The sequence below is a fragment of the Polypterus senegalus genome, chromosome 5, assembly GCF_016835505.1.
Source record: "Polypterus senegalus isolate Bchr_013 chromosome 5, ASM1683550v1, whole genome shotgun sequence".
NCBI classification, from domain to species: Eukaryota; Metazoa; Chordata; class Cladistia; order Polypteriformes; family Polypteridae; genus Polypterus; species Polypterus senegalus.
In genome coordinates this window covers 73,520,029-73,664,207 of record NC_053158.1, presented here as the reverse complement: position 1 = coordinate 73,664,207, position 144,179 = coordinate 73,520,029, and the positions used below count along the sequence as shown (strand labels likewise).

General features: G+C 39.4%; 1 protein-coding gene and 2 pseudogenes across 5 annotated transcripts; 1 reads left to right on the top strand and 2 right to left on the bottom strand.

Moving 5' to 3' along the window:
* The window catches only part of LOC120529876, a 3,893-nt pseudogene extending 1,585 nt beyond the window's left edge, over positions 1–2,308 (top strand).
* A 5,252-nt stretch (positions 2,309–7,560) lies between these two features.
* LOC120529875 lies at positions 7,561–15,538 on the bottom strand (annotated as a pseudogene).
* A 27,063-nt stretch (positions 15,539–42,601) lies between these two features.
* tmem200ca (transmembrane protein 200C, genome duplicate a) lies at positions 42,602–130,716 on the bottom strand. Of its 5 annotated transcripts, XM_039754808.1 has the most exons (3): positions 48,271–48,403; positions 47,885–48,027; positions 42,602–44,841 (listed from the first exon to the last, which is right to left on the bottom strand). In XM_039754808.1, exon 3 carries the CDS (start codon positions 44,806–44,808, stop codon positions 43,135–43,137), a length of 1,674 nt encoding a protein of 557 aa, XP_039610742.1. In that variant the 5' UTR covers positions 44,809–44,841; positions 47,885–48,027; positions 48,271–48,403; the 3' UTR covers positions 42,602–43,134. The 5 variants fall into 5 exon arrangements, with proteins under 5 accessions (XP_039610742.1, XP_039610743.1, XP_039610745.1 ...); XM_039754809.1 differs by lacking the exons at positions 47,885–48,027; positions 48,271–48,403 and adding an exon at positions 129,785–130,716; XM_039754811.1 differs by lacking the exons at positions 47,885–48,027; positions 48,271–48,403 and adding an exon at positions 129,680–129,769.
* Between the last annotated feature and the right edge of the window lie 13,463 nt (positions 130,717–144,179).

The following is a 144,179-nucleotide window of genomic DNA, read 5'->3' as shown; positions in this document are numbered from 1 at the left end:
CCCAAGGAGATGCGCCCGTTCCTCTGAAACCCCTCTTAAATGGTGATACAATGGAACACAAATTCCTTTTGTTTTTACCTCCTCTTTGCTCAACCAGCTGCTGCCGTGCCGCGTGATCTGCATTTCATCTCTCTTCTCCCCCAGACATCCTCAAACACTGTTCTATTTCTTTTCGCTGTTCCATTATTTCATCAAGTAATATTTTCTGTTTTTTTTGCGCTAATGCGATCTTTACTCTCCTTTTTTTGAGGCTTTCGAATTTTCCTATTTCCGTTATCTCTAACCTGCTCTGCATGTGTTTCATGGGAGTTGATTCCAAAGGTTATAAGTATGACGTGACCTGACTGTCTCGCAGGATGTGAAAGTGTCTCTGTCTCTCTTCAGAAGGTAATGTCTCGTCACACATTTTTTTTTATAATAGAGAGATATGCAGTATAATCATATTTTGACATTTGTTTACATTCTGAATTGAATTTAAAAAGTTATATCTTATTACTGTCTTGATTTTCACTCTTTACTCGACACTCCCAGCAGTGATCACTTGACTGCGCTGTTGCATTTGTGACATCACATAAATACAGTGAAATTCATATTTTCACATTTTTCCTAAGGGGATATGAGACCCTCATTCTCTTTACTGCTAGTTAGTTTTACTTTCAAGTAGAATCATGAGTTATGTTTTGCTATTCTTGTTCTGACCTCTTTTCAGCACATTTTGAGCTTGTCTTCATTTAGCCCTTTTATGACTCTGTTGTGTTTTGACTTCTTGGTATTTTCACCTTTGTTAGCCTTTTGACCAAGATTTTTTACATTCTAATTATCTCCTGTTCTCTTCTCTCTCACAATAACCATCCCAAGATACACAATGAAGGAGCCCCCCTCAGACCCATTGTCAGCAGCATTAACTCTGTCACTTACAACATTGCCAAATACCTAGCCACAATCCTAGCACCTTTAGTTGGACACATGGATCACCACATCCACAATTCAGAGGAGTTTGCTTCCAAGGTCAGGGAGCTGAAACTGGATACAGATGAAACCATGGTATCCTTTGACATCACAGCTCTCTTCACCAGCATCCCCACCACTGCTACATTAACAGCTGTAAGGATGAGACTGGAAGAAGACGGCACCCTCACCACTAGGAGCAACCTTAACCCAGATCAAATCTGCTTGGATCTGTGTTTGAATACCACTTACTTCTCGTAAAGATGTGACTTTTACAGACAGAGACATGGCTGTGCCATGGGTTCCCCAGTGTCACCCATTGTAGCCAACCTGTACATGGAAGAAATGGAGGAGAAAGCACTCAACTCTTTCCCAGGGACGACACCAACCCACTGGTTCAGATATGTTGATGACATCTAGGTAAAGATCAAGATCTGGGAGGTACAGGCCTTTAGAGACCACAATAACTCAGTGGACACCAACATACAATTCACCAGGGAAGACTCCAAAGATAACCAGCTGGCTTTCCTGGATTGTGCAGTCATCATTGGCACAGAGGAAAAGCTAGAAATAGAAATCTACAGAAAACCCACCCACACTGACCAGTATCTTTTGTTTGACTCACATCACCAACTACAACACAAACTAGGAGTTATCAGGACTCTACACCACAGAGCAGAGAACATTCCCACTTCCACAGAAGCTAAGAAGAAGGAAAACAGGCATCTGAAGACAGCCCTTAAGACCTGTGGATATTCCAAGTGGGCCTTTAACAAGGCAGGATCTTGTTCTAGAAAAAGGACAACAGAACAGTCAGAGTCCCAGGACCAATGGAAGAACCTGGTTATTCCATACATGGCTGGTGTTCAAAAAGTAAAAAAGGATTTTTGGAAAACACCACATACCTGTCCACTTCAAACCCACTAACACAATGAAACAGAGACTCATCCACCCCAAAGACCGGATACCGAAACAGAAGAAGAGCAATGTAATACATGCCATTCAATGCAGCGAAGAGTGTCCTGAACTGTCCATTGGAGAGACCAAACAGCCGCTACAAAGGAGGATGGCCCAGCACAGAAGGAGTAACACCTCAGGGCCGGAAACAGCTGTGTACTTCCATTTGAAGGACAAAGGACACTCATTTGAGGACATTAACATTCAGATATTGGACAAAGAAGACAAGTGGTTTGAGAGAGGGGTGAGGGAAGCTTTGCATGTGCAAATCAACTACCCCTCACTCAACAGAGGTGGAGGACTTAGGCATAACCCGTCTTCAATTTACCATCCCCAGGAAAATCAGGCCCAATTCACACCTCCACGAGGTGGACCACTCTTATGGCGCTTTTCCACTGCATAGTACGGCACAGCACGGTTCAGTACAGCTCACCTTACTTCTGCTCAGTTCGGCTCGGTTTGCGTTTCGACTGCAGTTTAGTACCGCTTTAGAGTGGGCGGGATTATTCACGTGTCGTTATAGTTGCGCCGCCTCTACTGCCGTGACATCATCGTAAACATCATCTTAGCGACCTCCTGAAAAACTTTTTCATTCCGCGTTGCCCCACCGCTGGATCCGCTCCTAGGCTACCAACGAGAGGAACGTCTGTACTTCCTCAATAGACCATGAAACAGCCATTTTTGGTTAAAACAAAATGGTGCGTCCGAACCTTCGCTGGCTGTGGTAAAAATCTAGCGGGTCTGTTGTGTCTCGTGTTGCAAGTTCAGTGACGCAGTAATGACGATTTTCTCTGGCCAATCAGTGACCAGCAGAGTTTACACGTCACGTTTTGGTTATGTTCGGCGCGCTTGGAACCTCGGCTGAGGTGGTACTAAAAAAAGGACCAGGTACCAGGTACTGTTCCCAGTGGAAAACCCCCCAAAAGTGAGCTGAACTGAACCGTGTCGCGCCGTACTATGCAGTGGAAAACCGCCATTAACGACCCTCTCTATGGGGGTAGGAGAGGCTGTTAAAAGGTGTCACGGTTACATCTACCCACACCTCCCCCTTCCTTTGTTTTACTCAACGAGCCTATTCAGGGCAGTTGTGTGAAGTGAAACTAACTTGAAGGATAAAATTGTGGTCTCTAACAGCATTCCTCAGACTGAGACCGACAAAGCTGCATGGATGAGCAGTGAAACGTATCTACCTAACAAGAAAGAAGTCCAGTTGCCATGACTCATCTACCAGGTAATTTCACCTGGATGACTGAGAATCTTCACAGATATACCTCCACACCCTGTATGTCATAACAACATCGCACTGTAGTCATTCCAGTTTAATTTGCAGTTACCAGTTAACCTGCACGTCTTTGAGTTGGAAAATAATACCTTACCATAGAAAAACCACAAAGTCTACAAAAACAGGGGCTCAGCTGGGGTTAAACTCAGGGCTCTGGGTGAGAGGTGGTAGCTATAATATTGTGTCAGTTTAGATAATCAAACCTGGACATTTTTGAATACATCTGTCCTAATAGTGAGAAGATAAAAAATCTAATACAGATAGCTACTTATTCAAAAATCCATCCAAGTCTCTTGGAGCTGTATGGAAACAGAACTAACAGCTTTACCAGCCAATAAACTAACTGATGCTGAACTACATTATAATTTAAATAAAAGTTTATCCAAGGTGGTGGAGTGGCGGCAATGCTTATACATATTTAGCTGCTAGTGTGGACCAACACACAAATGGCAGCCTTTTTTCAGGGTGCTGCCGAGTACTTTTGAACTGACTCTCAGCTGTCATCATGCCATGCAGAAGTTTGATTAGATGTGATGATGAAATTCCACGGGGTAAACCTTCATTGTTCATGCATTGGTGCTTTGTGGTGAATAATCAACACTTATCTGGGAAGCCCCCTGCACGCTGTTTACTACATCACAGGGAAAACCTGTTCAATTGTTGGCGCTTTGTGACGATCAATCAATACTTTATTTAGGAAAGCTTCTGTAGTACAGTGGGATGAAGAAATTGGTCATAAGAGGAAAGTATCAGCTCATCTGTTAATTACACCCGCTCATCAGATTAAAAAAAAAATAGACAAAAAAAAAAATTACAGGGAACATTGGCTGTAAGTACGAATGGCCTCAACTTGGTCCGCTGTCAATTGTTACATGACTGGACATCATCAGAAGTCAACTGGATAATCACCGAAAACAATTAAAGTGAAGAGACTGTGAAACCAAAAATCCATCCATCCATCCATTATCCAACCCGCTATATCCTAATTACAGGGTCACGGGGGTCTGCAGGAGCCAATCCCAGCCAACACAGGGCACAAGGCAGGAAACAAACCCTGGGCAGGGCGCCAGCCCACCACAGGGCGCACACACACCCACACACTAGGGACAATTTAGGATCACCAATGCACCTACAGTAACCTGCATGTCTTTGGACTGAAGTACCCAGAGGAAACCCACGCAGACACAGGGAGAACATGCAACCCGGGTCTCCTAACTGTGAGGCAGCAGCGCTACCCACTGCGCCACCATGCCGCCCGAAACAAAAATCACAAGAGCAAATTTATCCTAATGATATTATGGGATGTAATATTTAATGTGTTTTATACTTGTATTTTGGTGTGTTTTTTTTCTTTTTTGCTATAAGAGGTTTTGCAGATTTTATTTTATTTTTTTCTCCAGCCGTCTGGAGTTTTTTTTTTTGTTTTTTCTGTCCTCTCTGGCCATCGGACCTTACTCTTTTTCTATGTTAACTAATGTTGTCTTATTTTAATTTCTTCTTTTGTCTTTTATTTTTCTTCATTATGTAAATCACTTTGAGCTACTTTTTTGTATAAATATGTGCTATATAAATAAATGTTTTTTTTTTTTAAGGATTATTCTTCATTTTCATTTGTTCTGGCAAAACTTGATTTCATTCCTGTTTCAGTTTTCTTTGCTTATGAAACGCTTTCTGGATGCAGTACGTGACCATGATCTTCACACTACGGCGGTAGTGACACTATGCATCATTCCTCGGTGGATACACAATGTCTCAGATTTCTCACCAGATTAATTCTCTTTACTTACAAGTTGGCTCTAGCTTCAGGCTTTGATTTCCTTTTTTTGCTTGTACTTTTTAGTCCCGTTAATTCTTGGCTGCCTGGTTTTCCTGATCTTGCAGTTCCGACCCCTTGCCTTTCCTGACTATATCTTTGCCCAGGGATATCATCTCCTAGTATATTTTCACTACTCACAATAATTCTCAAACATTTATGTGTCTCACTAAAATGAGCTTCTTACACCTAACTACCACTAACACAAATAATGAAGTAATGATAGCTGGACATGTGTGCTGCCGTCTTTAAAGTATTAAAAAGGTAACTCGATAGATCATGTTACAAACAACAGACATGGCAACGGTAAACAACAGGCTGTGACCTCGGAAAACCAATGCAAAATGGCGGTGGCCATGAAAGTTGTACACATGACATCACCAACGAAATGTTAAAATATAATGAATGAACAACTAATGAATATAACAACAATTGAAAAATAACAATCCTGATGTCATCAAGTTAAACTTAAAATAGTTTACCCTCTTTGAATAATTTTGCTTTAATGCTTGTTTAAATCAGAATGCTTTGCTTTGATGTGTCCTACGTCTTCTCCTGAAACATATGATTATACAACAACACTCCTTGCATATTTTGTCCTTCATGCCCAGCAGAACCCTGTGTGTACAATTCAGCCTGCATGACTGATCGGGTTGAGTGGCCAATGAAGATGAAGGCCTGACATGAGCTTTTTAACTGAAAATCACTGTAATACTTAAAGAGAAATTATCCTGCAAAATTTTAACTTTTCTGAATTACTTTAGAAAACTGCTTACAAATATTTATGAACGTGCAGCATACTGTCTAAATACTGCATATTCCTGTTGTGTATCCCATTGCATACAAAGCTTCAGGCAGGCCTGACTAGCATTTTGAAATGTACATTCACAGCTAAATACCATATAATACATGTTTTGACTTGGCATTTATGTTGAAGGTTTTTAAAAGCAAAAAAAAAGATTTTGCTCTTCTAGACGTGCAGAGGGCAAAACATTGCGAGTCTGTCAAATCAATAACTATTCTGAGCCACAGTCTTTAAACTGAAATGTCACAGAAAAATATTAGTGTATGTGTAATATCAAGCAATGTCATTATAGCCATTTTTAAAGTGATAATGAATGTTGATGTTTAATAATATATACTGTATGTGAACATTTGTTTTGACAGTAAAACAAGGAAAGGTCATGTACCTGGAGGGTTTTTTCAGCTCAGCCACTGATGAGATTAAGCAGCAGAATTCCACTATTATTCACTCATCCTTATCCATCCATTCATTTATCATTAAATCTGCTTCACGCAGATCAGAGCGGCTGGAGGCCGGAGCTAATCTTGAAGGCATTAGGCACAAGACAGGAAACAACTATAGTTTGGGCACCATACGGTCACTCGTCACACACAGTCAGTCACATGTTGTGAACTCAACTTAACACAAACTTAAACATACACTCATATGAAGTGCAATATGTCTTTGATATTTGTCCATATTCAATACATGGCAGAATCGTAAATATGTTTAGGTACCGAAATCTGTTCCTTCTAATTCCAAATTCCAAATGCATTTGCTAAAGTAAATGTAAGGTTGTCACCTCATAATACTTTATTTACTACCATCCCAGGTCATGGACATAATCATTTAAATTCTTTATAAAGTTGACTGCATTCTGATCTGACAAGGAAACATTTTTAAAAAGCACTTATTCAAAAGAGACAGTACTGTGGCTGGAAGAAAGGCAACAAAATGTGTTCTTTCAAGTGTTGTTTCCTAGTGACTAAATGAACAACCACATGAATATACTGGTAAATGGAGCAACGACAAGAAACTAAAATCTGAAATGATGTAATAAACCACAATTAGAATATGAGTAACTAATTAACATAAACACATACTGTAAATGTCACTTATTGGAAAAACTCTGAAGTCATTCACTGACTGGATAGTTTTATTACATTATTTGCATACATTAGCAAATACACATTTGTCTGTGGTAGGAGCAATGGATGCATTCAAGTTGGAGGTGGGATTACATCAGGGATCGGCTCTGAGCCCTTTCTTATTTGCAATGGTGATGGACAGGTTGACAGACGAGATTAGACAGGAGTCCCCGTGGACTATGATGTTTGCTGATGAGATTGTGATCTGTAGTGATAGTAGGGAGCAGGTTGAGGAGACCCTGGAGAGGTGGAGATATGCTCTAGAGAGGACAGGATTGAAGGTCAGTAGGAACAAGACAGAATACATATATGTGATAAGAGGAAGGTCAGTGGAATGGTGAGGATGCAGGGAGTAGAGTTGGTGAAGGTGGATAAGTTTAAATACTAAAGATCAACAGTACAGAGTAATGGGGATTGTGGAAGAGGTGAAAAAGAGAGTGCAGGCAGGGTGGAATGGGTGGAGAAGAGTGTCAGGAGTAATTTGTGACAGACGGGTATCAGCAAGAGTAGCAGCTGATGTAGAGGGTACAGGATCTGTTGCAGGCCTCTCTATCTTCTTAAAGAATTGTTCCAGGCTAGTCTGGAAGGTTGATGACTTCTTATCTTCCAAAATCTGCTTATAGCATTACTAGGCATCCATAACAGCTCTGTAGGCCTTACTGAATCTATCATCGCTGGGGTCCTCAGCCTGAAATTTTGCCAACCCATCCTCTATCATAGAAAAACCTTCTGCCAAACCCTTGGTGGTAAATCTCTTGGGTTCTGGGGTTTCTATCTCTTCCTCTTCAATCAGTTGTTTCTCAAGCTGAATAAGGTCCTCAGCAGACAGCTCTCTCCATGCGATGCCAGTAGCTCTGTGACATCCTCAGGCTCCACATCCAAATTAAGCTGTTTACCCATGGCAACAACCTCTGTTATAGCCTCCACTGACTCCTCAAAGCCATACACAAACTGGGGGCACAGTTTTTTCCACACACCATTTAAGTTTGTTTGCCTCACTTCATCCCAGGCAAAAGCAATGTTTTGTACAGCATTGTAAATGTTATAAGACTTCCAAAAGTCTTTGAGTGTCAGGTTCTTGCCCTTCTCAGTTGCATTAAGGGCCAAAGCAAATGTCCTCCGGAGGTAGTAGGCCTTAAAAGAGGCAATGACACCTTGGTCCATGGGCTGTAAAAGGGCAGTAGTATTAAGTGGAAAGTAAACCACCTTGACATTAGGGCTAAAGTCACTCAAGTGGGCAGGGTGACCTGGGGCATTGTTCAGCACTAGCAACACCTTAAAAGGTAGTCCCTTGCTAACACAGTAGTCCTTCACTGCTGGCACAAAATGGCTGGAAAACCACTCCTCAAAAATCTGAAGTGTCACCCATGCCTTCTTGTTAGACCTCCAGACAACAGGCAGTTGACCCTTCCAAATGCCCTTTAGTGCTCTTGGATTCTCGGCCTGGTACACCAACAGAGGCTTGAGTTTGAAGTCACTTGCAGCATTCCCTCCAAGAAACAAAGTCAGTCTCTCCTTGCCAGCTTTATGGCCTGGTGCTGTCTTCTCCTCCCTGGCGATATAGGTCCTGTTAGACATACGCTTCCAAAAAAGGCCTGTCTCATCAACATTAAACACTTGTTCAGCACAGTAGCCCCCCTCTTTAATTAATTCAGTCAACTTATTAGGAAATGTGCTTGCTGCTTTTTCTTCCCCACTAACAGCTTCACCCTGTACCTTAAGGTTATGCAAGTTGGCACGAGCTTTGAAACGCATGAACCAACCCCTGCTAGCCAAACACTTCACTTTCACTCCCTTCCCACTTTTCACTTTTTATTGCCTGAAACAATCGTTTAGCCTTCTCCTGAATCAACATTAGACTTACTGGTATACACCGCTGATGCTGGTCTTCCAGCCACAAAATTAGCAGTCTTTCCATCTCATTCATTATGCCACTGCGCTGTTTAGTAATCACAGTCGATTTCATTGGAGCTGATCCCTTTACATGCTCTATCCTTGATAATTATTGCTACGGTAGAGCGGCTAAGGCGTAGCGTGTGGCTGATGTTCATTGTTGATTCTCCTTTTTCTGATCTCTTTAAAATATCTAATTTCACTTCCATCGTGATGGCTTTCCTCTTCTTCAAAGCACTAACATCTGAAGACTCTGAATTTCATTTAAAAGCCATGATAAGAGCCAAAAAGTCACCAGTATACACTTGTGCTGCACTCAACCAAACTACCTGTAGTTCACCGACTCCCTCACTCATACGCCGTGTACTTTTGCCACCCGCAACCAAATTAATTCACCCCTGTAAGTCTGCAAGTACGATTCTAACAGCGTAATCTGAAACACTCACATCTCAAGTTTTTATGGGAATGAGCATCGTACACTCGAAATGTCGTATGTTGCGACGTTGTAACCGTTGTAACTCCCTAAATAATAAAAACCATCATTTAAAAACTGCATTTTGTGTTTACTTGTGTTATATTTGACTAATGGTTAAATGTGTTTGATGATCAGAAACATTTTGTGTGACAAACATGCAAAAGAATAAGAAATCAGGAAGGGGGCAAATAGTTTTTCACACCACTGTATGTATATATATATATATATATAAAGCTGGCCAACACACAGTAGACCAATTCCTTCATGTTTTCTGAAATGGCATCTTCAAGCATATATTTTTCTGAGACAATCATGTAAATGAAGTTGCTGCAAGTAATGTCCCTCTTGACTTTCTCAAATTGTAAATTCACTGTTTTGAATCTAAACCCTGTATATTTCAATCTCCCGATTCTTAGCTTTTCTCTTGTGTCTCCAGGTTCTTTTGCTAAATGGAGGGCAGGGTGCCTCTATTAAAGGCTTCACTTAGGGCAACAAAGAGACTAGTGCTTACCAAATGACAATAAATGTTATAACACAATATGAAATTTAATTAGATTATGGACATGCTCATTATTAATTTATATAACTGTTTCATCTTGATGTATTCCGTGTAGTTTAAGCGTCAGTTGCTGCTGCACTGAAATTCTCCTTAGATCAATGCATCAATCCAGGGGCTAAATTACTGATACAACCTTTTAATGACTGCAACAGGCCACACCATGTGTGACAAATCAGGAGGTACATGGAACTGAGGCAATGTGCACAACAATTAAAGAATACTCAATAACTCACTTCAAACATAGGGTGACAGTCAGCTTCAGCATCTTAATAATGGACACCCTGTTAGGTTTTTATTGTTTAAGATCCACTATTGATATGTTATGATCTGCTGGCCTTCACAAAATTCATAATGAGGCATTGCCTCTAAAACTAGGCCTCAAAGCTCCAATGATGTCTATCAGCCAAACGAGCCTCACCTCAAATTCCACAACTTTTAAGCTGGTGATGAACAATAGTCTGCATTCAAGTCTGTGGATATCACAATGAATTCTCTTACAATATTTGTAATTAAGAGTCAGGAAAGGCAATTTTGATAATGATGTTTGATTTTACGTTTTTGGCTGCATGTCAGTCGTCTCCATCGTAGCTTGAACTATTGAAGAGGCGATGTTGTTGACACCTGCTTGTAGTACTATCAATCCAAACATCTGTTCTTGTTCTTTCTGAAGAGGGGCAGGGCTCTTCTTTTAACATCCAGAATTTATGCAGGACACAACTGTTTTTCAATTAGATGGCACAAAGTTAAAGTTGTGCACAATCGAATATCCAGTACCAAGATCATAACCATGATCTGCAGGCACAGTAAAGGAACAGAGAAACTCACAGCAGTTGTTTATGGTGAAGTCTGCTTGAGAAAGCGAAGGTGACTTGGGCTTGAACCTCCACTGGTGTTGCTGAAACTCCGCAGATACTGTTATCATTATCATGAGTTGTAGCGTGGATAAAGCTGACTCAGCCCAAGGTCCAAGCATCACACCAAGCAGATAAAGTTGCACAGTTAATACAAAGGCTTCAAAGAACGCCTTTTGTCTGCCTACCAGGCTAAGCTTATGTTTCCCTGACTGTGATCTTGTTAGGAGCTGCAAAATCCGTTTCTCTAAAGTCTTGAGTTCACCAACGCCATGCTGTAGCACATAGCTCAGAATAAGTCATCTCCCTATTGCAGTAGTTTCACATGATTTTGTGCAAGGTAAATTCCTGCATATACATGCGGATGGACCTAACTGTGTCCATCTGAACTGCAGACAAAACCTCAAAATATCTTGAGCAAATGCAAGGCAATATAGCAGTAAATAAGTACCGTACATACATACAAACAGACCATAGTCAAATAGGTGGAGCTCTGTCAACAATGCACCACAGTGACTTTCTAACTTCGTTATGTCTGAATTGTTTTCTTCATTGCACAGCAAAAGTAATATCACTACTTAGTAAATTACTATAGCAAAGTGCTCCGCATACAGACTACATAAAACACATTAATTAACTAGAGTACAGTAGATAACAATATGATATTTTACTATATTCAGGCAATCAAATGAACACAATGCTTGATAATTACATCCGATACAATTTACTGTTTCACAAAAAGTCACTGCTAGAGTAGGAGGAAGCAAACAGACGTCACATCAGATTAGTGTGGGTGGGTTATTTTGCAGGGTTGACTGGCATTATGTTTCAAAGGATATTAGTTTTGAGGCCATATGATGTGACTTGATGGAAGGAGAAAATAACACATGTGATGCCATAAAAAAGCACTAGCCACCATTCTGATTTTCCAGTATCTTTGCATAATTCTCAGTTAATTTAGTCTAATCTGTTTTGTTAGCTGTAGCTCTAAACAGAAGAAAGTTTGAGGGAAATAATGCCAAAGATTGGCACTTCCTCTGTTTCTTTGGTATCCAAGTTAATCAAACATGACATGAAGGTTATTGCCCCCAACTGAACTGAGTTGAAGTACAGAGATAATGAGGGTAACTGTTTGTTTGAATATTCTGACTAAACACAACTCTGAAATGAATTAAGCAAGTCTGGGAATTTAGCACTGTATTTCAGTAACAATTGATTCTGACTCTGTCCCTTACCTTAAGAATGAAGTAGTGAGTGTGGCAGTCCTAGAGGCCTAAGTATCTGCAGTTCCATCACACAACAATCAAAGCTATATTGTCTAAATGTAGAAAGTTAAGAACAGGCGCCTAACTTTACAGGAGAAGCCATCCTGCATAAATGTTTCCAAGTGCATGGCGGAAATGTTCCACACATACTTGCAGAACAACATCTAGGGATCTGTAGGTCTCTCTCTTTCAAGGTCACTTTCATTAGTCTGCTAGAGGAACCCGAACAAAGACAAATTGAATCCATGGCAAAGTAGCAAGGTGGAAGCCATTGCCACAAATAACAGTATGGCTCATGTTTACTAAAATGCACCTTGGTCATCTTCAGAAGTTCTAGAACAACTTTCTATGCACATATGTGTGAAAAACTGAACTTTTGACATGTACACTGCAGAGTAAGAATTTCACACCAGTGGTGAAGCATGCTTTTGGTATTACTGGTCAAATATGGTTACAACAAATATATTTACAACTAGCAAAATACCCTCGCTTCGCAGTGGCGAAGTACTGCCTTCAAATTTTTATTAAGAAGAAAATTAAACCTTTTTAAACTGAGGGAAAATATACCAATAATTATTTGTTAAGGATCTCTTTGTATACCACATTGTGAGTTCGGCCCTCCAGTTGTAATATGACCAAGCTATGCGCTGAGCTTACTCTTGAGTATGCAACGTACAGTTTATCTTGTCTCAGATCTCACAGCTTGGATTGCTGCTGTCATAATCGGTTTGAGTTTCATGGTTTGTTTCAATCACATTAGTATTTGTAGGACTTGTGTTGAAGAGACATTTGGCATCTGTCTTGCGTTGTAAGTATACAACCGGTTTCATCGATAACGTCACATCCAGCTTTTGAGAGTTTAAACATTCATAAACATCAAAGTGTCCACTAATGAAATCATCACCTAATCTAAGATGTTTAAGAGGCATTGGCGGTTGTCGAAAGGTGTAAAATATTTGGCCATTTCGGTACACTTGAAAACGACAACCGAACAATTCAGTGGCAGCCATCAACTCACATGCTTAAGCATTTCATTCTTATAGTGCTCCTGTGTAGTATAATTATCTCCTGTACCATCATCAGTCCACACTTTGAACCTATCCCAGTCATTCAATACATAAGACACAATGTTCCTCTGGATATCAAGAGTGAGCCTGATATGGCCATGCAATATTTAACAAAGAGAATGGAAAAGGCAGGTGCCATCTCCGGGCATGGAAACCTTTCGGTAAGTGACAGTTCTTTGATCGATCGTGATCACCTCGATAATGTTAATGGGTGTACGGTTGGAATGATAAAGGAAATGTGTACCTGAACAATGTAAAGTAAGTCTAAAATACCTACACAATAATTATAATCATAATAAATGAACAATAAAACAGCAGAGAAGCCGTGGATTAAAAAAAAAGGCTGTAGTTATCAGCAGGGAGATGTGAATCCCGTGGCGAAGCAAGGAAGGGAATGTAGAGACTGGAGCAACAGACGGCCTTATATAGGCAGGCAGCCAACAACGTGGGAGGCGTTGGGATGGGGGACCCAATGCCGCCTCACACGGTGACCGAGCTGCAGGCTATGGATGTATATATATGTACGTAAGTAGGATTCAGTTAGCGTTGGGAACCCGCGTACCAAATTTCTTGAAGATGGGCCCATAAGTAACAAAGACTGTTGAAAAGTTCAATATGGTGGCTGACATTGGCATCATACCACCAAAATAAGTACGTACATTGGTTTCGGTTAACTCAGGGAAGCTGCCTACCAAATTTCGTGAAGATGGAGCCATAAATAAGAAAGTTCAACATGGCGAACTTTGTCAACCATTATGACCATTACTCGTAGAATTTTGAAATGAAACCTGCTTAACTTTTGTAAGTAAGCTGTAAGGAATGAGCCTGCCAAATTTCAGTCTTCTACCTACACGGGAAGTTGGAGAATTAGTGACGTTGGAAAGTTCAATATTGCGGCTGACAGTGGTGTCATACCACCGAAATAAGTACGTACATCGGTTTCGGTTAGCGCAGGGAAGCCGCCTACCAAATTTCGTGAAGATGGGGTCATAAATAAGAAAGTTCAACATGGCGGACGTTGCCAACCGTTATGATCGTTACATGTAGAATTTCGAAATGAAACCTGTTTAACTTTTGTAAGTAAGCTGTATGGAATGAGCCTGCCAAATTTCAGCCTTTTACCTACACGGAAAGTTGGAGAATTAGTGTCGTTGGAAAGTTCAATATAGCAGCTGACAGTGGCATCATACCACCGAAATAAGTACGTACATCGGTTTCGGTTAGCGCAGGGAAGCCACCTACCAAATTTCATGAAGATGGGGTCATAAATAAGAAAGTTCAACAAGGTGGACGTTGCCGACCGTTATCGACCGTTACGTGTAGAATTTCGAAATGAAACCTGCTTAACTTTTGTAAGTAAGCTGTAAGGAATAAGCCTGCCTTCTACCTACACGGGAAGTTGGAGAATTAGTGATGAGTGAGTGAGTGAGTGAGTGAGGGCTTTGCCTTTTATTAGTATAGATGAAATTTTCATTATGACAAAGTGTTTTATGGTCCTGACAGTTTCCCCATAAGACAGAGTCTATAAAAATCTTGTTACCACGAAATACATTCAGCAGATACTTTCTTTACAACAAAGTGCCCAAAAGACCTTGAAATGCCTGAATGAATCATCCACAGAGCAGTTAGTTCGGTGGTCACAGCTCAGTTGTGCACAACGATCCCCGAACAGAAACATTATAAATTTTTCTCTTTCTTTGAACTTTCCTCGTACCGTTTTTTACTGTTTTTGTTTTCAGTGATACCTTTTGCTTATTGCTTGTCAACATTTGAAAAACATCCATTGGAATTTAACTGATTGTCACCCTCCTACAGAAACGACAGACATGAAAAAACGACAACAATTCACATTAGAAAAAAAACCTTGAAATTTTTGCCGCTCTTGATTCCGGCAAAAAGACAAAAAGATGTTGCCAGTGAATTCGGAATTTCGCCATCAACATTGTCAACTTTCTTGAAAGATCAAGTAAAAATAGAAAAAAAATCTTGGGCCTCAGCACAATCATATGCAAACACTGCATTTGAAGATGTTGAAAAAGCAGTCATTCCTCTCATCATTGGCAAGTCAACCACTCCTCTGCGTTTTAAGCGTGTTACATTCCTTCCCTGCGAGTATAAAGCAAACCAGCGAGCTTGGATGACATTTTGGGAAACAGGCTACAACAACTTGACAAGTTGACATGCAAGTCACTGTCTTGCACCCCAAAACATGAGGCTGAGTCTCAGTACTTTAGCAAAAACAGCTTTATTCAGCTTGAAACAGGAACAGTACGGTTATTTATTGTAGCGTGATCTGCCATTCTCCTATACACAGACACAGCAATCAGGCAGGTTCGTGGCTAGTTTAGTGGCCAAGTAATACTGTTACCTGCATGTATAATGTTAATTGCATCACCTATCGACAATAGGCGCTCGACCGCGATCGGCTCGGATTTGATTCTCCGGCGCTCCGCTGAAGCACTGTGACAAGCAATCTTCCACTGACACGGCAATCATTTTTCCGGACGGGTGTTGTCCCAAAAGAGATCAGAAACCTCACAATATGTGGAAGAAGAAAAGGAAGCTTCTGCTTCTGACTGATAACTGTGCTGCTCACAGCATGCTTCCACATTTAGATAATGTTCACGTTGCGTTCCTCTCACCCAATTGCATGGCAGTGCTTCAGCCAATGAATTTGGGCATCATTCGCACCCTGAAAGTGCATTATCGCAAGGAAATGCTGAGAAAAATTCTCATCAGCCTAACTTGCAGACAGGAGGAGATTAAAATTAACACGAAAAAGAAGCTATTGAAATGATTGCAAACGCCTAGATGCAAGTTAAAAAAAGCACCATAGAGACAAATACAGAATCTCATTACTACAAAATTTCTATTACAATGAAATATTTTTTAGGTCCCTGGTACTGTTGTAACGGAATTTGACTTGTATTATGATTTGGGAATTGTTTGACATACCAAGAGTTTAATAAATTGCCATTAACGAAAACATCAAGAATTGTGTTCTGTGTAAAAGAATAATGACAGGCTATCATTCTTTGTGTTGAAGCTGAAGCAGAGGTGGGTCATACAGCAACACAGTGACCTAAACCAGCAGGATGGATAAAGAAAAAGAAGTTTAAAACCACAGAAAGCCTGGTTAAAGTCCAGCCATAAACTCAACAGATACAGTATATGATGGTAGATTTAAAATAAATTATTCATACAAAAAACCTACAAATGCCACCATAGGAGTGGGGAAAATCCCTTCCCATGACTGTGAGAATCTAATTGAAAACTACAAGGAATTCCTTTTACAAATTGTTATAATTTCATTTTTGTTTTATTTTTTTGGTGGTCCTTTTTCAGTGTTAATTTTGATTTCTTAAGTTCCTTTAGAGTTTGGTTTACTATGGAGAATCCACATGTAACAATTATTTTGTGGTTAATATTGTAGGTTGACAATTGAATTAGTTGCATCTTTTTGGACACAATATTTTTTTACGTTGTGAGGGCTGGCATTTTGTTGACATCGCCAAAGCATAGCTACAGTAGATTTGAATAGCCGAATATTATGCCTGCCATGGTATAAGGACCACCACAAATTACGTGTTCCACACACACATTAAGGGAGTCACATCCTCGGAGAAGTGAATTACAACACTTCATTCACAGGGTTGTTGTCAAATCAAACTCTGATGGGAGAGCCTAAGTACAAACTTATTATATTGTCACAGTTCTCATGATACCCTCACATGGTACTGGAAGTGGCAAGCTGCACTTATTGCAGGTCTTTCAAACTGTGAATTTGAGAATGAGTGCTTGAGACATGGATACAACTATCAGTAATAGTGATTCCGAAATGGGGTAGATTAAAGCAAGGACGATTATATAAAATAGGATCTTAATAGCAGTCCTCTATCAGGGTGGAAAGAGAAAGCAGCCAATTTCTCAGTGCCTGTTTCTCTGGTCAACTCCTGCATCTGTCTATCTCTGCTACGTCTGTAGCCAGTGAGTGTTTTGTACTGCGGAGGTTGTTGTCATAGTGGGGACGCCTCTGCTTCATGCAAAATTTTAACATTCTAATTTTTCTTAAAGAAGCTGTAATATTCGTTCTTCAGAGATCCAGTCATGATCCACAGCTAATGGGCTAATGAGGCATTTAGGCAGTAAATAAAAGGACAGCCATTGTTAGAGAAATGTTTGATGTTAAGGCAGAAAACAAAAAAGTTCTAATTTGGATAGTTTTACATGGCAGTACTTTACATTATAGGCTCAAAGGCTTATTATTGCAACATATATGGTACAGTGAAATTCTAATTTCCTCGTACTAATTAACATGCAATACATCTTACATTACCACAGTGCATATATTTTGTTAATATCTAAGGTTATTTTATATTCATAAAAAACAATAAGGTTACAAAACCATTAAAACTCACATATTTACACATAGTTTTGAATTTATGTTGCAGTATTTTGATTTATGAATGTCTAATAATTAACAATAAACATACAGTACATTTCTCTCTATTATAAAAAAAATCTTGGAAGGAGACGAGACGTGATTGTCTCAGAGAGACACTTTCATGTCCCGTGAGACAAGTCTTCGTGCCAAGTGATGTAACCAAACCCGCCCTGCAAGACAAGAGCTTATGCAAAGAGATTTGGAAAAGTCCTGCGTGGTTATGTCAGATACATTTCTTGTAGAGAGATAAAACGATATTCACTCACAGGCAGTTACGCGTTACGTTGTCACAATGTAATTCCACACACGGAATCAAAATTCAATGCGATATTGATTAAAACGTAAAATCGAAAAGAGATCAAATATATAGACATAGGTGATATGACAGAAGTGTTCCATACAAAATCTGATCACGTGGCACAGCCGCAGCAGCGGCTAGCCAGCAGCTGAACGAGCAAAGAGGAGATAAAAAATAAAACTGTATGTGTTTCCCATTGTATCACCGTTTAAGAGGGGGTGTCAGAGGGGCGATCGCATCTCCTTGGGGTGCATTCAGCCCTCCTCTTCACAACATGAGCGGCAGAGACGCAAAGTGGTTGCTGTGTAATGCAGGCTGGGGGGAGGGGGGGAATGGGCAAGCGAAGTGAACAGGGGGCAAACCCCCTAGTCTTTTATAAAAGTTTCATATCATGAGAATATTGTATCGTGGGCTAACAGTATTTTTTCATGCCTACTTAGCACTTGTCTGAGCTTGTCCAAACTATTCAAACAGTATGCTCTTCTTTGATATTCTGACTTCAACTCCTGGATAGCATTTTCATTTGAGATGTGATAGTGGTGTCAAGATTTTACAGATTATTTCTTCTATATTCTTCCTGGTAATAATCATGACCAGAATATTGAAATTCATTTTTTTTCAATTGTTCCTTCCCTTGCCCTGTGGTGGCCTGGCACCCTGCCCGAGGTTTGTTTCCTGCCTCGCGTCCTTTGTTGGTTGGGATTGGCTCCAGCAAACCCCCGTGATCCTGTAGTTAGGATATAGCCGGTTGGATAATGGATGGATGGATGTTCTTTACCTTTTACGAAATATATGACTATAGAACACAGGGCTTTCAAGAAAAGTGAATCTATTTTCATATTTATGTTCCTATTAGTTTTAAATATTGTTAAAAAAAGATTTTGGTTCTGTCACGGCACTGCCATCTTTAGCTTATGTGCATTCCACTTCGGAATTTTGATTGACAATTCCTATGCCATTGCTAGGCTAGATGAGCTAAAGTGTGCCACACCGGTTTAAACGTCAGTGTCAGACATTTCCTGGTCATCAAAATTTGTATTTAACAATCAATAAATAAATGTAAAAAATAAAATAAATAAATAAAATACTTTAGCATCACTTCTTATTGTTAGTTTTCAAGTTACTGGTTATAGCCATTTTTCTACCCTCTGACTTCAAATTTCAGCTCATGTTTTGTGTCTTCAGTTATGTGTGCCCATTTTTGGCTTATGACTTACCACTCTGTCCTTTGACCAGGATTCTGACTACACGTCCTGAGCTTTGTTTATTTTTGTCTTCCCAGGTACAATTCCTATTGCGCCATCTTCTGATGCCATTCCCTTTCTTGAAACTTTTGTTGCCCTGCATAAACATTATAGTAATGCTGTTTCATTTTGTTCTTTAATTCTGTTTTTACAATGATATCATTTTTCAGTTTCATTGGTACTACCATTTTCCCATTTTCGGTGTTGCTTTTTGCAGACTTCTGCTATCATATATTGGCATTTTGAGGTAATTTTTTCTTTGCGCTGTGTTTTTGTACTGGTACTTTTGCTTATTTGACTTCTCATCACCAGCTTTGCTTTGCTTTCTGACTATTCCTTTGAACTTAACCCTGGACTCAGCTCTTTTCAGGACATTCAGCCTTTTTTCATCTTTGGCAGTAGACACAGAAACAAAATTTACATGTTACGCTCAGGCATATAATTCATTAATCCATTTATGAAGCCGTACAGATATACTGTATTTTGTCAAAAGAAACATTGAGCTGGCAATTTAACCTTGTTCACATTTTAATACTACATTACATACAACTAGATATGTTATTAAAAATCCTTCAAAGCTGATTAAAAGTGGCTACAAATCACAACTTTATATTAGCGTACTGCCAGTATTAGAAATTGGCTGACCACAATGAACGAAGGAACACTTTTTAATCAGAGTATAACATCAAGTCAATGAAACTTCCTGGATGTTGATCTGGTCAGTTAATAATTTTCAGCTGCTTTGGTGTTAATGAAATTAACAACAGGTGCACTAGAGGGGCAACAATGAGATGACCCCCAAAACAGGAATGGTTTAACAGGTGGAGGCCACTGACATTTTTCCCTCCTCATTTTTTCTGTTTCTTCACTAGTTTTGCATTTGGCTACAGTCAGTGTCACTACTGGTAGCATGAGGCGATATCTGGACCCTACAGAGGTTGCACAGGTAGTCCAACTTCTATTGGATGGCCTATCAATACGTGTCATTGCCAGAAGGTTTGCTGTGTTTCCCAGCACATTCTCAAGGGCATGGAGGAGATCCCAGTAGACAGGCAGTTACTCTTGGAGAGCTGGACAGGGCTGTAGAAGGTCCTTAACCCATCAACAGGACAGTATCTGCTCCTTTGGGCAAAGAGGAACAGGATGAGCACTGCCAGAGCCCTACAAAATGACCTCCAGCAGGGCACTGGTGTGAATGTCTCTGACCAAACAATCAGGAACAGACTTCATGAGGATGGCCTGAAGGCCCGACGTCCTCTAGTGGGCCCTGTGCTCACTGCCTAGCACCGTTGAGCTCGATTGGCATTTGCCATAAAATACCAGAATTGGCGACCTGTGCTTTTCACAGATGAGAGCAGGTTCACCCTGAGCACATGTGACAGAAGTGAAAGGGTCTGGAGGAGCTGTGGAGAACATTATGGTGCCTGTAACACTGTTCAGCATGACCAGTGTGGTGGTGGGTCAGTGATGGTCTGGGGTGGCATATCCATGGAGGGCCATACAGACCTCTACAGGCTAGACAATGGCACCATGACTGCCATTAGGTATCGGGATGAAATCCTTGGACCTATTGTCAGACCCCTATGCTGGTGCATTCAGTCCTGGGTTCCTCCTGGTGCACGATAATGCCCGGCCTCATGTGGCAAGAGTATGCAGGCAGTTCCTGGAGGGTGAAGATTTTGATACCATTGACTGGCCCCCACACTCACCTGACCTAAATCCAGTAGAACACCTCTGGGACATTTTGTTTCGGTCCATCTGATGCCACCAGGTTGCACCTTAGTGATGCTCTTGTCCAAATCTGGGAGGAGATCCCCTAGGACACCATCTGTCGTCTCATTAGGAGCATACCCCCACCTGACATTGTAAGGCATGCATAATAGCACTTGGGATGGGGGGAAGGCATACAAACTACTAAGTACGATTTTGAGTTGCTGCAATGACAATTTCGGCAAAATGCATGGACTAGCATGCTGCATCATTTTTTCACTTTGAATTCAGCCCTCTGTAGGTTGATAATTTTCATTTCCATCAAACGATGTGGCATCCTTTCGTTCCTAACACATTACCCAGTCCATATCCCCATAGATATCCAGGAGGATTTTTTCCCATTGAGATCTGATGTGTTTTCAAAGTGTTCCTTTAATTTTTTTGAGCAGTTTATATATAACTGCATTTAGCACCATGAAAAATCACAGAATCGCAAGTGATGTTAGTCTCTTAAAGCAGGGTAGTCTGCTTCTTCACATTCTGGACTTGCAGAAATTACTACTATTCAGAAATGTGCTTACTTTTTTTGATAAATACATTATAATGTATGTATGTATCAGCCATCTATTTATTCATGATCAAATCTGCCTAGGCCACCAGGACTTAACCCAACAGCTACCAAACCCAGACACAGAAAGGTTAGTTCTTAAGACAAAACCAATACACGAAATTTAGGGAAAAATAATAAGAGGACACACTGCACCACTGATTAAAAGTATTTAGCCACCTTCCTTAAGCTTGAAACAGAGTGCAAAGATAAGAAATGTTTAGGCTTACAGTAAACCAAGTCTGATTGGGGGGCTTGGTGTTAAAGACTGAGCTGATCACCATATGATAATCCAACAATAGCAATCCAATAGTGCTCAATGATTGACATTCTTTGCATGCCAGTATGTATTTAGTTTTGCTCATTTTCCAGACAGCAATGTTCTTGCTACACCAACTTCAAATCAATCACAGTTTACATACCATCACTAACGAAAACAAGTTGACCAGAAGATGCACGTTTACTTCAGGAAGACTGAAAGGTAAAATCCAAAACAAAAGAAACATTTTTCAGAGTACAAAAACTAAAAGGGCTTAACCACGATCATAATGAGAACAGAACCGCAAAATCGTTGAGCGCCATTAAAGCTGTCACAAGACCAGCCTCTGGCAAAGGCAATACAGAAGGCTGCCTAAGGCACCGCTCCGGCGCCACATTGAGTGCGCAGATGTATTACCAGGTGATTTATAAAAACACAAGAAAACTAGAGAGCGCTATAAAAGCCACCAGTTGCGGTGTCATTACATTGCTTTAGTTGCTGTGTTTGTGGCTCCATTTATGCGGTCTATTTTTTTCTTTTTGTTTCTTTTTAATATTTTTGGTCTATAATTTTGTTTTTGTACTTAAGAATTTATGTTAAGGATCATTTGATTAAGTTTGAATTTCTCTTTCCTTTTTATGTGTCATGTTTTTGATTACTCTCTTAGATTTTTGTTCAATTCCTCTGTTATTCACTACTGAATCATTTATTCTTTCTTTTTTCTTCTTTATTAATACTTCTTACATAGAATATTGCTTTCATAAAAATCTGCTTTAAGTTTGTAATGGAAAAACACATTTTGATATCCCTAAAACAGGTTTTGGGATAGATATATATCAGTGTGTTTAACCAATTATTTTGAAATCTTGTGGAAAACATGCACTTGTTAGTCTTGAGAGAAGGTTTTAGGTGGATTTCAACAAATTAACTTAAAGCTTTTTAAGTTTTTAATGCTGATACCTACAAATCTTTTTTTTAATATATTTGCCTATAAAATAGACTAAAATGTGTAAAATAAACTAAATTGGTATTGCATCTTGCATACATTTTAATACATTCAAACTGTACACTGTCCTCAGGCTTCTTGCCTTTACTGTTCTTCTATCATTACATTTTCGTTTGTTTAGCTCTTTTGGTCTTTTTTTCCTCCTTTCTTCAGTTTAAATGGCTTATTAGTTAATTAGGGATTTAATTTGCCTTTTTTTGATGCTTTCATTGATAGTTTGATTTTTAATTAAATTTATTAAAGGGATTATTTGGTGGCCTTATGAGCCCTGGGAAGTTATTCTCACTTTTTGCTTTCTTAATATTAAGAATATATCTGCTTTGCCATTATTATTTCTCCTTCTTTTTTAAGTAATGTCAGTGTTATTATTATTGCTAGTATTACTACAGTAGATCATCCTTTCTAGTATTCATTTTTTGCCTTTCTCCTATATTTTCTTTCTGTTTTATGTCTTACTGTTTCACTCCATTTTTAATCCTATCCCTTGACTGTCTTACCAGACGTATTCACATTAATTACCATGTATTGCTATCTATAGCCACTTATTAGTCACTGCTGTTGGGGAGAAATTGTGCATTTTGGGCATGCCAGGCTGCTTAAGATGTCAGAATACCAGGACTCTGCAGTCTTTGATCTGAGCTACGCTTTGGGAAGCAAGACTGGAATGGATGGGGGAGAAAGAAAGACAGAAAGAAAGGAAGTTATGCACATTTTATTCACATCCATTTTTAACTGTGACATTTTACCGAATGCGTTATTTTTGGCAGGCCTTGGCAATAGTAAATGTAAAACTTTCCTTAAAGTTAAAAACTCTAAAGTTACAAATGTCCCCCCTTCATTTCCAATTTTTAAGTGTATACTTATAATATATACTACTCCTTATAAATTAAAACTTGTAAACTTGACTAAAGCTCTGCATTGAGAGCACAGTTTATTCTTTTCAATCTAAATTGACCTTTGCTTTATTGTCAGGCTATCTGCTACTCTACAGTTGATTCAAAACACAACAGCAATGCTTTAAAATACAACCAAGTATGACCATATAACTAATTTTGAAAATGCGCACATGCTTTTAAGTTTATAGTAGACTAGCAAAATAAGTACTGCCTTAAAATTTTTTATTAAGAAGAAAATTAAACCTTTTTAAAACTGAGGGAAAATATGGCAATAATTATTTGTTAAGGATCTCTTTGTATACCACATTGTGAGTTTGGCCCTCCGGTTGTAATATGACCAAGTTGTGCGCTGAGCTTACTCTTGAGCATGCAACGTACAGTTGGCCATGTGAACAGTAATCTTGTTTCAAATCTCACAGCTTGGATTGCTGCTGTCATAATCGGTTTGAGTTTCATGGTTTGTTTCAATTACGACAGTATTTGCAGGACTTGTTGTGTTGAAGAGACATTCGGCATCTGTCAAGCGCTGTAAGCATACAACCGGTTTCATCGATAAAATCACATCCAGCTTTTGAGAATTTAAACATTCATAAACATCAAAGTGTCCACTACTGAAATCGTCACCTGTGAACCTAAGATGTTTAAGAGGCATTGGCGGTTGTTGAAAGGTGTAAAATATTTGGCCATTTCGGTACACTTGAAAGCGACAACCTAACAATTCAGCGGCAGCCATCAACTCACATGCAGAACCATAGGTGAAGGGCTTAAGCATTTCACTCTTATAGTGCTACTGTGTAGTATAATTATCTCCTGTACCGTCATCAGTCCACATCTTGAACCTGTCCCAGTCATTCAATACATAAGACACAATGTTCCTCTGGATATCAAGAGTGAGCCTGATATGGCCATGCAATATGTAACACAGAGAATGGAAAAGGTAGGTGCCATCTCCGGGCATGGAAACCTTTCCGTAAGTGACAGTTCTTTGATCGATGATGATCACCTCAATAGACATGTTAATGGGGGTACGGTTGGAATGATAAAGTAAATGGGTACCTGAACAATGTAAAGTAAGTCTAAAATACCTACACAATAACTATAATCGTAATAAATGAACAACAAAACAGCGGAGAAGCCGTGGATTAAATAAAAAGGCTGTAGTTATCAGCAGGGAGACGTGAATCCCATGGCGAAGCAAGGAAGGGAATGAAGAGACTGGAGCGACAGACGGCCTTATATAGGCAGGCAGCCAACAACGTGGGAGGCGTTGGGATGGGGGACCCATCCCTCACACGGTGACCGAGCTGCAGGCTATGGACGTATATATGTACGTAAGTGGATTCAGGTAGCATTGGGAACCCGCGTACCAAATTTCTTGAAGATGGGCCCATAAGTAACAAAGACCGTTGAAAAGTTCAATATGGCGGCCGACAGTGGCGTCATACCACCGAAATAAGTACGTACATCGGATTCAGTTAGCGCAGGGAAGCCGCCTACCAAATTTCGTGAAGATGGGGCCGTAAATAAGAAAGTTCAACATGGCGGATGTTGTCAACCGTTATCGACTGTTATGACCGTTACGTGTAGAATTTCAAAATGAAACCTGCTTAACTTTTGTAAGTATGCTGTAAGGAATAAGCCTGACAAATGTCAGCCTTCTATCTACACGGGAAGTTGGAGAATTAGTGATGAGTGAGTGAGGGCTTTGCCTTTTATTAGTATAGATAGAGTAGACATTATAAACTCTTTACTTTCTAGAACTCTCATTAGTATCTCTACTCCAGATCATACATTGCCATGTCAAGACTTGGCAGTGACCCGTCTATTTAGAGAAGCTCAAACAGAAACAGCATATAAACCGACTGTTACTGTTGTCACTTGAACTTGAACTAATGACACAGCAACTGGTGCCTTTTATAGCGCTCTCTAGTTTTCTTGTGTTTTTATAAATCACCTGGTAATACATCTGTGCACTCAATGTGGCGCAGGGCCTTAGGCAGCCTTCTGTATTACCTCTGCCAGAGGCTGGTCTTGTGACAGCTTTAGTGGCGCTCAACGATTTTGAAGTTCTGTTCTTATTATGATCATGGCTCAGCCCTTTTAGTTTTTGTACTCTTCAAGATGATGTGAAGCGCGCACAGACGCTGCAGGCAGCTTTGTGCTCCCTGAATAGGTGCTCTTTTCTGCTATTATTGTTCTTAATATTGACTTTCATCATTTTAGACATGGAAGCGAACATCCACTACAGTCGACAAAAGCTTCTACAGATCGGCTCTAATAGCAAAGATAATTATTATAACACAGAAGCAATACCACAGGAGATTCTCAGATCACCAGGACTTGATTCCTACACTTGGAATACGGTGACGCAGACGGTGCTGGGACAGGAAGCAAAAAAGAGGCAAGTGAGCAGGATTACTAGCTAGGCTAAAGGCTGCTCCGCATAAAACCCCTCTTCCTAGCGTTCTTGCCAATACTAGATCACTAGCAAATAAAATGGACGAGCTCCGACTGTATACTTCCACACATAAAACTAAAGGGACTGTTGTCTTTTGATTTTTTCAGAGACGTGGCTAGATCCCACCATACCGGACACAGCAGTTGCACTTGCAGGTTGCACGCTCCATCAAGCCGATCGAACCCCCGATTCTGCTAAGAAAACAGGTGGAGGACTGTGTGCCTATGCTAATAATGCTTGGTGTACTAATATAACTACAGTCAACAAGTTTTGTTGTCCGGTTGTGGATATCTGATGATAAAATGCTGACCGTTTTACCTTCTGAGAGAACATACCGTCGTTATTGTTACGGCAGTATAAATACCTCCTCAGGCTAATGTTAAGTCAGAGCTTGAAAAATTGTTTGACGTTATCAGTAAACAACAGAACTTGCACCCTGATGCAGTTTTTGTTATTGCTGGGGATTTTAATCAAGTGAATCTTAAGGATGTACTCCCCAGATTTTATCAGCATGTACATTGTAAAACCAGAGGGGAAAACACCTTGGACCACGTCTATACAAACATAAAAGACACCTATAAGGTCATTCCACGTCCTACCTCTGCAAATCTGATCATCTCTCTTCGTCTCTTGTTCCAGCACACAAAGTCCTTATCAGCAGTACTAATCCAATTAGCAAGACTGTTAAAGTTTGGCCTGAAACAGCTATTTGCCAACTCCAGGACTGCTGGAATATATTTTTTCATCAGACAGACTTAGAGACATATACTTCATCTGTGCTGTCATATATTAATTATTGTGTGGACAATGTCACTTTCAACAAAAGGATTAAGGTCTACCCAAATGAGAAACATGAATGAACAGTGAAGTCAAACAGCTGCTCAGGAAAAGGGACAAAGCCTTTAAATTAGGAGACACCTCAGCCTATAGAGCTGCCAGAGCTAACCTCAAGAAGGGCATCAAGTCTACTAAACTAACATACAAACCACGAATTGAGGAGGACTTTGACAGTAACTCAAACTCACAACGGAGTTGGCAAGGCAAACGATTAATCACGTATTACAAAAAGAAAAATGACATACAATACACACTGGCCAATAACAATGCCAACCTACCAGATGAACTTAAGTTTCTTTGCACAGTTTGACAAAGATAATAACCAGCCTCCAGTCAGCTTCGAGCCTTTGGTCGCACACATACATGATGTGCAGAAGGCACTCGAAAACATCAATGCAAGGAAGGCAACAGGTCCTGATAATGTGCAAGGATGTCTGCTCCAGGCCTGCGCTGACCACTTAGCGGAGGTATTTACACACATTCTCTCTCCTCAGGTGTAGTCCCCTTGTGCCTGAAATCCACAACCATTGTACCTGTTCCCAAAAAACCAACGACAACCTGTCTTAATGACTATTGACCAGTCGCTCTCACCTCTGTCATCGCAAAGTGCTTTGAACAACTGGTAATCACCCACATCAAAGCCTCTATCCCAGCTGATCTAGACTAACACCAGTTTGCCTATGGGTCAAACAGATCAACTGAGGACGCCATCTGTGTGGCTCTACATGCTTCCCTCTCGCACCAGAAAAAGCCCGACACCTATGTTAGGATGCTCTTCATTGACTACAGCTCTGCATTTAATACCATCATACCTAACCAGCTGAACCAAAAACTCTATGCACTAGGACTTGCTCCGTCCATATGCAACCGGTTACTGGATTTTCTCACCAACTGCCCCCAGTCTGTCTGGATGGGCAAACACACATCCTCCACCCTTACCCTGAGCAGCACTGGTATGCTGCAAGGATGTGTACTAAGTCCCCTTCTCTATGCACTTTTCACCCATGACTGTCAACCCATCCACCAATCAAACATTATTGTTAAATCTGCAGATGATACGACTGTCATTGGGCTTGTAACAGACAACAGCGAAGCTGCATATAAGGAAGAGGTTCAGAATCTGACAGCATGACCAAAAGAAGTTATTCTGGACTTTAGGACCTCTAAAATGACCAATCACAGTCCGATAACAATCAATGCAGATGCTGTGGAGAGAGTTTCCAGCTTTAAGTTTCTAGGAGTCACCATCTCAGAGGACCTGTCCTGGGCTGACAACAACTTGGCTAGAATAGGCAAAGCACAACAACGCCTCTATTTTCTCAGGAAGCTAAGGAGAGCAAACCTCCCCCAGAAGCTGCTGGTTAATTTCTATAGATACACTATAGAGAGCATCTTAACTAACTGCATGATGGCCTGGTACAACATCTGCACCAAAGCTGCTAAAGAAGCCCAGTAGCGGGTCGTAAAAACAGCAGAGGCCATTATTGGGACTGAACTGCCATCACTCGAACTCTCGTATAAGACTATGTGAGAAGGGCCAAAAACATTCTCAAGGACAAAACTCATCCTGGAAATTCTTTGTTTGAGCTCCTCCCGTCAGGCAGACGCTTTAGGTCAATCAGTGTATGCACAAACAGACTAAAAAAAGAGCTTTTTCCCATCTGCCATACATTTTCTGAACTCTGAATCTCCTCAGTCTGAGATCATTTTTAATTGAACATGTTGTCAGGGATGCCAGGGGCGACGACCCGGCTGGGATGCCGTGAAGGACCGGAAGAGGGCATGCGCCCACCTGGGATCACGTGGGGGCTGCCACCCTGGTTGCTTTGGGGGCCACGGGTAGAGGGCTTGGAAGCCCAAACCTGTAGGGGCCCATGGTCACCGCCAGGGGGCGTCCCGATGCCTTTGGAGCCCTGGACCTCAGCACTTCCGCCTCACCAGGAAGTGCTGGGGGGAAGAGAAGCAGGGACACCCGGAGTGCTTCCGGGAGTACAGCCGGCACTTCCGCCACACTGGGGCGTGTCGGCAGGTGATTGCAGAGGAGCACCTGGAGCACATCCGGGTGTGGATGAAAGGGGCCCGAAGAAAGGCGTTGTGTGGCCAGGACTTTGAGGGGTTTGTGTGCACTTAAACTTGTAAATAGTAATTGTAAATAAACGTGTGGTGGTGGAAAAAAAACATGTCTGCCTGTCTGTGCCCAGGTAACGTTCACAATGTGCAATAAGCTGTATTGGTAATGTGCAATATATTAATGTATTACAATATAGATTATGTAATGTACTATTCCTTAACAGGCGCAATAACAATCTATGCTGCTGTACTTTGAGCAATAATAATTTGTTCTGGTTATTTGATCACTTAACACTGTATACAACATATTTGGAATTATTTGACTTTTCTTTAAATGCACCTTGGGGCTGTCACAAAAAGTAATTTTGTTGTGTTACACAATGACAATAAAGTGCTTGAACTTAAACTTAGGCTAGTCATATTACTTTGTATTCATTGTATAAATTCATCATATTTGCTGCTATCAAATTTTCCAATTTCATTCACTTCTTGGCATACTATGATGGTGAACCATATAGTGAACATGTCATTACCAATAATGGACCCTTTACCAGACCTTTATGGTATTCTGCTAGAATTAGTCTTGTTTGTCTGCACTGTGATGAAGCTCTTTTTTCCCTTCTACGCTTTTACTATAATGTCAAAGAAATGGCAGATAAATTCAAGAAAAAGAAATGCTTTCTTATTGCAACAACAGTTTTTTATTTATATGTATGTGTGTTGGGGGGGTTTCTCCTCAGGCATCCTGTAAATGGATATTTACTCCTGACACCAGTCATCTTCAGGACGATGGACTCTGGCTGGCTACCATGGAGTTTGGACATGATGTGATGGTTGCTTTGGATGTCTGACTGTAAGACGATGCATGCTGCAGGGAGCTTTGCCAGGGCTGAGCAGTGGATTGAGTGTGTCTGTATCATGAAGGCCTTAGTGTAGTTACTACAGTGCCTACTAAATTATTCACCCCCTTGGAGGTTTTCACATTTTATTGTTAAACAATATTGTATCACAGTGGATTTAAACTTTAGCTTTTTAGCATTGATCAGCAGAAAAAGGCTATAAAATAAAACTGATTAGCCAGAAATGGCATTTTTGTGGTGGAACTACATTTGCAATAATGTAATAAATATTTAATACATTTAACTGGCTCTATATTTTCACAAAAAAAACAAAACAAAACAGAGATTATCTTTAATTGCTTTTAAGTAACAAATCAACAGCAACCTCATGCTTTGCCGAAGTCCAGTAAGAGATTCATGTGAATGCACTGCAGCAGGAAGGTGAAACGTCACAAATGATCGGGGGCAACCACATCGCATTCTAGGTAATGTTCTTAAAAGAGGTGGCTCACTCACTGCACAGTTCAAATGCAAGTCATGCACAACTACCTTTAACCCTCAATGGTTCCTTGGGGTGCGTTCTGCACCCCATGCCCATTTCTATGGCTACTACCATGTTATTATTAAAATTTCAGCAGTTATCCTCTAGGACATTGTAAGTGCACTAGTTTTTCATACAGTCATGCATAAAATGATAGAAAAAGTGTTAACGTCAATTATCGCTGGCATATTTTCATCGGGGGTGTAATATGCACCCCCAAAAAAACTTAATTTTTGACAGAAGTCTGTGGAGATTCTCAGCTATCCAGGTCATGGTTATCCTAAAAAAGAGTTATGCTGGACTTTGTTTCCATCCAGAGTGCTTTCTCAATTCTAACTGATTGGTTGGCAAAGTTAAAAGAACTGTATTGTAGGTGGATTGGGAGGACAACTGATTCAAATGAACGACTGTCGTTGAACAGAGGCGGTGGCCTTATACATAATCTATCACTGACCTACAATGCAGTTCTTTCAACTTTACCCAGTCGGTTCCACAGTCGTTCACGCTGGGAGGATGACTGGTTCAAATAAACGACCGTCGTTGAACAGAGTTGAACAACTAGTCCCATTCAGAGGACAATGTCCATTTAGGCAGTACATTCCCAGCAAGCCTGCCAAATATGGGATAAAGGTGTGGTGGTGCTGTGACAGTGCCACATCTTATCCACTGAATGCAGAGGTCTATCTTGGGCGGCAACCGAATGAAGTCAGAGATCATGATCAGGGTGCACGTGTTGTGAAAGCTTGGTACAAAAGTGGTCGTAATGTAGTGGGAGATAACCTGTTTACAAGCGTTGCACTGACAGAAGAATTGCTTACACAGGGTATGACCTATGTAGGAACGATGCGCAAGAATAAATGAGACATTCCTCTGAGCATGATAGCAAAAAACAGAGACGAATTTTCTTCGATCTTTGCATTTGATGGCAACAAAACTTTGGTATCATATGTCCCCAAAAAAGGAAAGTCGGTCATCCTTTTGTTGACAATGCATCACGACAAGGCTGTTGATGGTATGAAACAAAAACCAGAGATCATCCTTCATTATAATGCTACTAAGAGCGGCGTAGATAACATGGATCATTTGGCCTGCATCTACTCTTGCAAACGAAAAATCAACAGGTGGCCAATGGTCCTGTTCTTCAACATGCTTGACACAGCTGCCATTGCCAGTTTCGTGATCTGGATGTGCAATAACCCTGATTGGAACAAGTCATCCAAAGCGATACGTCGTCGCCAGTTCATCGTGAGTCTCGGGGAGTCTCTTGTCGAGCCACTGATTAAAAGATGTTTGGACAATGCAGCCCAGCTCAGAAGACTGATCATGGATGCAATCCAACTTCTAGAGCTGGACTCTGGAGAACTAGAAGCAGGAACTGAGAGACCAGCTAAAATGAAGAAGACACAGGGACGTTGTCACCTGTGCCCGCGGGAGTTTGACAGGAAGACACGCAAATTCTGTGATAAGTGCTCTAGGCCTGCTTGTCCAGCACATTCTGTCAATAAATCAAATGTACTTTGTGACAAATGCATATAACTTTAGACGTGTCATTTGCAGAAATCTTAAACGTTTGCATCTAAAAGGTGTGATAATATATATTTTACAATCTTATTAGAACATTGGAATTAAAATGGCACTTACATCGCGGCAGTGAAGGGGTCGGCTAGATGGAATGTGCATTATATGACCAGTCCCTCCGCTGCCACTGCCGCAACCCCATTAACTGCACTATTTCACTGCATAAGCTGTGTATGCATCATGCACTTACCTAATAAACGCATATTAACTTTAGTTCATTGAATTTGAGCTTGGTACCATTGAATTATATATACCAACGAATAGGGGTGCAATTTGAACCCCAAGGACCTGGAACGTAACTTTCTAACAAGGACCCATTGAGGGTTAAGAAACAAATACACAGACAAAAAATTACTCTTCCTGTTTCCATTGGCATGTACATATTTACAAGTTTTTTTGTTTTTTCTTTCAAATATGTTTGTAAATATTCCTGTTATTTTTATCATAGAAGAAGTATGCCAGATTAACATATATTATGACTTACTCCTAGCAAGTATTCTCCTAAAACACTATCAACTAAAAACATTTAAAAAAAAAAAAAAAAAATCGATATAATATCCCCAAAACCAAATATAACATTTTACAGTTACCCTCAACCTTAATACATCTTCATGACATATATTATATAGGCATATATATTACAGAATGTAAAGATATTGCTTTTATGTTTTAAATAATGCATGCTTTTTAAATATAACACATACCTTTGGAAATAAGCAGTTAACCTTCGCATAAGCTATAGAGGATGTGCCAATTCGCTATCAGACGCTGGTCACCTACATAGAGCAGATGGAGACATCTCTAACACACACACACTCCCCAGTAATTTCCAGCTGGCTAGCAGGCAGTGTGAGATTTGTTTGGTAAGCCTTGAATTGAGAGATGAACATGATTAGAAATAAGCAAGCACAATTAGCCAGCTGACAGAAATATGTGATGAAACAATTGCATCTCACCATGTTGGTCAGTGACACCGAAAATTGTGAAGTCAGAACGCTGATCAGACTTGCCAGGGCTGAACTGAGGCCTAATTCTAGCCGGCCCTCTTTTATAATGTAATAAGCTCAAGTGTTTAGTGGTATTTTGTTGTGCTTTTAATACTGATACATGATGACAGCTTGCTCCTATGTGACTATTATTTATCTAGTTCTGCATTTAGATGAACAACAAAGCACTTCCAGCTATGCTGAGGAAAGTCTGTCTTCATTATTTTAACTAATTCCCAGATCTACATTGGAAACAGATGTGGGTATACAACAGTCTGCATCTAAAGGAAGAAATAATTGACCTAAATCTTTTCTATCTTCTAAAATAAATTACAGATATTCAATGTAACAAATGTTCTTGCTGAATACAGAGCTAATAAAACATGTTAAACATGCCTCTGTTGCTTGCTGACAATAAGGTAAAGGTCAGAATAGTAAACAGCAGACTGCAAATCCCTTGTCTCGCTCAGCAGTCCACACTTTCGTCTGGCAGATTATCCAACACATCACACAAGAGTCAACATGGGAAATGTGTCCAAAAACAGATGCCAAACTTTCTCAATGAGTGACAGAAAACTCATCCTTCAAATCTGCTGACAATGTATACCTGAAACCGTTAGCTTCTGCTTTAGCTGCTATTGCTTCCGCTTTCCAACCATACAAATTTGTTGATTAAATTGTTTTGACATATTGTGCAACTCAGCAATGAATTACTTTTATACATTTAAATCTGGCACAATCCATGAGGAGATAATCCTACATCAAACCATCTCCAGTTTCCACTCATTTATAGGAACAGCACAGGAATAGGAAGAACTTTATCTCAAAAGGTGGAGTGAGGAGGTATAAAGACAAGGCAAAATGTGCAAGATGATTTACATCTCCATTCTGGTTCCACACCTTTCAATCTTCATTATACATAGTACAGCAGAAAGTACTGACAGGGGCTTAAAATTTCATTTCTAGTATTTGACATATTTATATACCGTGGACATTCCTGAACCCAACTTCTGCCTATGCATCTGTCTTCATTGTGTGTGCACATCTTACGTCATGAATGGATCATCCAACTGTGATCAAATGTGGCACTTTTATACTGTTCTGAAATGTCCAAATTGTCCCACGACTGAGTGAAACTGGTCCATAGGAACAATTCGCAAAACAAGTCCAATTTTTTAAAAAAATATGACAGCATTGATGATATATTTTTTTAAAGAAAATAAGCTTCAAGTTTAATTTGTAGAAAATTACAATATTTGCTGATTTAGTTTAAAGCATTATTTTTCAATTATTTTCAGTCTGCCATTACATTTAACACTGTTACTTAATTTTTTGTAAAACGATATGGATTAATTATGCTTGAGAATAAAACTATGGAACCTACAGTTTCTTTGGATTTTTTTAATGAAATACTCAATCATTTTTCAGGAAATTACTGATGAGAAGGCACAACATGAGCTCTCTTCAAAAAGTCATCCACTTTCAGCCCCTTTTGCTTGAAAGACATTTACTCAGCGTTTATTTCTGTTAAATGACTACTGGTGTTAGTGTCGTTATTTATAAATTTAAACATGCTACCGACAGCAGTGATCAGAATTTGTAGAATGTAGTGTAAATAAGGCAGATGTTTTAGTATTCCCATGTTGCCATGAGGTTACTTGTATGGCCCCATGTTTCATTCACTCTCTGCTTTGTACTGAACTCACTTTCTGATGCAAGACACCAAGAGATTATTTCTTAGCTTCCCTTAAAAATGTCACGGCTTAGACATCTGCTCACTTTCTATCACTAAACACTTGTGGCTTTATCAGGACCCTGTTCCTGGGTTCTGTGTTTATTTGTTACATTTACTTATTTTATTTTTTTGTTGAATATTTTTTGACAACTTTGAATGTTATTGTTTGTATTAAATCCTGATATTTATTTTCATAAACACTACTGGTCAAACTTTTTATAACACCTCAGTTTTTCTTCAAATCGAATCAGTTGAAATGCATGCAATGAATGACCTAAATAAGCGAAAAGATAAGCCATAAACTGCCATAGGTTTAAATTTCAAGTTTGATTAGCAAAAACTGAAAAACAAAAAGAAACATTAGAATATTACAAATGGACCTTCTTCAGGGAACAACGAATAGCTTATAACCTATAGATGTTCTGCAGCAATTAAAGTAATTTAAGCCTTGCAAGTTGAAGCAAACAATTTGCCCAAGTGTCCAAACCTCTGTTGATTACTTACCATCTGTCTTAAAGCAGAGTTGGAACACACTGTGTTTTCTTGCTCTGATCTCTGGATTTGCTTCCACTTTCTGCTTTGATTTTTTTTGGCTTGGGGTTCTTTTTTGAATTATTATTAATAGGTTTTTAGGATCATTTTTGTCACATGTAGAGAATTCAGTGAAATTCTTATATGCATGCGCTAATCAACATATAACACATCATCACTTTCCAGCACCATGATTAGTGAGTAGAACTAACTCACCTTGATACTTCTGTCTCCCTTACCTGAAAAATCTCAGAACATAAGTTAGCAGACAAACAGGGAAAGAAAACACACAGTATACTGACATGGGCATAGATAAAGTGTCAACTTTGTACATTATGAGGCTGGAAAATATACTCCTGTCCCACTATGACACCTTACCTTAGAGTTTTAATTAGTAACATCCAAAACTTCAAGCTTACATGTTGGTTGCAATTAAAACTTCAGCCCACCAGTCAACCAACCACCTGGATGTGAAAATACTCCTTCCACCTTCATTTCACATTGGTTTTATTACTTACTTAAATGGTCTTTGTGCACAAAATTGTCAACAGTTAACATCAATTTTTAAATGCTGCTGCTAGAGTACTGACTAAAGCCAAGTGCAGTGACCATATAACCATTCCACATGTTCATCTCCACCAGCTTCATGCCTGTTAAATAAGTGTCTTCAAACCTCTGTGACTAAATTAAAGGAGATCCAGTTGTTACTGATGGTACTATTCACTCTCAAATGTATCATTCTTAATTAAAAAAAAAACAACTTAGTTCAGCTTTAGCAGTGAAAAAAAAAATCACAAAAGAAGGAACAGATACAAGAAAATAAAGTCTGGTACTCGTAAATTTAATAGAAAAAATACTGTTGTACCAAAGATGTATTAACATTCAAATCAGCCATAGGCTGTAGCATCTGAAACCCTGCATCCACAGTACACATCTGTCACATATCATTTTTGAGACCTCCATTTCTCAAACAATCCTTAAGAAACAGCAAACGAAAATCCATCTGAGACACAGTCCATGCAGTTTTGAGAAATATAGCAGAGTAATTGGCTGTGGTCAACAGCTTAGATGCCTTGGCTACTCAGATTTATTAAGTTGGGTGAGAACATTTTGTATTCTCTGTGTATATTCCAAAGATAAAAGATATATAAAATACACTTCTAGTGCTCATTATTCAAAAATAAAAATTGTGATATTTCTTTTCAGAGTTTGAAAATGGTCCACCACCATCTATTTTCTTTAGCAGGTTTGCAGTGAGACATCTTGCTTTTTGCAGTGCTACTTATGTAAGACAGAGGCATCACAGTATACTGTGTACTATTGTATACCTTATAACTATGGGATAACCCTTTTAAAACATGCACATATACAGTACTGCATGCATAAGGGATGTAAAATGCAAAAATATGATTTATATTTATTACATTTATTCTGTTCATATTGTTTTCATATACTCGCTATCAGAGATACCAAAACACATTCAGTTGCACGGCCCCTCATATAATTTGGCTATGTGGCAGTAATGCAGTCAAGACCTGCAAGAAGTGTGTCAGAGGAGGATCAACCCATAGGAAGCATCACATCATTCAAAAGTAATACTTTGTGTGTGTATGTGCTTTTTATTTTCTCCCAAACTTTAAGGCAATCCAATTGGTTTACCACTGTCCTTTATTTTTATGTTGCTGTTGTTATTGATTTACATTGTTCAAAATATTGGAAAAATACAGTTTCAACTTGGCTGGCAATTACAGCCAGTTGGAGGCTCTTTAAATTATGGAAATGTATTTTATTCACCCATCCAGTTTGTCACATACAGCATACTCCAATTAAAACCAAAATGTTAACTCTTATTTTGTTTGTTCTATACTTTTTTTCCAGAATTATGTCATGTCATTTTGCATCAGACTTATGTTTTCACACGTTTTTCCCCCAAAGGATATTCCATCCTTTGTGTGTGTGTGTGTGTGTGTGTGTACATGCACAGCAACAAATTAGATTACATTTCCATTTTGCATTCCCACCCAAATATCGTGCCACTGTACAATTCTGATTTTACATGAACATTAAAATGATTGCACTGTTGACAAATGGACTTTCTTCTAAAGAAACTGGAGCTAGAAACATGAAGGCTTATTAGCAGTCTGCCGCTGATAAAATGCCTACAAGGAATATTTAATACTCTGCTGTTACTTTTAGCTGACAAGTCTTAGCTACCATAAAATTAAAGTGTTTAGTGACCAAAATTGTGCTAATTTTCTTGAAGTCAACAAAAAATAGATAGTGTTAGGCCTGTCCAACATACAATATTTATGTGTCAGCTAATTTCGATCTGATGTATTAGCTAATTTTGTAATAAACAGATACAGTAGAAACACACAAAGTTAATTTTATTTACTGAATGAAACCATCCATCCATCCATTGTCTAACCCGCTGCATCCGAATACAGGGTCACGGGGGTCTGCTGGAGCCAATCCCAGCCAACACAGGGCAGGAACCAATCCTGGGCAGGTTGCCAACCCACCGCAGGACACACACAAACACACCCACACACCAAGCACACACTAGGGCCAATTTAGAATCGCCAATCCACCTAACCTGCATGTCTTTGGATTGTGGGAGGAAACCGAGCGCCGGAGGAAACCCACGCAGACACGGGAGAACATGCAAACTCCACGCAGGGAGGACCCGGGAAGCGAACCCGGGTCTCCTAACTGCGAGGCAGCAGCGCCACCGTGCCGCCCCCAGTATAATACATTAAACATTATTTGAATTTATTTGTAAATACAACTAAATATTATCAACATGTGTTGTAATAACATCTAATTACAACACATACAAAATAAAAAAAATATAGCTAAAGTACTAAATGCTGAGAGACACCATTACCTACAGTTAGGAATGATCAAGTACATTCTTCTGCATGTAGTGAAAATTATTTCTTAACAAAAAATAAATCAAACTAGGGTGGCACACTATAGGATTAGCACTTTGTCCACAAAGCTCTAGTTGATGGGCCTTGAATTTTAACTTTAACTTTAGGCTTAAGCAAATAGATTTTGGTCATTTTCCTTGTATCAGTATAACTTTTTCCATTCACTAATCCAGCATTACTTCCACGTCCCAAGAGATCAGTTTTTTTAGTTGACTGGTGACTCTATACTGGCCTAGTACGAGCATTTGTACCCAGTGCTCCTGGCATAGGAGTTAAGTGTTAAGTTGCTTAGAAAAAGGTGAATACTGTAGATGAGTTGATGGATAAAACAAAGCAAGTATAGTAGTCAGTCAAAAGCATCTAGTGCCTACTGGGGAAGTTCCCAATTATAGTAAAAAAAAAAAAAAAAGACGATTGCCCTAATCCTAGCAGCTATTGGCCAGTCAGCATACTGAACATAGTGGAATCAATAAAAGAAACAATTATGCATGACAAAACTGCATAATGAGCAACAAAATCCCATACACGAATGTAAATGAACAGTCAATACGGGCTTAGACAATGGAGATTGTGATTTTAAATATTCTAGAATTTGATGTGAAATTAACAAAAGTATTTGAACATCTCAAGTTTCAAAATGCTTTTGATAAGGTGCTGAATGAGAGGTTGCTAATCCAACTAAAAGAAGTGGAAATTTAAGGTGCAGTGTGCAAATGAGTGCAAAAAGTGAGTGCACCGTCATAAACAATCAATTATGGTGCAAGGAAAGATTTCCATGTTAGGAAATGTTAAAAATGGGGCCCATTAACGATCTTTGCTGGGGATGATGTACTTATTATTTTACATTAACAAAATTTATTAAAAATCAATTGAATCAATTAAAACTAAACTGGGAGGTTTACATTAAAACAGATCAAAAGGTGGATACCTGCAGCCAGAATATTATTATAGGAAGGCCTTGACAGATTTCAGATTAGGACACTTTGCATTAAACAAAATTTGTCCCATACTGTAAATACATTTAAAGTCATATAGAAAGTACAAATATTACATCCAGTAATATAATGTAACATCTCACAATGGATATTATACCATAGAGTTGTGCAGGACTTGTATATCCAAACATGTACAGAAGCCACTAAAAAGGCTAACATGACATTGGGTTACATAGCACTATGTGTTAAGCACAAGTATGGCTATTTTTAAGACACTCAACACACATGTGAGGCTTTATTTGAAATACTGCATGCAGTTCCTTATTAAAAAAAAAGAAAAAAAGACATAGCAGCACTAGAGAACTAGGGTGACTGCAGGTTTGCCATGTACTGTATAAGCCAAGGGGAAAGACTGGAGAAGTTGAACTTTTTAGTTTGAGCAAATATATATGAAGAGAGGATATAACAGAAGTTTTTAACATTATGAAGTGAACATGTATGATGGACACCAGCTATTATGTTATAATGAGTTTAAGAAGTGGTGGGCTTAGATACAAGCTAGTTAAGAATACATTTTACATAAATATTACAAATGTGTTACTCACTCACAGAATTACAGAAACACTTTAAGCAGCGTAGTAGACAGAAATATTTTGGTACCATCAACTTTTGACTATGCCTTAAAAAGGTTGGTTAGATATAGATTGTGAGCTCTGAGAGGTTAGATGGCCTGTTGTCATTGAAACTTGTTCTTTATGTGGAGCTTTATTTTTTCTTTTGTAATTTCCAGGCCTGAACAATATAACTCGTGAGCATGACAGGGAAAAAAAACCAAAACTTTTAGATGCCATTGAAAGCTTTTAGAAAGAGAAAGATACCTTACTGCAAAGCATCACTTTCTCAGTAACTGCTCTGAAATGTGAACAATTTACTACAAAATTAAAAATAAATACTAAGGAGAACATAAACTGGTGTGCAATCAAAGAATTCAAAAGCATATAAGTTGAAAGCAGGTATTGTTGCACAGTACTGTTGCATGGTATACTAGCCACGTTACCATATTTTTTAAAACAGTACCATAACCAATATTATGCAAAATTCTGTAACGTTAGTCCACTAAAATGTGACTAAATCTCAGTTTGTGGGGCTGTGTCTATGTGACTAGCAGAAAACTAAATAAAACTAGCTGAGCTTTATTACATACTGTACTTGTCAATTCACTTGATAAAAAGAGAGACTAAAATGGTTATTTACACTAGTCATCCCCAACTTATTGATAAACAGTTTTGTAAATAGTTTCCTTGAAGGAAAAACAAACTGAAAAATTCCAAGTTATCAGTTATTTTTTTTCAGTATAATTTTGGTACCAGTAATGAAGTAAAAAAATTGAATATCGATACAACACTAATGTTGGGTAATTAAAAAAAGGTAGAGACAGATTAGATTTGGAGAAGTGAAAAAAGTGTTTCAGAGCATTTCTACATTTAAGTGGCAAGGTCATTGGTCCTATTAGACTAGAAGCTGAAAATGTGGCAAAGTGAGTTGAATGAAGAAACGAAAAAATCAAAATGCAAACAGATAAAAAAGGAAGCAACTTGAGTTTAAAACAGGATATGATGATGAATCACCTTCTCCTTGAAACCTGTTTGGTTACCTTCACACTTCAGGGAAAGATGGCTGAATTTCGATTTTTAATTCACTTCTGTGTTCTTGTTTGAATAGATAGATAGATAGATAGATAGATAGATAGATAGATAGATAGATAGATAGATAGATAGATAGATAGATAGGAAAGGAAGATAGATAGATAGATAGATAGATAGATAAATAGATAGATAGATAGATAGATAGATAGGAAAGGAACAATATTAGATAGATAGATAGATAGATAGATAGATAGATAGATAGATAGATAGATAGATAGATAGATAGAAAGGAACAATATTAATATAGATAGATAGATAGATAGATAGATAGATAGATAGATAGATAGATAGATAGATATTTTTCTACCTTTTTCTCTATTTTACTGATCACTCCTATCACTTTCTTTTATGTGGACTCGTTCCCTGGACACTTTTTATTACCTGGACATGGATCAGTATGCTGCTACTGGAGTATGTGAATTTCCCCTTGGGATTATGTATGCCTTAATTACATTCCTATATGAATGTGTATTGACATCCTGAATGTGCAAATTCAATAAACCTAAATTGACAAATTGACCACCATGAACAACCAGCAGTATACTGATTGCTATGCTACTTCATTTTATTTTAAGTAAAAAATGTCTGTGAATTCTGTCAACTCATGGTGGTAAGGAAAAGAAATACAAAAGAAACAAAAATGTAGCCATTGGTTTGTAGTACAATCATTATTACAGAATGTGTTTGTGGAAACCTGTGGGCATGAGAGAGAAGCCAGAAATGAATGGACGAGATGTGAAGAGTATTGATCCAAATCAGTGGCTTGGGACATTTCAGAATGCTGAGGGGGACATTCAGTTACTTGTGTCAAAAAATCAGTCTACAAGAGCTGCTCAGAAAAGTACCCACTGGAGTGTGTGAGAAAACCCAGTAATTGGGCTGCATAGGCTAACAGCAGTCAGTCCAAACGCTTATTATGTTTGCCATGTTGCTTTCTTTCTATTGATACAATGAGTTTGTAATGTTATTCATCTTGACTTTCAATGAAGACATAAGATGAGGGTCACATACACAGTGGAGTTAAACAGTGTAAATTTCCAGATTTCCGATTCAAGTATTCACACACAGGTCACACTGAATTTGCATATGTCTAAATTAACTTTGAAAAGTTGTGATTGTGTGTTTTTACTTTTCATACTTCTTTATATAGATCCGATCCATGTAAACAAACTGGAATAAACGAAATGTGTACGTTGCCTTTTACATCCCTTGGCTGCATGCATATAATCAGTTTGAAGGAATGCTTCTCAAACAGGCATTGTGGCCTTGATGCATACTATTATGGGATTATAATCCCAAAGTCAGTATCTTAAATCCATCTCTGAATCATCATGTGAATCCCATCCTTCCCTGCATTACTGTATATATACTTACAGAACATCAAACTTTACTCTAGAGTTTAAGAGCTTTATCTCAGTGTCTGCTATTAATTCAATTACACTAATAATAAGAGAGTAAGATATTTTTAAAATCTTTCAAAATTAATTAACTGGCAAGGGGTGCCATCCAAAGCTTTAGTTTCAAACATGCTCTTTTACTTGCTAACATGTTAATTTTTCTAAGAATTTATTCACAAAACATTCATTTATCATTTGCGTCTACTTATATGTTATACTAACAGCTCTGTGATGCAAAAGCCACAAACTTTCCTGGTATTCTTAGTGAAAAAAAAAATGTTGCAAACCATGCCGTCTGCCTTACAGTTTAGTCGGATTAAATTCCTGATTTGGTTTCTGTATTCAAAAAGCAGCTGAAATGAAACCAGATTTTCATCTAACACTGCAGCAAACATAAATACACAAATATGGGTTTTGCAAAATAACCTGACTTCTTCTTCTTCTTCTTCTTCATTTAATATACAATTCAACATCTTTTTTTAATAAAAAAGACAAGCAAATCAAGAACTTAGGATATTTGTAGAGGACTTAAGAATAACTGGTAAAGAATTAAGGAAGTCTGGTTATATTTGTGAGGAGGACAGAAATACAAACAACATATTGGCAAGCAGTCAAAATCCGTTACAGATAATATTGCTAAGTCTGGTAACATTTTTAAAACAGTTACATCTCTAGCAGAAAAGGAAACCTCATATCTTACGTTAAAAAGAAAAGAAAATAACCAGTTACAAACGTTTCATTTAGCAAGTAGTCGTGGAACATACTTCTTGGTTAGAAAAGACAAACTAATTAGATACATGTAACAGCCACGTGTGTGCAATTGTTACCGTTAATATACACCGTTAATCTGTAAGAAATCTACAATCACAGCTCAACGTTACAACAAAATTGGTAATTATTATTGTATCTTCTTTTCTTTTCTTTTTTTTTTGCTTGGAGTGACCCACATTTAAACAGTAGACATACCTGTGGCATTCTGCAATTCTTTGGATAGTGACACATATCTGCTAGTTTGTCCACAATCATTTTGAACTCTAAAATCTTTTTAAAAAGTCAAGAAACTAGAGCAGTTCTGTGATGTTTCAATTGCTAGTGCTTTCGATATCCTCATCATCCACTGCTACTGCTGCATTTGACTTGGAAATCATTAGAAGCTTTTCCCTGTTTGTGTATTGCCGCGGACTTCCCTTGGGCAGATTGTCAGTGTTATCCTCTGAATCTGAAATAGTACAGTCTTCCTCATCGTCACGCTTTGGGGACTTGTCTGTACACATTTGACTTGCGTCAGCAGTAACCTCAGTGGACTCAAATGACACCTCTCCCTCTCCCAGTTTTATATAGCCCTTACTATTTGAACGTTCCAGCCTAGGGCAGCTGGGACGTCTGCTTTTTTCCACATGCGAATCATTTGCAGTTGACAGACACTCACCAAGATCTATTGATTTTGAAAAGGAGGACAAAGCTCCCAGTGAAAGGCTGGAACCCATTGCTCTCCTAGCTGGGGTTGAAGGGAGCAACTGGACCTGAGATCCCTGCGGAGAAACCCGAGGGACTCCCTCTTGCAAGCTGCCTGTGCTTTGATAAAATGGTCCTAAATCTTTACAAACATACACCCCAGTTTTCGAAGTCTCTACTTTTGTCATTGTGTGCTCATCCTCACTGCACCCATGGCTTACCATTTTGAAATCACAAGGAGTTGGTTTGGCTTTTATTTCTGGAGCCTCTTTGGCACCATCACTGCACTGTTTGTTATTTTTTTCATCCACCCCACAACTGTTTAGTTTGATCATTGGAAGAGTAAAAGCGTTGATGGAAGAAGTGACAATAGATGTAGTTTCCCACTTTTTTGGCATGGGTGGCCTTTCTGTAGCCCTCGATTGTTCACTATAAATACTATACACCGTGTCGGTAAAAGTCCACCCTTCCCTAGAGAGACTCGGCCTTCTCGCCAGGGACTGACGTCTCATTGCTTGAACATTACTTCCCTGATCTTGCACCCTGGGTGCCCCTCCAACAGTAGAAGGCCAGGAGCTTTTGACTAACATAGCTGCTGTGTAAGATCCCCCAGATTTCACATCTACACCCCGGGACTGCACATAATTAACAAAGCCATTCAAAGGCGTGCAGTCTTTGGTCCGTAAACTGTGTATATCAATTACTGTAGAATAGATGTCCCTTAGGTTGATTATCTTGGTTTTTTTGTCTCTGTTTTCATGAAGCACAGCATTGGCACAAATGAACAGGAATATACCAATGCCCATTATTAATGGGCCAAAAACTTTAAGCTTGTCAGAGTGTAAATATTTAGCCAGAAAGTGTGAGAAAAATCCTGTAGAAGGAGGAGGAATGTCAGCTCCAGTAGCATTCGTCTGATTGTCCTTTAGGAAATCAAGGTCAAGCTGATAGACTGCATTGCTACTCCGTGACCAGTTTGTCTGAGCAAACAACTTGGCATCATAAATCCTTTTACTGCTTTGTAGCCTTTTAGGAGGACTAAAGTCTTCTTTATAGATGGAGTGATTTTTTGGCCAGTAACCCATTACAGCCATGGCTATTCCTACCAAAAGCACCAATATTCCAAAAGCGGCAATGAACCCAGAGATGGAGCACAGCTTCAATTTGCCCTTTACAACCACCACATCGTTCTTTCTTTTCTTTTTGGCTTTCTTTTTCCGTTTATTTTGTACCCGGTTCTTAGCACGAAGAGAATCTTGCCTTCTAGCGGAGATCCGTAGCAGACCTCCAGTTGCTATCATGGTCACTTTTTATTGGCAATGGAGTCGGTCATCCTGGAGGAACAAAAAAAAATCTGTTAATTTCTAACATATCTCAAACACATCAACTCGCAACTCAGAAATTATAAGAGAGATAAACAAGCTTTTCAAGGAATACTGAAAAATTGAATTTATTGTTTTAAGAATGAAGAAGATTCATCATAACATAATATTAGAATCACCTGACAATGGACTAAAAGCTTAGGTACACTTGTTCTGTTGTTCTTGTTCTGCTGGCATAACATGGAAAATAACAATATGATGCTAAGAACAATTATGCTGCTTACTTCAAAGTTTATCACAAAGCTAAAAATGTAAGCCACTGTTGTTGGCGATGTTGGCTGCTGCTCCTTTGTCAGTTTAGCATTTATTTTAGAAACTTAAAGACATTCAGTCAGCATAGCCTGAATGTGGAATCCATCACTCTGACATTCATGGCTCAATCCATCATACTTTCATTTAAAACTAGGAACTTATTAAAAAAAAAAAAGAAGTAAATTAGTGGATAAGAAGAAAAAGGAAAGAAAATATATCAGCCCTGAATGTTCATATTAGTACATTATTCCTAACTGGAAGTTTACAAGGTTTAGGCTTTATTGTCATTTGACAAAGACAGAACTGTCCTTTTGAACTATTCTGGTATGTATAACTTATTAAATAAACAGACGAAAATTAACTTATTTTTCATAAGACATTATATTCAATTCCTTCTGTGTACTAAACCCAAATCTTGGTTTTTAGTAAGACCTATAGAGAACCAGCCTGATTCTTCTGGTGTTGCTTTGGTATAATTTGACTTAACACAGAAGAAAAAAAATATTAATGTAGATGAGAGTAGCACTCATATAGTGATGAAGAGAGTTAGCACTCACCTTCTTTCTTGTAACACTGTGTATTATTAACAATCACAAGTTTAAGCAAGACCAGAGAGATATATTTATGTCTCTGTTAAGGAATTTGCTCAGGGAGATGTTCCCTTCTCTAAACATCATTCTCCCAGACACAGCAGCAGTGGTGAGACTCGAACTAGAGTTGCTATATTAAAAAGTCCCCCCTTCCACCACTTTGCTAAAGGAGAACTCAGTCAGTCAAACAGTTGATCTGCTACTACCTCTAAAGGTTACACAGCAAGTCTCTCTCTCAGCCTATAAAGTTTATCGGGGAATGCATACTTTAAGGATTTGGAGTTGTCATAACAATTAAAAAAACAAGTTGACTGACTTTCATGTACTTTGAAGTCCATACAATGACCTGTATCATCTTCAGGAAGAGAAATTAGAGCTATTCATTTTCATTGATGATTAATTGCCAAACAATTAATTGTAATTGAAGATTCAACATGCAAGGCTGGGAAGATTTCAGTGTCACATTGCCATCTAACAGTTTCCGTTTTTGTCCCCAGACTGGACCTGCCCAATGACTAATGAAGGCACTTCCTCTTTGCACCCGGCTCTACTCCTTTAGGCAATGGAACATAAAAGAAGATATAATTGAATGTTCCTACTGTGCACTGTGAAATCTAAGAAACACACTTCCATTATCAATAAATAGGAGTATTCCCTGAGGCCATCCTGCATTTCTCTTGATATATGTTACAACATTCATACTACTGTGAGATCCTTCCATCTATTTTCTGAGACAGCTTACTCTAAAGATAGATAGATAGATCTATCTAGCTGCCCCTATATGGAGTAATCGGTCTCAGAAATAACATGAGTCAACTCTAGCTCAGTAAGAGTAAGGTAGAGAAGACCTCTCTTACTGACATAACTTACAGCTGACAATGAACTCAACGTGCTTTGGCTGCAGAATTGCCATGCTTGGAGGTCTAAGTGTTCTTAAACTCATTCTACAATGAATTGTGTTACCAGCTTTCAATTAAACTTCTTCAGTTCTTATGTAGTAAAACTCTTCATTTAAACTCTTATGTGTCCTCATGGGAAAAGAATGCTTTAAAGATAATAAGTCCTTGGTTCAAATCCTTGCCCTGGCTTTGACAGGCGTTTACCCTAAACTGGAGATTTAGAAAATGGAGGAATGGACAATAAGTGGTGTCATTCTGCAACGTAAACCAAACAAGTCTAATTGAAACAGGAGTCAAGCTTTCCAAAAGACAAAGCCCACTTTTATAGCATCAAGGTTTTGGCACAATCTGTTTAGCTCTTTACTTTTTTGGTAAAGATAAGGATAGCAGAGTGACTAGAATAAGCCTCACGGACATAGGGAAGTGACAATTCCACACAAGGAGTGGATGGGACAGGAATTAAACCCAGGTCCTTGGAAATGTGAGGCAATTGGGCTTATTCATATAATACTACAACAACATCTTTTTGTGGTGAGCACCATAAAGTGTTTTGTAAATAAAGCCAACACAACATTACACACATACACACAACATTTTAATAAACACAAATACACATTGATACATTTTATAACATACATTCTCAAACTTGCTTAATCTAATTCAGTATTGTCAGGCCTGAGTCCATCCTGGCAATTCATCCATCATCCAAACCTGCTTAACCTGAGTAGGGTCATGAAAAATTTGGTGCCGATCCCAGAAACCACTGGGCGCAAGGGAAGAACAATTCCTGCACAGGGCATAAGTTAATCACAAGCTGACCATACTAAATTAAAAATGGAAAAAATGCAGCATAGCAATAGAGATGATAAAGGGAATAAGGGAATTGAGTGAAGATATTAATGAAGTTGAACTGAATAAAATAAGCATAAAAACTCATTTTTTTAAATGTATATTTGTCACAGTTCAGCAAATACAATTTGAACAGAAAATGCTAAATGTTTATTATAACCAAATAGCACCAAAGCTGAAATCTGAGCCCAACTTCTTAGGCACTATGCTACACAGCGTGCCACATATAGCACAACATCATGTAGAATTACGTATTATGGCCATGTTTAAAGCATGTGAAGATGTAGCAGGTTTTCTATCTGGACTAGAGAAACATAATGAACAGAGTGGAAAAAAGAAAAAAAAACCAAAAGATCATTTAATTACAGCCTCACCATCTAGAAGTTAGAATACATCATTACTCACATTTATCTGCACATAATATTTTGAGTAAAATTTGCCAAAACATTCAGACGGTTAGCTTCATTTTTATCCTGCCCCGTTTTCAGAAACAGCAGTGTTTTCTTTGCCGACAGCTCTTTGTGCTTCTATTCACCATTTCTTTTCTTCTGTTGGATTAAAGTGACATTTATAGCCCCTGAATGTTTTCTACTATATACAGTGAGCAGAACGGCTGATGCAGTTTTTTCTTACTTGCTGATACAAATCATTGACATCAGTTTCTTCTATCCAGTTTTGTGCTTGTTCTTTTGAACAATTTATTCACAAACACAGTGTTGACGCTGTGACTACATTAGACATTACAGACCAATAAAAATATCAGCCTTAAAAAATATAAAAATAATCCTTACATGCTCCAACCTCCATAGCTGCCATCCTGTTTTTGTAGCTTGCTCCAGATACTCACATAAACTCTAAAACTGGATATGACAGACAACATGGACAATCACACAACTACCCAGACGTCTGGGGTGCTGCAGCCTATCCTGGAGGCACTGAGCATAAAATGGCAAACTCACACTTGCGTAGGGTCATCGACAGTGATTGGGCAAGGGACTTGCGATAGCAATACTAAGCACAGTGCCAATTCACAATTCTAAAAGTTGAACTCCACCTTTGGAGTTTGATGGTGAGCAGAGCCTGGCCCTGGATGCTGCTGGCAGTAAAATATTTTCTGAGGCAGAATGTTAAATGAAAGTAACAGCATTCAAGATGGAGACATTCTGGAGTTTATACATATAGTATATACAAGGAAGCATCAATTTGGATACCGTGAAAGAGAAATAATGAATGGTTCTTTCTAAAATTACTTTGAAACAAATTCATCTTCCTCTGTCCCAGACTGCAATGAAAGTACTTAAAATATTCAAGTTTGTTTTTTTTTTTTTCCATACAAGGAAAACACGTTCATTAAAAATTCTGCCACGGCACTTTCTCACATATTTCAGCTAATATCCTGATTATACATTATATAGCATGAAACATTTTACATTCCGTTCTCAAAGCTGGCATACATTCATTTAGGGTTGAGGGAGGATGGAGCCTCTCCTAGCTGTGTTGGGCATAAAGTAAGAACCAACACTGAATAGAGTGCCAGTCCATCTCAGATGAAATATTTTATTACATGTCAGCGACATTAGGAGTAAGCTCTTGAGCTATTCCTTAGCTAAAACAATGACAATTGTGGCCAAAAGGACCAAAATCAGAAAAAAAAGGTATAACAAGGAAATAAGAACACAAAGGTATGTCATGAGCTGGAGTTCATTTTTAAACTTCTACAGATTCTCCTTGGCCTCTAAAATTAATCAAAACTTTGTTTTGAGAGTTTTAGAGGTCAAGGAATCTGATTGTCACATTGACTTTTGAATCGCATGCATTTTTAATGATGTTAAAAGTAAATACATTCTTATATGGCACTGTCTTATTTTTATTTTAAATTAGAGATGCATCCACGGGTTACCAGGTGTCATCTTTCGGAAGTGACACCATTAGTGCAACAATTTATAAGCTGGCAGAACAGAATGCTTATCGTCCAAATTTCTGGATACAACCTAAATATCTAGCATTACTGTTTAAGCACGCAAAAGAATCTCTGTTTTTGAACTCTTTTCTGCCCCTCGACTAATATTTATACCTAACATTGTGACTTTGGCTTTATTTACTATTCTGGTTTTAGGACATTCTCACTAGCTGTATATTTAGTTCTTATCTCATGCCCGGAGCTGTGTTTACTGAATGTCTTTCCAATTTTGACCTTAGCTAGTTATTAGTTATCTATCTTCTGACCCCCCGCCCCCTTTAAAAAGGACTGCTGCCTAGTGCAGTCATTACAAAGTACAACAAAAAGAGAAGATAACAAAAGACCACCGAGTCTTCCTATATAAATAACTGACCACAGCTAAAACATGGGGTGGCTGGTCCACCTCAACCACAAGCACCTTTTAAAGCACTCCCTGACCCTTTCTCTCCAGTCTATCATACACCTTCCACTCACCCAGGCCTTGTCAATAATTCAATTTCCATCTCCAAGATCATCAGCCCTAGGGGAATAAAGGGGGATTTTAAACCTCGACCAACTACTTCTAGATATTTCAGCAAAATGCTTCCAGCTGTCCTATACATCTACAGGTCAATTTACAAATTCTAGGTGCTCGCACAGTTTTGTGCAACAGTCATCACAGATAACCACTGCCAATCCCCAAATAGGTTGTCTCCCCACTGACCCAGAGGAGTCCATACACACTTTAACAGAATCCCAAAGTGCCTTGTAGAGACCTCTCAACATAGCAGTGTGGTTCCTTACTGTCATCATTGAAATATTTCAGGGCCTTGTATTGCAGTGTCTATCTGGCAGTCCCCATCGTGGTTATGATTAGTATCACTGCCTTTTCTCCTTTCTTCATTATAAACAGTAATAATAATCTGTAAATTATATCTTAAACATTTAAATGATACACATGCCAAGTGTAGATTAGTTGGTGGGTCATAAAGGTAATTATTGATTTTTTTTATTTTTAAGTAGTCAGTAATAAGTTAACAAGATTAATAATAAAAATGAATGCACATGATTAGATTAAATTCTACTAAACAAACTGGTGTTTATTTTAATACAATTTAGGACCATTTAAAGAAGAAAATTCATTGCAGTATCAGTACTGGAAATAAAACTTCAACCATTATTATATCATTGACACATGAATTACTGAATACCAAGACAAGTCAAGATATTTTGATTTACACAAACAATTTGCTTATGAAACCATACTTGTCAGTGTTGTGGCTTTAGCTATTGTGAGATTTATGTTTGTATCAGTATATGGAACACACAATAGTAATAGTTCAGCGGTTCTCAAACTTTCGTATTTCACACCAAACCCCCCTTCTCTACCTGGAATAATTCTGCGCCCCCTGCATAATATAAGATAGATGAGAATAACCCATGATACAACTAACAAAGGTGTGATACTCGTGCGGTGTCGCGGTATCCTATCATTTTTACTTCCATAAGATTTGCATGTGTTCGGCTAACTTCGATGAAATATTTGCGATTTATTTTTTTAAAGTGCTTTAATAACTGTTAAAATGCCTTGTGTGGTTTTTGACAGTAATTCTAATCCCAAAAACAAAGAATAATTATTAATTCTTATTTAATTATTATTTTATGTAAAGAAACAATTAAATATGTTTTAATTTTTAAAAATCTCGTAAACGAGGACACCAATGAAGTCAATCTGCGCGAGATGGACGTATTTTTGTCAGACAAATATTGTACCGCTGTTAGTTGTATCATGAAAACAACCCAATAAGCAGTAAATTATTGAACTCAATTTGGCAATATCAGCTACGCTGCCAATGTCGTGCAGTCGCACCGCATCATCACCTGATCTACTGTTACCCGAATGTTCGCGATAGATACCGATACGTCTCGAACTTTCTGGATTGAAAATACGCGACTATAAAAGCAGCAGCGGCGGCGCCGCTCGTCATTGAAACAAACTTCAAATAGTAAAAGGAGCTCAGAGTGTCAATCTCGAATATCAAACCCAACCTGGACAGGCGGTGTACTTTAAAGCAGGCACATATTAGTCATTAGATCTATGCCTTTGAAATGTTTTATTTTAATTTTAGTTATAATGTATTCGTTGTGATTATATGCTTGCAAATTTAAATCTGAAATAAAAATGTAAAAAATTCAATTTTTTTTCATTTATTTGACGACCCCCCCCCCCTTTTACAGTTTGAGAACCGCTGCAATAGTTGATTAACATTTATGAAGTGTCATTTTTAATTGACTATATTCAGATTGCAAATGTCACTTAGCTGATGCCATTTTCCATTCCTGCTCTCTTGACAATTTTAAGGCTACCTTTGTGAAATCAAATAGGTAAATATTTAAGCCCCAATAACTGTGTCTCTGTAATTATTTACGTACGTTAACAAATTACATGTTAAATCACAGAGAGGTTTTCCTTATGTTTCAAAGCATTACATGCTGGGGCACACAAATGTCTGGCCAATGTTGATGATTTCAAACACTAACTAAAGCAATTTTATTTTAGAATGAACAGAAAGAGCAGCTCAGTTTGTCACTGTTGTAGATGAATATGCAGGAGGTGACATCCCATCCAAGATTGAATACTGTCACACACCCAGAGCAAATGGTAAAGGCACCAAGCTTCTAGTTGCGCTAAACTGGATAAGATGGTTTTAGGGTATAATAAGGGTTGAATGGATGACTGTAGACATGATGATAACCTGAGGACTCTGAAGACTTTACTTCTTTATCAGGGTTATGTATGGGGTTTTATGAAAGAGCTAAGCTCACTCTTACATCAATTGACTCAGATGCTTGACTCTACAAGTTAAATGATTGCAAATGACAGTTAAAGCAAGTTTATTTGCATAGTACAATGAAATTCTTACTTCTGTGTTTCTTCAAAACTATGCATACACAATATCTGATTTTTTATGATTGATTATTCAGCAGTCTTGCAAGTTATTAGTAGAAACTATCACTGAATCTACTGGTACACAACCCTAATTGCTCTGTGTGGTGACACACAGATTCCATGGCAGTGCACAGGTTTTAAATAAAAACAGTGAGGCTCAGGCTCCATGGGTGTGTGTGTTCCTGCAGCCCCTGGATATTTAATGGGGAGATTGGGGCTGATCGTACAGTACTTGTACATAAAGGGTGTGGATGGTTTCAATTTCCTTATTGACTCTTCACTGGTTGTAATTAGGACAAAACACCTGCAGAGGTATAAAGCAGAGCTTCAGCAGGAAAAAAAAGAAGTACATAGGTTGAAATGAAAGTTAAGGAGATGGAGTGGCAGAATTGTGGCTGAGGCAGTTCTGTTGAGGAGAGGAAGCAGGCAGTTGGGAACATGACCAGAGGAGAAAGTGCCTGAGAAGAGAGCACATCTGGCAATCAAGGGGCATCTTGTCCTCATTTCCTAGATCATCCTTGATGCAGGACCATCAAAGGTCCTGGGTTAAAGGAGTGATGGCTGCTGCAGCCAACCTAGACCATCACACTGTGCACCGCTTGCTAGGTTGAAGGAGTGAGAAATGTGGCTGTGCAGGATAGCGGAGGTCTTTAATTATATCCTGCTTACCTTTTGAAGGTGGTGAGTGTTGTACAGAAGACCGCCAAGTGAAGGTAATATTTTGTGCCACCTTCACCACCCCCTGTAGTGCTTTATATTCTTGAGCTGAGCAAATGTCATACCAGGATGTGGTGCAGCCAACAAGGATGGACTCCACTTTACAGCCGTAGAAGATTGTGTGTTGATTGATTACATCAAAGTGCTGTAGAAGCATGTAGAAATTATATATATATATATATATAAATATATTGTCATACACGTGTGCATAGGAATCAGCTGAAGGGCCTAAACACTAGTAGTTCTACGCCAGGCCAGGGGGTGGCGGACTGTACTGACTATCTCTCTCAGTCCCTTGCAGACCTTTTCCGGGAAATCCCGCCTGTTGCCGGCCCCAAGGATGATGTCACTTCCGGGCACAAGGACACCACTCCCAGTTCCGGCATAGATGACGTCATTTCCCTTCCAGCCCTTTAAAACGGCCATCTTGCCTCAGTACAGGCAGTTCTGTTCTGGACTCTGAACTAAGCACATCGTGCTATTTAAAACTACTTTTGCAGCCGATTCAATTATACAGGTGGCTGCCCCAAATCTTTATGATGTCTCTGACTCATTCTTATTACTATATATATATATATAATACAATAGGATAAATGTGAAAATAATGAAAGTTTTTGTTGTGCCTTTAAAACCATGTCAGTATTACCTGCTTTATTAAGTTAAACCATTCAGGATTTTTAAATAATAGACGCAATACCTACAAGACAATGCCAAAAGTCAAGTCATGAAGTCTGCACTCTACCCAAGACCTGTCTGTAATAATTGGGCAAAGGCAGAAAACAGAACTGAATTTTTAAAACAGCAAGGGGTACCAAATACTACAGAGTCATCTATCAACAGGAACACAGTATTATGCAAGCTATAATGCTAAATATGCATGACTTTCAACCAAGACATCAGGTTCTGTTTTTTCCCCCATTATATTTAACCTTTTTCTTTAATCAAGCATTTCTCCCCTCTGTATTTTTTTCATGGCTCCATGTTTCATAATAACCACCCATAATCTGCCTCTGCAATTTTCATGGAGCTCATCAGAGAAAATTGGTGTATGATCATATAAGAAAGGGCACTATCCAGGCATCAGAGTATTATCGTTTAAATATCACTGGAACATAATTCTACAATTAAAGGGTGTGTAAAGTTTAAGAAAAGCTGCAGTTATATATCTGATTGGGATTTTGTAAAGAACAAAACAAATATATGATTAACTGACTTAAGTTATTTCCTATTATATCTTTTGTGACCTGTAAAGTGAATTTGTACAACCTCTGTCTATGCATATACCTCTGACTGTACAGACCTTCCTCCAAGCTGGCTAATGTAAGGACCAATTAGCCACTTCTACTGTTTGTGACCGAGTTTCAATTTCTAAACTACAACATAAGGAATATGACGAACTCCAATTCAATTTATATTAGCCATCATGTGTTTGAGTGGATGACTCCATTTTACAGCTGTAAAAGTTTGTTTGTTGACTGATTACACCAAAGTGCTATAGAAGCATGTAAAAATTATATATTTTTTATTTGTATATTTTCACAATAGGATAAATGTGAAAATAATGAAAGTTTTTGTTGTGTATTAAAAACCGTGTCAGATTTTACCTGCTTTACTAAGTTAAACCATGCAGGAGTTTTAAATAATAGACGCAATACCTACAAGCCTATGCCAAAATTCAAGTCATGAAATCTACACTTGTTAACAAGACATCCATCCATTTTGCACATTTTTTTAATCCAGTTTCTGATCATTTTCAGAGCATACTTTCAGTACTGTGCACAAGGCAAGATAAAAACTGTGGATGGAACACCAGTCCCACACTGGCTACAATTAAAATGGGACCTATCTCACTCCCCATATAATACCCACATCTTTGGAATATTGGAGAAAAGCCCACACAGACACAAGAACATACAAGCTTGGAAAAGAGGATGATTGAGCAATGGATTCTAAGCTATTCTCTTAAAGGTATTCCACATCCCAACTCCAAGAGCATTTCTAGGCAATGCCAGGTCCTTCATCTACCCTGAAGGTTTTATCTTGATACACTGTACAAACTTCCAAACCTATGGAGGGATTTCATTTTATCTTGTCACCTACACTCTCATTATTTCAGCCACTGCTGATAAACTGTAATCATCATTGAACATTGGATTTTTATTGTAGAAACTGATGTTTTTCTCTGAGGACTTAGCGCACACTTCACCACCATTGCAACAATGATGGTCAATTTCAGGGATCGCTGTGCCTTCAGACTAGAACAAAACCCTAAGTTATTTAAACTTATCCATTTGGGCAACAATTCCTAATTCTTTTTAACAAAAAGTACTATGAGTACCAGGGTGAGGCTCACAGAGTTTATTTGTAGGGATTACTGCTCATTAGGTCCTTGGAGTCACATATAGAGTATCATCAAGGGCTAGAGGTGCGTTCTTCTGGGTCCACAGTCTACTCTTGAGTGCCTCCTGAAAGTAGTATATACGGTGTGTACACTAGTGAATACACACACACACACCCCTAGCATTCAAATGTATGGAATCACTCAGAAATGTTCATGTTTTAATGGAAACGGATACTTTTTAATGGGTTAAAACCACAGCAGTAAATGGTTATTACTGCTTGAAATGACTGATTTATAATTTATTATTCACACATGACCGCAAAGCCCAGATTTCTGCAGCCACTACCCCAGTGTTCTAATGGTAAACTCTTATCTCATCCTTAATTAATCATGTTTAAATACTATTTGGATACTATAGAAAACTCTGTAATTTTGTTAGCACTGCTGAAATATTTTATTCTGTTCAACAAAGCAAGTAAATGGTCTCCCCTTTGGCTGCACGATACTGGCATTCCTAAAACTGACAAAACAAAGCAGCTTTATCAAGACAACTCCAGATCCTGGACTCAGAGGCAGAGCTTCAAAGAACAAAACCCAATATCTGAAACTGGCAAATAAAGAAAAGGTTAAAATGAGAAAACATTTGTAATCACCAGGAATTCCACTGTCCAATGCCTGTGTTCTTTTGCTCATTTTAACCATTTTATTTCACCGTTACAGATGACACTGGCATTTGACATGTACTATTTAAGGAAACATTTCAAGCAGTAATAGCCATTTGGAACACCAGCAATGCATTGGCTATATTTCTAAATCAGTTTAATGGTACCTTGATAAAAAAAAGTGTCAGTTTCTATCAAAAACATGAACATTGCGAGATGATTACAAAATTCTGAATGCCAGTGTATACATAAACACATATATATCAATACCTCTACCATATATAAAGTGGGTTTAGAAAATATTCAGATCCTTTCACATTCTACACTCTTTATTGTGTTGTAGATTAAAATTTTATATGGATGAATTTGCTGTTTTTGCCCATCAATCTACATTTAAAAACACATAATGACAAAGAGAAATGTTTACAGAAAGATTTTCAAATTTATTAAAAATCAAAACTGAAATCTATCATTCATGTATATATTAAGTTCCTTAATTCAGCACTTTGTAGAAGCCCCTTTGGCAAAAATGACAGCTTTGAGTCTTCTTGGGTATGTCTGTACACGCTTTGCACACCTGGATTTGGACAGTTTGTCCCATACTTTATCTATAAAACACTATCTGTGTTTGCTTGTTCCTTATGCACAATGTTGTTTTCCAAGCAACAGAATTCAAATTTGACACACTTCTAACCAGAAGTTACATTTTTGACATTATAATTTTAGGCTTTAACCCTCCAAGACCAACAGATTGTGGTGCAGAGTTGGAGTGAGTTGTTCTAATCCTACAGCTGACTCAAGACTCACACCAATTTGGGAACCCACTTTACATTTACCGAGAATTTTGAAGATATGGTTAAGTCTTGAGTTACAGCAGTCTCAACTGCAATCTGTAGATACAAATATACAAGCACATAAAAACACAAGTTTTCTTGTCAAGTAAATTTCAAGCAGTTTTCAGTCAGCGACATCTGCTCTTTATTTATGATGAAGTGTACTAATCTTGACAGGGATGAATACATAGAAGCTCACTATTGCTGAGACATAGTACAGTACAGTACAGTACAGTACAGTACGTATGTAGTTACCGCTTTCAATCAATTTATGCTTTCGTTCACTTGTGCGTCACAATCATCAGTAGTGAATTTACATTCCATCCATAGAAGTTTTCTATTTTAATTACAATAGCATTTCTTCACTGCAAAGTCAGCTACTTCAAGCATTTAGCAAAATGTAATACCTACAGTGCTTTCAATTTACAGCAAGCACTAAAAAAACAATGCTATATACTCCTTAAACTGTTGCTCAGCAAGTTCAAGGCCAGAGGTTGCATTTCTCAGTCTTGTGTAAAGTGGCACATATGCAGAAAATCTAGTGCAACTAAAGAGCATAAGAGAAACACAAATTAAAAAATAAAAATAAGCATGGGAATAAACAATTAAGAATGACACTACAGTAGCTTAGCCTACCACTGCATGCAGCTAATAAGGCCACTAAAATAACACCATTATTGCACTGTTGGCTTAATAATAAGCTATTAAAATACTTATGGTGGAGAAAGTAAAACTGCACAAAGGTCAATGTGTGATATTGCTAAGTTAAAACACACATTGCACAAAGGCAAATGCAAACCTACGAGTTCACCATTAGAACTTCAGAAATTCAAAAGTTGGTGTTTGCAGAAGTATTTAAACCACTGTGTTTTGGAAGCTCCAGGTTTACACAAATGACAAATTAATCGCAAATGGCACAAACTTGACAGTCATGGAGTACTTTTACATGCCACTGCGTACATAAATATTAAATACGAGGTGTGGCAGAAAAGTAATGAGACTGGCAACACTGCAAGCGATCTGGCAATGCTGCGCTGTTGTCCTTGATAGAGCACGTGTATCAGTACCCTCCAATAGCTCAGTGCGAGTTTCAACTCCTTCCGTTAACTACGTGATTTTTGTGACTGCTATTAGCGAAGTTGTGTTTTGGGTTGTGTGTCACGCAAAATGGAACAGCGGAATTTGGAGCAACGTTGTGCCATTAAACGGCAAGTGTGATGTTTGAAAAATTAAAACAGGCCTATGAAGAACATTCTTTATCCCAAGCTCAAATTTTTCGCTGGCACAAATCATTTTTGGAAGGCAGAAAACACGTTGAAGATGAACACCGTCCAGGGAGCACTTCAACTTCGAAAACCAATGAAAACATCGAATGTGTGAACACTCTTGTGAGATCAGACCGTCGTTTAACATTAAGAATGTTGAGTAAACAATTAAATTTGAACAGATTTACCGTTCATCAAATTTTGACTGAACATTTGCACATGCGAAAGGTCTGTGCCAAAATGGTGCCGAAAAACTGCCCTCTCCATAACAGAATTTTTGACCTCAAAAGGCACTCCTGTGGTTCCCCAGCCCCCTTATTCACCTGACCTCAGTCCATGTGACTTTTTCCTTTTTCCTAAACTGAAAAATGTCCTCAAAGGACGTCATTTCGGGACTTTAGAAAACATCCAAAAGAGTGTAACGGACATGCTGAAGACCATACCGGTTGAAGACTTCCAGCGCTGCTACCAACAGTGGGAACAACGTCTCCATCGGTGTGTAGCTGCCCAAGGGAACTACTTTGAAGGGGATAACATTGATGTTTGAAAAAAATAAAAACTTTGGTAAATAAAAAATCAGTCTCATTACTTTTCTGCCACACCTCGTATATATATACACATATAATTTATACTATATATGGGAGTGTGTGATATGTATCATCTTTGATAATATCTTAATTGTTGTTTTAATGCTGTGTGAGCCAACATTGTTGAGTTCCTGTATCTCACTCACTTTGGAAAAAAAACAAACATTCAAAGAATGCGAGAGTCCACACATTCACTACATCATGTAGCCTAGTCCCAGAGGCAGAACACGTTAAAAAGTTGGTAGTGAATAGCAGTGAAATCCTGTGCTGTAAAGATGCTGTAAAGGCTACATGCACCGGGCTTCATCCTAAACACCCACCCCCAATTCTTTCAGCCTGTGAAGTTTAAATTGCTGGGGTTGAGGGAGTGAGAAAATTAACAGAACACTCAATGCTAAGAGACTTCAAGCTTAATGATTAATCTGTTAATTTCAATGAGTGCTGTAACAGAAGAGACTCATTTGAGAAGTGTTTGTCTGCTGCTATATGTTTCAACCATTTTGACTTTTGCATCACTATATGTCACAACAGTAAGAAGAGTCAAGATACTGTAAAGCATTGTGGTCTATAGATATAAAAAAATCCTGCTTTTTACGAGAGACCTACTTAACGTGGTGCTGAGGTGTCACCCGTTGCCTGGCTGCACTTGGGTCCTAATTTGGATCCCGAGCTGGTTTGTCGTGTTCGGGGTGCGGCAATGCGCTGTATCAGCGTGTGCTCCTAACCTCTCTCTCTCTACTTAACAGATTTAGATCAGGTTTTTTCTTTAAATTTGCTTGAATATTCTGAATGATTTTGCGACCTCTCTCATTGTGCTAAGTATTTTAATTTATTATTTGCACATCATGTTGTTACACTGTGGACCCTGAGCTTCGCAATTTTGTCTATCTGTATACTTGTATGTGGTTGAGATGACAATAAAGTTCACTTTGACTTTGATCATACTTCACTTGCAGGAGTGATATATTCATGCTAATCCGAGACAGAAGCTGTGGGCCTAGGGGAGGGGGAAGCGTGACGTAAGGAGTAGGGAGCCTGGCAGGGCCCTACTCGCTTTCCTGTTTCACTTCTACGTGGGCGAAGCCATGGGGTACTGCTAGTTAGTTATATGAGTAGACGTGTCATTAATGGTTGATGCTGTGCAGTCTGCTTCTACTGATGTTGTTAGGTAGATTTGATTATTGGATTTGTTGAGTACTGAAATCTGCATTTTCTGTGTCTCTCGTTATCAACTCCCTAAACAAAAGTCCTTTACACTGCCGTTTGACAGAGTGAGACACACTGTTTATTTCCATTGCATATTTTGCAATTCAGTTCATAGTTTCACGATCATAGCAGTTCAGTAATCAGAAGCTTGCTCTTTGTTGGATCAAATTAACTTAACTTTGCAGTTCAAAATTACCATCCCTACTTTGAATGCTGCCTTCATGAGGTGTTGGATTGGTTTAGAAATAGGATAGTCAGCAAGCCATCTAATTGTTCCCACCCAGATTTAGGCAAAATTCACTCATGGTTGTCTCCAAACACATCTGATGCAGTGAGACTACTTTAGCTAAGTAGGACAGAACACTGCATGTGTGCATTGAGAGTGTATGAACTGTGCTAGTATAGGAATTAATGGTTACCACTCCTAAAGTTAAGCTAGCGCAGCTAATTAAGAATGAGTGAACAGACAGGGCCAGGAGACAAAATATAGACATCACCAGCCTCACAATATATTCCATTAGATTTAATTGCTAGACATGGATCATTCTCACTTGCATAGAGCTGGTATTCTATGAAATGATGGATGTTGCTCAAAAGATAGCAATCTGCAAACTATGTTGAAAATCAGTTGCCATTAAAATTCAGCAATTGACCACCACATACAGAATATGAAGAATATGCAAAGCTTTGGGATTCAGTTGCTCACATCACTCCATCCAATAATGATACACTTATACCAGTATAAAGATATGTTTTTTCAAAAATTCATGTTGGTAGTGTACACCTATCTAGATGCTATGGTGCTGGCCACACCTCACTAGGTTTAAAACATTTTTCTGTAAAGTAGGTAAATCAACCATTAGACATTTGTGATGATTTTTGATTAATAAACATTTGTCTGTGCAAGTTCAAATTATGTACAAAATCAGGTTACTAAAATCTGCAAGAACAAAACTCATTTGTAATCCAAGATCTGTCTGTAATAACTGGGCAAAGGCAGAAATTAAAATACATTTTTAAAACAAATACTAAATTGTCATCTATCAACAGGAAAACAGTATTATGCAAGTTGTAATGCTTAACATACTGTACATGCCTTTCAACCGACATCAAGTTCTGTTTTTTTCCCCATTATATTTAACCTTTTTCGTCAATCTACATGCTCCCGTTAGGTTAGATTATCTCAGGGCACAACGTGAGCTACCACAGCTATGCTGATGACACACAGCTGTACTTATCAATAGCACCTGATGACACACCGACTCTCTCGAATCAATAACACAATGTCTTACTGGTATTTCTGAATGGATGAATAGTAATTTTCTCAAGTTAAATAAAGAGAAAACTGAAATTGTATTGATTGGCAAAAACGGATTCAGTGAGGTTATCAGAAATAAACTTGACGCATTAGGATTAGAAGTTAAGACGGAAGTAAAAAACTTAGGGGTAACCGTTGACTGTAACCTGAATTTTAAATCACATATTCATCAGACCACTAGGACAGCATTTTTTCACCTAAGAAACATAAGTAAAGTTAGACCTCTTATATCATTGAAAGATGCTGAGAAATTAATTCACGCTTTTGTTTTTAGTCGATTAGATTACTGTAACGCACTGCTCTCAGGACTACCCAAAAAAGACATAAATCATTTGCAACGGGTGCAGAATGCAGCTGCTAGAATCCTAACTAGGAAAAGAAAATCCGAACACATTTCTCCAGTTTTGATGTCACTACACTGGTTACCTGTGTCTTTCAGAATTGACTTTAAAATTCTGCTTATGGTTTATAAAGCCTTAAATAATCTCGCTCCATCTTATATATCGGAATGTCTGACACCTTGTATTCCAAATCGTAACCTTAGATCTTCAAATGAGTGTCTCCTTAGAATTCCAAAAGCTAAACTTAAAAGAAGTGGTGAGGCGGCCTTCTGCTGTTATGCACCTAAAATCTGGAATAGCCTGCCAATAGGAATTCGCCAGGCTGATATAGTGGAGCACTTTAAAAAACTGCTGAAAACACATTACTTTAACATGGCCTTTTTATAACTTCAGTTTATCTTAATACTCTATATGTTCAATTCATCATAATAACTATTCATGGTGGCTCTAAAATCCGTACTGACCCCTACTCTCTTCTGTTTCTTTTTCCAGTTTCTCTGTGGTGGCGGCCTGCGCCACCACCAACCTACTCAAAGCACCATGATGCCCCAGCATTGATGGACTAAAAGCCAGAAGTCCACGTGATCATCATCATCATCATCAAATCCTTCCGTGAAAATCATAAATCCAAAGAGGACTGTTTCATTTATGTTAGGTAGATTGCCCAGAGGGGACTGGGCAGTCTCATGGTATAGAATCCCTGCAATTTTTTTTTCTCCAGCCGTCTGGATTTTTTTTGTTTTTTCTGTCCACCCTGGCCATTGGACCTTACTCTTATTCTATGTTAATTAATGTTGACTTATTTTATTTTCTTACTGTGTCTCTTATTTTTCTATTCTTCATTATGTAAAGCACTTTGAGCTACATTTTTTTTGTATGAAAATGTGCTATATAAATAAATGTTGTTGTTGTTGTTGTTCTTTAATCAAGCATTTCTCCCCTCAGTATTTTTTTCATGGCTCCATGCTTCATAATAACCACCCGTAATCTGCCTCTGCCAAAAAATCACAAAGTAAATATCATGGAGCTCATCAGAGAAAATTGGTGTATACATCAAAGTATTATTGTTTAAAAATCACTGGAACATTATTCTACAGTTATAGGATGTGTAAAGTTTAAGAAAAGTTGCAAAAATATATCTGATTGGGATTTTATAAAGACCCAAACAAATATATGATTAACTGACTTAAGTTATTTCCTATTATATCTTTTGTGACCTGTAAAGTGAATTTGTACAACCTCAGTCTATGCATATACCTCTGACTGTACAGACCTTCCTCCAAGCTGGCTAATGTAAGGACCAATTAGCCACTTCTACTGTTTGTGACCGAGTTTCAATTTCTAAACTACAACATAAGGAATATGACGAACTTCAATCCAATTTATATTAGCCATCATGTGTTAGAGTTTAAAGCGGAGGCTTCACTATTTATACACATTTTTATAAAATACTGTACATAAATATACTGTCTGCATCATAAACACCTTGTTTTGTTGTAGTGTGGTCTGCTTGAAAATCCAGAGGTCCAAGTATAACTTCTAAGTGTGCAGATAATCCTCTGACATTTTGCATCTGCAATGCTGATCTTATTTTTTCAAGGTGACTTTACCAAGCACATTGTCTAACAATTAAGAAACAACAGAAATGTGTACTGCTTTCTTCATTTTGTGTGGTTTCATGTCTTTGCTCTTTGCTGGCACTTTATTTCCCGTCTGTGCACTTCTATGTGTACAAAGTATAATGTCTTATCAGACTAACAGACTTAGCCAACACATTGTACTGCCAGCACTTTGCTTGTCAAAGTACTAGAGAATAGCATCACTGGCAGGAAAACAATTTGCATTGTTTATTTAATGGTTAATTTAACTGAATTGAAGCAAAAAAATTAGCATGTTAAAAGAAGAAGACAGACTTTGAAGACAATCACGACATTTACCAATTTTCTAAGCTGTTGTTCGTTTATCTGCTAAGTGAGCAGTTCTTAGGAAAGATGGAACTTGGCAGACAGTGGAAGGTGCTCATTAAGCTGGTGACAGAAGCGTCAGCAGAGGAGTGCGTCACTGTTGCAGGTGACGTAATGATATCATCGCTCTGAAGGGAGATAACTGACTAGATTTTCCCCAATACATATAATTTAGTATAATTTGCAAATCTAGAGAAATTTTAAAAATGCAGCATGCTCAGCACTAGATTCTGTGGGATTTCTCTTGTGAAATCTCCCAATTCTGAAAAAAAAAAAAGATTCTTGCGTCATGGTCTTTTGGTTTTTGTTCTTATGGTATTGTACACTGCACTCTGAATCCCTCCTGCTTATAGCTTGACAATAGCTGTCCTGAAAAAAGCTTATTTAGATGTCTACACACTGGAATTGAACAACACATTCTACCCAGTATGGTAAGTCTGTATATAGAATGACTAAAATAAAAGATGACAAGTGACCATCAAATCATAAAGTGTTCTAAACAAAGGAAATAGTAACCCAACAAGTTGAAATTTGTGTCAGGGGTACATGTCCATTTACAATAGGAATTTTTCACACCCACAGTTTAAGTAGAGTATTTTGAATGACAAGTTGGGGAGCATGGGCTGGTACAGTGCATTGCTGCACCCACTACATGACGAGACAACTCGGGATGCCGGTTGGCAACCCCCCAGGCAGACACACAGTCCAGTCCCACCCTCTGGAAAGGAACCTCTGTCTGTCACAGCCAGGTGTTATGTGGGCGACCCCTTGGCCTGGTCCAGCCACTCGGGTACCAAACAATGAGGATCTTACGAGCCGGATCACCTTTGGGGAAATGCGCCACATGGCCGTAGTGCCATAACTGACGCTCCCTCACAATGCAGGTAATGTGCCTCATTCGGGACTCCATGAGCAACTGCTCATTCGACATAAAGTCAAACCAATGGTACCCAAGGATTTTCCAGAGAGACACAGTACCAAAGGAGTCCAGTCTTCGTCTCAGGTCACTGGATAGCGTCCATGTTTTGCAACCATATAGCAAGACAGGAAGCACCAGGGGCCTCATGTATAACGCCGTGCGTAGAACTCGCACTATAACATGGCGTAAGCAAAAAAGCCGAAATGTGCTTACGCGCAGAAAAATTCAGATGCAGGAATCTGTGCGTACTCCAACTTCCACGTTCTTCCGCTACATAAATCCCGATCAGCGTGAAAACTAACGCTCGTGCACGCGCATTATGTAACGCCCCAAATCCTCCCAGAATTACGCCTATTTGAATATGCAAATCAATATAAATCGCCCTTAAGCGCAGCCTTCTGTGAAAAGACAATGGGAAAAGCACGGGGAAAATATAAGAATTTCAGCGAATACCAAGTGGAGGCAAAGGAAATACATACTATTTGTTCAAATAAACCGTGGTATAATCAACAAAATGAAGTTGATCGAGTGACATAGCGTGTTGGAGAAACTTGAAAGCTCACATTCACAAAATCGCACAGTGCCGGAAATAAAAAAGAAGTCACATATCAAAGTTGCCGTGAAAAGAAGAGTTGTAAGCCCACTCTCTGAGTGTCATATGAAAGTTTATTAGGGTACAGAGAAAAAAGGCACACGGTGGGGAAAAAGCACGAAATGTCAACTTCAATCTCGACATTTCCACTTTAATCACGTAGTTTATTTTGTCATTTAGTAGAACATTATAAACTTCATCTTAAAATCGTTTAATTAACCAGTTTCTCAAATCACATCATAATTAAAGTAGCACGTTAAATGCTTTGTTTTGTATTTGATCTTCTACTCGTATGTGCCTATGTGTGTGAATCACTACTTGCTTCTTAAACCGGCTCTCTTCCTCCAACTGGACACAGAATCCAATACATTCGTGATATTACAGCTCTCTGAATAACTAAAATACTGAGATGTATACGTAATATCATTTTCATGATGATAGGAGTTAAAGCACGTTATTAAACATGTGTTTCACTTCGATGAAATAATTTATTGCAGCAGTACTCAGGGGCGGCTCTAGGCTTGTGGTGGCACTGGGCAGAGGAAGAATCGGTGGGTCCTTCGCCCGCCAATGTCAGTACGGTATCTTATGCCCGGTGGATGGCCTCGTCCGTTGTGGACACTGCATAGCAGCCTCGTGCTCATGACACAAGCATTTATCTTTTGTCGAAATTTGTCGCTGCGTTTTTAGCTGTGTTGTTGTTTTCTCTTTCTGTTTTATATTCAATATATATTGGCGTGGCCGCCCCAAGAGTCCTTGCTTTTCTTTCTCCAAGTAACCGATCGCCACACAATCAGCTCTGTAATAGACGTTAAGCCATCTGTAAGCTTAGCACCGATTCTTCAAAGCGTTTAAAGAACATTGAAATATCTTCGTAGTACATGTTTAATTATTCTATCCTTCACGACACTCCCAGTGAAGAATATAGATTATTTAAATGAAGTTAAAGTTTTATGTGTATAATTTAACAAACATATTTTGCTGCATTTCACCTTAAAAATGATATCGTCATCATATGTAAATACGCGCTTTATAAAGTGGCTCAGGTTGTGAGATATTATAACTGTAGTGCAAGTTTACAGTGGGGTGATTGTACTTATAAGTACAAACTGTTCTACAAGGAGCAATTGATTGAGTGCGTTCTTGGGATGAAACTGTTTGTGAACAGCGAGGTCCGTACAGGAAAGGCTTTAAAACGTTTTGCAGTGGCTGAGACAGCGTGTCCTTGAAGCTGTATGCCGATAATTCTCTTTCCGATCAGCTGCTGCTGTGATTCACACTCAGATACAGTGATATAAATACTCCGAGTCGTGCAGTGAGAGTAATATGGAAAAAGATGATCCGCTGTGGCAACTCCTAACGGGAGGAGCTGAAAGAAGAAGAAGAAGGAGAAGAAGGAGAAGTGAGAGTAGCAACGCTAAAGCAGTTATGGCATTTGGAATACTATGGCTGTTCCCTGAACCATTATATTGTTACAAGTTAATTACAATCAGATGCATTACACTAATAAACAATATGCGGTTAGTTTCTGTGTATTTATAAAGCCGCGTCATGAAAATAATGAGTAATCACACAAGAACAGTACCATTGCTTTGACGCTGGGTGCCGCCAGTTTGCAAAACCGAGCGGAGAACTTACGTACAACAAGGCATGAGGTACCGTGGAAAAGTGCGTGGCTTTACGGCAAGTGTAGGTTTTATACATCGCGATTTGAACGTGTAAAAGTTCTTAAGCAACATTTCTGTGCGTACGCACCATTTATACATGAGGCCCCTAGACTCTAAAAACTTGGACCTTCGTCCTTTTGCATAGCTATCGGGAGCGTCACACACCCCTTTCCAGCGACCTCATGACCCCCCATGCTCTCCCAATCCATCTACTGACTTCATAGAAAGAGTCACCAGAGACATGAATGTCACTGCCAAGGTAAGTAAACCTCTCAACAAGGTCAACACCCTCTCCGCAGACACACTGATGATGGCCGTGCCCAAGAGGTCATTAAAGGCCTGGATCTTGGTTTTTATCCAGGACACACATTTTGAATGACAAGAAAAAGTAAAAAAATTTCAGTAATTTTCAAAGCATTTTCACTGAGCTTCTACTTACATATGCAGTCCTGGGGCGTCATGTATAAATGGAGGGTATGCACAAAATATTGACTACGCAAGCTTCCATGTTGACGTGAAGATGTATAAAAACTAAACTCACTGTAAAGCTATGCATATTCTCATGGCAGCCTCAGACCATACATATGCACGTTTCTGTTCTGTTTTGTAAAGAGGCAGCACCCAGCATCACAACAGCGTTTCTGTTTCTGTGTGGTTCCTCTTTCTTTTTTTAGATTCGCATCCATGACGCAGGCTTTATCAAATACACCAAAATTAATTGCATATCATTTACAAATTTAAGGCACTTAATTGCAATCATTTTGCAACAAAATAATGGTGCACAGAATGGCCAAACTATTCCAACTACCATGGCTGCTTTAGCATTGTTAGAAGACATTGCGAATGGAAGAATTAGAAGAGAGCATTTATTTGCAGATCATTCTGATTTCCTGTCCTATAATGATGACTGGCTTCTAAGTCGAATTAGATTTCCAAGTGCTATCCTCTTGGAGCTGTGTGCTGTTAGAATTCTAGGTTGTATACTTGATATAAGTTCTGTTATGAAATGCTTAAAGTATGTATATTACATTTTACAGGTGAACTGTTAACTTCTTTTAAATAATGTATACCGTTAATAATTAAACATGTGGGGGCACAGTGACACGGTGGAAACACTGCTGCTTTGCAGTAAGGTGGTCACATCCGGGGCGTTCCCTGCCTGGAGTATGTATGTTTTCCAGGTGGGTTTCCTCTGTGTGCTTCAGTTTCCCACCAAGACATGCAGGTTATGGGATTTGGTGATGCTAAATTAACACTACTAGTGTATGTTTATTAACTACCCTGTGATGAGCTGGGACCCTGACCTGGGATTAACATCCATTAAATCCCCAGGACATCTTGCCAAAATCTCTCTAAAAAGTGATTTCAAAAGAAGCTGTGCATTCAATGCAGAGAGCATTTATGGCAGTTGTGATGAGGCTTCAAGAGGCTAGATGTATGAATAAGTAAAAATAAGGTGTAAATGTTGGGGTTGTGAGCTGGTGGTTAGGGACACAGAATTCAATGGATGTTCTTCTGAGCGGGCTTTCTTTATTGCATCTGTGCTGTCTTTATCAAACATACCAAACTCCAGTTTCTATCCTTTCATTTTCTTTCCCCACATGACCAATCACCACACAATAAACACCTTTGTAATAGTAAATCTAGCCATAAACCTAGAATATTGACTGTTCAGAAATTTTAAAGAACACTGAATAATCTTCATTATTATTCAGGCATCGTGTGTGAGGCAGGAACAATCCCTGGATGGGACACCAGCTCATCACAAGGTGAATACGAGCACACACATACAGTAGCAGCATCAATTTACCATCACCAAGTGGTAAATCCCCTAATATATATATAGTGGTCCGACCAGAGGAGGGCTTGTGCCTCCTCCAGACCGTGAGGGGACGTCCGCCCTGGTTATGTGGGGGGCCTCGGGTAAAGGGCTTGGAAGCCCAGCCCTGTAGGGACCCGTGGCCACTGCCAGGCGGCGCTCCGGTGCCTGAGGAACCCTGGAGCCCAGCACTTCCGCCACACCAGGAAGTGCTGGGGAGAAGAAGACAGGAAACACCCGGACAGCTTCCGGGTGCACAGCCGGCAGTTCCACCACACAGTGGTGTGTCCAAGAGGGAGTGCCAGGAAGCAGCTGGAGCCCATCCGGGTTTCCATATAAGGGGCCGCCTCCCTTCAGTCGATAGTGGATGTCGGGTGGAAGAGGACAGAGCTGGAGAGAGGATGGGATGCGGTCGAGAGAGAGCCACAGTGACTGAGAGTGTGGCCTGGACTTTGGGGAATCGGTGCAGGAGGCACTGGGGTGTGTGAGTGCACAAAAAAGCCTGTAAATATTGTAAATAAATAGTGTGTGGTGGAACTATGTTGTCCGTCTGCCTGTGTCCGGGTCCAAGTTCACAATATATATATACTAATAAAAGGCAAAGCCCTCACTGACTCACTCACTCACTAATTCTCCAACTTCCAGTGTTGGTAGAAGGCTGAAATTTGGCAGGCTCATTCCTTACAGCCTACTTACAAAAGTTGGGCAGGTTTCATTTCGAAATTCTACGCGTAATGGTCATAACTGGAAGCTATTTTTCTCCATATACTGTAATGGATGTTAGCTCGATGGCCGTGGCGGGAGAAGCTGCGTGTGACATCATCACGCCTCCCATGTAATCACGTGAACTGACTGTGTCCGCAGTACGTAGAAAAGAAGGAAGAGCTCCCAAAGAGCACTGAAGAAAAACGCCGAATACTTTATTCACGAGATACAAGTTTAATGAGAAGACAGAAAGTATAAACAAGACTTTGGATCACTTTGTAACGGAGTTAAAATTGCTGTAGCAAGAAACTTTTAAGTGCCGGGTCTTAGCTAACATTAAATAAAGCCGTGGACATCGCGAGATCGCACGAGATAGCACAGGCACAGCTCAGAGGCTTCGATGCATGTACTCCGAGCAGCTCACGTGAACTGACTATGAACGCAGCACACAGAGAAAGCAAGACCTCTAAAGAGCGCGGAGACTTTTGATCATGTGAACGAGTCTGCAAAAACTGGCGTTTCCTGCACTGCAAAGACACTACAAAAGTCGGGCAGCCAGCACACGCGCGCGTATCTGTGCCGGCCTTTGAGACGCTGACTGCGCTTCAGCCTTAAGTGAAAGTAAACACTTTTAATTTTTTTCCTCCTTCCCATGAGCTATAGCCCGGACAACTGTAAACACAGGATCCCATTTCTAGACCGCGGCAAACTAATATTAAGGCGCTTCGCACTTTCTTTTACACGTATACGATTATGAGGTCGTCAGGTCGGATTATGAAGACACACACAGGAGTGGAGGACCGACAGTGCCATCCTGGCCAGTTAATGGCAGGGCCGTCTCTCCAGTCTACACGAGACCAACCGTGACGCTCATATCGTCAGCGAGGACGTCTCTCTACACTATATAAAAGAAAAAGGAAACTTCCTTTCTTTACACCTTTTTTCCTTTTAATCCAAACCAAAGCCTTTCTCTCTTAACACTGCAGAGGACACAAAAATGATTTTCTTTTAATTGCTAGTAATGCCGGTAAGGCACATTACCACAGCAGAAATTTGGACGTTCACATAGAAAATGTAATTTATATACCACAGCCGTCGTGTAGTGCCTTTCAAAAGGGATCAAATACCAAGAGATGATCCAAATACATTTTAGCTGCTGTTAGTACTACTTACCTGTTCTGTTGCACCGTCTTTAAAATGTAGTTTATCCGAAACCACTCCAGTAGTGCTCAATGTAGCTTTACTTCTTAAAACGTTAATGTTTTACTGTTTAATAACTTATAGACTACATTTTATTTTTTTTCCCTTGAACTCAGTGACCAAAGCTATACACACACATATAGACACATACATAAATATACACATATATATACCTGTGTGTATATTTGTATGTATATATATATATATATATATATATATATATATATATATATATATATATATACACACACCTATCTACATTATATATATATATATATATAATTTGTGTGTGTATGTATGTGTGTGTATATATAATGTAGATAGGTATGTATATATGTATACAGTAATCCCTCCTCGATCGCGGGAGTTGCGTTCCAGACCCCGCGATAGGTGAAAATCCGCGAAGTAGAAACCATATGTTTGTGTGGTTATTTTTATATATTTTAAGCCCTTATAAACTCTCCCACCCTGTTAACATTATTAGAGCCCTCTAGACATGAAATAACACCCTTTAGTCAAACGTTTAAACTGTGCTCCATGACAAGACAGAGATGACAGTTCTTTCTCACAATTAAAAGAAAGCAAACATATCTTATCTTCAAAGGAGCGCCATCATAAAGGAGCGTCAGGAGCAGAGAATGTCAGAGAGCGCTCGCAAAGAAAAGCAAACAATCAAAAAATCAATACATGCTTTTAAGTATACAGAAGCACCGCGATAAAGCGGCATTTTGTAGAGGAGCGTCCGTGTCCTCTGTGCAAACAGCCCCTCTGCTCACACCCCCTCCGTCAGGCAGAGAGCGAGAAAGATAGAGAGAAGCAAACAAGCGCCACGCGGGAAGTATATCTTATAGCATTGAGGAGTTTTAGTTAATATGCAATACATGCTCTGATTGGGTAGCTTCTAAGCCATCCGCCAATAGCGCCCCTTGTATGAAATCTACTGGGCAATCAAACTGAGGAAGCATGTAACCTAAATTAAAGACCCATTGTCCGCAGAAAACGGCGAACCAGTGAAAAATCTGTGATATATGTTTAGATGTGCTTACATTTAAAATCCGCGATAGAGTGAAACCGCGAAAGTCAAAGCGCGATATAGTATGTGTATATGTATGTATATATGTATATATATATACAGTATATATATATATGTAGACTCAAACCGATTATGACCACAGCAATCCAAGCTGTGAGAAAACACTAAAAAGGAGGCGTGTCAGACATTGTGGTACATTTTCTGATGCAGCCAGACGAAAACAACTTCGTGACGCTGCCACCAAATACACAAAACAATTACTTTGACAATCATGTTACATTATTTTTAAAATGTTTCCTTTTCTTTTTCATAACTTCTTTAACACACGACTTCTCCGCTGCGGCTTGGTATTTCTATATATATATATATATATATATATATATATATATATATATATATATATATATATACAGTGGTGTGAAAAACTATTTGCCCCCTTCCTGATTTCTTATTCTTTTGCATGTTTGTCACACAAAATGTTTCTGATCATCAAACACATTTAACCATTAGTCAAATATAACACAAGTAAACACAAAATGCAGTTTTTAAATGATGGTTTTTATTATTTAGGGAGAAAAAATCAAACCTACATGGCCCTGTGTGAAAAAGTAATTGCCCCCGAACCTAATAACTGGTTGGGCCACCCTTAGCAGCAATAACTGCAATCAAGCGTTTGTGATAACTTGCAATGAGTCTTTTACAGCGCTCTGGTGGAATTTTGTCCCACTCATCTTTGCAGAATTGTTGTAATTCAGCTTTATTTGAGGGTTTTCTAGCATGAACCGCCTTTTTAAGGTCATGCCATAGCATCTCAATTGGATTCAGGTCAGGGCTTTGACTAGGCCACTCCAAAGTCTTCATTTTGTTTTTCTTCAGCCATTCAGAGGTGGATTTGCTGGTGTGTTTTGGGTCATTGTCCTGTTGCAGCACCCAAGATCGCTTCAACTTGAGTTGACGAACAGATGGCCGGACATTCTCCTTCAGGATTTTTGGTAGACAGTAGAATTCATGGTTCCATCTATCACAGCAAGCCTTCCAGGTCCTGAAGCAGCAAAACAACCCCAGACCATCACACTACCACCACCATATTTTACTGTTGGTATGATGTTCTTTTTCTGAAATGCTGCATTCCTTTTACGCCAGATGTAACGGGACATTTGCCTTCCAAAAAGTTCAACTTTTGTCTCATCAGTCCACAAGGTATTTTCCCAAAAGTCTTGGCAATCATTGAGATGTTTCTTAGCAAAATTGAGACGAGCCCTAATGTTCTTTTGCTTAACAGTGGTTTGCGTCTTGGAAATCTGCCATGCAGGCCGTTTTTGCCCAGTCTCTTTCTTATGGTGGAGTCGTGAAAACTGACCTTAATTGAGGCAAGTGAGGCCTGCAGTTCTTTAGACGTTGTCCTGGGGTCTTTTGTGACCTCTCGGATGAGTCGTCTCTCGCTCTTGGGGTAATTTTGGTCGGCCGGCCACTCCTGGGAAGGTTCACCACTGTTCCATGTTTTTGCCATTTGTGGATAATGGCTCTCACTGTGGTTCGCTGGAGTCCCAAAGCTTTAGAAATGGCTTTATAACCTTTACCAGACTGATAGAGCTCAGTTACTTCTGTTCTCATTTGTTCCTGAATTTCTTTGGATATTGGCATGATGTCTAGCTTTTGAGGTGCTTTTGGTCTACTTCTCTGTGTCAGGCAGCTCCTATTTAAGTGATTTCTTGATTGAAACAGGTGTGGCAGTAATCAGGACTGGGGGTGGCTATGAAAATTGAACTCAGGTGTGATACACCACAGTTAGGTTATTTTTTAACAAGGGGGAAATTACTTTTTCACACAGGGCCATGTAGGTTTGGATTTTTTTTTCTCCCTAAATAATAAAAACCACCATTTAAAAACTGCATTTTGTGTTTACTTGTGTTATATTTGACTAATGGTTAAATGTGTTTGATGATCAGAAACATTTTGTGTGACAAACATGCAAAAGAATAAGAAATCAGGAAGGGGGCAAATAGTTTTTCACACCACTGTATGTGCATTATTTTTTTATTATGAAGAGGTTAAGTAAGTGTTGCTGTGGGAGGTTTGGAGTGCATTATGGGTATTTCCATTATTCCTTATGGGAAAAATAGTCTTGACTTACAACTAACTTGAGTTACAACCAGCCCTCCCAAACGAATTGAGTTCGTAAGTCAAGGGCCCACCGTACTTTACTTTCCACAATGTAAGTGATCAATTCTGAAAATACCAGTAGACGGGCATTTTGTTCCACTTCCATTTGGTACTTCTCTTTCTCAGGATTTCTCAAATGGGCCCTTTCATGGTTATAGAGGACTGAAAGGCATTCATAGTGATAATGTAGCTTCTGTGCAATGGCATCTCCACCACTGAGTTTTGCCAGGAGTCTTCCATCATTTAGAGTTCGGACACAAACATGTAGCCTCTTGTTTAGGTTCATTGTCATGACTTGCCTGAATTCTGATGCAGGTGGCACATTTTTACATAAAAAAACATGCTTTACTATCATGGCAGATTCTAAGCGGTTTTGTTTGCCTGTCAACAGCTTCATTGCTGGGAGCAGTAGATCATCTCTTCCTTGCACGCTCCAGCTTTGTGGTATTGAACATATTCAGCAGCTCATGTGTTGTTGTGCCATGTTCTGTCTCAGTGTATCTTCTATAACACCACCCTCATCCAGTCTTGCAGGATCCATAATTATTGGCAATGCATTAATTTCTTGAAAAAGTGGAACATTGGTGGCAAGCAGGGTCGAACATGATGAGTAGGTGGAGATATTAGATATTCATTGTTTTTATCCTTTTGATAGAGACAGCATTTACTCCAGTATTGGTGCTTTGCTTGCCATCTTGTAGTTTGAATGTATGATCAAGGCAGAATGGCTTTCCTTTTACCCAAACTGGATATAACTTTGCACATTCAGATAAAGGGATTGAACTAGATTCAATCAGGAACTGACCTACACATAGCCCGATCATTCATCCAGTGTCATTTAAGCCCCATCTAGATAACTATATGAAAACCATATATATAGGCCTGTATTTGTACTATGGCAGCCATCATGCAGTAAAGATAGCATCTCAGGTAAAAAAAAAAACAACTCTTTTTTGGTTTCGATGGATTAAAAAATTATGTCTAGAGATACAAAACATTTTCCTATGCCAATTGCTTGCTGCAATATGATTTTATAGCACTAGAAATGGAAGTCATGTTGAAAAATAAGTGCCATCTTGAATTTCTGAATGGCTAGCACCCTTTTTGAACAGTGCTGACCCTAAAGAAAATCCTTGCCAACTTTCTTACATTATATCACTATCTGAATGATTCTTATGGAATATGCAATTATCTGCTGCACTAAATTTGTTAGTTTACTGCATATAGACATTGATAACAAATTAATCTGTACAACATTTTGCTGAATATGCTTCTAGACCACAGTGGTCCCATCAGTACTTGAATATGCATGTAAAATTATCAGCTAAAAAAATACCAATTATGAACTTTTCACAGACAGCTGATAACATTTCAAGTCTATTTTTCCATAAGAATCTAGTTAGTCTAACAGATTTTCACAAAAAAATGTCAATAAACTTAAAACAGGTCCCAAAGGAATACTCCATCAAAAAAAAAAAAAATTAATTATTACCTCGTTTGCAGTGATAGCTGAGAAACATTGTTAATGTCATGTTTTCATGCACAACCAAGCTAATAAAGCATATAATATCAATATGTTCATGAAAAGAAATCTCACACTACTTGTGTGGTAAAATCCATATCAAGTCATCCAGTCATGTACTTAAACGTGCAAAAAGAATGCAGTTTCTGCTAAAATAATGTTAAATTGATTCCTCTAGTGAAATAGTAGTAGCCCGCAACCCAGAAGCCCTTTTACATGAGTTCACAATTTTGAATCAATGATCTGCCTCTCCCCCTATACATTGACCAAGAGTTCTGTCACCACCAACTTCCATTAAAGCAAAAACTGTTTTGTCCAGTTTTTCTCAAAGATCACTTCAAAGCACATGGGGTAAGAAATATTTTTAAAAATGTAATTTTTAGGTGGAGAATTCCTTTAAGTATTTATTTTATGTTCTGTCTTCACCTACTAGCCAAGCAAAACTCTCTCATGACTGTTGCAGTGTCTTAAAGGTGTTCTTGTTTGTTCGAAAACCTGAAAAAAATCACATTTACAGTATAAACTTTTCTATCCATATCGGAAATTGCAGTGTGAACACACTTATTACCTTTCATGTAATTTAAATCAAAGTAATTATCCCCAAGCACTAACTAAAACCACCGCAAGAAGTGGGGATCAGGCAATAGAAGGTTTGAGGTCAACATTCACAAACCTCCTTAAACTATTTTAGAGTCTGAGCAGCAGAAGTCTATACCAGAAATTTAAAATGCAAGGTAACATTAGAACATTAGAACACTCTAGACGAGAACAGGCCATTCAGCCCAACAAAGCTCACCAGTCCTATCCACTTATTTCTTCTAAAAAAAACATCAAGTCGAGTTTTGAAAGTCCCTAATGTCTTACTGTCTACCACACTACTTGGTAGCTTATTCCAAGTGTCTATCGTTCTTTGTGTAAAGAAAAACTTCCTAATGTTTTTGCGAAATTTACCCTTAACAAGTTTCCAACTGTGTCCCCGTGTTCTTGATGAGCTCATTTTAAAATACAAGTCTCGATCCACTGTACTAATTCTCTTCATAATTTTAAACACTTCAATCATGTCACCTTTTAATCTTAAACTGTGACTGTGCTTTAGGGGTTTAATAACTTAAATTTTAAAATTATCTGGTACCAGCATTTTGGGATTTTCAGTAGCAGAAGTAAATTAAGCTCTTCACCCAATCAACATACAATTCTCTCGGCATTCACTAGTGCAGAAAAACATCTGTTTTGTAGACTTCGTGAAACAAAACCACAGGCTTCAAGGGGTCCCCTCCTCATTGTTACTTTGACACAATCAGGACATCACAGGGAGCACTCCCAACTCTGATTGTTTAAAAAAATTTTAGAAAATATATCACATGGGAGGCAACTAATTATGCAGTGCACTAGAGTGGCAGGAGTAAGATAGGTTGGGGGGCAGGGCTGTGGAGTCGGAAGTAATTATTGGGTTACTGGAGTTTAAGTAGCAGTCAGTAAAAATGTGTCATGTCCAACCCAAACCAATTGTAAACTGTAATTTAATGTGTGTAAATTTTCAATTTTAACATATACTATATTTTCCTCTAACCTTTTCATAAAAAAATAACCTCTTTTTAAATATGTAAGTTTTGTGTTTAGTTTAATGTTACTCAATGTTTGTAACTTTTTAAATCTCTCTATTTTAAAAAAACAACCTTAGGAGGGAGACTAGGGAGACAAGACGTGATCTTCTCGGGAAGACAATTTGATGTCCCGTGAGAGACACTTTAACGTCACGTGAGACAAGGCGGTGAGACAATATTTAAAACAAATTCACGGACATCTAACCTAGCAGTTGTTGGAATGCTTTTGGCAGACAGACAGACATCATGTGCTCCCAGTTCTTAAAACAATAACAAGCAGAACAGACAGCTCACCAGCAGCAGCAAGCCAGCAGATGATCCAACCGCTTCTCCTTAGCGTGCGTTCAGCCCACCCATCCCCACCTTCACAAGGCGAGACGCGAAGTAGCAAAAAGACAGCTGCTGTACAGGCTTTTAAATGGTCGATGCGCAGCGTGACAAGTAAAACATGCAACGCGCCAGCAGCAGCAGCAATAAGCCAGCAGATGATCCAACCGCATCTCCTTAGTGTGTGTTCAGCTGCCCCCCTTCTCAACGTGAGCAGCGTTATACATCCTTAGAAAAAGAGATTTAACCATGCTTGGGGCCGGAAATAAAGGACAAGTATTGTTTTTACAAAAGTTAAAAAGTAAAAGTGAAAATAATGCATATGTAACAATTCCCATGAAAATAACATAATCTCTTTAAATTGTATATCCGGTAAACCAAACCCGGGGTGGGTGAGCAAAGTGAGCAGGGGGCAGAGCCCCATAGTAAATATTAAACTAATAAAGCCACACCGACATCACTACCATCTTTAATCTTTAACAGGTTAGGTTGCTAAAAGTAGCCTGATGATATACTATGTGCATTCTTTCAACACAGTCAATACACTACTGTTCAAATGTTTGGGGTCACCCAGAAATGTTCATGTGTTTGACAGAAAAATCATACTTTTTTTTTATTTAGTGTCACATGTGTGCGACTGGGAACCACCTTGATAGCGCTGACAAAGTAAGCTCTACCACCTTGGAATGAGAGGGAGCACTGTCGCTAAAAATTTCTTCTCTTTTGCCTCAGTCCATTTTCAAAGTCTGAGGTGGTTGCCTAGTGCTCCCCTCGCTCTGCCCAGACTTTGCAAGCCCCTGCCAACAGAGCCACCATTAAAAAAGGACATGACCCAAAGAATGATGACAGAATATGACCGAGCACTGCTAAGGAAAGAGCTTCCAACAAAGCCTTGTTTCTGCACTGCAGAGAGCAATAGCAGGACAGCACTTTTGTTCTGCCCAAAGCACTATTCTGATTTATTTTATGAACTTATTAAAAGGTGTGTTCTGGTTGGTACCCTACAATTCGTTTTATGTTGCTGTGGGTGTCTATCTTGGTCATGCTAGATACAATTAAATTGATTCAAAAATATAGTCAAGGCATTACTTGTGCACTAGTAATGACAGATTTTTAAATTTATTATTCACAGGACCTATAATGCATTTCATTCTCAAACTATACACTCTTATGTACTTATTCTCTTGTATAGTTGTGTATCTGGGGCTTCCCCTTCTTTTTCTGCTTAGGTCCTATTTGGCCTTTTCTTTCAAGTTAGTAACAGACACGTTTGTATGAAATCTTCAGTTTCTTAGCAGTCTGTCACAAAAAACAATAGTCCGACATGTTTCTTGAGAAAGCCGATTCATTTGGAGCATTTTTTTAACCCAAAACTAAATTTTAGGAATGCTGGTACTTTGTATCACAAGTGAACAGCATAACAAATTTCCATGGTGCTAATCCAATTAGACAAGTTTCTCTAATAACCAATTAGCATTAATGCACGACTAATTAAGGATAAACTAAGTGAGGTTACCATATGGACATGAAGGAATTGTTGCTGAAAATGGGGGTTTGCAACCATATTTGAATAATAAATTGAAAAAAAATCAGTCATTTCAAACAGTAATCACCGATTTAAACATTAGTAATGCTACTATATTTTTAGATTGGTTTAAAGGTATCATTTTCTATAAAAAATTAACATTTTAGGGTGACTCCAAACTTTAGACAGGTACTGTATATTGGCTTAAATTACAAAAAGAGGAGTCAGTGGATAAAATGAGGAGTTAGAGTCAGAGTGAAACATACAGACTCCACAGACCTGGGGGCAGTACAGTATATGGAATATTCCATTAATTGCTTCAGAACCCTTTTGGTACCGGTACTGAGGCCCAAAAGCTGGTATTGATAGCAAAGTTAAATTTGTTGTTTTTTTTTTTGCTTTGTAGATTTTATTTAAACAACAATTAACATCCCACACAATCAAGACTTACCTTAACAAAAAAGACAGTTACATTCCATACAATCGAGTCAAACCTAACATACCTAAAATCAACCAATGCCTAAGGGAAAGAGGGGAGAGGCAACACTAATGCAAATCAAGAATCAACCCTGGACACGGCACCAATCCATTACAGGGCTGCTTCAGACACACACAAACTCTCACTGGGCCAATTTAGAATTGGAAATTAATAGAACACTTATAATATATTTTGCACACTAATTAAACATTACACTGCTCCAGTCCTTCATTTATTATTATTAGTTTTTTATTATTAAGCACAAAAACTAAGCCAGGATGTTAGATTATCTAAATACAAATGTTATAAAACAGTACAAAAAAAACACCAAATGGTATCTTTATAAATAGCAACTGGAAAAGATATTTTAAACTTTACACTTCTCATGTAATCACAGAAAAACACAATAGCATTATATAATAAATGACGAGAATTTCAAGGTACATGCAATATATCACACACATTTTCCACAAAAGTGCACACCACCAGGTTGATTATCAAGTGTCAGCACGAGCTGTCATTCCATCTCTATGTACAGTATATGCTCTTTCTTTAGAAATAGCTTTCAACACATTATATAATAAAATTTGCAAAACTTGCTACATTCATGGAAAGGCAAAAAAAAAAACAGAGTAAGCGAGCAGTTGATTCTCCTTGACACATTTTGCTTCAGAGGACTGCAGGAAACAGACAGGGTACATCGGGCATGGCAGAGACGGAGCCTGTCCCTAATGAGATAGAAATCTATTGTGTGCCACACTCAAATTCCCTCAGACTAGGCCAATGTAACGTTTTCATTTAAAAGTGAACTTAACCCATTTTGACCAGCCATGTCTGTGTTTTGGGTATTTATTAACTTACATTTTTTCATACAAAGCACTGCACTCTAAAAATGTCATATCATAACAATGATACCCTATAAACATCTGCACCATACGATGAATGGCAGAAGAATTTTGAAGTAATCAAGGAAACTTAAATCCAGACATTTCTAAAGAAAGGAAGTGCTTTCACGTTCTAACAAGACCCTTCTTACTCCAAAACCAGCCTGAAGTCTATTAAAGACCTTGAAGGAGCTTGCTTCAGCTAATCAGCCAAAGGAAGTTAGAATTAGGTACCTGCCTATGACATCTAGCTCATGCAAACAAAAGACAATAATGCCCTCAAAACAAATCAAATAAACATTTACAGTCAGCAACTTCAGAATAACCTGTAGTCTGGTAAAGAGATACAAGAAACAGTAGTGTCGTGTATACTCATTATAGTACCCTGACAAACCTGACTTTTTTGATGTTCTGGACATTTTTTTAAATATCACTTTGTTGTGTTGCCAATGATGTAGCTTCTGCTACTGTTTCGGATTGTGGTTTTTGCATCTGGCATTACCACTTTATTAGCTTTAATACTGTCAAATGTACAAAGTACAGGCAGTCTCTGGGTTACGTACGAGATAGGTACGTAGGTTTGTACTTAAGTTGAATTTGTATGTAAGTCGGAACAGGTACTATTGTTGACCAACTGTAACCAAGTGCTCTGCCGATGAATGATGGAGTTTCACCTCTCTCTGACCTTTTTATTATTTCTACTTTATTTTCCATGGTGATGGTTTTTCTCTTCTTTACTGTATCACCAGCACTTGCATCAGATTTGTGTTTCAGAGACATTCTTGAAGGGTGAAGACAAAAGGTTAAGATGAGCTCTTTTGCACAGTACTGTCCACGCTATCACAGCAGGAGGGCACCCGTCGTCAAAACGTCTGATGTACTGACAAGAGACAAATTCCTGCTATGTGTGTAACAGTACAAGCAGGCTTGCTATGGAAAATGAATGGGGGCATCGACGGGCGGTTCATCACCAGCCCACCTCACAGTCGCCTCCACTACAGTATGCTGCCTGCAGCATCTGCCCACCAAGAAGAAACACGGTGCGGCCAAAGGCGGGTAGTGAATCGCCCAACCCTAATTCAACAGGCAGCTATCCAAGGCACACTACGATGCTATCCCCGCCGCCCCGTTCACCCTCAATGGCCTCTGTTCAGTCACAACCTGGTCAGCACTGCAGCATTACCAACCGTGTGTGCTGGGCAGGCAGTGAAACGCCACAAACACTCCATCCAGCCTGCGTTAAGTCAGGAGCAGTAGCTGCGGCAGCGTAGTGGGCGGGCAGCGAACCATCGTCCTGCACACGAACAATAGCTGTGGCCCTGGTGACTATGAACCACGGGTCACCGCTTGCCGCCAGGAGCTGCCTAAGGGACACTACACTGCACAAGCAATGAAATTTCCCCCCTCCAGCCACCGCCTGCAGCATCCCCAGGCCGAAGATGACAGAGCGGCACTTACTGAGGCGCATGCGTCGCAACTGCGGCCTCGTTCGTAAGTCGTAGGTCGGATGTCCATAACCTGGGGACTACCTGTATATTAAACTTCTTACTTGCAACTAGTGCTGGGAGGTATACCGGTTAATACCGAAAACCATTTTTTATTTTTGTTATGATATGGATTTTCCTTATACAGCAATACCGGTTTAAATAGCCTAAACAATGTGGCGCAGCGGGAAACTTTTAAGGAGGGACCTTTTTCACTGTTATACCGCTAAACACGCATGCCATGGACATGCGTTTGTGGAGGTATTGAGCGGTGAAAATGGACAGAGAACATTCCGGAACTGAAGCTGTAGCAGATGATAAAGTTTAACACGATGACACAGAAGACCCGTGTCTGTTGTCTGGAGATAAAAGGCTTTAAAAGGTCAGATGTGGACCAAACAACTATTTACTGCAAATGCTGTTGAGCTAAAGTTGTCGCTGGAGGCAGAAACACAAGCAATTTGCTGCACCACCTTAACTGCAAACATGCTTTGGTGTACCATGAATGTATGGAACTAAGATTGGCCCCCTCCGCGTCCTCAGGTAAAACTGAAAAAGCTAGAGGACACTCAAGTCAGACGTCACTTGTACATGCGTTTGCTAGAGGTACTGCCTACGACCAAAAAACAAGCGGTGGCTCAAGATAACCAATGCCATTACAATCCATACAGCTGACGTATCAGTGGATAGAGATTGTTAACATTAACAGAAAGTGTAGTTGGTTTACAAAAAATATTTACTATTTATACCTTTTCTAAAACATGTTCAGTGCAATGCAACTTTTGACAAGCACCTCTGGATATTTTACTAAGTCTAAATGCCTCTTTGGGTGGTTGAAAATATGGTGTCAAAATTATAATTTAAGTTGTTTGCAAAATTTGTTCAATAAAAAGGTTCTATATTTTGACTGAATCTGTCATGCAACGTAATTCCTTCTCTTCATTAGTGCCACCCCCTTGAAAACTATCACTTTATGGGGCCATGCAAACCTGTATTAATACTCGGGTGCACATTAAAATGTTTTTTTGCACAATGTACAATTCTCTTCACAGTGGAATTGGTTATTCTTAGCCAGTGTACTGCAGTAATTGCAGTGGAAAATGTGGTTAACATCCACTCATGCATGGGAAACAAATATCACTGAAAACTGTGAAACCGCTATAATTTTGAAAAATACAGTGATATAGAATTTTGGTCAGCACTACTTGCAACACTGAGTATGTCTCTTCTCCCCAGCGCCATGATCAGTGACCAAGAATGTAACGATATTTCATGCCACAAAACTTTGCCATTCAAACAATGCGACAATACGCATCATGGATATATGAATGTGTATCTCAGTAACATGTAATCTGTTTCTCTGAGTGCAAACCAAATGTCACGTTTTTCCTTCTTTTTCAGTGCTCTTTTTCTTTAACAACAGAGGGTATAGTCGACTTCATACATGCAGTAACAAGCCCTGGCCTTAGTTTGAGTGTGTGTGGCTAAGCGCAGAGTAGCCTAAATAATCATGTCTTTTAAGTCTGCTATCTGGCAGCGTTTTAGATTAAATGTTCCTCACCAATAAGGATGAACTGCACGCATGACTCTGGGTAATAGTCTTAAAAGGGTAATTTCATTTATTTCACACAGGTCACATACAAGCCCATACACAAAGATATTACTGTTAAGATACTAATGAATTTTTTAATTTTATAAAACGCACTCAGTTCCATTCTGAGGTTCATAGCAAATTAGGTCTTGTTGATATGGCCTAAAATAATATCTCCCATATTTTTCACACCTACAGTACAAATTCATAAAAAGTGCCCCCTGAAAAAGTCTTATATTTCTGAACTGAGACTGTTCTAAATAATTTGTATGTTTTTTGCAAGGAATACAAGCCTCTCTACTGGCACTGGCTTCAGGCATGTCCTCTGGGATGTTACAATGCTGCCCATCAAACCACAGATCCTCTCTGATGGGGCATTTGTAGCAGAGATAGAGAGATATTTCTCGGCCAGATTGATAAGCTTTGGGAAGTTTGCTTTGTTGTACTTCCACCAATGAACTGTGTCTGGGTCTGGGAAAATGAAGCTACTATTGGTATCTACTTTTAAGCAGGCATTTCAGGGCTGCAGATAGCTTGTATATCTCACCCAAAAAAGACATACTGTAAATCGTTTGCAACGAGTGCCGAATGCAGCTGCTAGAATCCTAACTAGGAAAAGAAAATCCAAACACATCTCTCCAGTTTTGATGTCACTACACTGGTTACCTCCTCCTTGAACCTTATCGTGGTGGAGGGGTTTGCGTGTCCCAATGATCCTAGGAGCTATGTTGTCCGGGGCTTTATGCCCCTGGTAGGGCCACCCAAGGCAAACTGGTCCTAGGTGAGGGATGAGACAAAGAGCGGTTCAATAAACCTCCAATGAAAATAAAACTTGGACAACGCTTTCCCTTGCCCGACGCTGGTCACCGGGCCCCCTCTGGAGCCAGGCCTGGAGGTGGGGCTCGATGGCGGCGCCTGGTGGCCGGGCCTGCACCCATGGGGCTCGGCCGGGCACAGCCCGAAGAGGTAACGTGGGTCCTCCTCCCCATGGGCTCACCACCTATGGGAGGGGCCAAGGAGGTTGGGTGCAGTGTGAGTTGGGTGGTGGCGAGGCGGGACCTTGGCGGTCTGATCCTCGGCTACAGAAACTGGCTCTTGGGACGTGGAATGTCACCTCTGAAGGGAAGGAGCCTGAGCTAGTGCGCGAGGTCGAGAGGTTCCGGCTAGATATAGTCGGACTCACCTCGACGCACAGCTTGGACTCTGGAACCAATCTCCTTGAGAGGGGCTGGACTCTCTACCACTCTGGAGTTGCCCCGGTGAGGGCCGAGCAGGTGTGGGCATACTTATTGCCCCCACTGGAGCCTGTGCATTGGGGTTTACCCCGTGGACGAGAGGGTGGCCTCCCTCCCTTCGGGTGGGGAAGGGTCCTGACTGTTGTTTGTGCATATGCGCCGAACAGCAGTTTGGAGTATCCACCCTTTTTGGAGTCTCTGGAGGGGTTGCTAGAGGGCATACCTTCTGGGATTCCCTCATTTTGCTGGGAGACTTCAATGCTCACGTGGGCAATGACAGTGAGACCTGGAAGGGCGTGATTGGGAGGAATGGCCCCGATCTGAACCCGAGCGGTGTTTTGTTATTGGACTTCTGTGCTCGCCACGGATTGTCCATAACGAACACCATGTTCAAGCATAAGGGTGTTCATATGTGCACTTGGCACCAGGACACCCTAGGCCTCAGGTCGATGATCGACTTTGTGGTCGTGTCGCCGGACTTGCGCCATATGTCTTGGACACTCGGGTGAAGAGAGGGGCGGAGCTGTCAACTGATCACCACCTGGTGGTGAGTTGGCTTCGATGGTGGGGGAAGATGCCGGTCAGACCTGGTAGGCCCAAACGTGTTGTGAGGGTCTGCTGGGAACGGCTGGCAGAGTCCCCTGTCAGAAGTAGCTTCAACTCCCACCTCCGCAGAACTTCAACCACGCCCCGAGGGAGGTGGGGACATTGAGTCCGAATGGGCCATGTTCCGTGCCTCTATTGTTGAGGCGGCTGACCGGAGCTGTGGCCGCAAGGTGGTCGGTGCCTGTCGTGGCGGCAATCCCCAACCCGTTGGTGGACACCGGCGTGAGGGATGCCGTCAAGCTGAAGAAGGAGTCCTATAGGACTTTTTTGTCCTGTGGGTCTCTGGAGGCAGCTGATAGGTACCGGCAGGCCAAGCGAACGCTGGCCGGTTGTTGCTGAGGCAAAACTCGGGCATGGGAGGAGTTTGGAGAGGCCATGGAGAACGACTTTGGACGGCTTCGAGGAGATTCTGGTCCACCGTCCGGCGCCTCAGGAGGGGAAGCAGTGCAGTGTCAACACCGTATATGGTGGGGATGGTGCGCTGCTGACCTCACTCGGGACGTTGTGGGTCGGTGGGAGGAGTACTTCAAGACCTCCTCAATCCCACTAACATGCCTTCCATGAGGAAGCAGAGCCTGGGGACTCTGAGGTGGGCTCTCCCATCTCTGGGACTGAAGTCACCGAGGTGGTCAAAAACTCCTTGGTGGCAGGGCCCGGGGTGGATGAGATACCGAGTTCCTTAAGGCTCTGGATGTTGTAGGACTGTCTTGGTTGACACGCCTCTGCAACATCGCATGGACATCGGGACAGTGCCTCTGGATTGGCAGACCGGGGTGGTGGTCCCCTCTTTAAAAAGGGGGACCGGAGGGTGTGTTCCAACTATAGAGGGATCACACTCCTCAGCCTCCCTGGAAAAGTCTATTCGGGGTTCTGGAGAGGAGGGTCCGCCGGATAGTGAACCTCGGATTCAGGAGGAACAGTGTGGTTTTAGTCCTGGTCGGAACAGTGGACCAGCTCTTCACCCTTAGCAGAGTCCTGAGGGTGCATGGGAGTTTGCCCGACCGGTCTACATGTGTTTTGTGGACTTGGAAAAGGCATTCGACCGTGTCCCTCGGGAATCCTGTGGGGGTGCTCGGGAGTATGGGGTACCGGACCCCTGATAAGAGCTGTTCGGTCTCTGTACAACCGTGTCAGAGCTTGGTCCGCATTGCCGCAGTAAGTCGAGCCCGCTTCCAGTGAGAGTTGGACTCGCCAGGGCTGCCCTTTGTCACCGATTCTGTTCATAACTTTTATGGACAGAATTTCTAGGCGCAGCCAGGGTGTTGAAGGGGTCCGGTTTGGTGGACTCAGGATTGGGTCACTGCTTTTGCAGATGATGTTGTCCTGTTTGCTTCATCAGGCCGTGATCTTCAGCTCTCTGGATCGGTTCGCAGCTGAGTGTGAAGCGGCTGGGATGAGAATCAGCACCTCCAAATCCGAGCATGGTCCTCAGCCGAAAAGGGTGGAGTGCCCTCTCAGGGTTGGGGGAGAGATCCTGCCCCAAGTGGAGGAGTTCAAGTATCTCGGGGTCTTGTTCACGAGTGAGGGAAGAATGGAGCGTGAGATCGACAGGCGGATCGGTGCGGCATCCGCAGTGATGCGGGCTCTGCATCGGTCTGTCGTGGTGAAAAGGAGCTGAGCCGTAAGGCAAAGCTCTCAATTTACCAGTCGATCTACCTCCTACCCTCACCTATGGTCATGAGCTATGGGTAGTGACCGAAAGAACGAGATCGCGAATACAAGCGGCTGAAATGAGTTTCCTCCGCAGGGTGTCTGGGCTTTCCCTTAAAGATAGGGTGAGAAGCTCAGTCATCCGGGAGGGGCTCAGAGTAGAGCCGCTGCTCCTCCGCATCGAGAGGAGTCAGATGAGGTGGCTCGGGCATCTGATCAGGATGCCTCCTGGACGCCTCCCTGGTGAGGTGTTCCGGCACGCCCAACCGGGAGGAGGCCCGGGGAAGACCCAGGACACGCTGGAGGGACTATGTCTCCGGCTGGCCTGGGAACGCCTTTGGGATTCTCCCGAAGAGCTGGAAGAAGTGGCCGGGAGAGGGAAGTCTGGGCCTCTCTGCTTAAGCTGCTGCCCCCGCGACCCGATCTCGGATAAGCGGAAGAGAATGGATGGATGGATGGATACACTGGTTACCTGTGTCATTCAGGATTGACTATAAAATACTGCTTATGGTTTATAAAGCCTTAAATAATCTCGCCCCATTTTATATATCGGAATGTCTGACACCTTATATTTCAAATCGTAACCTCAGATCCTCAAATGAGTGTCTCCTTAGAATTCCAAGAACAAAACTTAAAAGAAGTGGTGAGGGGGCCTTCTGCTGCAATGCACCTAAAATCTGGAATAGCCTGCCGATAGGAATTCACCAGGCTGATACAGTGGAGCACTTTAAAACACTGCAGAAAACACATTACTTTAACATGGCCTTTTTATAACTTCTATTTAACTTAATCCTGATACTCTGCATGTTCAATTCATCATAATAACTATTCATTGTGGCTCTAAAATCCGTACTGACCCCTACTCTCTCTTCTGTTTCGTTTTCCGCCACCACCACCTACTCAAAGCATCATGATGCTCCAACAATGATGGATGGATTAAAAGCCAGAAGTCTACGTGACCATCATCAAGTCCTTCCGTGAGAACCCTAAATCCAAAGAGGACTGTTTCATGTATGTTAGGTAGAATGCCCAGAGGGGACTGGGTGGTCTCATGGTCTGGAATCCCTACAGATTTTATTTTTTTCTCCAGTCGTCTGGTGTTTTTTTTTGTTTTTTCTGTCCACCCTGGCCATTGGACCTTACTCTTATTCTATGTTAATTAATGTAGACTTATTTTATTTTCTTATTGTGTCTTTTATTTTTCTATTCTTTATTATGTAAAGCACTTTGAGCTACTGTTTGTATGAAAATGTGCTATATAAATAAATGTTGTTGTTGTTGTTATCTCGAAGAGCTAGATGGTGATGATGGTGATCCTGAAATACATCTGGCATGCTGCTTCCTTTAGATGCCATAGACTTCAGACAGACTTTACAGCGCTGAGGTTTGTTCAACATCAGACTTTGCATGTCCAAACGAGATGCTGCCAGTTTTGCTCCTCGTTCGTTTACGCATGTGCTGCAGTCTCGCTACTCTGTATGTTTGCAAGGAGCTGGGACGATTTGACCAAGAGTGGATCTGGCGTGCTGTAATTACTCAAGTTAAATTAAATCAAAATTTCATTTAATTTTTACACATCGCCCTAAACAAAAAACTTGAAATAATCGTTAAGAGTCTTTTTTCTGCCTCTGCAGAAGACTTGACAGTTTACTTTGTGACAAGATTTATTTATTCAACTGAGACCCACTATCAAACATGCAAAAACCTATGCACTGCGGGCAATCACATGGAGATGGAGGGCAAGGAAATGGTTATCAACTGCAATCCAAAAAAATCAGAAAAGCTGCACAAGTGACTCAAAAACATAACCACTGGAAATTCAAATAAATCTCACATAAAACAGAACAATTTGATAGAAAATAACTACAGATGAGCTCTGAATGACCTGAGAGTCATCAATGTACCATATTATTAATAGTATATTGCAAACTGGCAACACATTTCCAAAAATATGCTTTTTAAAATATCAGTATTTTAAATAAGTAAATAAAACAAAACTTGTTACTTATTATTTGTATGCTCATTTTGATTTATACACACATTAGCTGGGAAAAAAACAATCTTTTAGTGTTTGTATTCCAGACAAGAAATAAGAAACCAACAGATACATTACTTCCAGATAACATATCTATATTAGGAAGCCTGTATTGACTTTTTACTGCTTTGTTGACTTTCTCTGTTGTTTTCTAGCACATCCGCTAAGACATTACACCAACTACTAGCTATTACATCGCTATGAATCACGTGTGAGTTTACCTTGTGACAGAGCTGGGGTTAGCTCTCTCTTTGCACCCAGTGATCAGAAAGTTAAGTACTGGCTCCCAACAACGCTGAGCTGGAGACAAAGGTAAGAAAATGAAGAAATCAAAAGATGAATGGATTTTTTAAATGTTGGCAGATGATTCTTAGAATTTACTGGGAAGCCATGGCAATTAATTTGTGCCTACAAGTTGCTACGTATTGATTACCAAAAATAGCCAAAAAGGGTCAATTCTGTTGAAATCCGTATATAGCCATGATTTAAAAAAATGGTTATAATTTGCAGCATTATCTTCATTACTTACAGAACACCAGCTCATTACACATGGAGTTTTAAAATGTATTTAATTAAATAATACAACTCCAGACTCTTTATAAAATGAAAGCTGCACAGAGTCATAATTAGTATCAGCGTTAGCTGAATGCCCCCTGGCATAAAATAAGTAAGGCTGCGTCTGCTGAAGTCAAGGAACATCTTTTCATTATTAATTTACTGTCATCCTCATCATTGTTCTTCTAAAATTAAAGCCTTTAATTTCTTTGGGTGCTATACACATGCTTGTCTTCAGGGTACAAAGGGTGGACTGACATCACTGTAAAACTTGCATTTATCCATAAGAAACATATGCAGAATAGAATGCAACCTTGGAATGCATGTCAGTCCATCACAAAGTACAGGCACACATATATCCAGCAGTGCCAGTTTACCTAACCAGCACATCACTAGAAGGTGTCAGGGTGATCTAGAAAACAAACAATGAGGAGACAAAGACAGCTATCAAGATAGGAACCAAACTCTAGCTCCTGGAGGTCTGATGTAGTGATACTTGTCACAGCACCACTGTGCCACAAAAAATGTATAATCAGCATTCTCTAAACAATTTTCCAAAGCACTGTTTTGAACCCTTACTAAGCTCTCTGTTGCCATTGCATATGCCATCTTCTGCAGGAACAGCTTTTCGTAGTTGCCAGTATTTAGTCCATCAATTACAGTCATCAAGTACCATCTAGTTTTCCACTTGCTTAGGCCATGTGTCAAAAATGCTGCATTATTTTGCCTATATGGAGTTATAAACTGCAGTTTACCATCACCTCATATGCAGACACAAACTAATCCTGGGAAAGCTATCAAGCATAATGAGTAATCAATAACCTTAACTTTGACTTAACTTCAACTGCTGCTCTGTCCAGAGATGATTCCTGTCTTTTATGTTATAATTCTATAAAAGGCTTTAGTCTTATACGACACTGACCTGGACTAAGTAGTTCAGTAAGGGACAAATGTTATGTATTAATCAGGCAGTTACTCTGACCTAATGATGAGGGTGCAAGACTAAAAATCACAATGCTGCTGGTTAAATTACCAACAGTTTGCTGCTGTGTGATTCAGACCTTAGCCAGCCTGTGTACCAAATGTATAAAAAAAAAAAAAACACATGCTTAAACTCTACTGTAAGCACGAGTGCTCTCCACAGGGAATGGAAAAGGGAGGACTAAACAATGAGATTGTGAAGACCTGGATGAATGCATGGTGTGCCTCCCAGAATACTAGGGCGCATACAATTAGAACATTAAAACAATTTATACAAGGACAGACCAATTAGCCCAGCAAAGCTCACCAGTCCTATCCACTTAATTCTTCTTAAAAAAAAATAAAGCATCAAGTCTAGTTTTGAAGGTCCCTAAAGTCATACTGGTAGCTTAGTGTCTATGGTTCTCTGTGGAAAGAAAAACTTCCTAATGTTTGTGCGAAATTAACCTTAACAAGTTTCCAACTGTGTGCCCGTGTTCTTGATGAACTAATTTTAAAATAACAGTCTCGATCCATCCATCCATCCATCCATCCACCCTCTTCCGCTTATCCGAGGTCGGGTTGCAGGGGCAGCAGCTTAAGCAGAGAGGCCCAGACTTCCATCTCCCTGGCCACTTCTTCCAGCTCTTCCGGGGGAATCCTCAGGCGTTCCTAGGCCAGCCGGGAGACATAGTCCCTTCAGCGTGTCCTGGGTCTTCCCCGGGGCTTCCTCCTGGTTGGATGTGCCCGGAACACCTCACCAGTGAGGCGTCCAGGAGGCATCCTGATCAGATGCCCGAGCCACCTCATCTGACTCCTCTCGATGTGGAGGAGCAGCGGCTCTACTCTGAGCCCCTCCCAGATGACTGAGCTTCTCACCCTATCTTTAAGGGAAAGCCCAGACACCCTGCGGAGGAAACTCATTTCAGCCACTTGTATTCGCAATCTCGTTCTTTCGGTCACTACCCATAGCTCATGACCATAGGTGAGGGTAGGAGTGTAGATCGACTGGTAAATTCCGGCTGAGGACCATGGTCTCGGATTTGGAGGTGATGATTCCCATCCCAGCCGCTTCACACTCAGCTGCGAACCGATCCAGAGAGAGCTGAAGATCACAGCCTGATGAAGCAAACAGGACAACATCATCTGCAAAAAGCAGTGACCCAATCCCCTCCTTGAACCGTCACCTTATCGTGGTGGAGAGGTTTGCGTGTCCCAATGATCCTAGGAGCTATGTTGTCCGGGGCTTTATGCCCCTGGTAGGGCCACCCAAGGCAAACTGGTCCTAGGTGAGGGATGAGACAAAAAGCGGTTCAATAAACCTCCGATGAAGAATAAAAACCATGGGCGATGTTTTCCCTTGCCCGGGCGCGGGTCTCTGGGGCCCCCCTCTGGAGCCAGGCCTGGAGGAGGGGCACGATGGCGAGCGCCTAGTGGCCGGGCCTGCACCCATGGGGCTCGGCTGGGCACAGCCCGAAGAGATAACGTGGGTCCTCCTCCCCATGGGCTCACCACCTATGGGAGGGGCCAAGGAGGTTGGGTGCAGTGTGAGTTGGGTGGTGGCCGAAGGCGGGGACCTTGGCGGTCTGATCCTTGGCTACAGAAACAGTCTCGATCCACTGTACTAATTCCCATCATAAATTTAAACACTTCAATCACGTCACCTGTTAATGTTCTGTTACTTAAATCCAGTCCTACTTACAGTACATCAGTGACACATGAGTGAGGCCAAAGAAAAATCAGAGGCTCTAATACCTCCAGGCCCCTAGAAAGCATATGATCCAGTGGAAACGTATGGAACACAAGTGTTCCTTGGGCAGACCAGGTAAATGGGGTCTCATGTGTAAGTGGTGTGTACACACAAAAATGTTGCTTAAGCCTGTTTCCACGCTCACATCAAAATGTATAAAAACTAAACTTGGCATAATGCCACGCACATTTTCATAGCAACCTCAGACCATGCGTCTGCACGTTTCTACTTGTTTTTGTAAATGGGTGGCACCCAGTGTCAAAGCAGTGCTACTGTTTCTGTTTGTTTTCACCTTTCTTTTTGAGATTCACATCCATGACGTGGGCTTTATCAAATACACCAAAATTAATTATATATCATTTACAAATTTAAAGCACTTAATTGTAATCAATTTGTAACAATATAATAGCCAATTATATTAACAATATAATTTAAAGATCATACTGATTTCTTGTCACACAATGATGACTGGCTTATAAGTCAATTTAGATTTCCAAGAGCTGTCCTCTTGGAGCCCTGTGCTGAACTGGGGCCGGTTTTACAAAGGCCGACTTTGAGGAATTGTGCTCTGCCTGTTCCTTTGTAAATTCTGTCCACCCTCAGGTTTTTAGCCAGAGGACCTTTTCAACTGGCTGACCAGTTGCGTATTTCTCAGTCATTACTTAGTCAGCAAATGTTTGAAAAAGCAAACAGTAGATATGTCCATGTTTTGGTCCAATTAAGGGAGGCTTATGAACTGTATCTTCAACACTAGTATCCTTTCAGGCAATGAAAACTGAGCCAATAGGGGTCCTGGAAAATGTTTCTCAAAATAGTGAAGGGATTAAATGACGTTTAAGTGGAGACAAGGGTGCCCAAATAAAAGCTGGGAAAAGGTGAACTATATTTTAAAGAAGTTTGAAAATGTACGTATGGCGTAACATTAAAATGTGTTCATCAGCTTAGTTTAACTGTTTTAAAAGCATTTTACATTTCTGTTTGTTCAGTTCATCAAACAGAGATATCACATTTTGTTTATTAGGTATTTTCTAACAATGATTCATATTTAAAAACTGTTAACAGAATTTAATTGTTATGGTAGAGGCAGGGTGTGTTCCCTGGCTTATGTATATATTCCCTTTTATTATTGTTTTTCATGTGTTTATGTAAGTTTTGTTAATATTGTTTTATTTAAATTTTGTGCATATTTCTCACCTGGAGAATCCCAAGAGGTGGGGACACATTATGTCACTTGTGAAGAACTGCCCTTTGCCTTTATATGATGATGGAGGAAATGGATAATGTTTCTTTTTTTCTTATACAAATAAATTCATTTATAAGATTCTTCATTGGCCTTGTCTCTCAAGCTGGAGTCCTCCCTTAAAGGGCAATTTTGAACACTGAAAACATATTTTGAACTTTATAAGCCGGTTCCCCGTTTTGGGCCCGTGGCGCTTGCCTATGGAGTTTGGGGTCAGAAGCAGTGAAATTCTGGTGTAGCCTGTGGAATTTTAAGGACTTGTATAACTTGTCGTTTTGATTTGTTCACTAAACAACTAAAAAGTAGCTACAAACTCAAAGGAAAATAATGGGTTTTTAGCAGTTTTTTTAAATGTTCCACAGTACTAGCCTGCTGAATTTCTATTGGTAAAGTATTCCAGATTTTGGGTGCATAACAGAAAAAGGCTGCCTCACCACTTCTTTTAAGGTTGGCTGTTGGAAATATAAGCAGATCACCATTAGATCTAAAGTTACGGGGGAAAAGCATTCCAAAAAATAGGAAGAGGCTTTATTGTTTAAGGCTTTATACACCATTAGTAGTATTTGAAAGTCAATTCTAAATGACATAGGTAACCAATGTAACAACACTAAAACTGATGAGATGTGCTCCGATTTTCTTTTTTTAGTCGAGATTCAGGCTGCTGCATTCTGCACTAATTGCAACTGATTGATGCCTTTCTTAGGTAATCCTGTAAGGGTGCATTACAGTAATCTAGTTGCCTAAAAAAAGTATTAACTAATTTATACACATACAGACATACATAATAGCATCTTACCATTACCAAGTAGTTAAAAACTAAGTCCAAACAGGCTGAAATAGTTTTCATAATGTTATGACTGAAGTCAGTTCACAAACCTCAAAATGAGGCTTTAATGTGCAGGTCACAAAAATGACACTATAAACACTTAACTACAAAAACTGGGCTGCAAGACTTCAGATGAAGCTTAACAACAAGATTAGCATGGCCCCAAACCCAGGAAGTAGACTTATGGCCTGCACAGCCTAACAGAAAACGGAGAAGGCTTTTAAATAACACAGAATTTGGGAGAGAGACTGTAAACCCCCTAACACAAATGATAAACCAAAATTCTTTAGTATTTGAAGTTTTTTTTAATCACAAGTAAAATAACAACAAAAAGGTCAACAAAGCAAGCCAAAACCTAACAAATGCAGTTTATAATTCAATAAAAAGAATATGCAACCAAAGGAACTGTTCAAAACCAGAAAAGCATAAAAAAACACTTACACAATTTACAAAACTGCAATCCAAAATCAAAATCAAGAGAAAACAAAAACCTGTGCATACACCAATGCCTCAGAAGCCAGCTAACAGTCAACTCATTTGTTCACCGACAGCTGCAGTGTTATGGACCCCCACGAGTTGGGCTCAATACACAAAACACGACGACAATACCAACAAGAATTAACATAATACAATAATAAACACAAGGCAACTCTCTAAAGGGATTAATAAAATATAAATAGAAAGAAAACAATCAAATTTAGTAACATAACTTAAAACAGAATATATCTAAGACAATAAAATGCATTTAAAAAAAAAAGAAAAAGATGAAAGCAAGACTATACTGTACTGTAGACACCAGTTTCCAAATTAGGTTATGCAAAAATTGCATTTTTGCACTATTGCCAGTTGTTGGTTGGTTGTAAAACGTCTATGGCTAAATGCAGTTCACATTTTTAGGCAAATCAGATCAGTTGAACATGCAACTCTATTGCCATTTCCATTAATCATATTTAGGATCCTGTTTGTCATTGGAAGTAATTACTGTTTAGAAAAGGAGAAAATATTTCATTCATTCTCTCTCTCTCTTTTGGCCAGTTTTCTGAGTTTCCTGGGTTGGTCGGTTGCCCCCTCAAAGAAAGTATTGGAGCAAAATTTTACAGCCAGATGCCCTTCCTATTTTGTCCTTTAATTAAAACAAATATTGCTTGTCTGAGTTTGAATAATAAGGTAGCTTGTATTAAATACAACAGCTCACATTTTCTACTAGAAAAAGAAGAGATAAATGCGAATTTGAAATTGCTACTTAGTAAACAATAGGCTTGACATTTAATAGATTTATGGCCTGTGTGTGTCAATACAGTATAAATGTTGGAATGAAACAAGTATTGGTAATTAAAATGGTAATCCATATTTATCATAAAGTCACCAGAATTAGGAATGTCTAGCTGGTACAAAGGAAAAAATATGAATATAGTACAAATATACAGTATTTTAACAATGTAAAAAGCTGTAGTGCAATTTGATTAAAATATATGCATGTATATTTACATGTAAGCAGTATTTAGCTGCCAATATCAATTCATTCAGTCAGTGTGTGAGAATATGTATTTTTTGTGTTAGAAAAATGGCGAAAAATACTATTTTTTTAATTAAGCTTTATTACAGACTAGCAAAATACCCGCGCTTCGCAACGGGAAGTTGTGTGTTAAAGAAGTTATGAAAAAGAAAAGGAAACATTTTAAAAATAACGTAACATGATTGTCAATATAATTTTTTTGTCACTGTTATGAGTGTTGCTGTCATCAAGGATTTCACAATCATTATTTCTTTCAATCAGGTTCGTATTTGGAGGATGAGTTGTGTTCAAGTTACATTCCGTGTTTGTCAACCGTTGTAAAGATAACAGTTTTCATTCATCGAAGTGTTCACTACCCAAATCGCTACTCGTGAATCTAAGATGTTTAACAGGTATTCCTGGTATTAAGTTGTGGATTTGCCTGCGAATATTTAGCGGCAGCGTGTCTATGAACTTAATTTAAACTTAAGCTTTACACCTTGCTTTCCTATTGATATGTCTACAAAGGCTTGTCCTCTTTATCTAAGACATCACACACTGCATGCAAGGGTTTACCTTTCCCAGTCCTGCAAACTTTAGCGAAGTGGTTCAATTTAGCACATTTTTACACTGTCTTCCTTTAGCGGGACATTGACTTTTTCCACCGTGTGCTTTGTTTCCGCAGTAGTTGCACTTATGAATATGCTTGTATGCGTCACTCGCTTCATATTCTTTTGCTGCCTTCTCAATTGTGTAATGCGTTTTTGTTCAGCGCTCTTTGGAGCTCTTGCTTGTTGTCTGCGTGCTGCGTTCACAATCAGTTCACGTGAGCCGCTCGGAGTACATGCATCGAAGGTTCTCAGCTGTGCTTGTGCTATCTCATGCGATCTTGCGATGTCCACGGCTATATTTAATGTTAGCTCAGACCCGGCACTTAAACGTTTCTGTCGCACTTTTGCTGAGTTTGTGCCAAACACTATTCTATCCCTGACCATCTCATCTTTGTTTGCATAAGCACAGTCCTTCACGAGCAATTTTAACTCCATTACAAAGTGATCAAAAGTCTTGTTTATACCCTGCGTCTTCTCATTAAACTTGTATCTCGCAAATATCGTATTCGTCTTAGGCATGACAAACGCCTCAAAACAGTCATAATAAGTTTTCAGTACCTTTACTTCCTCCTGGGTGAGAGTCAATGTGTTAAAAATGTCTCTTCCTTTTTCCCCAATCCACAGGAGCAGGTAGCTGCATTTCTCACTCTCATCTTTGCCTTCTAGCGGGCCAGAAAACATCAGCTTCACGTGCTGTTGGAACTTTTTCCATTCTCCCGGCAGGTTAAGAGAATCCCAGTCAATTCGTGGTGAGAGAACTCCAGCAAAATCCATGACTGTCCTCTATTTTGACACCATGTCTTGTTTTCACAAATTTTGAAAAATGAAATGATGGCGAGACTTTCTTTTAAAGTATGCAGGGGAACTTTATTTATTACAGCTCTTACATTCATGGCATCTGTGCTCTAAATTAACTTCCATAATAGTAACCTTGAGGTCCCCTTTTCTGGTGCCTTCCTAATGACATAGGTGCCTCAACCATGCCTGATAATAATACATTTCAATGACATATAAATATTACAGTGATCATCTTGATAGACATCTCACCACCCAAATCTCTACTCGTGAATCTAAGATATTTAACAGGCATTCACGGTATTAACTTTTTGATTTGCCTGCGAATATTTAGCAGCAGCGTGTCTATTGGATTGCTGCTGATGGATGGCCTTATATGGGCAGGCACTCAATTACGTGGGAGGTGTGGGTACGGGGGACGCAATATAGGCAGGCAGCCAACTACGTGGGAGACGTGGTGATGGGGGACGCAACTCCGCCTCACACGGCGACCGAGCTGCAGGCTATGGACGTATATATGTACGTAAGTAGGATTCAGTTATGACCGTAACGCGTAGAATTTCGAAATGAAACCTGCTTAACTTTTGTAAGTAAGCTGTAAGGAATGAACCTGCCAAATTTCAGCCTTCTACCTACACGGGAAGTTTGAGAATTAGTGAGTGAGTGAGTGAGTGAGTGAGTGAGTGAGTGAGTGAGTGAGTGAGTGAGTCAGTCAGTCAGTCAGTCAGTCAGTCAGTCAGTCAGTCAGTCAGGGCTTTGCCTTTTATTAGTATAGATAAGTACATTAAATAAGAAAATAAACAATATGGCAGCTTGTAATTATGAGGAGCATTTTATTTTCTATAATGCCATATTTATTATGTATAAATATTTTTCTACATATTTTATAAGTTAAAAGCCTAAGTAATTTCGTTTTATAAAAAAAAAAAACAGGTAAAACCTGTGGTCTATGGTTTAATTATAAAAATACCAAAATACATACTTTAATATAGAAGCATATTAGGGTAACGGGGAAGAAAAAAATACGGACAAAGTGAATGACATGTTGACTTTATTCTTGAAGTATAGTTTTTTTTTTTCTTCACTGTGTCCGAATTTTTTTTTCTTCACCGTGGCCCTAATACACTTCCGTAGATTATTCAGGAGCTTGGTGTAAATTTTTTTAAAAGAGATAAAGAAAAAAAAAACTAAATCGGAATTTGCCGAATAAGAAACATATCATCGGTAATTGATATCAGCCCTAAAAAACCTGACTGGAACATCTATAACTGGCAGATAAACATGATGACAATAGGTTCTTCTTCATTTTATGAAAACACATTAAAAACTGCTGGAAAACAGACACAAATTGTGTCTTGGCAGTTTAAGAAAAAAAGAAGCAAACAGAAACTGGCAACTGTGATCTTTGAAAATCAATTTAGAAAAACTGTATCAGTAAATAATAAGCCAAATCGCAAGCCCTTCCCAAGCTTTAAAATACAATAAGTGACATAACAGAGGATTTCACTCATACACCTCAATCCGACATTTATTTATGAAAGAAACGCCTGCTGTTCAATATTCACCTGCCAACTATGCAATATCATGTCTGCTTAGTTACAATGAGAAACTTGGCTCAGGAAGCTTTTTTTTTAAAATTGAACAGCTTACAAGTCAGGAAATACCTTGTAGGCAGGCACACATTCTGTACTTGTGGTGATTGAGTAGGCTGCCAGTTAGGCACACTTTTAAGTGGCGACACTCTGATTCTCCATTATTTCATCCTATCAACAGGAGAATAAATTGAATAAATTCACAGGGGAATACGTGTCAAAAGTGGCTAGAATGCACATCACTAGCATCAGTCTTCATTAAAGACTTTACATTGTGCTTGAAGTATTAAGGGAGAGTATTCTTTATGTCTTAAAGTAGAAACATTCTCACTACTCGATTATCAAATGTGTTATAAAAAAAGCACAAGTCATACAGCAAAAGAACGTTTATGTGTGTTCAAAAAGCTGAATGGCTCCATGATTAATGCCAATGTTCATGATAGTGCGTACAGATGCATTGCTGATTTAAGAGGATCCATGTGATGGATTGGCACCTCATCTATGGTTGATTCCTGCCCTAACCTGTGTGCTCCAGCTCCCTGCAACCCTCAATTGGATAATCCTAACCTTAACCTTGGGGTGGTGACCAATATATTCTGACCACATTTCCACTCTTTCTCAAGTCATGCAGCACAACGTTTGGTCCAGGTTTTGATCTTGTTGCATCTGGCCTACTGCAACTCACTTCTGGAAGGAGCACCCGCGTGTTATGAAGCCACTGCAGATGGTCCAGAATGCAGTGGCCAGTCTTGTATTCAATAAGTCGAGACAGATGCATTGCACAATGCATTGGCTCACTGTAGCAGCATGCAACAAGTTCATATCCCTGTTGCTTGCCTAAAAGGTACTCAGTGGGACAGATATTGGTGAGGTGGTAAGCTTGTTCTTGCCAACTCAGGTCTGCCAGGGAACGGCATCTGGTAATGCCACCTCTGTGTGGTATCAAGTCTCAATCCAGTCTCTTTTCCTGTGTAGTTCCTAGTTTGTGGAATGAGCTGCGCATCTCTATGCGAACTGCTGACTCCCTCAAAGTATTTAAGAAGCAATTGAAAACCCATCTGTTTGGTGAATATCTGTCTAATTAATTGAGGGAGGGAAAAAAACAAAACTTTGCCCTGTAATCTTTCATACTGTTGGTTGGTTGATTTGTTGTTATATTAAGTTTAATTGCTTTACCAATTGTTAATCTATGTCTGTAAGTTTATTAGGCTCTAGCCTAATTTTACTCGATAATGTTTACCTCTTTTGAAAGTCTCTTCAGATAAGTGTCTGCTAAACAAAAATGTAAATAATCAGGTTAGCAAATGGATGGATACATGGATACTCATAGTTGTTGCAGCATTGTAGTGTACTGCTTCATAGTTTCAAGACACATAGTTGAAACTGCAGCCTGTTTTCCTCATGGCTTTCTCCAGATACAGTGAGTAACAATGTACAGTCACTAATCCGCCTCTTTTGTCATGGAAGCACACCACAATCCATCCCAGTTCAGGCAATTACATTGTGGTGTTGTCAAAGGCCAGCTGTAAACCTGAAACATCAGAGTTTTAAAAGCCTTCAGAAGCAACTTCCTTATGTCCATACTGACCCCTACTCTCTCTTCTGTTTCTTTTTCCGGTTTCTTTGTGGTGGCGGCCTGCGCCACCACCACCTACTCAAAGCATCATGATGCACCAACATTGATGGACTGAAAGCCAGAAGTCTACGTGACCATCATCATCAGGTCCTTCCATGAAAACGCTAAATACAAAGAGGACTGTTTGATTTATGTTAGGTAGATTGCCCAGAGGGGACTGGGCAGTCTCTTGGTCTGGAACCCCTACAGATTTTATTTTTTTTCTCCAGCCTTTGGAGTTTTTTTGTTTTTTCTGTCCACCCTGGCCATCGGACCTTACTCTTATTCTATGTTAATTAATGTTGATTTATGTTTATTTTTTATTGTGTCTTCTATTTCTCTATTCATTTTGTAAAGCACTTTGAGCTACATTTTTTTGTATGAATATGTGCTATATAAATAAATGTTGATTGATTGATTGATTGATGCTGTAAGTTAATAGAAGAATTCCTACACTTGTGTGCTCAGTGACTGCCTCTATGCACTGTCAAAGTGCTTTGTGGTGACGTCAAGCAGATGCCACCTTCTGCACAGCAACATCCCCACACCACTTAAGTGACAAAACTTCTACATGGTGGAGAAGTCTGGAGAAGAGGTTCACAGCCCCTTATCTACAATTCGAAATTTTGACAAAATCTATGGAATTTTTTTTGGTGCTGACTGAATGTGTTGCATTAACATGTTTGACACCACAAATTGTGACCCTTTATACGTTGAGGAGGTTAAGCGGAAAAATGAAACCACTGGTGAAATAAAGAAGAATAGACAAAACCCGAGACAAAGATGAGCATGGGGTGATGATATAAAACAATGGTCACATTGAAAGAATGAGTAGCACTAAAATGAAAGGCAGAAGATAAGGGAAAGTGGAAAGCTGTGGCTGGCAACCTTCAGATTAAAGAAAACACATAAGAAGAATATGCGAGATAACTATTTGCAAACTTTTTCAGGTCATGATATTACTTGAAGAAACATGTTTTAATACTCTTAGGACTACTTTAGGTTAGTTCTGTTAAAGGATGAAAATACATACTAAAGGAACATCAAAATACTGATTAAAAAGACTAATAGAGAAATTTAGAAACAATGTTTCTATATTACCATCAATGTTGAAAACTTAACTAGTAGTTCCAAATATCCTGCAGAGCCAGTGTGCAATATATCCTATAGTAATGGGGGAGTAAATAATAAGTGTTGTAGTGCTTCAGGGTTGACTGAAAATCATTGAAATCTTAAATCTTTTACTATGGAGGATACAATAAATTAGCTACGGAGAATGCTATCAGTTAGGATTAGTGCATTTAGGTAGATGAATTGCATCATACATAGACATGCAATCTGCAAACAAAAGCCACTGCATGTTGCACTTCTAACCGCAATCATAGAGACAAATGCACTTAACCATTGTGTATGCAACACTAAAATGGTCATTTCATCACGTGATCCAATTTACTGCCCTGACACAGATAAGCACAGCAACTATAGTTCATTAAGAGTATGGATAGCAGAAACATGACAATTCTGGGGTAAAGCAGTGCTCCCCTGTAATGTGAACACTGTTGGGTATCAGTTATCTCTGTTACTTTCTATTATCCACCATCACACTTATTAACATGACTGAGAACACAGCAAGCACTAACACCTACATGGGGATCTACTTGTACGTGTTCCCTAAATGCCTCTACCCTCTTTCTCAAAAACTCTGGTGACTTGTAAAAGGACGCACATCACTTCATTGTTCCATGTCTTCTTCCACTTAAGCATCTACCCCTGTCCTACCTGTATGGAGCCCTCATACAGCTACTTTCTTGCCCAGACTGTAAGGAGGGGTTATTTATTAGCAATATGTTCTCACAAACCCAGCAACAACTCATTTATAACCCTATAATGTTATTTAAAAATAGTGGCAAGGCCCTACAAATATTTCCAGGATTTCTGGGAGTCCAAATTAATTAATTTGAGGGAAGATTTCTCGTATGTTTCGGTGCTAGAATTTAAATATACTGCTCAAAAGAATTAAAGGTACACTTTTTAATCAGAGTATATCATCAAGTCAATGAAACTTCTGGGATATTAATCTGGTCAGTTAAGTAGCAGAGGGGGTTGTTAATCAGTTTCAGCTGCTGTGGTGTTAATGAAATTAACAACAGATGCACTAGAGGGGCAACAATGAGATGACCCCCAAAACAGGAATGGTTTAACAGGTGGAGGCCACTGACATTTTTCCCTCCTCATCTTTTCTGAGTGTTCCTTCACTAGTTTTGCATTTGGCTACAGTCAGTGTCACTACTGGTAGCATGAGGCGATACCTGGACCCTACAGAGGTTGCACAGGTAGTCCAACTTCTCCAGGATGGCACATCAATACGTGTCATTGCCAGAAGGTTTGCTGTGTCTCCCTGCACAGTCTCAAGGGCATGGAGGAGATTCTAGGAGACAAGCAGTTACTCTAGGAGAGCTGGAGAGGGCCATAGAAGGTCCATAACCCATCAGCAGGACCAGTATCTGCTCCTTTGGGCAAGGAGGAACAGGATGAGCACTGCCAGAGCCCTACAAAATGACCTCCAGCAGGCCACTGGTATGAATGTCTCTGACCAAACAATCAGAAACAGACTTCATGAGGGTTGCCTGAGGGCCCAAATGTCTACTGCGCCCTGTGCTCACTGCACAGCACCGGGAGCTCAATTGGCATTTGCCATAGAATACCAGAATTGGCAGGTCCACCACTGGCGTCCTGTGCTTTTCACAGATGAGAGCAGGTTCACCCTGAGTATATGTGAAAGACGTGAAAGGGTCAGGAGAAGCCGTGCAGAATATTATGCTGCCTGTAACATCGTTTAGCATGACTGGTTTGGTGGTGGGTCAGTGATGATCTTGGAGGCATATCAATGGAGCGACTCACAGACCTCTACAGGCTAGACAACGGCATCTTGACTGCCATTAGGTATCAGGATGAAATCCTTGGACCCATTGTCAGACCCTATGCTGGTGCAGTAGGTCCTGGTTTCCTCCTAATGCACGACAATGCCCGGCCTCATGTGGCAAGAGTATGCAGGCAGTACCTGGAGGATGAAGGAATTGAAACAATTGAATGGCCTTCACGATCCCCTGACTTAAACCCAATAGAACATCTGTGGGACATTATGTTTCGGTCCATTAGGCGCCGCCAGGTTGCTCCTCAGACTGTACAACAGCTCAGGGATGCCCTCATACAGATCTGGGAGGAAAAGCCACAAGACACCATCCGTCGTCTCATTAGGAGCATGCCCGACGTTGTCAAGCATGCATACAAGCTCGTGGGGGCCACACAAGATACTGAAAAGCATTTTGAGTAGCAGAAATTAAGTTTTTGAAAAAATGGACTAGCCTGCCACATCTTCATTTCACTCTGATTTTAGGGTGTCTACACAATTGAGCCCTCTGTAGGCAGAAAACTTTTATTTCCTTAAAAAGACTTGGCATCCTTTTGTTCCTAAGACATTGCCCTGTCGTTATTTGTATGGATATCCAACTTCATATTGAGATCTGATGTATCTAATGTGTTTCTTTAAAGTGTTCCTTTAATTTTTGTGAGCAGTGTATATGCATAACCTCTTAAAAGACAAAAGTAAAGAACCCAAAAACACAAAAAAAAAGTCTTAATGGTCACAGTAAGATACAACTCTGAAGGTTAAAATTAAAATCCAAGGGTACTGAAAAAGGATCGGTTTGCAGAAATGCATAAACATAAATGTCTCCATAGGATTAATAAAGTTAATCTAAAGAAAGAGTTAATCCATTGTTATACCACATACTGTGAATATAAATAAAGTTCTTTTGTGTTGTTGTTATAACATCCTAAAATGTCAAATTCTAAAAAACACCTTTGGCCCCAAGAATATCACAAAAGGACTGGGAATTTCACACATACACTGGTAGAAAGAACAAAGGCATCGACTGAGCCAGAGTTCAAAACAAGTTACCGGGAGCTTTGAGGTAGCATCATTAACCACTGGGCCATTCTGCAACACAGAACTACATAGTTTATATATTCTGTCTCTGTATATATATTTTTTTAGACCCAAAAGGTCAAAACAGCAACTGATCTTCACCTCTGTGCTTTAAAATGTGATATATTAGCCACTACCTCACACTGCCTTTGGAAAGCTACATTAAAAATATGTATTAAAAGCTAATTTTCCACCCATTATTAAAGTCGCTTAATGAAGCCTCAGACACAGTCTATCCCAGCAGCACTGGCTATAAAGGTAGAAACTAGCTCATTTAAGTTAGGCCTACCCAAAACAGTAAAATAAGCATAGGAAAATTCAAATTTCTGCCGTTATCTCTCAATATATCAAAAAAGCCTATCAGGCTTAAATATTTGCTAATCATATTAAGTGCATTTACAGATTTTGCAGCTACATAGCCCCCAGTGAGCCGGAAGCAGATAAAAGCAAATAAATGGATGAATAGCTTAGAAGATATAATGCATGTGGAGTACAATGACAAACCACGTCAGAGCATTAATGTGCTTCCAGTTGCAAGAAAGGAAAATAAAAACCCCAACACACCTTTGAACTTCAAAGCAAAGTGAACATTAGAACTGTCAATTATGGATTCAGTGTGGTGCACATTACTTTCAGTAGCTGCTCTGTATCCCTATGGTATTGTTGCTGTCATCACAAATACTTTATGAACGTATGCTGAAATATCAGCTGCATCTAACATAATACACAAAATGCCAGTATATAACAATGCATTTCTGTGTGCATGATTATCAAGTGTCAGAAGAGTAGTGTTTCATGCATGAAGACTGGCCTCACTGCAATGGCAAGTCTCAAAACCTACTACAGCAACAAATATGTAATGCAACAAAACACAAAACAGACAACAATTAAAGCAGTAAGAAAGGAATTTATAATGAATATCACAAAATTTAAAAAAAAACATGGTTATGTAGTATTTTTAAAGGTAATCTTACACGTCCAAATCATAGCCTCATCCCTGTCTAGGCAATATGGGGTGCACTGGTGTTCTGCCCTTTAAACTGGTAATGTAAAAGGTAAGTGTGAGTGTGGGAGTAAATCTGCCATATGATAGATGAACATCTGGGCCAGTTTGGTTCCTGCCTTGTAATCTGGATTAGTGGGATGGCCTCTGGCATCTGCAATCCTGTAATGGAGAACTGTTATGAGAAAATGAATTAACACCTGAATATGGTATATACAAGAATAAATAATTTTACACTATAGTCCGCCTTATTCAATGTTGGCATATTGTTGACTCTCCAAACCTCAATAAAACTTGAACTCTGATTATTTTATTTATGAATGAATAATATGACAAAATAATCTTCAATGAAACCTAATGTTTGTTTGTAGTTATACTGTACATAAATGTATGAACAATTTAACCATACATTCTTCAATAAGAGCAGCTACCTTTTTCATGGTGTTATTGTGATTAAATGGCTGGACACCTAATTGCAGTCTTTTCATTTTATTTAACTTTAGCTAAAATACATACATATGAAACGTTTCATTCTGGATTCAGGATCAACTTCAGGATCGTTGCCATCTCTTACTCATATTGGTAATGTGTTCCTACTAAATGTTGACCCTGGGCCTCCATACTTGTTGCCACTCCTAGAACTTACTGCTGACCATAATACTCAACTGAAGTGCCTCATAGACTACACTGGTCACACAGGAATGGCATGATGAGGTATGTTTGAGTCACCTCACTGACATCAAGTCTCAAGAGGTCTATGCCTGATTTATATATGCATGTTTGTGAGACTACATCTGGAATACTGTGCAAGTTTGGGCTCCATATGAACTTTGGTGAGTACCACTATTAATATTAAAAAATAGAAGGATGAGGACTGATAGAAAACATGAATAATGTTGTTAAGCATTCTAAAAGAAACGGATTTGTACGTGCACAAAAAAATAGTATTCTGAAACTATTAGCTAGGGCATTTTACTAAACCAAAAGGTATAAGAGTTCAGTCAATAATTCCAAATTACTTCTCAAATATGAGCAACTCATTTAAGAAGTCGTTCCCTTAAGGTTGTATGTCTATGCTCATAGACTTTACTTAAATATTACTATGTACATATTTATATCACAGGAATCAATATTTTGGTACAAATTTGGTACCCAAATCCAGAAAATTTAATGGTACCAACTTTTTTACAGTATTGGTAACCTCGAAAATTTCCAACACTACACTTATGGTTTGTATTCCTGCAAGAGAATTTTAGCGTGAGTATAAGAATTATATTTGTTATTAATAAAAAAGAAAAACATGCACACAGGCTTGTGTTTTTGCCACTATCACTCCATTATACTGTAGAATTAGTTCAGAAACAGATCTGTGCATGCTTTGACAGCGAAACAGGATTATTGATTAGATGAAGTGTAATCATTTACTTGTATTGTCCCACATTTTTAAGAGGAGATGAAAAGATAATGAGAAGAATCGCTTTTAAATGGTGTCTTACACTGCCCTGATAAATAAATGGAGGCTTCTCATTCATTCTCTGATTGAAATAAGCATTTGTTCAGATGCCTATCAGACCAAGCATTCATCCATTTTCTAAGCAGCATGTTAAGGGTCATTTTCGGGGGGTTAGGTATGGGGTAATCTCACATGCATCCACAGTTATGTATATAGAAGTATAAGATGTGGGAGGACTGGCAGCATAAACAACAATAGTAGCAAGAAAACTTTCAAACAAAGAGGCTATTTGTCTTATCTACACTGGCAAAGACATGAGTTGCTCAATGTGTTAACATCAAAATAAAATTCATACTGTATTTCAATGCTTTGATTATAAGGCAGAACTCCCTACTAATACGACATGTACTGTGTTAACAGGTATGCATAATCACCGAAACATGTAGTTAGTAGGACAATCCAAACAGCATACCCTTCATTGCTAAATATGAACACTCCAAATACTGAATGTGTGTCATTTGCTTGGCTTTTGAAGGCAAACCATCTTTCATTAGTATAATCCACAGGTAAAAGCACATGTCATATATATGACTGGGACATTGAAGAAGCAATTCTGTCTCAATTATAAATGTATTCAGCATATGTAACGACAGCCCAAGTCATTTTCAACTTCAAGATTTGCACACAGACATTCAAGTAAGTAATACAGTCTGTTCATTCATGTTCAAAAAACATCAAAAAAGGCTGTTTTACAGGAGTTCTGAAATAAAGAATTAAAATAAAATTCTTTGATTTCACACAGGTAGTTTTAAAGTTGGGTCAAATGTAAAAAGAAAATGTAGGGACAGGTTTGATAAATTAAATCACCATGTGTTTCTGACATTTGAAATTTGAATTAATCTGTTAAATATTACTCTTTAGTAATATTTTTTTTAACTAGCTAATGAAGCAAATATAAATCTTACAATAGCAAATGTTACAAATGTAATCAATTGGTTTACTGACAAACCAGACTTTAAAAGCATATTGTTACAAAAACAGCTTTTAGAGTTGGTTCAATTGGAAATACCCAGAATTATCTTGAAATTCTAAATTTCAACAATACATATATAATAATGTTTGATTTTGTATATATACACATGGCTATTAAGCAGAAAATGTCAAAGTGTAAATTTAGTTTGAGCACATGCTAAGATTAATCAGGTAGTTCATGATAAAGTTTTTTTTAAAATACCTTCTGCTGAAATTCCCCATCCCCAAGATTATAAACCTTAATTGTTGTTACAATGGGGGGAACCCCATCTCTGCCACACATTAAAATGCAAGACTTGCAGTGTATTTTGATATTTATAAATGCTAATACTACTTCATCTTTCGGCTGCTCCCATTAGGGGTCGCCACAGCAGATCATCTTCTTTCATATCTTTCTGTCCTCTGCATCTTGTTCTGTTACACCCATCACCTGCATGTCCTCTCTCACTACATCCATAAACTTCCGCTTAGGCCTTCCTCTTTTTCTCTTGACTGGCAATTCGATCCTTAGCATCCTTCTCCCAATATACTCAGCAAGAGGATGCCTGAGGAGTGGAGAAGAAGTGTACTGGTGCAGATATTTAAGAATAAGGGGGATGTGCAGGACTGTAGTAACTACAGGGGGATAAAATTGATGAGCCACAGCATGAAGTTATGGAAAAGAGTAGTTGAAGCTAGGTTAAGAAGTGAGGTGATGATTAGTGAGCACCAGTATGGTTTCATGCCAAGAAAAAGCACCACTGATGCAATGGTTGCTCCAAGGATGTTGATGAAGAAGTATAGAGAAGGCCAGAAGGAGTTGCATTGCGTCTTTGTGGACCTGGTGAAAGCATATGGCAGGGTGCCTCGAGAGGAGTTGTGGAATTGTATGAGGAAGTCGGGAGTGGCAGAGAAGTATGTAAGAGTTGTACAGTAAATATACGAGGGAAGTGTGACAGTGGTGAGGTCTACGGTAGGAGTGACGGATGCATTCAAGGTGGAGGTGGGATTACGTCAGGGATTGACTATGAGCCCTTTCCTATTTGCAATGGTGATGGACAGGCTGACAGACGAGATTAGACAGGAGTCCCCGTGGACTATGATGTTTGCTGATGACATCGTGATCTTTAGCAATGGTACGGAGCAGGTTGAGGAGACCCTAGAGAGGTGGACATAAGCACTAGAGAGGAGAGGAATTAAGGTCAGTAAGAACAAGACAGAATACATGTGTGTAAATTAGAAGGAGGTCAGTGGAATGGTGAGAATGCAGGGAGTAGAGCTGGTTTAAATACTTGGGATCAACAGTACAGAGTAATGGGGATTGTGGAAGAGAGGTGAAGAAGAGAGTGCAGGCAGGGTGGAGTGGGTGGAGAAGAGTGTCTATTATACTTAAATTATAGCTGGATAATCACTTGTTGGATACACCAGTATTTTAAAGTTGTTACTGTTATTATTTAAATATTTTATATTATATTAGAGAAAAAGGAAGAATATTGTTCACTTTATCAATGAAGGTACTTAAATAAAAAGCCATTGAATGAGATTTATTTTTCTTCCATGGTAGTGAAAGAAACCAAGTATCATAATATTTCACTGGTATTAAAGACAAAGATCCTGGTAACATCCCTATTTATGTTGCATACAGTTGAATAAATGAACAATATCATGAGTAGCAAATTAGGTAAGAAAGACACAAGTTTCTAGGTAAGGCTGTTATACACACTGATCATGGTGCCAGAGTGTTGTGACATATCACTTGTTGATTAGCACATGCAAGTACAGATTTTACTGTACTCTGTACACATTACAACGTTGAGCCTATAAACCTGGAAACCTAGAGTATATTACAAAAAAAAAGTCAGCAGCATGTAAGAAAATTCAGAGAGGAAGTGCTAGATTTATTGTAGAACTGAAGTGTATGAACAATGAGAAATGAAAATCCTTGAGATGTTTAATCTTCTCAGTTTAAGCAAAGGACGACAGAGAGATGTCTAAGCAGGTCAGAAGGATGGCTAGACCGATTTCAAAGTTCATATAAAAGCAATATCTAAGTCCTTAGAGGCAATTAAAGCTAAGGAGGCTGGTGGTTTCAGATAATCCTGGTACTTCCGTTAGGCTGAAAAAGGTCATGAAACACTTGCTTTCAAGGATAATACAGAGAATCGAAGCAAAATAAAAGAGAATAAAAAAGCCAAGCTCCCAATACATCTGTAGCACTCATTATGCATTAAAGCCTAAGGGGCCTTTTAGTATTTATATGCCGGGACTATGCTAAGAAACCCTGAAATCTATGTGACACCCTACTGCAAGGATAAAATGTAAGCCATGCAAAGCCCACCTTTTGTCCTGTAGGTTTATTAAGATGTCAATCTCATCAAACTGAGACCAGCACTTTGTAGGGGGTGGAAGTATAAGCATGTGTGTAATCCTATCTGCTTGTGATCAACTACTGAGGAGTTTAACAGCCACCTCAAAGGAAACCAGTAACCAAACAGCATGCAGCAAACAAAACCACTAGCCCTGAGGCACTTTGGTAAGAGAAATACTTTAGGGACAAATGTGGTGTTTTACTTTGCTCTAGGGGTCCTATGCTAGCCTGCATACCCTGATGCATTAGAGATGGTTCAGACATATTGCACTGCTAGGTTTTACTAATGGTAAAGCCTTATAAAAACAGATTTATAAAAATAAAATGAGGGATGGGCGCACTGCACTGCTCATAATGCAAACATTCTTTTTTCTTAGTTACAGATATTATGTAGTGAGGTTATGCATCAGAAAAAAACCATTATTATAATAAGGCCTTATACTATCTAGGGTGAAATCAAACTTAATTTATTTTCAGCAGAACAAACAAATGAATAAACATCCACACCACCAAGCATTTTCCATCAGAGAACAATACTAACTCAGAACACAAATTTGTATGCAAGATTTTGCCAGCCGTTCATGGCGTATGCTTAATTATAAATGGCGTGCTGCACAGCGTCTAGTGCTGTGGCTCTAAATGATATTGGTACTTGATGTTCTCAATGTCATTAACAGTTAAAAATCACTGCCACAAATAAAAGAGACTGTGTTGTGGAAACAGCCTCGAAGAAAAATGCTGTGAGCTCCAGCACTGCAGCTGTGTTGACAAGAATGTCTTTCTTTATGAATGTTCAACAATGTTTTCTTCCCTAATGCTCTGGATTATTTTTACTTTAGGGACATTTATTATTTTCATCTTCAATGAATGTGACTGGATCAGCAAGATCCCATGCAGTTAAATGCACCAAGAGATCATTATTATTTTTTTTAAATCTCATTAAAGTCGCTGACTTGACATTTTCTTTTGCTCATTTTGTTTATTTTTCCTCATTTTGCTGCAGTTTTCAATGTGATGTGTCCCGTGTCATGTGCTTCTATAAAATAATGAATTTAACAAACAAAGGAGGCAGCCTAATTCTTTACTTCACAGCTTAATACACCCAATATAGAGGTATTCTGGAACACTATCTCTTCTGCAGACAGTCGATCATTATTAAAGTTTACTTACTCTTTATATTAGTGCTTGTCTGCAACATATGGATGCTGTAAGCACTCCTCATGTAGTTTTCTGCAGAAGCATTTCTTAATGGTAATTACATATTTAGAGTCCAAATTTTAAAATTTGAAATAAACTGCAAGAGTTATGTAATATAAACACAATAAAGTAAACGCATGTTGTAAATGGTAGCTAAGTGAGGCTGGCATCACTAAGGGTTCTAAAAATTTCATAACCAATACCCCAATACTAAACAGTGAGCCACAAAACTGGCCAATAAACTGCATGTGAATAGCAAATTAGGAAGAGGTGGCATGTTGTCCTTGTGCATCAATGTCATTTTAGTCAGACATATTAGAAATGTGAAGGAAGCAGTGGCTATTTTCATTTATGATCTGACATTGAAGATTTATTTACAGTTTTGGGTATTGCGGTCTAAAATTAACTTCACATTTTTAGTCCTTGCTTGAGGCGAATATAAACTGTATTGTCAGTCATCTACACTGGAGATCTCCAACATTTTTGCAGAAGTCTAGAAACGTCAAGGAAAGAGAAGCTAAACCTTTCCATCTTGGGGACATTTGTACACAAGGGTAGTTGTGTTTAAGCTGAATGTACACAGTCAAATTGTTACAGTGTTATTTTTATTCAGAGCAGCAATTTAATTTTAAGGGTTTAACGGGAAAATCTGTGAAGAGAAGTCAGATTTGCATGGGTCAGCAACAAAAGGTACCTCATAACCAATGCAAAGGCAACTGCCAGAAATCAAAGTTATGAAATGAAAAACAAGATCAAAATCCCTAAACACACCTTTAGGTTTGTTTTTCTTTTTCTTTCTTTTTCTCTTAAAGCAGCAGCAAAGTGATTTTGTTACATGCTCCACATCATCTATACCACATAACTGGCAGCTGAAGTCATTGTTAAAAACAATATGGTGGCTCCCATAAAAATAACACACAAAATGGCAGTGACGACAATAAAAACAGCCTCTAAAAACTGCAATATAATGATATCACAAAATAATGAAAAAATAAATAATCCAAATGAAAAATAGTTTTGAGCAAAATTTACATTTCCTGATTCTATCATGCTTTCAGTGTGCAATGAACTCATTACGTCAGTGTCATTTGTGATACATTTGTTCCTAAAACACTTTCTCCTTGCATCTAAATGTTGTGAAAAAGGCGCTATATAGCGCCCTTGAACCCTCAGGGATGACTCCAAATAACGGGTAAAAGTCCAATACTTTTTATTGCGACTCACAGTGCACCAAGCACCTTCCACACTACTCGTATATTTTAACCAACACTATAAACACAATAACCTCTCCTCCTCGCCCAGACACTTCGCCCTCCTACCTCCCAGCTCAGCTCATTGTCTGGACTGAGGCACCGTCCTTTTATAGCCCCTGACCCGGAGGTATTCCTGTCCCGACAGTCCATAGTTCCTTACTCCTTCCGGGTCAGGGCAATAAGTCCTTTTTCTTTAACCCGGGAGCACGTCGTTCCTTCCTGTCACATGACCATGACGTACTCCCGGGTCATAGGGCATAAAAGAGCCCATAAGCCCCCCCACAGCGACTCCTGGTGGCCCCCAAGGTATCCAGCAGGGTTGTGTAAAAATACTACAAGGCCCATAAGGCCCTGCTGGACCTCGGGGCACGATTCTGCTGTCGGGAGAGCTCCTCCTGGCGGCCTGGGGGTGCGGACCGGCATGGAAAGCCGGCAATCCTCCACAATGAACAGGTAGATGAAAATAAATAGTATATCTTAATTTGCAGTATGTAAGCGCTTTATGGCGTCACTTGTTTGAAAATTTCATAAATACTCATATCAAAGTGTTTCCCAAATTATTGGAAAGGATTGTGAAGCTTGAAGATGATCAATTATGCTTGCTCGGCCAGATGAATACTGCATGTAGGTTTATGCAGATGGATTACACGACTGGTGAAGTATTACAATAGAGTATGTACAGCTGTTTAAGCTTTTTGGTCCATCATCCACATGTTTCTTGAAGAAGGTGGAGTTAAAGTTTACATACATTTTCTACTAAGAATTATATTTCCTGACACTACAAAAAGGTCTTCTGTAAAATAAACTCCTCAGATTATTGAGTGTCTCTATGCACAAGTATCCAATTCACATCCCCGTTGTGTTTAGTAGCGTACAACTAAAGGTAGATAAAGATGCTGACATATTAGCTAATTAAAGAGGTTTTTATCTTAAATCCAGTCATTCCATTACTACCCTTGAAATAAGTGGATAGACCATCCAGAAATGCTGATCACCTGCCCAGTAACCCATAGGTGAAAGCTTTGAGTTGTGGTAATGGCACTGCATCAACCAATTTGAAACGATTCACTGTAAGTATTCAAAGGGGGCACACTGCAACTGAAGTGCCAATGAAGCTTGCTTGTTTTTGTCATGTGGTGCTCCAATTCTTATTTCACCATTTTTGAAATCAATGTTACTCGCAATAAGTAATGTTGCACCGTATCAATTTGAAAATTCTGAAACAACCTTGTAATTTATCAAACAATGCAATTCATATAAGGTGACAGCTCCAACGATTGAGTGGTAGTGAGATTTTTAGAAATCCATCCATTATCCAACCCGCTATATACTAACTACAGGGTCACGGGGGTCTGCTGGAGCCAATCCCAGCCAACACAGGGCACAAGGCAGGAAACAAACCCCGGGCAGGGCGCCACACACACACATACATACATACACACACACCAAGCACACACTAGGCACAATTTTGAATTGCCAATACACTTAACCTGCATGTCTTTGGACTGTGGGAGGAAACCCACGCAGACACGGGGAGAACATGCAAACTCCACGCAGGGTGGATGTGGGAAGCGAACCCGGGTCTCCTAACTGCGAGGCAGCAGCGCTACCCACTGTGCCACCATGCCACCCATCCATTATCCAACCCGCTATATCTTAACACAGTGCAAGTGTTAAATGTGATGCTCCTTCCATGCAAAACTTGCTGCCAATTGTTGAGATACATAAATTCTACACTCCCTATGATCCCCTTCATTGCCAAAGAAAATGCATAAATAATCTTAAATAATCTTACTTATAATGCAAAGCAATGTCCTTCCTTCCTACTTATTATATTCTTATAGTTAAAAAATGAGATTCTATTTACAATTTGTTTCTTTGCCTTTTTTGTGGGTATACTTCTATTGTAATTCTATTAAAAATCATGCACATTTATTTCAGTTGTTTATTTATTGCTGCCACCTGTCTAGCCACAACTCAGTCCAGCAATGAATGCCACCCACTAATAAAATGTTTCAATTTGAAACACTGTAAATATTTATTTTTGTCACGTAGCCATGAGGATCTTTAGCGACTTATATGCGAGTAGTTCCCATCAGTTTAGCAATGGCAGTCTCTCTCTCACATATCAAAGACGTACCTACTACACTGACTGGTCACTCTACATCATCCCAGTAGGGGCGAGTGTGTAAGTGACCCTGATATCCACACACTGGTGTTTCTCAGCTGTAGCCAGCAGGTTTGGAAATGAGTAGATGAACAACTTGCACTCTTGACTCATCACGAACACACACAAATATCCTCTGGGGGTAACATGTTTCTCACCGATAAAAGATTTTTCTCTGGACAAATCCAAAATGCAATGGCTTTATCGTTTGCCGATTGCATAAAGACTGACAGGCAGTTGTTGTAGTAAAACATTATACTGAGATTATAAAGTAACTCTTTTTGACAGAGTGCAATAAAACAGTTTGGCAAAAGTTTCTTCAGAAATCAATTTTAAAACATTACATGTCAAATTGGATTAGAAATAACAAAACTGGGAAATGTATAAAGCTAACTGGATTAGAAACATTATAGCACATCTTGTGGCTACATATGTCTGAGGCTGTAATGCCAGTCTGTTAATGAATATCTCCTTAAGAAGTTTTGTTTATTGCATTTCACCCTCTCACATTCCTGGGGCCTCATGTATAAACGGTGCGTACGCACAGAAATGTTGCGTAAGAGCTTTTCCACGTTCAAATCGCGATGTATAAAACCTACACTTGGCGTTAAGCCACGCACTTTTCCAGGGTACCTCATGCCTTGTCGTACGCAAGTTCTCCGCTTCGGTTTTGCAGACTGGCGGCACCCAGCGTCAAAGCAATGCTACTGTTCCTGTGTGGTTACACCTTATTTTCCTGACGCGGCTTTATAAATACACTGAAACTAACTGCATATTGTTTATTAGTGTAATGCATCTGATTGTAATTAACTTGTAACAATATAATGGTCCAGGGAATACCCATAGTATTCCAAATACCATAACTGCTTTAGCGTTGTTACTCTCACTTCTCCTTCTTCTTCTTCTTCTTCTTCTTCTTCTTCTTTCAGCTCCTCCTGTTAGGAGTTGCCACAGCGGATCATCTTTTTCCATATTACTCTCACTGCACCACTCAGAGTATTTATACAGTATCACTGTATCTGAGTGTGAATCACAGCAGCAGCTGATTGGAAAGAGAATTATTGGTATACAGCTTCAAGGACACGCTGTCTCAGCCACTGCAAAACGTTTTAAAGCCTTTCCTGTACAGACCTCGCGGTTCAGAAACAGTTTCATCCCAAGAACTTTAAATGCACTCAATCAATTGCTCCTTGTAGAACTGTTTGTACTTATAAGTACAATCACCCCACTTGCACTACAGTTATAATATCGCACAACCTGAGCAACTTTGTAAAGCGCGTATTTACATATGATGACGATATCATTTTTAAGGTGAAATGCAGCAAAATATGTTATTAAATTATACAGATAAAACTTTAACTTCATTTAAATAATCTATATTCTTCACTGGGAGTGTCGTTAAGGATAGATATTTCAGTGTTCCTTAAACGTTTTGAAGAATCGGCGCTAAGCTTACAGATGGCTTAACTCCTATTACAGAGCTGATTGTGTGGCGATCGGTTACTTGGGGAAAGAAAAGCACTGACTGCAGTGGCGGCTACGCCAATATATACTGAATATAAAACAGAAAGAGAAAATAACAACACAGCTAAAAACGCAGCAACAAATTTCGGCAAAAGTTAAATGCTTGTCATGAGCACGAGGCTGCTGTGCAGTGTCCGCAATGAACGTAGCCTTCCACTGTGCATAAGCTACCTTACTGACATTGGCCGACGAAGGAGCCACCGATTCTTCCTCTGCCCAGTGCCACCACAAGCCTAGAGCCGCCCCTGAGTACTGCTGCAATAAATTATTTCATCGAAGTGAAACACATGTTTAATAACGTGCTTTAACTCCTATCATCATGAAAATGATATCACGTATACATCCCAGTATTTCAGTTATTCAGAGAGCTGTAATATCATGAATGTAATGGATTCTGTGTCCAGTTGGAGGAAGAGAGCCAGTTTAAGAAGCAAGTAGTGATTCACACACATAGGCACATAGAAGATCGAAGCATTTAACGTGCTACTTTAATTACGATGTGATTTGAGAAACTGGTTAATTAAATGATTTTAAGATGAAGTTTATGATGTTCTACTTTAATGACAAAATAAACTACATGATTAAAGTGGAAATGTCGAGATTGAAGTTGACATTTCGTGCATTTTCCCCACTGTGTGCCTTTTTTTCTCTGTACCCTAATAAGCTTTCATATAACACTCAGACAGTGGGCTACAACTCGGCTTTTCACGGCGACTTTGATATGTGACTTTTTTTTTATTTCCGGCACTGTGCGATTTTGTGAACGTGAGCTTTCAAGTTTCTCCAACACGCTATGTCACTCGATCAACTTCCTTTTGTTGATTATACCACGGTTTATTTGAACAAATAGTATGTTTTTCCTTTGCCTCCACTTGGTATTCGCTGAAATTCTTATATTTTCCCCCGTGCTTTTCCCATTGTCTTTTCAGAGAAGGCTGAGCTTAAGGGCGATTTATATTGATTTGCATATTCAAAGCGGAGTAATTCTGGGAGGAGTTGGGGCGTTACATAAAGCGTGCACGGCGTTAGTTTTCACGCTGACCGGGATTTATGTAGCGGAACAACGTGGAAGTTGGAGTACGCACAGATTCCTGAATCTGGATTTTTCTTTGCGTAAGCACATTTTGGCTTTTGTGCTTACGCCATGTTATAGTGCGAGTTCTATGCACGGCGTTATACATGAGGCCCCTGGACTCAATGCTGTTTATTTGTTAATAAATCACCTGATGTCACATCTTAAACTGTGACTCTCCACCAATAAACTAGACAAATAATTTCATGAAATCTTCAAGTTTTCATTTCCAAATAGAAAACTTGAATTCATTTATTCATTGAGTGAGCCAGCTTTCTGCATGTCAAATTCTTGGGTTGTCACAATCATTCCTGAGAGCAGTGAGAAAAAGGCAATGACCAGCCCTTCGCAGAATACTCTCATATTCACATACTGGGTCACTCTAAAGTTGTCAATGAACATAGAAGCTTCCTTTTTAGATATATTTACATATGTCTGTCTGTCCATCCGTCTGCCCGAGACAACTCGGTCCCCAGTGGACAGATTTTGCTGAAATTATGTGCAACTTCAAATTACAGCTTAGTTTAATTTACCAAATGTACAGTATCTTATGAGAGGACCCTTCAGTTTGTTTATTTTCTAATTCAGCAGTTGCTCCTCAAGACGAGTCAGTCAAATGATACAGGCACATGCACACATTACTCACTTCTCCTGCTGTTTGAGGTACACAAACAATAAAAATTATTGAATGTAAGAGAAAAGGAATTATGTGTGTTGCTCTGAAAACGTGCAGTAAAGAAATGTGTACTGAACTTTTATGTCACAATGAAAACAACCGCATGGCTGCCTAACTGCTACTTATAATGATTCAGTATTTCTCTCACACTATAATTTATTAGCAAACTTCTGACGTGCGTTCCATAATGGTTTAAAGCAGCCAACAATTTTTCTTTGTGACTTCAGATATTTTAACTCTATATCTGATATTTCAAAAATGTTATGTTTAAAAATGTAAACTAGTTGGTCTTAGACCCTCCACAATGAACAGGCAATTAAACTTCAATCAATAATATTTTTCCTTATGAGGGGATTATCAGAGAAGGAATTAAACAGAAAATGTCACTATATGCAGATGATATGGTGCTGTATATATGAGACCCACAAAATACTGTGCCTGCAGTCCTATCAGCACTTACAGAGTTTCAAAAGATTTCTGGTCTCAGAATTAATTTGAATAAAAGTGGCATGTTTAGGTGGCATGGCTCTATCTAACGTTCAGTTTTATTACTGGGCAGCAAATACACAAGCTACAAAAACTTGGACATTGACACAAATAGATGAACATACACAGGCTTGGTCCACAATAGAAGTAAAATTCTGCAGTACTTCATTATATTCCTTGCTTTGAACCTCAATAAATACAAGTCATCGCCAATATACTAACAACCCAATTGTGCTTCATTCACCCAGAATATGGAACCAATGTAGGAAGTACTTCAAGATAGAGAAGCTTTTATCTGTGGCACCTCTGAACGAGAACCACCTTTTTCCACCCTCTCAAACGTACGCAGTTTCTGGATTTAATCACTTAAAGGTCTGTACATAGACAACGTTTTCACATCCTATGAACAATTATACTCCAAATTTGAACTTTCCAACAGCACGTTTCTTTCACTACCTTCAAATCAGAAACTTTACTAAACAAAACCTGTCCAAATTTTCCTCACCTCCCAACTACCTCTATTCTGGAAAAAATATTGATCAGTCTTGAGGACTCCGACAGCATTTCCGTAAATGTATAAAAACATTTTAAGATCTCACAGTACTGTGGGAAAAGGATCTCTTACTCAACATTTCAGAAAAAGAGTGGATGGTAGCAATGCACAGAATTCACTCAAGCTCCATATGCGCAAAGCATACAATTATTCAACATAAAATTATCTGTTGAGCGCATCTGTATCATTTAAAATTGTCCAAAACTTTTCCAGGGCAAGATCTAACCTGGGAACGTTGCATTCAAGTTCTAGCCTCATTGGGCCTTATGTTTTGATTGTGCACCAATTTAACATCATTTTGGAGCAAATTCTTTAAATGCCTTTCAGACAGCCTTGGTGTCACAATCCCTTCTAATCCATTAACAGCTGTGTTTGGATCTTCTTCCAGATGGGCTTAAAGTGGAGAAGAACAAACAAACTGTAATTGCCTTTACTTCACTATTGGCACGTAAACTTATCTTGTTCAACTGGAAGAATCCTAACTCTACTATTCTAAGTCAGTGGGTAACTGATGTTTTAAACTATTTGAAACTGGAAAAAAATCAAATTCGCACTAAGAAGATCTGTACAAAGCTTTTTCAAAACCTGGTAGAATCTAATGAATAACATTTTAGAATAAGGATTTAAATTGAGAAGGCGAATTCTCTTCCCCTTTTAATGATATTTCTATTTATTTATTTTTCCTACCATTAAAGTTTTACTCTGTAGGCCTAGCTCTTTTTCTCATGGGTGGGGGTTGATTTGATTCAAACCTAGTTTTGTAAAATTTGACTTGCTTGTATGGAATGTTCTTTGATTTTAAACAAAATTCAATAAAATGTTAAAAATATAACATTTTACATCATTTGAATTGCAGTATGCGGTCTATGAAAACTATTCAGTCACCAAAAGCCTAATTGGGCTATATTTTTAACTTCATTATATTGCATTATAAAAAGCTGCTGAAAGCAGCATACTAACACGTGTAAATGCATTCTATTACAGTGATACCTTGTGTCAGGGATGCCAGGGGCAATGACCCGGCCGGGACGCCTTGAGGGACCAGAAGAGGGTCTATGCCCACCCTGTATCACGTGGGGGCCGCTATCCTGGTTGCTTTGGGGGCCAACCTGTAGGGACCCGCGGTCACCGCCAGAGGGCGCCCCAATGCCTTGGGGACCCTGGACCTCAGCACTTCCGCCACACCAGGAAGTGCTGGGGGGAAGAGGAGCAGGGACACCCGGGGACCTTCCGGGAGAACAAGCGGCACTTCCGCCACACTGGGGCGTGTCCAGGGAGGAGTGCCGGGAAGCACCTGAAGCCCATCCGGGATGAAATAAAAGGGGCCGTCTCCCTTCATTCGAGGTTGGAGTCAGGTGGAAGCAGGACAAAGCAGAAGAGAGAATGGAGGCGGCCCGAAGAAGAAGGCGTTGAGTGGCCAGGACTTTGTGGGGTTTGTGTAAGCACTTGTAAATATTGTACATAATAATGTAAATAAACGTGTGGTGGTGATTTAACAACATGTCTGCCTGTCTGTGCCCGGGCCGCGTCCACACTTGCTATATGTCCGCTTTGGAATAAGTCCAGGGTGGAATACGTCCTGTTTAGACATGAAAAATTTTGCTTGGTATACGACCTTTGTTTGGAATACAACTCACGTGCTAACCTTGTTTACCTCTCTCGAGACAAAGCCACGACCGCCCACGAGTGTCAGTGCGCCAGTTGCTAGCATTCAGTAAACAACCCGCGCTATACCTCTCTGTGAATTTTCATGTGATTTTGTGTTTTTTCACGTAAATTTCAATTGATTGTTGAAAAGTATGAAGGTGGCATGCATATCTGGGACATGGCTGCTGCATACCGTATGCCGAGAACATATCTACGATTGTGAAAAACAAAGACGTTATTAAAAAGTAAATTAAGGTTACATTTACATTTATTTCATCTAATTGCCTTTGTATTTATGTATTCTAGTATTAAGCTGTGTTTAAATTATTTCATACAACCCCATCAATGTATAATATGCCAATAACAATAGGGTTTTTTTTTTCATGGGAACGGATTAATCATTTTCCCTTTATTTCTTATGGAAAAAAATAATTTGCTATACGCCCTGTTTGGTATAAGTCAAAGGACCTGGAACGGATTAAGGACCACTGTATTTCTTTTATTTTTTAATATACCTCATTGTTACAAAAATAAACTGTGATAAATGACTCTTTGATGAAATAAGTAAAACAAAATGCAAAATACTCCAACTTTCAAATAAGTTAAAAAAGTCTCTGAACATACCTGAATATTACACCATACAGTATATGCATTTTCAGAATAGTTTATATGGTGCTTTTCTACAGTGAACACTGTTCCAAGGAGCCTCAGAGATAAAAAAAATTTGCAAATTCAAAAAGCAGATTTGAGATTTAAACTACAGTAGCCTAAACTGCCTACTAAACCAAAAGTTTTATAGCTGAAGACCCGAAGAAGGCCTTTAAGAGCATGGGAAGAAAATCTAAACTACTTAGAGAGGGATAAAACCTTTTTTTCACGGTGTAAGACAAAACTCTAGTGTAAGACTGCCCTTATCCACTTACAACGTAGCATCATCACAGAGCACGGTACAGTGTCAAATGCAAAAGAAGAGCAATGTGTGACACTGTGTTAATGAAGCAGGGGAAACCAAATCAGAGAAAAACTTCAAAAATAAACCACAGGAGTTCTGTGGCCTATGCAAAAAAAGCAGTCTGCTGAACTTGGGCCAGTATGCACATGGCTCCTCTGTAGACAATCTGGAATGGAGCCCACTTGAGTTCCAAACATGAACTCGTATTAAAACTAAACAGACACCATGTCCAATGTTTAATGCTAACCAGGTTCCAATAACAAAGCAGTATAGAAATCAATACTACTAAAAGCCATTATATTCACAGTACTAACAAAACTCTAAAAATAAATAATCATAACAACTAATAATACATACATACATACATTAAACGGACAACAGGACTGATTACTTGGCCCACAAACCCCTAATCAAAGGAGTAAAACAGCATGGGTTTAGTTTACTACAGGTGATATGGTTTGACATGGCAGTTTAAAAAGAATGCCAGTCCAAATCTGAGTGCCCAATATAACTTGGTAGATGCAGTAATCTGCAATACCTTACCTGTACCAAAAGACACTAAAGAGTTAGAATTCAAAAATGAAAAACAAAGTACAGTTCTAATCTTACTCTTTCTGCAAACTGTACTGCTGTTTACTGCTTTGTGAACCTGTTTAGGTTCCATCCATTTTCGTAGCATTAAAAGCTCACAAAGGGGGTAGAAGCCACTCTAACAGTATTGGGCACAATCTAAGAACTGGTACTGAATGACACGCCAATGCAGCATAGAGAGACACCATGCCAATTTTGTGTCACCTCTTTGCCCGACCTGCATGTCTACGGGACAACGAAGGGAACTCATACAAACCCCCTTTCCAGAAAAGTTTGGATATTTTCCAAAATGCAATAAAAATATGATATATTAATTCACATGAACCATTACTTAACTGACAAAATTACAAAAGATTTTCAATAGTTTATTGACCAACTTAAATGTATTTTGTAAATATAACCAAATTTAGAACTTGATGACTGAAACACACTCAACAAAAGTTGGGACACGGTTAAAATAAGATTGAAAATTGCACAGAACAGAAACATGGCAGGATCTAATCAGTAATATTTTAGAATAAGCTCTTAAAGCACAGAGGAAGCAATTATTTCTGCATTTCTTTTTCTTCTCCGTTCATCTCTATTGGCTTATCAAACTTATCAAACTTATCAATGTTTACAAGCCTTAAGTTTTACTCTGTTGACCTTGCTCTCTCTCTCAGGGGTGGAGGTCGACTTGTTCTCAATCCTACTTTTTGTAAAAACTGATTGATTTGTTTGGAATGATTGCAATAAAATTAATAAAATTACAAAAAAAAAAGAAAATTGCACAGAATATTCAAGTGAGAAAGAAAAAACTTAAACCATTAACTTGCATTCCTTTATGAGGAAAGGCTGACCTCTGCTACTATCAGAAGACCCCTGAAGAATGTAAGATCTTTATGGACTATAAGAATGTTTAAATTGATTCTAAGTGGGTACAAATACAAGGGTGTATTCCTTAGGAATGCAAATGGCTGTTTATTTCATGTTATAGGACATTCCAGTATGTCATAAATTAAGATTTATGTATAACCTCAGAATGAACTGCTAGGGTTTTTTTTCCTTTTCTAGGATATAAAAGAGAGAACGTTTTTACTTTAGGTATTCTGCTAAAACCCAAATCAGTCGACTGAGTTGGGAAGAGGTAGTCTCACATATTCTCTACTCACCAAGAATTAAGAATAAAGAAATTATTTTTACTTTAATTGGGTTTAAGTTCTTCCGTTGTTTTCGACTTCAGCACTCACACAAGTAACACCAGTTTGGAAAACTCCACATTAAGCAGGCTATTTGGTAGCAAGTGAGGTTATTATAACTCGGTTTAAAAGTAACAACCAAGCAATGATGGGCCATGACTCGCCACTTTGTGCCAACATTTGTGTAAGAACTGTTAGTCAGTTCAAAAGGAACATTTCACAACACAAAATTGCAGAGAATTTAGGTCTTTCAATATCTACAGTACATAATATTGTGAAAAGATTCTGTGAATTAAGAGACATCTCAGTGCGTAAACAGCAAGGTTGGAAACCATTGCTAAATGCACATGAACTTTGAGTCCTGAGGCAGCTCTGCCTCAGAAACCATCACGCTACTGTGACAAATACAGCCACCTGGCCTAAGGAGTAATGCAACTTGAAACTGTATAATGCAAAGAGGAAGCTATACATCAACAATACAGAAGTCCTAGCAAGTTCATTGGGCCCGATCTCATAGCACATGGACCAGAAGACTGTGGAACTGTGTGCTGTGATCAGATGAGTTTACATTTCAGCTTGTTTTCGGAAAAAACGATTGTTGAGTTCTCCGGGCAAAAGATGAAAACGACTATCCAGACTTAACAGTGAAATGTGCCAGCATCTGTGATGGTATGGAGGTGCATCAGTGCCCATGGAATGGGTAAGTTGCATGTACAGTAGGTGAAGGTACCAGTGACTCTAAGGCATAAATGATCATTTTACAGAGACCTATGTTGCCGTCAATGGTGACATCTCTTCTCAGGATGTCCATGCTTATTTCAGCACATTCTGGATGGCCTATGGCTGCGTTGCTTCGTAGACCTGATACTGTGTGTTTGTGTGTGTGTGTGTTGGACTGGCCTGCTCCAGTCCACATCTATCTCCTATTGAAAATGAATGGCACAGCATGAAGAGAAGAATCAGACAACAGCGAGAACAGACTGTTGAGTAGCTAAAGTCTTATAGCAAGCAAGAATGGACAAAATTTCCAATCACAAAACTACTACAATTAGTATCCCGAGTCCCAAAATGATTATAAAGTGTTATTAAAAAGAGAGGTGACGGAACACAATGGTAAACATGCCTCTGTCCCAACTTTTGTTGAGCTTGTTGCAGCCATCAAATTCTAAATTTGTGTATATTTGCAAACTACAGTCTACTGAAAATCTTTTCTTGTCCTTTTTCAGTTAAATAAAGGTTCACGTGAATTAACATACCACTGAATTTTGTTTTTATTGCATTTTGGAAAATAATACAACTTTTCTGCAAATGGGGTTTGTATTTACAGCTCTAAACAGACATTGGTTTGATCCTGGCTCCTTGAATATGGGAGGAAGCAGTGCCAATCACTGTGCCATTCCTATGCAATATGATAGGTACAGGCATCAAAAAACTCACTGAATAAAAGGAGCAGCCTGGCATCACTCCCAAGTTTCCAGTGTCTCCAATACTGTCATTATAGCTTAACATGATCAGAGAATGAATGGATATCTATATAGCAGAATGTAGCAGATGAAAGTGATCAGTTTTATCAGTTGGGGTGCAGTATTTTAAAGTTAATTAAATAAGCTAAACTGCTATCCAAAATGAACATTTCGTAGGCCTTTACCTCTTCTATTTCCTAATGCAACTCGACTCACTAAAAGGCTGCATAAAGTCAGCATGTGGTGTCCTTACAGATGAAAGCAGCATGTGGCAATGCAAACAGCAGCACTGAAATTCAGAAGCATGAGGGCACAGGCATGCAGGCTGCAAAAGAGTATACCCACCTAAATGTGCCATCTCATCAGGGTGGCATGCTGGGCCACTGGACACCTGTAGTCCACACAGCTGGGACTCTTGGGCCACGTTCCAGATTTTTTAACTACTTTATGCTTAATTCTCTATTTATTCAAAGCCTGTTAATTATTTTCTAATAATTTGTGAGGTTCCCTGTGTAAACAAGGAAGAGGACATGGCAGGATCACTTCTTAAAGTATAAAAGCCAAAAGCCTCAGTTTTCCCCTTTGGTTATATCTCCATGATATCTTTTACTTTTCAATTGGCATGTTTTTAATGCTGCTGTGTAAATGGCCTGCTCATCCTCCTCAATGCTCCAATTCGTCTCACAGAGCACTGATGCTGGTTGGCAGGACCACATGAAGTAGCATTTACAGCATTGCATGTACGGTAGAAAAGTTAAATGATTCAGACATGTCCAATACATGATTATCCCTATATAAAACCATACATTTAGCACTAATATATGACTGCCTAATATTTAATTATCTAGAATGAAATGGAAGAGTCAGAGCTTGCTGGGAAAAAAGTGTATTACGCTTCTCCAACAGTGCTGAACTTGGAACACAAATGTGCTTAAAAAGTGAGAAATCATTATCTCAGCAGAGCAAAATCAAAAATCAACATGCTTCTAGCGCTCCATCATGCTAATACAGTAAGTATGACCCATTTCATTCAGATTAGCTACCATGTTTCTGAGCAACCATGTCCATGGAACCTGATCTTGACGCACACATACAGATAGACAGATAAGACACCACTCTGACATATATATGGTGTCACACTCGTGCGCATGGGAGGCAGCTAAAGGGCTTGAGTGACGGCAGTTCTGAGGCATGCCGGGATGTGGCAGAGTGCACTGACTCTTTTTCTCCCTTTCCTGTAGACCCTTCCCGGGAGATTCCACCTGGCTCTCTTGACGTCACTTCCGGGACCGAGCCAATGGAAGGAGACCTTACCGGCTCCGGCCCCTGTGATGTCACGTCCAGGCTCGAACCAACGATTGAAGAACATGGGCCCGATCCTTATGACCTCACTTCCTGTCTTCCCCTTTAAAAGCCTGCTCTTTTTCCCTTTTCCCTCAGTCTCGTTCTGGACTCAGTTGTATGCACATCAGTGCTGTGTATTTGATAAAAAAAAAACGACTTTGCAGCCGGGATACCATATTATACGGGTGGCTGCCCCAAACCTTTATCTGTTTATGTCTCGTTCTTGTGACAATGGATACGTTTATAACATGAAATCTGTTGGAAACATGACTGGAAGTAATGACCCCCATCACAAAACTTTACTATATATGGTAAAAAAATCTACTAATCAGTTTCTACCATGCAGAAAGACCTTAGTAAGCGATTTGTCTGGTGAAAATAAGACTTACAAAAACACAATGACATTAAAGTTACCTGCAGTGTGTCTGTTAGCTATTTATTGCACCTTGAAAGCTTTTGTTTGTGTAACATGATAATACGAGGAGTGTTTTAGAAAAGGAGCAACCGAGTTACATCTAATAGTTACTGCTATGTAACAAAATCTTCAATGATTTGTTTAGTTTTAGTAAGACTTATGAAGTATGAATGACGACACTGGGACTATCTCTATTAATAACCTCCTTCTACCTAAGGCTTTGTTTAGTTTTAATATGACATAACACAAATATCAATAATACAATAAATTCTTCCTATTCAGTCATATACTGCTATTTAAAAAGACATGTGTTTATGTTGCCTATTAATAAAATGGACACTTTTGAATAGTTATACAAATTAGTCAGTTACTGCTATAAAACGAGATCAAAACAAATTTGGGTTTGGTCAATATTTACAAATTACAAATGATGACAGTTTAGAGAAGGGCATCTGAACCATAAAAAGGTGTTGTTTAGTTTTAATATGATTTACAAATAAAAAAACCAAACCTTTAAAAGTGGGGCTACCTACCGGTAGGTCTGTCTATGATACGCTTACTGCTGCCTAACAAGACTTTAAGAAAGGCACAGCAATAAGAATGCAATTTTGAACAGGGGCTCCCCAATTCAATCCATTAGTCAGTTACTGCTCTGTAACGCTTTGTTAGGCCTTCACAGGACTTATGGGCCATCGGAGTGGTGGCTCTGAGGCTAGGGGTCTGCGCTGGCAATCGGAAGGTTGCCGGTTCGAATCCCGTGAATGCCAAAAGGGACTCTGCTCTGTTGGGCCCTTATCCTGCAATTGCTGAGCGCTTTGAGTAGTGAGAAAGTGCTATATAAATGCAAAGAATTCTTCTTATTGTTATTGGTCACTCACTGCTTCATAAAAAGACTTCAGTGAAGGCTTTACGCATAAGATGTTACACCAACATTTTAGAATGAGTCTACCTGATTCCTAAAAAAAAAAAGAGTTTAACAAATGCTGCATTTGGTTTCTATAAGACTTACAAAGCACTTTTTACTACAGCAGCTACCTATAGAGCATCAATTAGTCGGTTACTGCTCGGTAAAAAAGACCTTATTGGAGGCTTCATTTGTGTTACACAGCACTGAGTGACTAATAGATGTTCCCCTTAAAGCCCAGTTCTAGTGCCCAATCCATCCACAGGTATGTACTTACAGTATACAGTATGTTGGGAAACTATTAACACAGCTAAATGAAAAATCACGAAGCCATGGCAGTATTTTGAGATCATCAAAAGACATTCAACTAAAATAAACAAAAACGATAAATCAATAGCAAGGCACAATGAAGTGAAACAAACAGTTCTAGAAATAAAAAATGAAACTATCACTAGAGTTTCACTGTGCTCTGTTTTTTTTTTTATTTGTCCATTTATTCTTTGCTCTGCCAAATTCCATTCAAGCAAACTGCGTCTATGACCGCATATCTTCTTGAGGGCTAGTGGTAGGCAATGTTATACCGGTATATGTGTGTGTACTGCATAAATAATATATATTTATGTACATTTTAATATTATTTCCTACCCTGTTATGGACTGGACACAAATACTGTATATCACCATATAACATGACATTCTAAAGTTAAATAGAGGCAGTAATGGTCTGAAATCTCCAACCTCCTTTCTAAAGCCAGGGTGGCCTGGTAGCATAGTGGTTAGCACATGACTAGGTTCAAACCCTGGCCCAGCCACTGATCTGTGGCATTGGCTCCTTCTCCTCTTGTCTTTATAGGTTTGTTTCTCTCAAGTGCCACTAGTTTATGTCCCAAAGATGTACAGATTATTCAGTTGACCCCTCTCTCTCTCTCTAAACTGGATTGTGATGACCCAGAGTCCCATTCAGGGCCAGTTTCTGCCTTGCACCCAATTCTGCTGCAAAGCTACCCAGTTTCGCTTAACACTGAATTGTTATGCAGCCTCAGAAAATGAATGTAATTATAGAGCTGATAGTAAAATTATACACTGCCGGTGCATTAAAAATGGAAAATACAATCACCCCATATAATCATATCACTACATACTTGAGCTGCAGTTTACATTTATGAATGCATTTTAAACCCAAGTTTGACCTTTATTGTAATCAACAGACAGAAATGAAAACAATAATTCATTCGTTTTACAAACCTGCTTATCTCAGCTGAGAGTCATGCAGGTCGCAGGGGGACAAACCTGTCCTAGCAGCATCAGGCTCAAGGCAGGAAACAACACAGCAAAGAAATCACATTAATCCGACTGATCTCTGTTTATTAAAACCGATAGCTTGGCACTGCTACAGACCACGATAACTGCACATTATGCATTTATTAACATAATGCACATGTTAATGTGTTTGCTACATATTAACACATCTACAGCATAACACGCTCACGTTGGAGAAAAGAGAGCGATCGTCGCCCTGACGAGGCATTTGGTAAATGCCCGACTATGAAGCCATAAACGCTCCTCCATATTCCCACATATTCACATACGTGCACCTGCACCTCTGCCGAGTTACACACAGTCCTTGTTAACTTGACGTTTACTCATCTACACAAACACCTCAGCATTTTGTACTCGCCGGCCGCATAACTCTACACAAACAGGGAGCTCCCTGTCCACACACCGATCCTTGTCAGAGCGCCGATCTACCCTGCGTCATGCCCACCGAAGGGGCACTGCCAAGGGTTTAAACGCCCCGGTCGTTTATACACTTTACCTCTGTTGTCGTTTTCCGATTTGCGTGATGATTGTGCGGTTCAGGGATAAGCGATTCATATTGCCCAATATCCCCTATTGTGAAGGCTTTTCTTCTTCCTTTGTAAATGCCCCGTTTCTCCACATAACCACAAACATACGAGTCTCCTCTAATAATAAAGAAAGATAAGAAAGCGATCGTCCCTTCTTCCTTTCTCGCCCTCGGCTATTTTTGAACCTTAGCTGATGTGATTAAATGAAGCCCTAAAATGTTAACGGAGGCTTGAAGATACGCAATGCTTGCGACCCTTCCGACTACCTGCACGCGTGATGTCTTTGTTGTTAAAGTCGTTACATCACGGCTCGTGTTTCTTTTCAAGCCCAGGGCACATCTTACATGTTAAAACTATCGCTAAGACGAACACTTTTAACAGTATGCCCGGTTCAAAGATTATTGATCTAATTGTGCTTACTGCACCTGAATAACGCCTCTTTCCACGAAGCGCGATTCAAAGGGACACCTGCCCGCAGCACCGCACCTGCCGCCCCGCTCCATCTTACCTCCGCAACTTGCCATATTAGCTGCTCGCATAGCCGAGCTCTCGAATTCTTTGCATTTATGATTTTTCCAATAATTGCAGCGCTTCATGTCAAGGCTGAACTTACCGAGGAAGACGAGATGCAATTGGCCAGCGGAGAAAGAGCGATATTCCAGTGTTCTCGGTTATTCGGAAAGTTTCTTTCTTCATGGCGCACAGACGGCCCGCGTTCTCCTGGAGGATAATCCCAGCAATCCACTGCTGTAGCTCCCAACACACTCCCGCTCCTGTGGTCCGCGCGCAGCAGGAGCAGCGGCCACGCAAGCGTAAGTTTTCCCACGGACGTCTAGCATGTCTCCCGGAGGCTGGCTGGCGCAGCCGCGTCTGTCAGAGGTCGGCGCCTCCGCTTTGCCAGACTCGGAATGGCGCTGCCGCCTGACGGGGGGATCCTGCTGCTTTTCCCCTGGATCTCTGCTGCTGCTGCTGTTGCTATGATACAGGAGTGGTGACGGACATAAGCTGCTGCAGGATGTGAATAATTGTCTTTAACTCCCCTTTTTAGTTGCGGGTCCCTTCATTAAATCCACCATGGGATTCGGGGTGAAGAGGGCGTGGACAGTCCTTGGGCACTGCGGGTCATCTAAGGGGAAAACAGTTTCATCGGGCCGTCGGCACAAGTAATGGAAAATCCAGTTTGCGGTGAAGATGTTGGAAACTCGGGTGACTTTCATGCATTCAATTGCTGAAGTTGTGCCACTCTGCTCTACCCAAAGCGATCTGTGTTGAGGAAGGACAGCTGGAGCTACAAACCGCTACTGATGACTATCTTGGTTTTAGGTGAGCGCAGGTCTTGCAAATTAACGTAACGTACACCACAATCATTTGCACAGATCCGAAGCTGGAGCTGAAAATAACCGCGCCGTCTGCGTGGGATTTGACAACATCCCACTGGGGGAAGGGAGGGAAAGAGGCGTAGCGCTTCTGCATCTGAGGATCGCGCTCGTTGCTTCACGTCTTATTACAAGGCACGGTGTTTCATTTCGAGCTGACATTTTTTTTTTTCTTACCTGTTATTTTTTTCAGTACTATTACTGCTTACAGGAACGCAGCTGGATCGATCTGCGTTTAATGCATCGTCGTAACCAATGCCTTACCATCGCTGTATTTTGACAAAGAGTAAATTGCGGGTTTTGTTAATCCGAACTGGAATCCTCCTCTATTTCTGACTAAGCAAAGTAACAATAAAAAGAAACAAATACCTCATTTACCCGAACCAGTTCATTGGCTGAAATTTATACCATTCACCATTTTTCCTTTTGTGATAACCCTGTGCCTGGCAGGCAGAAATCGAAATTGAAAATCTACACTTTTGTAAGATTGTATTGGAAACTCGCGTGAAGCGGTACCTGGCATATGTTCTGCGCTGTTAATTCTTTGCAGTGGACCGACAAATTAGATCAGATTTCCGTTACTTCAGCGCTTTGTGCTCCTGGTGGTTTGAGATGCCTGGACCCGGGGCAGTTGGTATATTTTTAAAGAAATTCCCCATTAAATATTTTTAATCAGCAAAGTATACTTGGCAATATGTTTTACCTTGAGTCCCAAAATGGATGTTTGTATGGTTTTGTACACTGAGATAATTTAGTAGGTGAAAATGGAATGCCAATTCTGTACGTTTGTAGTTTCTCGAGATATCCTGTTATCTAGTAGGATGCGTTTTCGCGATAATGTGCCTCTTTTGATGTAATTCGAGCGTATTCCGTTTAATTACAGGGATATTATCAGTCCTGCATCCAGGATGCGATCTTCTTTAATGCGCCTATGGAAAAGTGTCCAGTAGACTGACCCTCACCGAAGTCTTGTTATTTAAATCATGCGTTTGCAATGTCTGGTGTGTCATGCTGCATTCAGTCACTCCGATTGTATAAGAAGTAGTCTCAGGTGCCCGCGAAAGGATGTGGTGCACCTCTGCGTTAACTACTTTAGAGGGAGATGCTCACATAGAGTGGTTTATACAGAAAGTTACGCGATTATGAAGTACACATTATCAAAATAATCCAGGATGCACTTGTTCACATAATGGAATGTGGAAATATGGAATAAAGTGCCAAACAACGTAGGGAAGTAGGCATGTGCTGAAGACGTCAGGACAATTTAGGTTTTCGCTAAGAAAACAATTAATGGATTGAAATGTGTATTCTCTTTTTTATAAAATGCAGTGACTTTTTTGCCTAAAAATTCTGGTAGAGTCCTACCAGAATTTTTTTATATGGGCAGAATGCTATCACGTCAAAATGAAGTTATCTAATAATATATGTCCCTCTTTTGCTTATGATTGGCTAAACAGGCAGGTTCGCGCACATTTCACATCACGGAATCAATCAAATACTTCTATTATAATCTCATTACTGTTACAGTCTCTTATAGTTACTTCATCATCGGTCAAACTGCGGCCATATCGACACAGGTGGCGCAGTGATAACGCTAGTGTTTCGCAGTAAGGAGATTAATGGGTTCGCTTAGTGGGTCCTCCCTGCGTGGAGCGCTTTGAGTAGTGACAAAAACGGTATGTAAATGTATATAAATATTATTATATAGTTCCCAAAAAACGAGTGCCTATCCACAAGGAAAAGACTATGGACTGCCAAAACTGAAATGGCAATAACTCAAGTTCAGAAATCAAATCTTGCAAATACGATGCTATTGTTATTTCTGACCATGCACCTATGATCTTGGAGCTAAAATTACTAAGCCCCATACACTCAACCCGCAGATGGCGCCTCAACCCGCTTCTATTAGCTGACGAGAATTGTACTGAATTTATATCCAAACAAATCAAATTCTTTCTAGAGACAAATACATCCCCCGAGATCTCTGCAGGAATACTCTGGGAAACTCTTAAGGCCTTCTTAAGAGGACAGATTATCTCATATCTTTCCCACAGAAATAAATCCGAAGCCAAGAAAGTAGCAGAGATAAAAAGCGAAATTACTAGAATAGATGAAGAACATGCCAGACTACCAAGCGAGACTCTACATAGGAGGAGGCAGGCTCTACATTCAAAACTAAACCTCTTGACAACTAAAGAAACTGAACAACTAATCTACAAATCCAGACATCATTACTATGAACATGGGGAGAAAGCTAATAAGCTTTTAGCTCAACAAATTCACAAGCAAGAAGTGCGCAACGCAATCTCGGTAATCACTAACACGAACGGAGATAAAATCGAACACAAAAATATAATGCACACTTTCAGAGACTACTATAAATCCCTATATACTACTGAGTTTAAAGAAGACAATACACAATCTAATACATTTCTGGATACATTACAGATACCACAAATAGACACTTTTTAGGACCGGATAAACCTCTGGTGTTATCAGAATTACTAGATGCTATAAAGTCACTCCAAGGTGGAAAGCAGCAGGCCCTGATGGCTACCCTGCAGAGTTTTACAAGAAATTCTCCTCAGCTAGCTCCCTCCTATTAGCAACATTTACAGAAGCCAGAGATAACCAATCTCTTCCACAAACCTTTACCAAGCACTAATCACTGTCTTTCCAAAACAAAATAAGGACTTATTACAATGTGCATCATACAGACCAATTTCACTTCTGAATAACGACGTTAAAATACTCTCTAAAATCATAGCTAGAAGGATGGAGAAAGTGCATCCCTCGGTAATATCACAAGACCAAACTGGATGTATTAGGGGCCGACACTTATCTTCAAATCTTCGACCTGTTTAATGTAATATACTCACCAACTAAATCAAACACCCCAGAAATATTATTATCATTGGATGCAGAAAAGCATTCGACATGATTGAATGGAAATACCTTTTACTACATTGGAGAAGTTTGGGTTTGGCCCAACATTTGTGCATGGATTAAATTACTGTATACTAACCCAGAAGCTTCAGTTTGCATCAACAACATTTGCTCAGACTACTTTAAACTAGAACGTGGCACTAGACAAGGATGCCCTTGTCACGCTGCTGTTTGCATTGCCATTGAACCACTGGCAATACATTGTCGAAATACTGATCAGATAAAGGGGATTAGCAGAGAAGGACTGGAACAGAAAATCTCATTATATGCAGATGATATGGTACTGTATATATCGGACCCAGAAAATTCTGTGCCTGCAGTCTTAGCAGCACTCACAGAATTTCAAAAGATCTCTGGTCTCAGAATTAATCTGAATAAAAGTGTACTCTTTCCAGTGAATTCTCAAGCATATAATATTAGATTAGACCCTACCTTTTATCATTGCAGAACAGTTTAAATACCTCGGGGTAAACATCACAAGTAAACATAAAGCTCTTTATCAACAAAATTTCGCGTCTGCATGGAAAAAATTAAACAAGACTTGCATAGATGGTCAACCCTTCATCTCACACTAGCTGGAAGAATTAACACTGTTAAGATGAATATTCTTCCTAAGCTCCTTTTTATTTCAAAACATCCAATATACATTAATAAATCATCCTTAAGCAATTAGATTCAACAATAACCTCATTTATTTGGAATTCAAAACATCCACGCATCAAAAGAGCGACCCTACAAAGACAAAAGGCAGAAGGCGGCATGGCTCTACCTAACTTCCAGTTTTATTACTGGGCAGCAAATATACAGGCGATAAGAACCTGGACACAAATAGAAGAACATACACAGGCTTGGACCGCAATAGAAGTAAAATACTGCAGTACTTCTTTGTATTCCTTGCTCTGTGCTCCAATAAACACACGTTATCGGCAATACACTAATAACCCAATTGTGCTCCACTCACTTAGAATCTGGAACCAATGTAGAAAGCATTTTAAGACGGAGAAGCTTCTATCTGTGGCACCTCTGCAAGAGAACCACCTCTTTCAACCTTCACAAACATATGCAGTTTTTAATATCTGGAAAAATTTGGAATTAACTTGCTTAGAGATCTTTATATAGACAACGTCTTTGCATCCTATGAACAATTACATTCCAAATTTAACATTCCAGCTACACATTTCTTTCACTATCTTCAAATCAGGAACTTTGTTAAACAGAACCTTCCAGATTTTCCTCATCTTGCACCCTCATCCATGCTGGAAAAATATTGCTCAATCTCAAGGACTTAGACTCCATCTCTACAATATATAAAATCATTTTACAATCCCTTCCTTTCAAAGATCCAAGAGGACACTGGGAAAAGATCTCTCAATATATCAGAAAAGGAGTGGAAAGTAGCAATGCAGAGAATTCACTCGAGCTCCATATGCGGAAAGCATACAATTATACAACTTAAAATTATATATCGAGCACATCTGTCTCGACTAAAACTCTCCAAAATGTTTCCAGGGCATGATCCAACCTGAACGTTGCAACCAAGTCTCAGCCTCACTGGGTCACATGTTCTGGGCCTGCACCAAATTAACATTATTCTGGACAAAAATTTTAATTACCTTTCAGACAGCCTTGGACTCACAATCCCTCCCAACCCATTAAAAGCTGTTTTTGGGGTTCTTCCAGAGGGGCTTAAAGTGGAGAAAGACAAACAAATTGTGATTGCATTCACTACACTGTTGGCACGCAGACTTATTCTGATAAACTGGAAGAACCCAAACTCTCCTCTTTTAAGTCAGTGGGAAACCGATGTGTTATATTATTTGAAATTGGAAAAATCAAATACTCAGTTAGAGGATCCGTACAGACTTTTTTCAAAACATGGCAGGATCTAATCAGTAATATTTTAAAATAAGTTCATAAAGCACAGAGAATTTATTAATTTAGGTATGTTTACAAGCCTTAAATTTAACGTCGTTTGGCTTGCTCTCTCTCTTAGGGGTGGGGATCGATCTGTTCTTAACTCAGTTTTTCTTTTTGTAAAAACTTGATTGCTTTGTATGGATTGCAATAAAATTAATAAAAAAAAAAAAAGAAATCAAAATGAAAATAAGATGTCACAGAAGTATAGAACAACACTGCCCTGCACGACTCAACTACACGCGGCACGCCCAGTAGCTGCACTAACTATTGTGGCGCCAGGTGTTTGGTGGTTAGTACAAAGCCTGCAAACAATTTACCTTCCGCACCCTGGGCTTTGTGCTTCTTCAAATTATTTTCAAATCATTTGTAATTTTCCTCAGTGCGGATAAATATAAAGATGCAGCTGAAAATCTTGAGAACGATTCAATCTTGAAAATTGACTAGATTTTTTTTTTTGTTCAAATTACACTTCCGTTATCTTTAAATGAATTAATAGTACTGGACATTTCTTAGTTACAGTGGAACCTCGGGTCACGAACGTCTCGGAACACGTACAAATCGGTTTACGACCAAAAAGTTTGCCAAACTTTTGCATCTGTTCACGACCACAGACTCTGTATACGAACAAGCCAGTTTCCCTTACGGTTTGTGCTAGCCGATGATTTCCGCACGTGTTCAGTCTCTCCCTGTGCAGCGAGACAGAGACACACACAGGAGAGACCGCTGGAGGCATAAGGCTTGTTTTTAAAGAGACAGATCCAAGCATTGTTTTAACCTCGTATTTAATGAAGACTTTTTTTCTATTGGAATTTAACCTCCACTTCTGTTTACAGCGATCGATTTGTAGCGTGCATTGTTGCAATGTTACTTTTCTTGGTGAATTATTAAATTAAGGATTTTTCAAATGTTCATTTTTTTCCCTGTGCTTAAAACTCATTTTACAAAAAGTGTTTTTAGCGAGCGGTTCATAGCGTTACAGCGTGAACTCTTGCAGTGTTAGTTTTCTCTGTCGTTCAAGGTTTTTTCAGTGTTATTCAATGTTTTTACATTTAGTTTACTATTACGCTGTGCATTCTATGGTGTTATTAACTATATTTGTGCTTAAAAATCTTTAAAAAAAATATATTTACATACAGTGTGTACGGTCTGGAACGGATTAATTGTATTTACATACAATCGCATAGGGGAAATTACTTCGGTTCACGAATTATGGTTCCACTGTTTCTCCTTCCTGTCTTGCATCGATTGATAAATTCACAAACCCAAAAACAAAACAGGTGCGGTTTAAGGCACGCCCACTGCTTTCTTATTGGATCATTGGCTCCTTACGTCGGCCAATGGAAGAGCGTTTTCCCTTTAGCGAAAACTACAAGTGTCAGTTTTAAGAAGTGAAAATAGTTGCAATTTTAAAGTACTTTAAATACATTTAATTTTAGAAAAAAAAGCAATTTAAAGGTTCATTAGAATGAACGCTTCTGATAGGGAGTTGGCATAAATGGGAGCCGTGCGAATCTTGTCAGACTGCGAGACCCATTCATTAATGATTTTTTTATGGAGAAAATTATTCTTGTATTAAAAATAAAGACAAAAATGTATATACACATGTGAATTCACGAAGAATTTTTTTCAATTGAAAACGGCCTTGTAGCAACCTTGATTACAGATGTCGGCCGATTTGGTTATTTATTGATTATTTGCGCCTTCGTTGTCAGATTGGCCGATGCTCTGTCGGTTCGTCCAGCTTTGTTGAATTGTGCCACTGATTCACACGCAATTAGGCTATGTGAAAAGAGTGGATTGGGCATCACTTTTCATTTTGGGATATTTCTCTTGAAATCATGCACGATTTTATAAAGACTAGAAATGTCTAATTGTATTACCATGTCGTTTTAATTTTTGAAACTGTCTCCTCAGTGCTCTTTCCCCTTTCCCCAATTTCTTTCCAAACCATGGCAGTGAAATATCACACGACCACTTCATTTTAAAAGCTTTGAAACATGTCAGTTTCACAGGTAGTTTCAGTTCATTCAACTAATGACTTTGCAGTTGTAACTGCTGCTACAAAATTGTTAATAAAATTGGGCAAAGCAGTAGATTTCAAACAATTACGGATGATAAAAGAGTCTACAAAAGAAAAACACAAATGAGTGTCCGAAACAGCAATGTAGAGGTGGGATAACTGCAGTATTGTAGTGCTGCTGGGTCTGTATCTGTGAAGTATAAACTTCTAAGGAGGCAACGGACTGTCCAACCTGAAGAAGTCGGCTCTAAAAATCTGAACAGTGTAGTGGCAACAGCAGTGGAGATGCCAATGGTCATTTTTAGGGCCACTCATGGGCAATTGGCATAACAATGCTAACTCCATTCCGCAGTCACTCGTAACCCCTGTGTTTTTACAGTAATGGCAGCGGTTGTGAAAAGAGCAGACTAACAGTCCCGAGACGGAGGACTACTTTAGCACTACTGCTGGTGGACACATCAATTACTGTCATGATGGCTCACTTCGGGCAGGAGAAACTAGATCTCCTTACACCCATTGGACTTCGTGGCAGATGGAGCTTGTGTTACCCTCGAGAGCAAGTTTCAGTTCAACGTTTGGGAGAGACTTTTTAATCTGAAAATTGCACTCTTCACAAGTGAATGATGGGGAGAAGGTGGGCCCAAATATGAAAAAGACTCTTCGGGTTTCCTGTTTATGTGCAAGTTTATAAATAACAAAGTAACTATTTAACAATATAGTAGCAAAAGAGCATTTGGTTTGCATGTTTTGAGCCCATAGGTAAAAGACATCTTGATTATTTGACAAGAGTGACACGTTTTTCTTTTTTCCTTTTTACCATGGACATTTTTTTTTACATTGCTTGCCATTGTACAGAACTGGTGACTATTGAGTTCTGTTATGTGATAAACTTATTTATCTCCAGTCTGTAAGAAAGCATGAGATTATATTTTGTTATTTGCTACCACAAAGTACATTGAGTACATAGCATATAAACAGTTTTATTTTTGAGTGGAGTATCCCTTTAATTTCCGGTGCTTATTACGCTGCTGTCACCATCCATCAAGTCTACTGTGATTTTTTAATATAGCATGTTTTTAATTTTATTCCACTTAAAATGTTTCCCAGTTTGATTTCATATTGTTCTGTTTGTTCTGTGATGGGACATACTGTTATTTACTATTGTAAGTTATCTACAGTCAATCAAAAAGATAGAAAGATGGAGTACACATTGGGTTTTGGTTTATTCTAAAATTATAAGGTGGATGATGCACTAATACAGGCTAACAGTTGCTGTAGCTCTTTCCGCCCCAGTGTATAATTACTTCCATATCTTACCATTTTCAAAAGTCATTGTTGTATTTGGGCTATGCAATAGAGTCTTCCAAGTTCTAGCTCCACCCCTTCCTGTGATGCCATGGCTACTTGATGATGCCACCCATGGCCCACTAAACTGGTCAGAACCAGTTCATTTTGGGAGATATTTTTGGCAGCCTTTCAGATTTTCCAACTTTTTACATCATTTCGACTACACCTTTATGTGGATCCTAGCGTTGTACAGGATGGTATCAGACAGATCTGTTATTGTGGAAGGCCATCTGGCCATCTTGTGTTCGTCTTGTCAACCTGCTAGGCTTGTCCATTAACTTAAAATTAGAAAAACATACTGTTTTACATTCAAATATAATGTATTTTTGCGTATCATATAAGAATTAAACAGGCAGTTTTTGATTGACAGGCACCCTTCTGGCGAGTATGATTTGATTTATACTCAGATTAGTTTGTAGGCACTAATAGTAATTCCAGATTACTTTAGGCGGGAGCTTGTATGTATGTTTGATGTTGTTAATTTCGATTGTTGATAATTACAAACCAGACATCATCAATTTAGAAAGGCTTATATTATAGTTCCCTTACTCTGAAATTACTTTCTTCTTTGACTACAGTTTGGATATTAAAAAATGATTTAAATCAAATCCCAGCTACTTTAATTACAGACAAGGCTGGAAGGGACTTAAGTGTCTCAGTCTGGTATTGCAGTGAAGGAATGCCACATCAGTGATGACAGAATGAAGAGAACAAGTTGCTAAGAAATTAAGGAAGGACACATTAATAAAAAAAGGTTAAACTCCAAAAATAATACTTTATTCGGCTTCACTGAAAACAGTGTGAATGATTATTTCTGTCTGTCATATTCTCTCATTCTCCCTGTGTGCCGTGCTCACCACAGTGTTTTTATTGCTTATACTGTACATCCAGTACATGTGTTGTCTGCTTCGGTGATGCTGTAATCTGGCGTTTAGCGTGTGATTAATGTGGCTCAGGGGTGTTAAACTCCAATCCAAGAGGCAGTGGTGTGACAATGCAAGTCCGCTCCATACTCCCATCTTACGTTCGGGAGCCCTGAACCCGACACCATTGGTAAAGTCACCAAGATGAGCTGACAAATGAGGATACTTCTCAAATGAAGCCAGGGGATATTTCCCAAAGTGCCAAAGTGCTTTTATTACAAACAAACATCAAAACAGTGTCCAAAGTGCAGTGCTTCATAGTTTCTATAAATAATCCATAACAAACAAGTGTTCAGTTGTGATAAAAACAATAAATAAATCCTTTAAAATTCGAGGTTAAAAATGCAGTCTCACTCTTCCCGGTCGTAGTCCTCCTCCGTCTCTCATTCTCCCCGACTCACCCATTACTCCTGCGGCTGGGGGAGACCCAACAGCCACAAGCTCCATTCAGCCGACTTCCGTCTTGGCTTCCATTAAGGACATCACTGCCAGACTGTCCGAGTTCGGCTCTCCGCCCTTCATCTTTCGTGCTCACGTACTCGCTCCTCAGATCCCTCGGGAGGACGCCTGCCATACTCAACCCACTCCCATAGAACATTTAGTGGGTCGAACTAGCGCCTGGACCGCCACAACCTAACGCTCCTTCACGGGGCTCCAACTCGTGCTGTCTCCTCCTTAGAGGCGGCCAGATCGTAGCTGCTAAGACGGCTCTTTTCATGTCCTTTGACCTCCTTTTTCTTTGCCTTGATCAATCTCTCTCTCCATCTCAAGTTCCCAATTCATCTCCCCCTTCCTTTGTGCCGGCCTATATATATATATATACCTGCGTCTCTGTGGGCGCAGCGCCTTAATTACATGCTGCAGGAAGCCAATGAAGCAATCGCGAACGATCACACCCACACGTGCAGGTGCAACTCGCTTCAACTACTTCAATTAACTCTCTGTAGCTGTGCAATTGTGCCCATGGAGAGCGACACAGCATTACGGATTCAATCCTGGCCCCTTGTTTTTGAAGCCGCTGACCCGTTATACCACAAGTGGCAGCAGGTTTTTCTTTCCTGCCACTTTCAATACAATAGAATACAATTTATTTTTTGTACAACACTCTTCACTGAGTGCAGGTGGAGAGCACTATGAACAGTTCTCAATTAAAATACAAATATACATTATACTAGTTTCTACATACAGAACTGGTATACATGTAAATGCAGATTTTTTAAAACACACAAAGGACAAGGTAGAAACTGGTTAAATATAAATGGAAATGAACAATATCTGTCCATCAATTAACTGATTAACTATTAACAATGGTGGAGATTAAAACTGTAAATGAGAAAGTCAAAACTAAAGTCACAGTCCTGGAGACCTCGGCTAGCTGGCTGCCTACCCGCCCCTGTGTTGTCTATAGTGCAGTCTGATGAGAGAATCTTTCCATCCAATGATTCCAATGTTCCTTTGTCTGAGATGACTTTTCCAAATACAGGAGCACAGTACTGTAGAGCAGTGGTACCAAGTGCCACATCCACGTACCAACAAGAGAAACAGAACAGAGTAATGGTTTCTAAATATTGTGATACTTATATGTTTCTACAAATAACTAACACACAGCTAATCCACAGCTCTAGTTAAGGTATGCTAGACTAAAGTAGAAAATCTTCAGCCTGGATTTAAAAGATAAGACTGAAGATGCATCTCTTAAACAGGGTGGCCCACAAAAAAAGAATCAATCCCATGACGTTTCAAAAAGGGTACGTAAACATGCTGAAATGGGCACAGAGATGTACTGATTCACAAGGAGATCACTTTTGGTATCTTCTGTAAATGTGACTACCAGGTTTGATCATTTTACTCTTTACCACGTAATGAAGTCATCTCAGTGGAGGCAGGCTACTTTTTTGTGGGCCACTCAGTATTAGCAGGCAAACCATTCCACAGCTTTGGGCCCTGTAACTAAAAGCTCAACCTCCCACTGTTATTTAATAATCCTTGGCATCTTGAGTAGGCTGGCATCTTGAGATCTCAAAGTGCACTCTGGTTTGTAAGTAATGAGAAGCACAGATAAGCAAGCAGGGCCACAAGTTAAAAGTAGGGTTTTCAAATCAGCCCAAATTTTAAATGGCAGCCAGTATAAGGACTTGAGAACTGGAGTTATGTGTTTGTATTTTCTGGTTTGTGTAATTAAATGAAAGCTGCGTAAAGAATGATTTGAACAGGCAGTGAATAATGCATTGCAGTACTCAATCCTACTAGAAACAAATGCATGATTTAATTCCTCCGTATCTTGCATCTTTAGAAAACACCCTACACTTCCACGTTCTTTCCATCTTCCTTTAAGATAGAAAAACATGCTTAGGACAGTTTTATAATGTGTGTTTGAAATGACTAACTAGTGTCAAAAATAAAAATCGAATTGTGTGCTGATTCATCAAAACTAAAGCTGATTCCAGCCGAGTTGAAGATTGACAGAATGTTGTTGCAGTCAGCATGAGTTCCTCCCCTAACTGACCTTTTTTTCTGTATTATGACAAATGTATGTCTCTTATCCTTTGGTTATCAAGCAATTTAGATTTTGCTTCAATACTAAATTTATAAGATGCCTCACAACATGGAATCGGGGTAACAGCTACAAGACAGTAACAGGTGGGATAAACAACAGTCTGAAATTTATGATCAAAAGGCAGTGGCCTGGATTGTTCTCTGGTCAGTCAGCATGGCAGTTTTGTTGCCATATTTTGGGAAAAAACAAGAGATCCTCCCCAGTTAGGATAAAGCATCTGCCTTGAAAAATCTAGGCCTTTCCCAAAAAATCATCTCAACTGTTCACAAAGGGTATGCTTTTATTTACACACCATGTTTGTAACCAGCAGTGAAAGGAGAGCAATCTGCTGTAAACACATCCCCGCTATATAATCTTGCAATAGACACAGTTACATTTCAACATTGTTTTAGCTTTGGTGCATAAAGATATGAAGTTCCTCTTTAATACCTCAGATTACTGCAAACATATAATAAGGTAGACACTTCATTGTTGGCCAGAAGGTCCCATTTTGCCTCTTTGTTGGATATATTCACCTTTGGGGGACATTTAACTTTAACTTCAGGATTAACATAATTTGAAATTTTTACATTCCGCACTATGGAGTGGCCAATTATGAGTGCTTTGTTGTTATCAGCCTCAACAGACATGAGCCTGAGGGCCGAGAATTTGTTCTGAGTCCAAATTGGTGACCTTGGTGCCAAGGGACTAAATTTTGACTTCTTAGGGCGGGGATATACTTAATGCTACAGAACGCATGAGTCTGAGGATGCTGCTACTATGCAAACAGTGTACTTAGGTCAGGTTTATATTTTACTCAACATAAAGTGTGCACCTGCTGACGCAACTACTACGCAAGTGGGGTACAATTTATACTGCGCAAATCTGGAGGATTTCACCAGGTGGTAGAGATATCATCACGGTAAGAAAGCAAACTTCAGCTTCGCTGTGTTGTGAATTGCCCAAGACATCCATTAAATTCCCAGGATACTTTGCCACAATATCTCTGAAAAGGATGGATGTTTAATGATTACATCCATCAATCCAGAAACACCTCCATTCCAGCAAGCATCAGGCCCAAGGCAGAAACAACCCCTAGACAGGGCATCAGATCATCACAAGGGGAATACAAGCACAGAAACATACACTAGCATCATTTTAGTGTCACCAAATGCCCAAGCGTGCATGTCCCTGGAAGGAAACCAGAGGACACTGCGGAAACCCACCAGGAAAATATGCAAAGTCCAGGCAGGGAACACCAGGGATGTGACTCCCTATTGTGAGGCAGCAGCATTACCACTCTACCACTATGCCGCCCCCACATGTGTAATTATTAACAGTATTAATTATTTAAATTAAGTTATTGATCTATCTGTAAAATGTAACATAAATGCTTTAACACATTTCCTCATGAAAGTTATATCAAGTATAAATCTAAGGATTGTAAATGTGCAGAGAGCTGGAATATCATAAATGTAATGTGTTCTGTGTGGCAATCACAGCCTGCTGCATATTTCAGCGCAGGAGGAAGCCCTGAAAGCACATGGAGATTAAAAACTGGGTTGGTTTTAAGATGATGTTTACGATGTTCTATTTTAATGACAAAATAAACTACAAAATTAAAGTCGAAATTTCCACTTTAATCATGAAAAAGACCTTTTTTTCTTCATTGTGTCCCTAATTTTATTTTCTCTTTGACTGAAATATGCTTCTGTACATTCTGTTGCAAAGGCGAAAAAAAAAAGACGGCACAGAAGATGGCATATGAGACCATTAAAATGTATTGTGTCATTACGATGGGGAAGATGCATGTGATGATGCAAGTTCTGCTCCACGCTCCTACCGCTGTTCGGGAGCCCTTGAACCCAACACCGTTGATAGTTATAACCGAGGTGAGCTAGACAGTGAGGCAACAACACAGCAAGGGGATGATGTAAAACATG

Bases quoted from the DNA above. Each gene is read 5' to 3' on its own strand.
- tmem200ca (XM_039754809.1), bottom strand. From the start codon at position 44,808: ATGATAGCAACTGGAGGTCTGCTACGGATCTCCGCTAGAAGGCAAGAT.